The sequence below is a fragment of the Sciurus vulgaris genome (assembly GCF_902686455.1).
Source record: "Sciurus vulgaris genome assembly, chromosome: 5".
Classification (NCBI taxonomy): domain Eukaryota; kingdom Metazoa; phylum Chordata; class Mammalia; order Rodentia; family Sciuridae; genus Sciurus; species Sciurus vulgaris.
In genome coordinates, this window is record NC_136465.1 from 4,554,057 (window position 1) to 4,698,235 (window position 144,179).

Genomic DNA, 144,179 nt, shown 5'->3' on the forward strand with positions numbered 1-144,179 from the left:
TTTGAAGGTAGTAAGTAAAATGTCTTTCAGATATATCCGAAAACATGTAAAGATCCTGCACAAAAGCAGCGTGACTTACAACACCAAAGGCAGCTCTAGAGGCCCCATATCATAAAAGGGTGGGGACATGTAGCATAGAGAAATGGATTGAGTTGCAGGGCAGGTTCCCCTAGAAGCTGACGTGATCCATCACCTGCCACGGGAGGGATTTGGGAAACAGTTGCTTGTGTCAGGAGAGCATCGATCAGCACAGACAGAGGACCAGGCGCTGATGCCGGAAAGCCGGGGTACAGCTCCAGGTCAATACGTTTTGACTTCTTCCCAAGTGCCTGATTCCCAGAGGAGAAGGTCCGTGCTGGTGAAGCCGTGATTATCGGTGGTGTGGGATGAGCCACATGTGTTCACATACATGACGCAGCCAGGGCAGAGATGTGCTTAATGCGTCCTGATTATCAAGTGAATGAAGGGGAATAACTTAACCTGGAGAAACTGAAGCACGATCTAAAGACATATTGGGATGACTTATGAAATCAGTGTCACCACAGCTATAAACAGTTAGCAGCCGTGTTAATGTGACTCTAGATAAACCGTTTGTCATCTTCAAAGCTTCAAAGCAATTAAAACTTGAACCGCATTCTTTTCGTAGCCCCGAGTCCTGGAAACCATTTTAGTCACTGAGTTTTAAAAACCTTCTTGCTGGTCTGCTGTCATTTACTCTATAATTTGTTCATCCATGCACGTACCCTCTCTCACACATATCTGTGCGTCCTCACCTCTGTCTCTGCCCCTCTCTGCATCTCTCCTCCTCTCTATCTCCCTTCCTGACTTCCTGGGAACTTTGGAAAGCTGGCTGTGCTTCCTCCTCATGGTTCTTTCCAAGCAGAAAGTGCCTCACTGCAGCACCCTGCCACTTTCTCCCTCAGACCAAGACCCTCCTGAGCAACCGCAGGACAGCACGCCCGGGGCAGAGCACTGAACTGGAGCTGCGCCTCTGCTCGGAATCTTCTCCCCTCACAGAGGAGCTTTCCAGACCCTCTCTGCATCTGCAAACTGGTCCGCGTTATGCTGATCACAACGTAAATGAGCCCTTTGCTGCATAGAGGAGAAAGAGGACCACATCTGGAAGGAACGAAGAAAGGAGGAAGACAACTTGGATGAGTAAGTCAGAATCATCAGCAAGCAGTAATAAACAAAACCAGGCTCCTTCTCTCACATTTGGATGCTACTGAGAGAAATAAGCCATTAGTCATTAGTGCTAATAGGAAATACCTAACACCCATGGCAATCTCCTTCCTACTCATAATGACAAAATAATACGATTGCCCTCTGCTAAGAACTTCTCTCCTGTTTTGCCCTTTTTCACTTTAACTGTGAGTGATGGCATTGGTACGTCTGCTTACTCTTCTGGGTCTCAGTGTCTGTACATACACTGGGTTTGCAAAAAGCAAAAGTTTTAATCTTCTGCTGAAAATATATAACTCTCCTATCCCCATGCGCAATCCTGGAAAAAGAGAGCAAACGTTCCCTTCTCCAAGAAAAATAGCCAAAGAGTCTTCCCTAGCTCCATCTTAATTTCCACACTTTTTGGTTTCATCTGTTACTTCCAGGCAATGCAGCTGATGCCATGTAAGAAGTCTCTTGCATGCTGTGCTCTGCTTCAACACAGGCCTCTCTCAGCCGCACACAGCTTCCTTGCCACATCGCACAACCTTGGTGGCCAAATGCTCTGTACACAACAAAATCAATGGGGTTTTCCATGGGGTCTGACAAGTAATCCTGGCCTCGGGTGAGAAGCACTGATTCAACCAGATTTTGTGGACTTTTTTACCATCACTCGAATCAAATTGTTAAAACTCCTTAGGTTTCCTACAGGAAATGAACATTGTGTGGCAAAGAAACAGGCCAAAGATGTGGTTGCTGTACTTGAGTAACCGACTCTCATCAGTGCGGCCAGACGTATGCCCCCTGACCTTCCTCTTCAGCAGCACACTACTTTACAACACAGAGAAGAGTGAACTCTGGAAAGCAGAGGTGAGGTTCACTGCCAAAGCCCGGGAATTCTTCCCAGAAGAGACAGTCTCTGAGGTGCACCTTGGAGTACAGTAAAGTCATGTAGGTGGAGACTGGGTGCAGCAGGTGGCCTTAGCTTTACGGAATGTTGCCATACCAGGATGTAGGGGTCAGGAGAAATCGGAGGAGTAGGATCTGGAAACAAAAATGCATAAGGGAACAAGACTTAAATGCCATAAAAATTAGTCTAGACTTTCCTGAGTGGACATTGAAGATTCTAAGCAATGTAGCAATGATTCTAAGAATGTAGTCAAGGTGGTATTCTCAGGAGATTTTAGAAGCAGAAAGTATTGCCGTGGATGTGGAATGAGTGTAAATTATGTTTGCGTCATTCATATGTGTAATTCATAAATATGTGTGGGATAAATCTCATTAGTAGAGGGCTATTGTAATTATTAAGACCTTATATGTGCAGAGGATTTTAGCATTAAAAAATAATCATACGTTTTGCCTTGTGTCTTCACAACAAACTTGATAAGGAGGTAGCATCACCCCATTTAAAAATAAAGAAGAACTGAGTTTGAATCAAACAACAGCTTTCCCACACGTCACAATTAGAGGGAGAAGGCTGCAGGTCCCGGAACCTGGAAGCCAGTACCTCTTGAGGTGTCACTGGCCATGTCAGCTACTTGCTGGTATGTGAGAAAGGACAAGAGGAGGCAAGAGATCGCAGTCAACTTGAGCAGCATGATTTAAGAACACAGGCACCCAGGTAGGAAAAAGTCACAGCTTCCACGTCAGTTCCACTCGATCGCGTGACTTCCTCCAAGGAAAAATGAACGGAAGTTCACTTGGAAGAATGGAGCAGGGAGATTCACCCCAGTACCTGCCAAATTGAGTGCCATTCTCCCAGCAGCGTCACATAAATCTAGCACCTTTAGGTTCTCCAGTTTTATAGCACCCATCTCGTTACCAGACCCTCCTGGTGTCTGTGGAAGACCTTGCTTCTTTATGACTTTCTCAAATTTTAAGAGTGGCCTCGTGGGCCAAAATTACATGCCCTTCGCAAAAGCCTCAGAGTTACTTGACCTGCAAACTCACAGAATATAAAATCAGAATGGATTTTAGAAGACAAACCCCCTTGAGGGAAACAGAACTTTAAGACACCTCTTCTCCCAAGATTCTGGCCCCTGGTGCACACACACCATGCCTCAGCTATTCATCCAAACAGGAACCTAGGTCCTGCTCTGAAGGGGGTTAATAGACAAATTAAGTTCCCCAACCACACGGCCCTAAGATGGAAGGTATCTGGAATCACATGGGTCTTTAAAAACCAAGAGTTTTATCTCCTGGCTGCAGAACAGAAATGTCAGAGAGACACGCTTTGGCTGGCACAGAAGAAATCAAGCTCATCGTGAACTACCTGTGGGAACCAGGTGGCCAGATCCACAGGCAGCCTCAAGGAGCTGAGAGCAGTCAGTCCCCAGCTGGCAGCTGGAAGGAGAACGGGAACTTCATCCAACAAATGCAAGGAATAAATTCAGTTGACAATCAGCGTCCTTGGAAGAAGATCCTGAATGCCAGATGAGAAGCATAGCCCCAGGGACACCTTGACTTCAGAGGACCCAGTCGTGTCTTTGATAGATTTCTATAAGACAAAAACCATGAATCTATAGGCTGTGTCATTGCAAATCACCAAGTTTATGGTAAATTTGTTATAATAACAACACAAAAGGAATATGTCTTTATTTAGCAAACAACAAAGCAGGCCAAGAAAGAGTCCATTACATGATTCCAGGTGGCCCCATGAGCCAGTAGCTGGTGCTGAGCCAAGGTTTCCAGACTCCCGTGTGCTGGTGGTGTGTGTTCTCCTGCCCTTCCAGATGCTTCTTTCCAAAAGGAGCCCCTGCTGTTGCACATTTCTTTGACCTTCTTTCCCTATCATGGCAGTGACACCTGCCGGGCTCCTCAGTCTGACTGTCCATCTTTGAAGCTCTTCCCTTTGCTCCAGGTCACCATGAGCCACTGACTCTGCACAGCAAGATGACTCCAGAATCATGATTTGCACCTGCCCAGCCGGGGCTAAAGCCCTTCAGTCTCGGAGATGCCCCAGATCATTCCACACCAGCTGGCTCTCTCCAGCTCCAGAGTGGGGCGTCCTGCGTGCCCCCCATCTCTTCAGGAGCCCTCTGGCAACCCCTTTGGGGTCTCATTTTCTGCATCGCCAGCACTCTGGTCCCTCGTTCTGCCGACAGATGCATTTCCAGACCCCCACGCACGACCACTGTGGCGCTGATTAGCGGTTCATCCGAGGACACCCCTCACCCCTGTGTGCTTATCACTGGATATTTTTTATGTAAGAGTCTGTTGACATTTCACATAAAATCAGTTCAGTAAAGGATTAAAAAAATAGGTAAGTTGTTTTGATCATAACATACTTTTACACTTTTTAAAGAACAAATAACACGTCATTAGCTTGAGATTAAAAATGCCAGAGTTTGAATTTGGTTTGGCTAACAGCCATCCCATCAGCCACACCAGATCATGCCCATGCCAAAGATCAGTCCATCACCAGTGCTGAAATGTGGATGCTAATCCAAATGAAAGAAGACTCCCGTAATGCTATTTTTGAGTCCATGTATAAAAGTCAAGAGGTGACCATCCTGAAGAACTCTCAGTGCCAAAAAATGAGAATTTGGGACCTTGCGTATATTATGCCCTTAAATTTTCCCAGGGGATTTGAACTTCAGTTATATTTTCAGTCTAAAACTCCACCAGCTGACTCTTAGGCAAGTTAAGTTATGTGTGATGGTCACAGTTGTTAATGTGTACACAGAGTTTGATTTTCTTTTAAGAGTCGGTAACATGCAGCTCAGCCCACTGGAAAGTAACTAACATGCTTTAATCAGCACATTTTAAGATAACAGCTAATCAAAGGAGAAGCATTCATTTTCCCTGAACAAAAATACTTGCTTCATTAAGCATTATGCTGACAGCTAATATGATAAGTTTAAATAACAAATAAAAAATTTACAAGAACATTAACCAAGAACAGAAGATGTAAAAGAGTATACTTTTGAAAAGGATGATTGCTTCTTGTAGATAGTTCTTGTCCAGATACACAAAAGAGCACTGGTGTTGAATGTGACCCTAGCAATGCACCCCCAGCATCCAGTGTAATGCCATTATGTCTATATTTATCCAAAGCAAAATTGTGAGTGGCAAATCAACAAGTGGAAAGAGCAGAGAGAGTAACTCATGCTAACTGAATGATCAAAACTTTTAAATGACATCTGAGTCCTTACAAAAAACTTTTTTGATAAAACAAGATAGGAATAAGTGAAACATATCAACTCTGCTTTTGGAACATGTATAACTTATTTTTGAAGATATCTTCCTCTATGTATCTACTGCTTCTAGAATAAATTATGTGTGTGGTGGCAGATGTGATAAATAACCCCTTTCCTATCAATGAATACTGTGCAAAAATTTTAAATTTCTAACAAAAGGGAAATTCTAGTTTGTGAAACAGCATTAATTTGGTTAATAAATAAATAAATCCCAAGCAATAATTTTCACTTCTGAAGAGCATTGTATCGACTTTCTTACTACTTTCGAATTCAGCTAGAATAGAAGATTCCATTTGCTTCCTGAGTTCAGAGGTTCCCAGATCAGTTAGTAGTCAATGTTAAGTCAAATTCTAATAGATCATTTCATTTCCAAAATGCCTGCCCCATGTCAGCTTAGCCAGCTGTGTGCAGTCTCTAAAGAACCCCAGGCCTCAATGTATCTACATCGTGGAGTGGCTTCCAAAACTGCTGAAGAGTCACATGAGGAACACATAGAAAGAGAAACTGGCAAGACTTCTGTAACCTGCCATACAGGACCCAGCAAGTTCCAGGTCAGGATTACCATCTGAGGAGCCGTGAGGTGCCAAGCTCGGGGGGAGAACATGAGACCTGCTGAGGATATCAGGTGAAGCTTCTCAAGGGTTTCAAGAGGTCGGCTCAGGTGAACCAACATGGGGGAAAATCTGGGAGGACAGAAGATCCTTCAGGGCTGGGGTCAAGTGTGTGGGACTTCACTCCTCAGCAGTAGTCTCCGCAGTGTAGGATTGTCCTCTACCAGTAAAGGAGCCAAGCTCGCTTCCCATAAACACTCAGATAATTTTTTCTCTATTTCTAGTATATTTATTTCCAATATGAGAAATAAAACTTGAGCCTACCCGATCATCCTGAATTTGTATTGGGACTCACAACTTTGGGAGGACAGCTTTAAGGAAAGTTTCTTTTTGTTTTTTGCTTTGTCTTATTTGCATGCCTGTAATGGGATACATTACATGCAGTAAATGCTCAGTAGTTTTTTATTAAATCAGCAAATAGACAGCTATCATAATTTCTTATTTATTTAGAGTCCAAATATAAGCATTTAGGATCGCACCTTAAGGTCGGCTTATTCCTGTACCAAGGAGCATTTAATCCGTCCGGAGTTCCTATTTGCAGTGTCTTGTCACAGCATGGTTTAATGCCTTTGTTCTATCATCTAAATCCATAAACATTACTCATTTTCTGAGATTCCTATTGTCTGCTTAAAACAATGGAATTGATATATCTATTGTTTTTAGTTTAGATGTTTCTTAGAAAAAAGGTAATTATTTATTCAAACAGCAGGAGAGGAACAGCATTATAGAGTACATGTTTAAAGATAGTGTATATAAAGTAAACACTGTGAAGGAAAAAAGGATATTATCCAGGACCTGGAAACCACCCACCATGACAGGGAGTTTACCCAGCACCAAGGACGGTACCTTGTGAGTGAAAAGCCTTTAGCAAATGCTCAACAAAGGGCTAGCCATGCCCAAAGTCAGTGAAGATAAACAGAGATGAAATCGATTGGAAAACAGACTTTATACTGTCTTTGAACTATTAGATAATTTTTAGTAACCAATTACCATTATCATAATAGGTTCTGATTTAAGAACCATATTAGTTGGAAAAATACTAGCTTCTATCATAAATTCTTGAAATCCTAGAAACGTAAAATAATTAGTCTATCTCTTGCCTGCAGAAAGTCCAGTAAGCTTCCATAGGGAGGATCTCCCCTCCTCGGGGGGGTCGTGGTCTTCCTGTTTAGCTGGTTGGAAAGAGCTGCTCTCACGCTTCTGACGCCCTCCACTGGCTAGAACCCAGGGCCTGAGCAGCGCTCCTGGACAGGGAGGCCGAGACGCATCCAGCACCCTGGGGAGGAGGAGACCAAGCTGGTGGGCAGCTCGCAGGCTGTGACAGAGACTTGCCTGTTCTTGTTCACTGTGTACTTTAGCATCTCTGCCTCTGGTGTGACCTGACCCTCCTTCCGCCAAAGGTCTTCATGAACACACAAGGATTTGTGTGTGAACACAGCACAAAATAGTGTACACCGTCTAAGAGAGAAGTATGTGATTTCCAAATGATCCCATAATCTGCTTGCCTGGCCCTTCTCTATTTTCTTTTAAAATTGACTTATTTATTAAAATTCACAATCCTCTAGCATGAGATAAGGTTGCAGTTGATGCAACTGATCAAAATTCCCCACAGGTATAACCTTCTTTTAGAAAGAAGTCAAAGAAATCTTCCTAGAAATCCATTTGCTTGAAGCGCATCTCTGTCCCAGCAGCGAGGCCACCTTTGCTACCTGCACGAGCCCAGTGCACACAGCTCTTTCACTCAACGGATTGCTGCAAGTCCTTCCTGTTTTTCTCAAGTTGGAACGACTTCACCTCCAGTTAGATTTTCACTTGCTGCATCGTAAAGCTGTCCTCAATGTAATTTAGGAGCCACTTTGATAGCTGTATTTGTAACCCAACAGATGTCTAGATAGTTAAAGTTCCCCTGGAGTATGGTGCCTTGCAATTTGGAACTCTGTGAAAGTGGGCCTGTATTTATCACTTTTGCTATCACCTAGTCCCAAGGGATGGCAGCAGATGCAGCCAATGCCCAGTAGAGCGTCTCTGCTCTTGTTCATTCTTTATATTCTTTCTTAACACCCCGTAACTTTGACTACCCAACCACAGTCCCTTGGCAGTGCAAGTCAAAACGGCACCTTGAATATTACTAATTCCATCCACAGAGGTCAACAGGAGTTGCGTGTGGTACGTTTTCCATACACAAGACACAGAAGGAATATGGTATCGCTTCCAGGGTATTGAACCAGAGTGTGAAGAATTCAGAATTACCTACTAATAACATAAAATGTATGTATGCCACTTTACCCCTCAGAATTGGAATTCATAAGAAAGAAAACCAATACAGATTTTTATCAGAGGTCTCTCTGAATTTTGCTCTCTTCCAAATATTTCTTTAAATGTCTTCTATGTGCTCTTCTTTAAATTGACCTGCACTGTCCCAGATGAACCCTCAATCTTCCACCAGGAAAGCAGACTCCCCTCCACACTTGCAGGGCCCTCTTCCACCCTGCTCTTTGTTCTAACACAAACACACACAGCCTCTTCCATCCAAATGGCAGAGAACTGGCACAAAACCAAGGCAAAGGTATGGAAGCCAAGAACGCCATGCCATATTTTGTGGGGCATAATATTTTAACCAACATTTATTTGTGATGTGGTTTGTACTTGTTGACTTGCCAAGATGAGATAGAAATTAGAATCTCTGAGCATAATGAGAACCTGACAATCCTTTAACAGCAGGGAAAAATATTATCATAGGATCGTAAACCAACTCTACCAGTGTGAACCCTATATGGAGGCCAAAAGTTCTTGGCACTGTTCTTTAGTTGTCCAACAAATGCAATTCATCAGACAGGAAAGAGATGTAGCTCCTCACTGCTCGGCGTGTGCATCTTGTCTGGGTTATTTCATATACAAGCAGGTATACACATACATGTGCACACAGAAGTCATTCAAATCCATAAGTCCTGCTTCCATACAGACAGCATCTAATTCACCACTCACTGTATCAACCATTTAACATCAAGGGAAGGGTGTGTATCATACAATATCTTTGTCTGAAAACTTTAATGTTTGCTAAACAGGTTTTGAATTTTGTGGTAGTTTTAGGAAAATGCTCCTTCGTAGACATTTTTTACCCAACTCTCTATAGCAACAAAATGCACACAAGGATCACAGCTCATGTGCTGGTAATGATTATTCTTCCACATATTTCCTAAAATAAGACCCAGAACATAGCAGCCACTTTTCAATAACCAATCAAAAACTTACCTTGGAGGGTATAATGGCTCTTTGTTTTTACAGATATTTCCTTGGTGAATGGCTACCAACTGAAATTGAAGATTTCAAGAACTAATAAATGAATTCAGCAAAGTAGCAGGATATAAAATTGACACCTATAAATCAAAAGGATTCCTATACATCAGTGATGGATCTACTGAAAGAGAAATCAGGAGAACTACTCTATTTACAATAGCCTCACAAAAATAAGTGAAATACTTGGGAATCAACCTAATGAAAGCAGTGAAAGACCTCTACAATGAAAACTACAGAACTAAAGAAAGAAATTGAAGAGGACCTTTGAAGATGGAAAAATCACCAATGCTCTTGGATAGGCAGAATTAATACTGTCAAAATGATCACACTACCAAAAATGTTATAAGATTTAATGCAATTCCATATTAAAATTCCAATGATATTCTTCATAGAAATAGAAAAAGCAATCATGAAATTCATTTGGAAAAATAAGAGGCCCAGAATAGCCAAAGCAATCCTCAGCAAGAAGAGTGAAGCAGGAGGCATCGCAATACCAGACCTTAAACTACATTACAGAGCAGTACTAACAAAAATGGCATGGTATTGGCACTAAAATAGATACATAGACCAATGGTGCAGAATAGAAGACACAGGACAAACCCATATAAACACAGGTATCTCATACTAGACAAAGGTGCCAAAAATATTCACTGGAGAGCCTCTTTAACAAATGGTACTGGGAAAACTGGAAATCCATATGCAACAAAATGAAATTGAGCCCCTATCTCTCACCATGCCCAAAACTCAACTCAAAGCGTATCAAAGACTTAGGCACCAGAACAGAGACCCTGCACCTAATAGAAGAAAAAGTAGGCCCAAATCATCACTATGTTGACTTAGGAACTGATTTCCTTAACGAGATCCCTAAAGCACAAAAAGTAAAATAAAGAATCAATAAATGGGATAGATTCAAACTAAAACACCTCTTATCACCAAAGGAAATAATTAATAACATGAACAGAGAGCCTACAGAATAGGAGAAAATCTTTACCTCCTGCACCACGAGTAGAGCATTAATCTCCAGGACATAAAAAGAACTCAAAAACTCAACACCAAAAAAACAAATAACCCAATCAATAAATAGACTAAGGAACTGAACAGACACTTCACAGAAGAATAAATACAACTGATCAACAAATATATGAAAAAATGTTCACCATCTCTAGCAATTAGAGAAATACAAATAAAAACTACTCTAACATTCCAGCTCACTCTAATCAGAATAGCAATTATCAAGAATACAAGCAACAGTTAAATGTTGGCAAGGATGTGGGGAAGAGGTACACTCATACATTTCTGGTGGGAATTCAATTTGTGTGACCATTATGGAAAGCACGATGAAGATTTCTCAGAACACTTGGAATGGAACCACCATTTGACCAAGCTATCCCACTTCTCAGTTTATACCCAAAGGACTTAAAATCAGCATACTACAGTGAGGCAGTCACATGGATGTTTACAGCAGCTCAATTCACAATCACCAAACTATGGAGCCAACCTAGATACCCTTCAACAGATGAATGGAGAAAGAAAATGTGGTATTCATAAACAATGGAATATTACTCAGCCTTAAAGAAGTATGAAATTATGGCATTTGCAGGTAAATGGATGGTGTTGGAGAATCTCATGCTAAGCAAAATAAGCCAATCCCAAAAAACCAAAGGCTGAATGTTTTCTCTGATATGCAGATGCTAATTCACAATAAGGGTAGGGGTCTAGGGAAAATAGAGGTACTTTGCATTAGACAAAGGGGAGTGAAGTGAGGGGAGAGGGTATGAGGGTCGAAAGAATAGTAAAATGAATCAAACATTATTACCCTATGTACACATATGATTACACAACTGATGTGATTCTACAACATGTACAATCAAAAGAATGAGAAGTCATACTCCATTTACATATGATGTGTCAAAATGTATTCTACTGTCATGCATAACTAATTAGAACAAGTTAAAAAATTATAAGAAAATATGTACCTGTAGGTATTCAAAAATACATTAGACAATCCTTTATTTGATCATATAAAATTCATCCTCAAAATTCTTTTGTTTTAATTTAGGATATCATAGGTATTTTACAGTACGTTTGCAGACTAATGAACATGTCATTGGTAAACCAGAGTAGATAAATAACCCAAAAATTAATTGGAGATTGGTGGAACTCTGTTCTTATTGTTCTAGGAATGATTTGGCATGTGGATCCCAAGAAAACAAGATGATTCATTAAAATGATTTTATTCAATTCCTTGAGTATAATTCAGCCAAAAGTCTGAGGAAGAAACTATAGTCGATGCCATGTATTTCTTGGCCTCTTTCTTTATATAGTTTGTACAATTCACCAAGGAATGCAATCGAGTCAACTTTCTGTTGCTGTAATAAAATACCCAAGGGGGTCACGGAGGGCTCACAATTTTGTAGATTTTAGTCCATGATCTGTTGTTTGGGACCTGTGATGACTTGGTTCCTCATGAAGAGCACACAGGGTGGAGGAAGCCTGTTTCCTCAGGGCAGGGAGACCCTTCTGTGGTATTCAGTCTTCCCAACTCATCTAGGACTCTCCTCTCCCCGCTCTCGTATCCTGGGCATTGAACTCATGGGCATTCTGCCACTAAGCTACACCCTCAGCCTTTTCATTTTGAAAGAGGACCTCATAAAGTTGAAGAGGATGGCTTTCAACTTGTGATACATTCTCCCTGAGCCTCCCAAGTAGTTGTGATTACAAAAGAGGACTCTCTATTTCCCATTTTTAAAAACTTTATTAGGTTTAATTGACACATAAAAACTGTACATATTTAGTATATTCAATTTGATGAGTTTGGAAATAGGTGCACACCCACAAATATATCACAGCAATCTGTGCCAAACCTATAATTACCTCCTAGAGCTTCCTCTAAATCTATTTATTGCCATTTTTTGTAAAAACACTTAACATAAAGTCTATCCTCTTGCCAAATTTTTAAAATTTGCAATATAGTGTTGTCCTATAATATACAATATGGAATATTCACCTTTCAAAACTGAAATGTTTAAGCCTTTGACCACTCCCTTCTCATTTCCTCCTTCTTCTAGCCTCTGGCAATCAAAATTCCACTCTTGGTTACTTTGAGTTTGACTATTTTAGATACCACATACAGGTAGTATCCTTCACTGTTTGTTCTATGCCTGGCTTTTTTCCTGTAATATATAATGTCTTCCAGATTCTCCCATGTTGGTGAAATCTTCCACTGTTTGTGTTTACCACATTTCCTTTACCCATTCATCTCTCAGTGGACACTGAGATTTCTTCCATGTCTTCAGTACTGTGAACAGTGCTGCAGCAGAGAGGGCAGATGTCTCTTTAGGATCCTGATTTGAGTTCCTTCAGATATGCCCCGAAGGGGAATTATTGGATCACATGGTAGTTCTATGTAAAATATTTGCAAACCATACATTTTCTAAAGAGTGAATATCCAAAATATATAAAACTCAATAGCAGAAAATCAACCTGATTAAATAATTGACAAAAGAATTTAAAAGACATTTCGGCAAAGAAAACATGAGCACGCCCAACAGAATTATGAAAAGATGCTCAGCGTCACTAATCATGGAGGGAATGGAGAGAATGAAAATAAAAACTATAAAGAACTATCACCTTACACCTATTAGAATGACTATTTTTTTTAAAAAGTGAAGACATGAAAAAGAAAGGGGGACGTGAACTCGTACATACTGATGAAGGGAATGGAAACAGAATTGCGGATCTTTGAATCATAAAAATGCTTATAAGTCTTTCTAATTCATAAATGAGTCAACTTTCTTGACTGCACTGTGTGCACTTCAAGGTGAAGAAAGGGTTTTATTCAAATGAAGATTACTCTGCTATTATAAAAAAGAAGGTGGAGTGGAAATTAGACGATAAAAAGAGTAGTTGCCCCTTAGTCTGATTATTTATGGAACAGCCCTGGCCTACTTTTGCTAGTGTCATCTTTTATTCTTGTTCTGATAGCAGACTATTACTTATTCCTTCATTCAATAAATATTTATTAAGAAATGTTGGGAATCATTCAAGCACTGAAGACACAGCAGTGAATAAATCTGATATGTTCACTGACCTCATGGATCTTGCATTTAGTATAAAGTCAGAAACTGTAATAAACAGGTGCATAATATGCCATGCAGCAACTAGGGAAATGCAGAAAAATAAGTCAGAGAGAAAATATAAATAAGACGGAGGCTGAGAAAAGAAAGTAAGAAAGAGATGGAAGGATGGACGGAAAATAGGGTGAGGAAATAAAGAAGAAGAAAAGAGGAAAGGAAGGAAAGAGAAAAGAGGGATGGAAATAGAGAGGGGGGGATAAAAGAGGGAAGGAAGAAATGATCACAGGAATACGATAATAAAATTGTGAAAACTGAAGACAATGAAAAAAATTTAAAGCATACATAAGAAAAAAGTGCACTGTTCCTTAAAAGAGCAACGACTGGATCTACAGTTGATTTCTTAATAGAATCAATAGAAGCTGGGATGCAATGGAATGGCATGTCAAACTTCTGAAAGAAAACAATGACCTACCTGAAAATCTATGGCAAGCAAAGATTTCCTATGGAGTAAAAAATAATAACAATGGCTTTTTTACAATGAATACTTTGGTCATCATCAACCACACATTAAATAAAATGCTCAAAACCATTTTTCAAATAGAAGTAGTATTTTGAATCCAGAGAGCACAGAAGTTAACCCAAGAATAAGAAACAATGGAAAAATAAAATGTGGATAAATATTAAAAGTAGAAAATAATAATAATTATCATGATGATGAGGAAGTTTAAGCACATAAAAAATTTAAATACATCACCCAAAAAGTACACAACAGGTTCTACAAGCATATTCGTACTGTCCCGAAGTGGTAAAAGTTCTCTTCCTGCTATATTTTAACATGGTAGGAACTAAGACTCACTTCATGTGGTAAGACTCAAGCAAAAATCAAAGTATTCATTTCTAAAGAGATAATAGAGGTGAAAAATGGCTTCAAATATTTGTTTAATACAACAAAACAGAAAGAAATGGAAAAGTCGACATTAAAATATTTGGTAACAGAAAATACGTCATGAAATGGCATTATAAATCTAAATATACCGTTCACCCAGCAAATGCAATAATGGTTAACACTGTAACATACAAAGACCAAGACTGTTAGAAACAACGAAATTGAACTATGCTTTAAATGATGCAATTTACAAAGATGTAGAAGGGTTAAAAATAAAAGGACAGAAATGCACACCATGCAATCGTAATTTAGAAAGATGGCGTGTGAAGGCATCATCAGCCCAAGTAGATTTATGGCAACAAACATTGGTGATAAAGAGGAATATTTCACAATGACAATTGCAGTGATTCTAACAGGAAATATGCAAATTGTAAACTTTATGCACGTAATGATGTAGATTTGAAATGCACAAAGCAGATTTTATAAATCCACAAGCATTTTTTAGAAACCTCCTCCAGTAATTGGATAGAACAAGCAGACAAAATTATTAGTAGGTAAATAGATGCTTTGAAAAACATAATTAACACACTTGCCTTAAGTATCATATAGAGAGTCCTACATTCAATAACTACAGAGTACACATTTCAGATAGAAGGAGACATTTACCAAAAGCAATGTTATGTAGGAACATAAAACAAATGAGCACAATTTCAAAGGATTTCCATAATAGGGAGTATACTCTCTGATCAGAGGATTATATTAAAAAGATAATTTATGACTTTCCATATATTTGGAAATGAGTGATGCACATTTTAAAAACTCTTTGTCAACGAAAAAAACTAAATGGGCATTCAAAAATAATTAGAAATAGCAATAATAGGAATTATTCGTGCTGTGGGATGCAGTTAAAGAATAAATATGCACCCTTAAACACTTGTATTAGAAAAGGCAGAATAATAATAAAAGAGTAGACTGAGCAAATAGAGGAAGGAAAACAATAAAAAAACACATTTTAATGATACAGAAAACAAACAGAGAGTAGGCAAAACTAAGAGCTCCTTCTTTATAAACAAATAAATTTTATATGCTCTTAGTAAGATGGATGATGAATAAAAATATAAAGCACAAATTACCATTGCCAGCAATTTTTTTCAATGAATAAAAGTTACTACTTTATATCTTACTTATGTAATATATTGCCAAGCAAATGTCTATGAAGAAACCTCTGCCAATAAGTTTAAACATTCAAATGAAGGCAATACCTTATAAAGGAAAACACAACCAAGCTTACTATTTAAAAAAATTAATGATCTATTCTCCATGTTAAAAAAATTTTTAATTAAATATGTATCTATTAAACCTCTGAAATAAAACTTGATATCAAAAGAAGTGTTTATTAGTGATTTCTTACAGATATTCAAATAAGAAATAGACATTTACAGAAAATAAATAATGAAGGAATAATTCAAACTGCTAATTTTCTACAAAACCAGAATACCAAGTTGCTAAAAACTGATAAGCATGTCACAAAGAGAAATTCAAGATCAAATTTCTTTCATGAACATGAAAACAAATTTCCTCAACAAAACAGTAGCAAATAAAATTAACCAGGGATTAAAAGACCATGCTTTTCTGCTTCTAGGGAAGAGAGAAGTAAATCATGGCAAATCCAAAGTTACTGGAAATCTCATAAAACACACCCCAAAATGGTTTACATTTTAAAGACACAGAAGCTGCCCTGCAACATGAGCCCTGGTGGGTCCTGACTCTGCCCAGGACTCTGCAGTCCCCTCTCCCCTGGGTGTTTGCCAGCTGTTGGGGCAAAGCTCAAGGGTAGGCATCCAGCCCGCTGCTGCAGATTTGAGAAGCCAGGCGGGCTCTGAGTCATCTTCCAGGATGGAAAGACCGAAGTGACAGCTTACTAGAAACGCAGTGGCATTTTCCCCATAAGACATCTATATTTCAAAGCCACATGGGCATGGGTGAGGCCAAATTTCTAAATATATGGCCTCTGAAAAGCAGTCAGAAATTTCCAGTTTCCACAGGGCAGAAGAAACAGAAACCAGAACTCAGAGAGGCCGGGACAGACAGCAAGGGCTTGATCATGAGTGATCAAGGTGTGCTATGTGCATGTTCAAATAGCCCCAGGGAAGCCGATGTTCTGCATAATTATTATCCAGCGATAAAAGTGGATGAACTAGCAGGATGTGCAGAGCAATGCAGAAGCTCAGCAGCTTGACTTGCTGCGGTACTGTATATAATCTTTTCTGTGACAATGCAGAGAACTCACAGAATTTTTGTAGTTGTGACGTGTATGCTATAGAAGCAGGCCAGTCACAGGCTGGGCTTCACCGAAGTACGGCCAGCCTCTCTTCAGTTCCCTTCCTGACACTGACTCACTCTTCTCCCCAGCAGAGCAGACAGCACGTCCTCCATGGAACTTCTACATTATTTAGAAAAATCTTCCTCATCCAATAAAAATGAATAAGTATGCCAGGAGAAAAGAGCAAGAAACCAACCAAGGTGGATGATGACATAAATAGAAGCTCATTTTATCCAGATATTGAACTTAAAAGGTAAAGCTTTAAAATATATTTGGTGGATAAAAGATGGAAACTCAGGAAACCACCCAACAGAATTAGACAATCAAATATAAAAGTTCATTCTCTGTGAAAAAAAGTACAACACTGGCAAACAACTAGCAATAATAAAGTCAGGAGAGAAGAGAAAACACAAATTACCCACATCAGGAGTGAAAAGAGCATCGCTAAAAAGAACAGTTTATAGTAAAGTATAAAAATATGAGTATTTTATAAATAACTTTAAACCTATAGTTTCGGGAATTTAGTTGAACTAACTAAATCCCATGAAAACATCATTTATAAAACAAGATATGAAAAGAAATGAAAAACTGTTTTGGTTATTATGCCATTAAAAATTAACTCATAGTTTAAAACATTTTTAAAAATGTAAATCCAGGCCCCATGTGTCTTTAACAATAAATTCTTCCAATAATTGAAGAAGTGCAATATTGGGGACTATGCCATGTGGACTACGCCAAGATGGCACCTGGCAGCCAGCCAGAAGTTGTTTTGATCACATCAGCAGTGAGGAAGTCGGTTGGTGTAAACACACTCAGGTGATTTATCATTGGCCATACTCAATTAAGTCCATGCACACAAGCATGCACAAGTGTTCCTGAGTGCTCCTGCTCGGGCCTGCTCCTTTTAACCTTTGCTGTGGTAGGCAGCTGGCTCCTCGCCTGATCTCAACTGGCATGGCCCCACCCTCCGCCTCCTGGAGGGAATATAAGCAGGCAGTAGGTGGAAGGCAACAAGCAGCAGTACGCAGAAGCAGCAGTAAGAGGAAGCAGCTAGCGGAGAGAAGCAGCAGCGAGCAGAAAGCAGCAGCAGTAAGCAGCAAGCAGGAGGCAGCAGGCAGAAGGCAGATGGCAGATCACTGGGCGGAGAACTGAGAACACACCTCTAGGTCGTGGATCACAGATTGCAGTACGTGGAACGCACTACCAAGAAGCACCTCAGATAGATAGCACTTAGTTCACAGGATGCAGGACCTACCTCTAAGAAGAAGCAGCAGAACTCTAAGAAGAAGCAGATCTCTGATAAGCATAGAAGCCTGTCTTTCTCTAAAACTTCCTCTATAAGCAAAGCCTATCTTCCTCTCAAAGCCTTTCTTCCTCTAAAATCAAGCAAGCTTCTTTTCCTCTATAGGTTAGAGAATAAGCAAGCAAGCAAGGAAGCAGCTCAGGAATAGAAGTAGTTTATTTCCAGTCCACCTCCAATAAATACCGCGCAATTGTTGCTGCAGGCGGTAACAAATATCCGCGGGATTGTTGCTGCCGGCGGCGACAGTGCAATTTAACCAAATCCATTCAATCATTCAAAAAAAAAATAAGTACTTCCCAGAATTTTTCATGGTGATCATCTTAAAGCGGTGGGTAAAGCATCTGATAAAATTAAAAACTCATTTGTGATTTTAAAACTTATCAAAGAATAAAATGAAATTTACTTAGTTTGTTTAAAAATTTATAAAATGCCTACAGAATACTCAGTGATGAATTACAGAAATCATTCTACTGGAAGCTCTCACCAATGTAATTAAAATGAAACAAAAATCTTTAGAATTGGAAAGAGGAAAAATATCTAACATTTTTCCTGCATGATATTATTACATTCATAGAAAATCCCAAAGAATCTAAAAACAAATTATTTTATTAATAATTTGAAATTATTTGAATTAATGAATCTGACAAGTTTTCTGAATGTTAGTATTTAAAAACAAAGATATACCTATGTAACAAGAATGAGTCAAAAAATAAAAAATTGTAATTATCATCATTACAATGGCATCTGAAAAATATTAATTAGAAGATGTGCATGATCTGTATGATCTCTACACACAAAAAAAATTATAAAATGAAAATGAGAGAACTTTAAAAACACCTAGAGGGATATGTAATGTTTATGTCTTAGAAAACAATGGTATGAAGATATTAAGTACATCAGAATTGATCTATATAATCAATCCAATCTCAATAAAATATGAACAGAATTATTTTTCATAAATGAAACAGGTAATTCTAAAATTAACATGAAAATACAAAGAGCCAAGAAAAGCAAAAGTAATCTTGAATAAGAGATTAAAGGCTGGAGGGATTAAACTACAAAATATTGAAATCATTATAAATTATTGGAACTAAGATAGTATTATATTTACACAAAATGGGAAAAATGGAGGCAGTTAGGGAATAGAATAAGTAATCCAAGAAGAAGCTCTCACAAGTACAGCCTCCTGTATTTTGACAAAATTCTCAGTGGAAAACACTAGGGAAAAATGTTTGTTTCAACAAATTGTTGTAGAATAAATGTATGTAGAAGAGGAAAAATTAGTTTTTTGTCTATCTCACCCCCTAGAAAAAAATCATTTCCAGGAGGATTCGAGATGTAAATACAAAAGCTTAAGCAATGTTTTGAATACCACAGTTTTCTTCATAAGAATGCAAAAATACTAAACATAGTTTAAAAATCTGGTATATTGGACAGAACAATGTGAGAACTTCTCTTCATTGAAAATCAAGCCACAAACATCCTTATCCTACATGATGTGTGCCAATCTATGTCAAAAAGCAAACTCCAATGGTTTGTGATGCATCTATTTACCTAGCCACCTGTCTACTAATCCATCTCTCCATCTGTGCATCTATCCTTCCATCTATCCAGCCACCAACCACCTGCCCACTCATTCTCCTACCCAACTGTGCACGTGGTCTTATCTATCCAGCCAACAACTCTCCACTCACCCACCCACCTGATTATTTATCCAACAAAGTGTCCATTCTCCCAATCTACCTATCATCTAACTATCTATCATCTATCATCTATCATCTACCATCTATCAACCTATCATCTATCATCTATCATCTGTCAGCTATCATCTATCTACCATCTATCATCTATCTATCATCTATCAATCATCTATCATCTACCTATCATCTATCATTTGTCGTCTATCATCTATCTACCATCTATCTTCTATCATCTATCCATCCATCCATTCACCCATCATTCCAACCTTCCATCTGTATGCATCTATGTACACACACACACACACACACACACACACACACACACACACTAAAAGAAGTGACAGACCATAAAAAATAACTGAAATTTTGCTTCAAATTCTTTGGTTAATGCCCCTCGATCACTAAGTGAGTGACTCTTGCAAGTCTGTAAACTGCAAGCATCAGGCAGAGGTTGGCCTGCCTCCTGGTCACAATATTCCTTGAAAATCTGGAAGATCTTCATGTCCATCACTACATTCAGGGTCCCTTCCCTTGCTCTCATGCTTGTCACAAAATAAATTTTGACCTTGGGTCAGTGGTGTAATTTTTTTTTCATATAAATGAATTGTCTAGAATTAAAATGATATTGATCCACTCTAAAGTCAAAAAGTTTCTCTTAGATAAACATAAACTTATTAGATGCATAAACTTCTCTGTCCTCAAGATACACAGGGGTCAAACCTAGGCCAGGTTCAGAGAATCAGTCCCCCTGAGCGAGGGCTGTTCTACCTCTCCTCACCTTATCACAGGTTAAACATATTCTTATAGAGAGGATCAGATTATATATATGGACAGAGGAAGAGAGAAAAAATAGCTTTGTAGTCAAAGTAGTTCTCTATCGGGTGTTCTGGATATTCATTTTCTAAGAAGTACTATTAGAATTAGAAGGAGCCAGTTATAAGCACATTTTTTTGATATTATAACATTCTTCCTTTATCAGATAACAATGCAAATATTTCTAAATTCCTGAAGCTATGTAAGTATTATTATTTCAAACCCTATAAAAAGACAGGAAAATGGAGAAATACATTACCTTACCTTTAAAAATTGCTTAATAGTCATATCACAGAATTTTGAGCACATTATCTGACTGATAACTACTCCTCAATCTGCTGACAGAAGCAACCAGTCATAAGAGGGACAGTAAAGTCGATTTTACTAAAACCAGCTGGTAGAGTTGAACTTCTGTGAAAATATGAAGTAATAAGAAATTTTAAAAGACAGTGCTTGTAAGGATCGACTACCATAAACCAGTATATGAAAAAATTTACCTGGCACATTTTGACTTTCCACTTAGTTACAGAAAATAGAAAATATTTCAGGTAAAACTCATTTCAGGATGTTTGTTTTCATGGAAAAGGGAAACTTCAGGCTCAATAATGCTGCAGCTAAATTGGATTATTAAAGAGGAGGTGGTGCAAGGGAGTAATGATCTCACACTGTGATTCTAGTTCTACCCTCATCAGCAGCTGGGTTGGGAACTTTTACACTGTGCTTTGTTCTGGGTGGAGTGATGGAATCTCCATTCTGCCTGGACAGAAACGATCCTTTTTGCCCAGCATATCCACATTTTATATGCAAAAGTCTGTCTCCATTCAAGTCCCCTTCTAGTCCAGCTGTCCATGCTCCACAGTGGACAGTCTCATGGTAAAACCACACAATGACTGTGATGTCCCTTACTGAGAACACTCCAGTGTGACATCCCAAGCCCACTGGCCCTGTACTCTGTCTCCCAAGGCGGGGGCACCACCTTCTTCCATCCTGACCTAAGCCCAGGCCTGCAGCGACATCCCTACCCCGCATCCCACACCATCTGCTTCTACCTTGGCCAAGACACAGGGTCCCTCACGTGGGACACAGTGCATTTTTTTTTACTTCATGCCTTCTTTCACCTTGTCTTTTCTTCTGTCATCTCCCCAGCCCCATAAAACGAGTTCTCCACTGTCCCTCCTTGATACTTCCCTCATTGGTTCCTCTGGTCCACGCCCTCTCTCATCCCCACATGGTTGACATCCAGCCACTGGAAGTGCCTTCCTTGCCTGCTGCCCTTCAGGTTCCTGCAGTGTGGGAATGAGAGCTCTCTGCATTTATCTCCCGAGCCCAGGTACAGTAACTGGCTCACAGCAGCCTCGATAAACACTGCCGAATGCACGGGGATTTTAAAAATCACCTCACCTGTTTCTCTAGTCTTCAGGTAACATCATGAAATTAATATTAGCAAGGAAACACCAGCCTGTGTATATTAAAACCTTATAAATATGGGATGGAGATGGAAACAGACATTAAGAACAAGTATTTCAAAGGAAATGCAGAGGGGTACAACTAGAGATTAATCTTGGTTAGTATCATTTTTCTTTCTTTCTTGCAAAGCACACCTCATTGAGAATATATTATTGAAGATTATTGATTATTCATGACATCTTGCTTTAATGGAAAGGTCAATGGGTTTTCCATTAGAAATTCTCTTTTTTTTTAATTTTCAAAAGATATTTGGAAAAACAAAACTTATTGTTGCAATTTTACAGTAAAATATTTATGTATATTTATAACCTGCATTTTGAATGTATAGTTTTTTAAAATAATTCTAATATAAAGCTGCCATATTTGACCAAACAAAAATATAAAATAAACAGTTAAATTGAATTTCAGATAGATAATGATTTTTTATTTTAATGATATTCTATGTCATATTTTATAACATATTCATATTTTAAAAATTCATTATTCATCTAAAATTCAAATTTAACAGGTGGTTTTCTATTTCGGTTGGCAACACTGTTCCAAAATGAACAAAATGAAGTTACAGAAAGTGCTAAGTTCAGACGTCACAAAATTCCAGACTAATACTCTATCAGCATAGAAACAGATGTAGCTGTGAATAGAAATGCAGATACGAATGCAGATAAAGACATAAATTCCATGCAGACTCTTCCTTTGTTATGCCATAAAATTATAACATTCCCAGACATCCTTTCTTCTGATAAATAAAAACGAATAATGATACTGAAATTTTATGCATTTTAAACCAACTCCACACTTTCTTGACCTGTGGACACTGTATTCTGGGGAACTATGCCATGGTATTCTCATTATTTATCATAAAGGTTATTCTTTTGTTTTAATATTCTTATTGAAGAGTGACCCTGAATCATCTCAGAGCAATTTCCTCAAAATAAATTCTCTTCCTATGCAGCTGAACTCAAGCAACTCTTTTTGGACCAATTAGTCTAAGTATCCAATAAAAGAATCCACATATTTTTCACAATTGGATTTTAGTTTAATGACAAAAGAGATCATGTTCTACTTAGTCCCTCTAGTGACAAGGAAGGGGTGGCAAACAACTCATCTGCTTTCAGTGCCGCAGGCCTCTCTGTGCTCAGCAGAGAGCTAAAGGCCCCAGACTATACTGAGTCCCACCTCCAAGGGGCTTTCAACAGTCTTGAAGTCAGAGCTAGGTCACCAAGGATAGGCAGCAACAGCCCATGAGAAGCAACCTGCCCTCCTCAAGGGAGGCACCAGACCTGGGTAAAATTAGCATAATTCACAGATGAGTAAACAGAAAACAAAAGCGCTCATTAAAAAAATTTAAATCAAAATGAAAGAGAGGGAAGTAGACACAGCACAAGAAAAGGGAGGAAAGGACAGTTCCTAAAAGACATTCAAGAAGAGTGTGCTTTAGTTCAGTTGACAGCACATTTAAAACAACGTGTGAAATCCAGCATTGGAAGGCCACAGGGAACTCTTGACAGAACGTGGCCAAGAGGCAAGCCAGCACTCCAGGAGAGTTCGATTAAATGGCGAAAGCAAAGGTGTGATTATGGAAATTTAACCTGCATTAGACTCGGTAATGAACAGAGACCAAGGCTGCAGAAAATTGAATCAGTAGAGTGGATAACCAGCCTTAGAAACTGCCCCACATTCATGAATAAGAAAGACAAAGAGCTAAATATAAGCTGAGAGGATGTGAAATGGGTGTAATGGACATGAAATTGCATGTAATTTGTGTCCTTGAAAAAGACTCAGGGCACCAGAACGACAAGCCCCACCAGACACATGACAGGAAAACTCCTGGGGAGACCCGAATCTGCTTGTGGAAGAGCTTTCCATAGCAGAAGAATCACCGCAAAGACGAACTAAACATCCAGGAGCCCTCGGATGAAAGTCTCACACTTGAAGGAAAAGGGAAAGTCTTACAGGCTTTAAAGTAGAAAAATTAGATCAATGACTCAGAAAGAAAAAGTAAATTGAATTCAGATTTCTTCTTTCCAATATCAGATAACCTTCCAGAGTTACAAACAGAAAAGTTTCTAGTGTAAAATTCTATATTCAGCAATGCGTTCAACAAATATTTATGAAAGATCATTTCTTACCAAACGCTGGACTTGGTAGGCTTTGCCCTTTCGGTGTTCACGTTTGGAGGTAGTAGAAGGGCTTAAGGTGACCTCTACGTCCATGAGTATCCTAGTCAGAAGCCCAAAGAAGTGAGGCTCCCACAGTGGCAACTGGAATTTAATCAACAGACAAGTGTCCTCTGAGGTTGCAGCCAAGGGCACTGAGCTTCCTTTTCCCCCAGTGTGGGGAAAACTGCATGCCCTAGTCCAGAACCACTCTCCTTAGACTGGAAATGGGAAGAAACTGAAGCAAAAAGATCGATTTTCTTTAAAAGGCAGGAGGAAATTTGATGTTGGCTCTGTGGGTAATGCAGTTTCTTAAGACTGGATCCTTCCTGTGTGTATTCCCACAAGCCAGAGGGAGGCCTACCCTTTCTTTAAACAGCCCAGGGGCCAGAGTCCTGAAGACAGCCTAGCCCCAAGAGCAGTCTCCTTCTGTACGTTTCTGTCACTTTTATCCCTTTCCAAATTCTGTCCTCCATAACCTTCCCAAGGGTCCATGCCATGGGGACACCACTATAGGATGTGCTGTGGTAGGGCTCCTTCCAAGGGGAGCTCTGCGTCCCCCCCACTGGCTAGTGCCCACTAAGTACCCTATGTGCAGACTCGCAATGCCTGGCAGAGCCCAAAACCTCAGACCCAGCAATCAGCAGAATCAGCTACATTTTGCCAGGGAACTGAAGGACAAAAGAATTGGCGAGTAGCAGAAAATGCCATTTACACTTATCGTTTTCTAAACAGTTTTTACAATATAGTTATAAACCTGAGTGCAAATATCGTTTTTATATGTTGACAGATAAAATATGTAATCTAAAGAAGTTTCATCTAAGATTTCAGAACTATCAATGAAAGTGAGTACTGGTTTAAAAGAAATAAAATTGCTCTGAATTCCATACAGCATATTTCTGACATTGAGCATTAGAAAATGTAGCCTTGAAAATGCTTTTGAAATGCACTGAATGTCTCATGGAAACAGTGTGTCAGTCCACGTGGCCGCCATAACAAATCACCACTGGCCAGGTGGCGCAAATTCTCCCAGGCTGAAGGCTGACATCCAAGGTGGAGGTCTGCACTGGTTTGGTTTCCATGGAGGACTCTCCTCCTGAACTCCAGATGGTCACCTTCTAATTTATTCGCAGGTGGACTTCCCTTTGTGAAGAGGGAGGCTGCAGGCACAGGGGAGAGGCGAGAGGGTGAAAATGGAGAGAACATGCTCTCCAGGGCCTCCTCTCAGGGACAGCCGCCAGGTGTCAACCATATCCCCTCCTTACCCAAGCACAACCAACTGTGGGCTAGGACTGCCACATCTGCATCTTGGAAGGACACAAACGTCACGGTTCAGAGCAAGCAGCACTTACAGTTTCTACACTAGAGGCCGAGGGAATAAGATGGGGAAGCATGGGTAGGATAGAGGACACAGGAAGACAGAAAGAACGTATCCAGAGATGCCAGATGGGACAGCAATTGAACTAGTTAAGAGTGTGCACCAAGTGGGAAGAGCTTCTCTTTCGAACACAAGGCTCTGAGAAACCTGAGTTTCCAAAATAAACTTCCAAAAGTCAAAACAAAACATCCATAAGCTATGTCAGGCAAGGATAACCAAAAGAGACGAGGATTATAGTATAAATAAGAACAATGTAGACTTTGAGAGACAAGGATTATAGTATTAATAAGAATAATGTAGAATTCAAGTCAAAATAAAATTAAAAGAGAGATTTATTACTATCCACTATGAAGATATAACAGAAATATGTATTCTTCCAAAACATATATCATAGCAATATATAAAGCAAAACTAGAAAGGGATTTCATGCATTTGTTTACTTTGCATTTTAAGTGGGCAAAAGATAGAAAACTTCCATTGCATACATTTTAACAAGTTTTCTACAGAGCAAACAGAATGATATGATTGTTTGCTTATACTATCCCAGAGAAGCAAATTAAAATGTGTTTGAATTAGTAAGAGAGCTTGGTGAGATAAAAGGGTTACAAAATTTTATACCAAAAATCCATGACTTCTCCTTATACCATAAATAATAATCAGGAAAGCATAATGGTAAATATCACTTCAAAATATATGGGTGAAACTACATGAAGAAAACTGGAGTCATATAGAATGTCCAAGAAGATAGTTTGATAAATGGAAAATTCTTAGAGGGCAAGAAATTAACATGGTAAAACTGTCAATTCTAAGCCAATTATAAATTTTATATTATTACCTTTATAGAAGTCCCTTCCTGTGCTAGGGCTGCCATAGCAAATTATACCTGTCCCTCAGTAGTCCCAGGGGATTGATCCCAGTTCTCCATACTGCCCACCCCATGGATACCAAAGTTCAGGGGCACTTATGTCCCTCACCTGATTATATGCACAGGGTTTGCATATAATCTATGGACATCTTCCCATATATTTTAAATCATCTCTTACAATATACTTTTAATGCTTAATGTAATGTAAATGCTATGTAAATAGTTGTTAGACTGTATTGTTTAAAGACTTATGACAAAGAGAAAGGTCTGTACATGTTTGGTATAAACAATTTTTTTTCAAGATTTTTTCATCTTTAGTTGATTGGATCTACTGATGGGGAACCTGTGGATTCAGAAGGCTGACTGACTGTAGTGGCTTAAACAACAGAATCCTGTTTCCCAATAGTTCTGGAGGCTGGAAGTCCAGATCAAGGTGTAGACAGGTCAGTATCCTCTGTGGATTCTCCTCTGGGCTTGTAGATGGCATCTTCTCCCTGGATCCTCATGTGGGCATCCCTCTGCCCTTGTGTCTCTGGTGTCTATATTTTCAAACTGGATTAGGGTCAAATTTAGGGACCTCATTTACCCTCATCTGCAAATAATCACATTCTCTGGTCAAGACTCTGGATATAAGTGTGGATATGAGCTCCTGCATTAATGAAGGAATATTCATTAGTGGTTCTATTATGAGAGTTGTACCCTAATAAGCCATCCTATTGTAATGGACGGATTGGGTGGGAATTACAGGCAGTGAAGACATGGTTTGAGGAGGTGGGCCACTGGGCACATCTTCCCTGCAGACCCTTCCCCTTACTTCCTCCATCACACCTTTCCACCATGATGTTTTGCCTCACTTGAGCTCAGAGCAATGGAGTCCACCAACCATGGACTGAATATCTCAAACTGTGAGCCAAAATAAACCTTTCCTCTTCTAAGCTGTCCTTCTCAGGTATTTTGATCCTCACAGCAATGAAAACCGCACTAACACAGATTCCAATTCACGAATTTTAGGGGATAAATTCAGCCTACAACAAGAAGGTAGCAGGAACGGTCTAAATAGCGGCCAACCCTGTTTGCTCTGCCTGCCTGCTTCCTAACCAGTTTGCCTTCTGTGCTCAGGGGTTCTGGGTAGAAGTGATGAGCCCTCACTGGGAGGAACTTGTGTTCAAGTGGGATGGGCCCTCCCCTGCCACCCTCACTGGGAGGAACTTGTGTTCAAGTGGGAGGAACACAGCAAAAGTTTCCTGGATTTCTAAGCAGCCACTGGGAGGATTTCCACCACAAGCCTGCTTCAGGCTGAAAGAGGAGCAAGAAACAAACTACTATTTGGAGTAGGTCATCAATTGTACTGCAGCAAACGCAGATAACTGAAAGAGAACACAGGACCCAGAACACACACACCACCACATGCTCTGAAACATCATCTACTCAAGAAGTTAAAGACCTTCATGATTCTTAGAGCGCTCCCATTAGCCCTTCAAATGTGTCATTGAAGGGAATCGTAGTCTAAAGTACTGAAAAGGTTTAACCCAATCAACATCATTTGCTCATGAAAAATTCCTGCTTTACCTGGGGACCAGTCTTACCACAGGAAATAAGTGCCTCTCAGAGGGACTTTGAGCATTAATGTTTCTGCAGTGATAAAAGGGAAAGAACCGTGTCCCCAGAGCAGAGCCCGTAACTGAGTCCAAAGCGTGCAGTGGTATCAAAATAAACACATGCCTATGAGAGCCGCAGCAGACACACATCCACAGCTCAAAGATCCGTGGACAAGGAAAGCATGCCCAGGCGCCAAACCGCGGCCCTGTAACACTCCAGACCCCTGGGGAGCGCCGTTGTTTAATAGAGTCACAATGGACCTTCCAAAAAGTCCATTACTCTGCCAACTCCTGCTTTCATTCAGTCTAAAATTATCCTCCAACTGGAAAGCTAGGGACATTAAAACTTTCTCCATACTTCAAAGGTAGACATCAAAGGGCACAGAGTTTTCTTAGCAGATCTGCAGAGCAGAGCCATGGTCCTGCGATCCCAGAGCAGAAGCTTGCTCTCAAAGAATAAGGGTGTCAAAACCCACAGAGCTCTCTGTGGGCAGCACCTCCGGTAACCTGCATTAATGACACTCACAATTACAGCATGGCTCTTGAACACGTGTGTAGGCAAAGACTGGGACATCTTTGAAAGAAGTAACCAAAGTCTTCATAAAATCCAAATCCTTTCAAAATGGACAGACACAGGCAAGAACAGTGAGGTTGAAAGAGTCAAAATTATGAACTTAAAAGAAGGAAATGAAAGGAGGTGGGTTCTGCGTTGCTCTGCTCAGGCCACAGTAGAAGCTGCGTGCCACACGCGTGTGAGCGCACTCATGCCCAGACCCGCACACTGGCACCACTTTCCAGGCAACAGGGGTTTCGCCCCTCAGCATCCGTTGCGTTATTCCCCCGGTTTCCTGTCCGAATGTCATGCCTGCAGCGTGTTGGAACCACGAGCCCTGGGTGCCCACATACCTCTACCACCACACATATGTGAAGTCTTGGAAGCTAGGGAATATCAATAAGATATCATGCCATGACTGGAGACGAAAAATGAATACAGTGCTATCTGAATCACTGTGTTCGTGCAAATAGCATGTGGTTTAGATCATGCTTGGGCATTTCCAGGAAGATTCATGCTTTTTTCCTTACGAATTCCACATCAAATGTGGGACAAAAATGCCAGAAATTCATAGTAATGGGAGCAGCACATACAGCCAAGATCATTCATCCCGTCCAAAACAAGTACTCCAGAACCTTAATAGTACTCAAATCCAGTCCAAGCAACAAGACATAGAAGTCCTACCTTCTTTAATGCTGTTGCCATCATTCTGAAAAAAATATATATTAAATTTCTACTGTGGCAAAGCCAAGATAAACCCCATGCACATCCCAGTCTGGCATGGCTGGAGGGACAAGGGCAGAGCCTTTGGGCCACAGGAGACAGAAGAAGCTTGACTGCTGAGACTGCTGAGTGGAGCCAGAATATTCTGTGCTGCAAGGTGTATGTCATTCTGAATGTCCCCAGGCAAACCCCACGGCCTTGTGGGGAAACCTTTGCAAAGGAAACTGAAATATAAAGTAATTGGGGGGAAATTTCAAATAGCACTCTGTACGCCCTCAGAAATAAGCTGAAAGTATCACATGCCAGTAGCACGTGGATGGTCTGAGGAATGGAACTGAAGTTCAGAAGAGGATGTCTGTGTTCATCAGCTTTTGTGTCGCTGTGACCAATATGCCTGACAAGAACAACTTTGAGGAGGAAAAGTTGATTTTGGCCTACAGTTTCAGAGGTCCAGTGCACGGTCAGCCGACTCCATATCTGTGCCTAAGGTGAGGCACAACATCATGGTGGAAGGGAAAGGTGGAGGAAAGCAGCTCAGGATGTGGCAGTCAGAAAGCAGAGAGCTTCGCTCACCAGGGACTGCCTCCAGCCATACTCCACCTGCCTGCAGTTACCACCCAGTTAATCCATATCAATGGATTAATCCAGTGACTAGGTTACAGCTTTCATAATCTGATCATTTTACCTCTGAACATTCTTGCTTTGTCTCATACACATCCCACATAAGGTTCTGGGGGACACCTTGTATCCAAACCATAACAGTGTCCCTCCCTTGCAGTGACAAGAGCAGCCGGATCCCATCACACCCAGGAAAGAAAACAGCTCAGGGAAAACCAAAGAGAGGAAGCAGAGCAGGAGGGCAGAGGCACTGCTCTGAGTTCCGTGGTGACTGGAAGGTCACTTCTGCAGGCTCTGTGAGCACGTGGGAAACACCAGCTGGACAGACCCAGATCCGATTCCAGCTCCGCTGGGAGAGGGCTGGAGTCCAGCAGAACATCTCTGTCCTCTTTTGTGATATCAACTTAATTTACCCTGCATCTGACAGGGAAACCTGAATTTCACTTGGTGAAACTAAATGACTAAGCTGTGCTTCCGTGTGCTGCCATTTATTTTCTGTAGTGATGCTCATTAGCAGTGGCTGGCCACTGAGGAGGCAGTAGCAAGGCCTGTCCTTCCACACCGTGCCATGTCTGTATAGGAAGCCTTCCTGGAGAGGGAGGGCTGGGCTGCATGTTGTGTCCACTTACATCAGCATGCTGCAAGGTTTAGAGGCCGCGAAATAGCTCTTTTGAACCCTGGAAAGAACTTCATAATTGAAGATTGACAAAACCAGGAAAGGAACAAAGACATATTATAAAAATGACTGCAAAAAATACTGAGTTTAAAATTAAGCTGTGTATTTCAGAAGTGCATTAGACAAAAAGAATTGTTTAATAAAGAATCAGATAAACGGGCAAAGAGAGACTGACAAATTATTTTTAAATGTATAAGGATGAACTTGATGATATTTAAAAACTTTGCAGCAGACAAAAATCCTGAAGATCTCTGTCCACACCTGGGCCACTCCCTTCTCTGACTGGAGGCCGAAAGCAAGACCCTGAAGAGGCAGCAATGCCTCGAAAAGCAATGGGCACAGTGCACCTCACATCCACTGGTATCCTATTGGCCAAAGCAAGCTGATCCACTAACCCCAAAGTCAGTGGGAGTACAAATTTTTATGCCCCTTCAGGAGAAGGCATGTGAAAAAAAAATCTATCACACAGATGGTCTGTAACGTCCATGTGATCTGGATAATACTATGGCCTACTCCTTAACAGATAGCCACAGTCATGTCTAAAATAAGCATTGGGGCATTCCAAACAATAGCCAAAGAGAGCAATGCAGGGAGACTGAAAAATCCAAAATTGCATGAGCATATATAGAGAAATTTAGTAAATAATAAAGACAACACTTTGAAACAGTGGGGGGAAATCCAATAAGGATGTCAAGATCACTGTTAGATATTTGGGAGAAAATGAATATTTCTTTTATGCTGACATCCGAGACACAACAGCTGGGACAGATTTTTAAATTTGAGAAATAAAACAAAAAGTAATAAAAGAGAGCCACATAATCATTTTGATGGTCTCTGAGAGAAGTCATCTTTAAGAAAGGCATAAAATCCAGATGCCACACATGTAAAGACTGTCAAATTCGATATGAACAAAAAGATAACCTCCGCATGGCTAAAAACAAGCCGGAGTGAAAAGATAAGAAACAGGTTAGGAAAAGGATTTGTAACATTTCCATAAGTGAAACATTAGTCTCCTCAATGTGTAAAAATCTAAGCACTGATAAAAAAAACAACCAAAAGGGAATTAGACAAAAATAAAGCTAAGAAAACATTTCGCAGGGAAAGAAGTGCAATGGATCTTAAATAAAAGACGATACTTCTCAGCCACAAAAACAGAAATGCGCAGTGGTGATTTCAAGGTTGGCGTTTCACCTGCTGGCAGGGATTTCAAGCAGATGAGGACATTCTCACTGACAGTAGCGTGAGCAACCAGGTCAACTGAGCCTCTTGGAGTGCTGTCAACGTCTAGAACCCCAGCACCTTTGGACCAAGAACCCTACCTCAGCTCACAGACACACCTCGTGTGTATGAAACATGCACAGAGCCGTTACACATTTCCCCTTTACACCTCAAGCACAGACTGGACCTTGTTGGTGACGTGGTTTTGTCGTTGGTCCCAAAACGGCACTTTAATTACTTGTCTCGCGTAATGTGATAACGTGTAGCGAGACACCAGCCAACTCAAGATAACCACCCAAGGGCACCCTTTGGCCTCGACCTGGGCTGACCACAGTGGGCATGTCCTCCTTATGTTCGGAGAGCCAGTGCGTCCATGTACCCTTAGAAGCTCAGGCGTCGAGACCGTCTGCCCTCTGGTGTGTCCTCATTGGTGTCAGCTTTCTCATGACTGAGACCAAAAGGCCTAAGAGTGACTTACAGGAGGAAGGGCTCTTGGCTCGGTTTCGGAGGCTCAGTCCAGGAGAGGCAGAGCATCATGCAGAAGGGCAGAAGGGTTCGCTCCAGGGGCAATCTCAGAGGCCGGCGCTGTGAAAGCCTTAAAGGATGCGGGACAGGTCCCCCACGGTGCCCTGCTCCATGTGCTGCTCGGATTCTGCCGAGGTCAGGTTGGACAATCGTATCCCACCGTGCAGCAGCCAGGACGCGCCAGACGCGGCATCACTGGAGGAGAGACCTGCGCTCCTGCGCTTGCCACTGGTGGCTGGCGGCACGCTCCTCTCCACAGGAGGAAGCACAGCTGCTGTCTGCAGGGGGACGGTGCTCGCTCACTGGTCTGCACTCGTCCAGCCCAATCCCTCTCCACTTACAGTTATGATCAAATGCTCGGTCCCTCACTTTGATACAATGTGTTGGTTAAATCGTACATATAGGCCTAGTGTGCCTGGTCAGGACCCTCTTGCCGAAGATGCCATTAAGAGTCAGGCACTGAATTTATGGACAAAGTTTTAAGAACTCAGTGGTCTAGGACACACCAGAATGTCCCCTTAAGATACAAGGCAAGCTGTCCAACTCCCCAACCTTCCTCTAAAAAAAAATGATGTGTAATCCCTTTTGGATTTTTTAACAGACATCATTTGTAAGGCAGTTTTAGATTTAGAGAACAATTGCACAGAAAGCAAGGAGAGTTCCAAGATACCCCATCTCGCCTACCAAGTTCTTCCTTTGTCCTGTCCCAACAGAGCGTGCATCTGTTACAGTGATGATCCCAAACCGACATCCTGCTCTCACCGAGAGCTCAGTGTACCTCAGGCCTCACTGTCAGTGCTGTGTTGTGTCCAGTGTGGACACACGCTGCAGCCCCACCAGAGAGTTTCGCTGCCCCACGCATCCCCAGTGTCCGCCTGTTGAGAGTGGTGACAGAGGATGGGAGAGCAGTAACTGAGATCAGGGGTCTCTGATGACCTCATGATGTAGCATGCCCAGTTCCTGGGAATGTTTCTGTGCAAAGGCACAGGATGCCTAGCTCTGTAGCAGTGCCCTGCATTAGGAGGCTGTGCAAGAGCCCTGAGTTCTAACCTTGATCTCAGGCACACAGCTCCTGGGAAGAAAGAAATTCTTATGTTAGACAACCACAGTGTTTCACCAGCTCCACTTCTCCAGTTCCTGCCCTCCTTACACTAACTTTAAACAATGGACTTTCTTGAGAGCTACACAAAGCTCCTAACATTGCACTTTGCAACCATGTATTGGCTACTGCTTTAAAGCTACATAGATGTCCTGTTTCTGTAACATTCCCGAATACAAAGAAAAATGCTTGCACAGTCTTTAACCTGATAACAATACATATATAAATAAAGACTGCTGGTGTAACTATTTTGACCTGCATCTCCATCAGAGAGCAGGCTCCACCTGACCCCAGCTTCATCTTCAAGATCTGTGTCTGTGAATCTTTATTTTCCAATCCCCCTTTGCCCCTCGCCAGACCCAAAAGTTTGGTCGCACTGGTAGCGACATCTGCCTATTCATCGGGCCTCCCCCAAGTCCTGGCCACCATTGGACTCACACTGTCCCCATCTTTCTGTCACTTCCAGGTCTCATACAGCTGGAATGACACAGGATGTAGCATTTGTTGGGTGTTCTCAGCAGTACACATTTAAGATCTTTCCCTGGCTTCTTATGGTTTGATGGCTCACTTATTTTTCTCACTGAAAAATTTTCTATGGCTTGGATGTATATTTAGACATTTCCTAGACATTCTTGACCATTTTCCTCCCATTTTTTTAAAAAATAAAATTGTACAATTCTATGAAAAAAATCTTCTAAGGTATTTACGGCTTTCTATTACAGCTCTACATCAACTTGGTAAAACTCAAAGGATGTCTTGGTTGCTTCCAATTTTTGGAGATTGTGAATAAAACTGCTATAATCATCTGTATGCAAGTTCTGCTGTGCATGTGAATATTCACCTCCTGTGGGTAAACACTTGGCCGTGTGGTGGCCTCTTCAGCACGCGGCACTTGGAAGTCTGCTCTGTTCTTGGGTAATGTGGGAGGCTGCCATGCTTGAGTGCAGGGAGAGCAAGAGATTTCCAGTGGGTCCAGGTCTCAGTGCCAGTCACCAGATCACATGGCCCCGCCGAGCAGAGGAAATCAGGACACTCTGTGGAGTCCCGGCCAACTCCTCACAGGAGAGAGACCACAGAGTCCCCTGACTCTGAGAGTCCCCAGCAGGAGAGCACACATCTGGAGCTGTCCACTAGAAGGTGGTGTAATCAGTGTCTCTGGGGTGCTGGATCTTGGGGCCTATAAGCAATTCACTTCCAGACAAGCCATGCAGGACCAGAGGCATGAGTGAGTGAGTTCAGGGCCAGTGGCCCCAACACCTGTCACCTGCCTGTCTGTGCTGCACTGACACCCACCCCCTTAATTCACAGACAGTTCCCCACAGCCAGTTGAGAAAAAGGGACAGAATGTCTGCCTGATCCATAGATGGGTCAGCACAATATGTCATGGCTACCAGCAATGATAAGCTGTGACATGGCATCTGCTTTCAGAAACTCTTTAAAGGGCAGGCACGGTAGAACCCTCAGACAGTGCAGGGAGGGAGCCCGGATCTGAGCGGGTGTAAACTGAGAGACACGCGGATGGAGGCTCCTGCCAGACTGGCCAGCAGCCCACAGGAAACCTAAGACAGGACAAGGGGAGAAGCGTGACCTTGAACGGGAGGAGGGACAGAGTCGCATGAGCACCCTTGAGCTTGCACCAAGACACCCTGGATGACCATGTGGAAGCGTGCTGTCTCTCAGCTCTCAGCCTCTTTTAGCCTCCGCAGTGCTGGGGCAATGGGCCCAGGAACTCGGTCTCCATTAGAGGCAGAGACAGAGCTTATATATGAGACCAAGAGCAGGGGCTGACACAGCGGCCAGTACTACCCTATTTCTAACCAGTAGCAGCACAGATGCACCGACTCCTGAGAGTTGCAGCCTCTTCTGAGCAGCTCTCCTAACACAGGAGGTTGGCAGGTCATTACAGCGCCCCTTCTCTCGAAGGAGAGTAATAAATGAGGACTTGTAGCACACTCAGCTTAACAGGGTCACAAGCCCCCCAGGACTGATGGTCTAGGTCGCACCACCAGCCAACCCGTTCCGAGGAGCCAAATGCTGAGAGAGGGAAATCTGCACCCGGCGGGCAACTGTTCTCCGCCACCTGTGTCCCTTCGCTTGGGTGCTTTCATTCTGTCCTGAGACTGTCTTTGAAACGGGAGGGTCTTGGGAAGGTTCTGTGTGCTCCCTGCTCTTAGGGCTCAGTGAAGGGCATCCCATCCTTTGAGGGTGAATTTGAGGTTCTCGAGAACTGGAGGTAATGAGGAATATTAGTTTAGGTTCCTCAGAGGAGACAAAAGTTAATGGTAGCACCACCATTAAGTCCTGGGAAATTCACAAAATAATTCTAATTCTTGTAGCACAACAGGTGAGAATAGATACTCTTGTTCCACTTTCGAGTAAGAAGGTTTATTCTCCTCTAGAGGAAAGGCTTAAATTTCAGCAACGAATTATAGGTATCCACGCACGAATAGATCTCAGCTGAGGGCCATCAGGCAGGGCAGTTCAGAAAGTGGCTTCCCCGTCCAAACTGGATGTAGAGAGATGGAAAAGGAGGTGCAGATGCTCAGACATTTCCTCAAGATGAGAGACCAATCAAAGGAGTTGCTTTATCAATAATCCTGTTTCTGAATATAGAGAGACATTCCAGACTTTAAAGAGCACGAGGGAGATCACTTGCTGGTCTCACTTAGCCCTGGATGCTAGGTGAACAGCCCTCCCGGATCCATCAACAGTCACCAGCACTAAATGCAAGGCCTACACCCAGAAGTGGAGCTTCCCAGAGTCCACCCACAAAACCGTCATAAAATGCCAAAATGATGCTGTGTTAATAAGCATCCAGGTGCACACGGGAGGACACGCACGTGCTTAGGCTAAGAAGCACGTGCACGACTAAGAAGGCAAACTGGAATATCAGATTAAAAATACAAATATTCAAGAATATATGATCTGTATGTTTCTGTTGAAATACATATTTGGGTCATTGGTAATAACACTCCCAACTTCCCACTCATTAATCTGATTTGCACTGAGCATCTGCCAAATGCCAGGCCCAATTCAGGGAATAGAAGAAACATCCAGGGGACAGCACAGGCGAACTCCCTGTCCTCATGGAGTTCGCCTTCCACTGGGAAGGGACGGGGCAAAACTCTAAACACAAAATGTTAGATGTCGAAAATCCCCATGAGAGAGATGGAGGAGGGAAGGGGGTTAATTATTCCAGGGAGGACTCTCTGGCTTTTAAGTCCAGTTGTCTGGGAAGGGCTTGCTGAGAACAAGACATCCAGGAGGATTGAAGGAGGTGAGGAAGCGACATCTGGAGGAGATTCCTGGTGGAAGAGGCAGCCAGCAGTCACTCTTGAGGGAGGAGCCAGCCAAGGGCAGGTCGGCCGGGGAGCAGAGGGACAGCCAGCCTGGCTGGGCTCTGGAGAGTCCTCCAAGTGCGAGGAAGGAGCAGAGACAAGCTTGACTTGGGCTTTCACAGGGTCACCCTGGCTACAGGTAGGCGTTGAAGCAGCAGACCCACAAGAAGCCTGGAGAATGGCCTCAGGTAGGAGCAGCGCAGCCTGGACTGCTGACAAGAGAAGCAAGGACAGCCGAGGGTGAGCTCCAGGAGGACACTTGTGGGGAAGGACCGCAAGTGTCAGCTGAGCGAGGGGAGGGAAGTGACCTCAGGCCTCTTTGAAGACAGCAGACCTGAACCCATGCATGCAGCCCTGAACCACCAACAAACCTGACTCGTCTGGAAGGTGATCTGAGCACGCAGATCAAGCAGGGCTCCCCAATTCCAGGAAAAAAAGTAGTGGCAAGGTTAATCCCAGCTGAAGGCATCCTGGAAAATTTCTGAATTTTGAGGACATAGGAAAGTATCCAGGCACTTAAAAAAAAAAAAAAGTTACCTACAAAGGAAGAAAATCAGACTTCTCTTGATCTCTAAATGTGAGAAGACAACCACAGCACATCTAAAGAGATTCAGTGGGCAACAGATGTGATCCAGGAATTCTCCACACAACCCAGTGATCTTTAATACATGAAAACAAGAAAAATATCCTCAGATATAAAAAGAAAGACCTCAGGAAATATTTCACCTGTTTAAATCTGTAAAAATTCTTTAACTATATAAATATAAGTTGAGAACGGAGAATTCATAGGATTAAGTAACTGATATTTATTTTCACCTTCTGAGAATCTTTCACAAGGAAATATATTTGAATGCAAACATTGACAAATGACGACATCACATTTTTATCATCAATAGCAAAAATTGAACAAAAAAATTCTTAATTCCAAAATGTGGGTAATATCTCCTCAATGGCATATACTATTCAGGCGTGAGAAACTCTAGTGTGATAAGCAGAATCTAAAAAGTGGATCTCATGGGAGTTGAGGGGGATAGGTGCAGGTCAACAGGTACAATGTTACTGCTGGATAAGAAAAATGGTTCTGGTTCTCTGGCACAACAGGTAAATAATGCATTATCCATCTCAGAACGGTTAGAAGGAAGAATTTGAATGTACTCACCACAAAGAAATGATAAAAGTTATCCTAACCATTAACCAGCACACATGTGAATTACAACATCATGTCATACCTCATAAATATGTACAAATATTACCTACCTATCAATCAGAATTTTTTTAAAAAAATTTAAACCTCTAATATGGTACATTTTAATACTGTGGGAAAAAAATATTGCAATGCAATGTTCAGAAAAAACTGTACATTATTTATAGATACACACATATACATATTTTATGGCATAATACTACGTAAAGAAAATTTCAAAAATTAAAAAGAAAGGTAAGAAAGAAATATCTCAAAATACGACAAGTAGAATTTCAGAAAGTCGGGACCCTGTGTGCCCTTTTCTCGCTCTGCTTTGACACTTCTGTGTTTCCTGATGTACCACTCTTGTGATAAGGAAAGAGAAGGGGAAGTGGGAACAGCACAGCCCAGAGCTGGAGGAGAAAGGACAGCCGGACCGTAAAGAGCAGCAGCCGTGCGTGGAGGACTGAAGCAAGAGAATGGAAAGGGGACCGGCGCTAGACCTGAGGTAGGCGTTGGAGGCGCTGCGAGTCTAGAAGTGAGAAGGACTGACTAGGCTCCAGAGCAAGTGAGCAGATGCACACGGGGAGCCCAGAGAAGCAAGTGAGCAGATGCACACGGGGAGCCCAGAGAAGGCGAGGGGGAGTTTTTTGAAGCTGGATTCCTCGGGTTTCTTTGTTACAAAACTTTCATATCAGAATATAAGGTTTTGATAGCCTAAGTCTCCTTTAAGAAAATGTCTGTGATCCCAGAGGGGCAGGAATTGAACCAAGGCCAACTGCGGCAGGTGTGAAGGCAGCAGAAGAGCCAGAGACCCTGGGTTTCCTACAGGTGCTCCGTCCAGGAGCTCAGAAGAGGGGCTCTCAAGTGTGCAAGGTGGAGGCCCATAGAGAGGACACGAACCACCTGGCGCGAGGAGATTGCTGGGGAGCCTGGTTCACAAGGATGAACAACGAGTCCCAGTGCAGAATCTGGAGAGGTGAGCAATGTCAGGAAGGTGGGTGGTCTGTTCCCGACAGAGCCAGAGGCCAGTCAGACTCGGCAGGGGAGGCTGCTGGTGGCGTAACTGTCAGTGTCGGTGAGACAAAGGCAGCATTTTAGGAAGCACGGAATATCATTTGCTCCAATTCAGTCCCCAGTGCTTCCGCTTTTCTGCCCTTTCTCACTCTGCCTTCCCTCTCCTCTGCTTTACGTGGTCTTCTGACTATTGCTTATATATTTTTAATGAATTCTTTATAGATAGACATAAAGGTGACAGTCACGGAGGCACATTCACATCTGCACATAGGATACTTTGGTCAGCTTCATTCTCTGTTCCTCCCTTTCCTGTCCCTCTGCTCTCCCCCTCCAGTCCCCTGCTCAACCCCACTGATTTCCCTTCTATTTTCATGAGATCCCTGGCCCTGGTTCCCCGTATGTTTCTCTAGCCTATGAGAGAAGCATTTGGCAATCAGTTTCAGAGTATGGTTTATTTCACTTACCACGATGTTCTCTAGTTCCATCCATTTACCAGCAAATGCCTCCATTTTATTCTTCTTAATGATTGAGTAAAACTCCACATTTTCTTTAGGAGGAAAAGTCTCATTCGAAATCTGCAGATTAAACTAATAATGAGTTGGTAAGGAGTCCAAGGAGACAAAGTAGAAGTAAGATAGCAGGAAGACTCAAAATTCCTATCCGCGGGAAGAAACGCAAGACATACTGCATACACGGAGACCAGACAGATGGCTGAAGGGACAAGGAGGCACAGGTCTGTTTAATCAGTACTAGGGAAAGTCTTACATCCGTGTTCCCTCAGACTTGAGCATTTGGAGTGGCCACACCTTAGGGTGAAGTTTCTGGGATTGGACAGAGGTCCCTGGAAGCTCCCTGCCAAGGCTTCAGGCTGAGGCCAGTCGATAAGCTGAAAGCCCAGGTTACAGGTCCTGCGCTGGACTGAACGAAAGCCACCAGGCCACCCGACTATCAGCCTGACAAAAGTCCTCGGTAAACTCACCTGACTTCCATGACCAGGAAGAAAGCCACACCTACATTACTCAAGGGAGCTGCTGGACAGTCTGCAGTCAGTCCTGGCTTCTGTCTCTGCCTTTGACACATGCCCAGTGCTTCCCCCTACTCTTTGCCTGGAGGGAAACAGAATTTGCTCCTGGTCATCCCCTAAGCCTCAGCAGGATTCCCTAGGTTTGTTCTTGGGTGAAATAATTACCCTCTACCGCACTTTCAATGGGCCAAAGATTCTCTAGTTCCGAATAAGGAAAGAGTTCAGAGGGAAACCCCAGCCCCTCCTATGCCGTGGGCCTTCAGAATCTGCCTGCTCCCAGTCGGCTGTTGGAGAGGTGGCTGAGGACCTGGGCCTCGCCACACTGGATGAACGGCTCTTCTTCTTTCCAGTGCTGGTGTTCAAAATAAACTATGTCATGGAAGCCCACATGTCCCCCAGCCAGGGTACTGCTTTCCAGGATCTCCATCTGTCCACCCTGTGCATTGGACACTAGCCACATGTGGCTACTGAGCCCTTGACATGTGACTGGCCTGAATCAAAATGAGCTCTGAGTATAAAATGCACTGGATTTCAAAGATAGAATACCAAAACAAATCTATGAATACTTTTATAGTGATTACAGGTTGGACTGATATTTTGAGTTTAATGCATTAAATAAAATATACAACTGAAATCAGTTCCGGCTGCGTTTGCTTCCTGTTTTGTTTGTTTGATGTGGTTCTTAGGACATCTTCAGAGACACGTGTGGCTCGCATTCTACTTCTGTGGAACAGAGTGAATCTAGATGGTGCCCAGGAGGTCATACAGGACAGCAACCGTGCTGCCCACCTGGAGCAGGCCAGAGGACCACTGCAGGGCGGTCACGTAGCCCGCCGGGCCCGCCTGCACCATTCTGATGCAAGGCACTGGGACAAGCCCAGGCGATTGTATGTTTCACGACTTCCCGGGTGACATGGTGCCACTGGGCCAGGGACCACACTTTGTGTTACAGAATATGGTAAAATTTATACCATTTCCCCCAGTGGCCTGGGCACTGTTTTAAGAAAAAGGTTTTCTTTGAATTATATGGTTCTTCTATTTAGTGAACACAAAATTTATTTTTTTAAAATGGAACAGAGGGACACAGGAGAGGAGTCCATGTGAAGACAGGTGCAGACAGTCCCAATGCTGCCACGCCAGGCAAGACCAGGACCCCGAAGCTGGAAAGGACAAGGAGGAATCTTCCTGAGAGCCCTCCAGGAAGCACGTCCTGCCAGCAACTCCGCTGGGACTTCTGGCCTTCAAAGAATCAATTTCTGTTGTTTTAAGCTAAAAAATAAAAGCACACAAACAAAAACCTTGGCAGGGCAGACAGTTCATGAATTTACTCTGTAACATCACAACAAACAAGGTTAAAGTCTCAGCCACTATCAAGCATTCGAAAGGTTATCGTCAGGTGAACTGCTGCAGAAAAAGATCCATTCCCCTTAGAAGAAGAGAGAACACATTCAGAGCAGGCTGGGCTTCGCGCTGAGACTGCCAGCGTTGGTGTAGACTAGCGCAGCGGGCTTTCCTTCAACTTGGATGGAAACATGGAGGCTCTCTCCTCTGTCCCCAGGCTGGTGGCCAGCACAATGCTGCATTGGCAGCTTTCGACTCTCAGCCCCACCTGGGTCAGATTCCCACTCTCCCTTCATTCATTTTATAGTCACAGTCTGAAAAGTTACTGCAGAAAGAAAGTCCCAAGGCAGGAAGGGTCCCCCCATCCCCATTGCAAGTCCCCAAGGGCTGAGAACACACCGTCACTGGAGCAGGTGGGTGGGAATGCATGCAATGCAGGGACGAAAGGGAGAATGTGCCAGAGTCCAAGAGCAAAGGGAAAGAATGGAGCCCGAAGTCATCCAAGCTTCAATTCCTCCACTGGCCAAGGGAGGCACTCAAACCCAGCCATTTCCTGCCCCTTTGCAAAAGCAGGAAAAGAGCAAGCTTGGGTGGCAGATGTGTGGTTGTTCTTGGAGACAGGGGCTGACGAATGTCAGATGGGGTGAGGAGGAAAGTGTCCAGGCGGCCCTGGGCAGGAGCAGGAGAATGGATGAGCCCTGGCCACTGGCTCTGATTCTTGGGGGAGAGGAATTCCGGGAAATCAGGGGCAAATTTGTGAGGAACTTAATTTAATAAAATTGTTTTGAGTAGTAAGGGTGAGGTCATGTCAAAGAAGGATATTCAGAATTAGTCCAAGAAATAAGATGATCCAACTGTAATAATGTTAATAAATATAACACAGCAAACTAAAAGAAGGTATTGGCACCGTCATTTACTGAATAAAAATTAATAAAACAATTTTTATTTTAGGAAGAGAAGGAGAGTGTCTGTCAATTTTTTTAGTGAACACCATAATGGAGACCATGCATCTGAGCAGGTGAAGTTGGATATTAGCTGTGACCTTCTCTAAGTCTTTTGAACTCTTTGATTTTCTATTACCTTGTTTTACAATGAAGTTCAGCATAATTTCTTTTTTTATTAATTTTCTATTTGTTCTAATTAGTTATACATGGCAGTAGAATGCCTTTATGCACTTTGATAAATCATACATGAGTGTCATATAATCTCTCATCCTTCTGATTGTACATACTGTGGGATCACATGGGTCGTGCAGTCATATATGCACATGAGGTCACAATGTCTGTTTCACTCTACCATCTTTCCTACCCCCTGCCCCTTCCTGTCCCTATTTTCAAGTTCATTGCAATTATTGCAGATGTGATAAATCGAAGATACATCACGTGTGGTGGAATTCACAAGCTTACCAAGACGTCATTACTGCATTGCTGTTTTCTTTACTGTCGTTTTTATTATTTTTTACTCTTAATAGCAATTCAGAGCCCAGTTTCACTCCTCACTTTGTCAACAGGCTTAAGATAAAGTCTTTGCTTATCAGACTGGAAATGCCAAAGGGAGTTAATGCGGAATGTGGGACCACTGGCCAGCTGTGGCAGCCCAGGTCAATGACCAGGAGCCCCACACTCACTTTCCCTGCTGCCCTCCAGAGCTCAACCTCCTCATCCACCAAGTAAACAGCAGCAAAGCCCCGGATGCCGGCTTCCCTGTACAGGTAATGACGTCCGTCCACTGCCTACAGAAGCCCACCCTCCCTTCTCGGGGAGGGCAGCTGTCCCCAGAGACAGCTGTCTGATTCCTGAATATCAATGACACTAACCTTTGATGCCAGCACACATTAACCTGTTGTTGGAAGCCGATTGCTTGATCCTCAGACTAATGAGTTCTCAAACAGCTGAGAGACATCTTAAGTGCTCAGAAATCACCTGGCAGGTGGTAGGAAGGGACACCCCTGATCGCTCCCACCCTCAGTTTGCCTCTTCTGATTTGTCAAGGAACAGAGGCATCTGTGGGAAGATAACTCAAACCTTCCATGTGCCTACAGGACCAGCGTCCTACAGTCCCTCAGTGATCTGAGGGCATCAAGGGCCACTGCCAGGCTTCTGAAGAGAGCATTATAAAACAGGCTTAGCCACTGGTCGAGGAGAAGCCAGGGCCCAGGCTGCTGCTGAGTCTGGGAATTTGGAGACTGCCCTTGGGAGACTGAAATGTCAGCGTCTCCAGTGCCTTTTTCTACTTCGCCCAACCCAAAGAGTCACCACAGGGTGTGCCTGCCTTAGGGGAAAGGCTCTGTAAAAGTAATGAAAATTGTTTGACCTCATACCCAGTCACCCTGCTACAGTACCCTAGGAATAAAGAGTTAGGAGAGACTCAGTCTTATGTCCATCAAAGAGGCTGCCCACCACACTCTGGGACAAAACACCAGAGTATTAATGGAGTATTAATGCAGAGTATTAGTGGAGTATTAATGCAGAGGACTGGACCTAAAGGGACTGTTGTAGGCCATGCAGGTATTCACCAAAATGGGGTGAAGGGGAATGATGTTAGTGCGAAACATAAGCAAGATGGATAGTTGGGTGTTTATTGAAGACTGGCATTGGAGGAGGTATCAGCTTGGTTACAATGAAGTAACAAGCATCCCCAAATCTCAGTGGCTTAAACAACAAAGTTCTTCTCACTGAGATTGCATGTACTCCTGGGGTTGTTCAGGGCCTCAATTCAATTCTTCCTCACAGCAGAAACCAGGTCAGAGGGATCATGATAATCATCCAGAACATTTCCTGTTACAGTGCTCAAGACAAAGGAGCACACAGAACAGCAAAAGTCACAGGCACAGCCTCTGGAGTCTCCTACAAGCGCGGGGGACAGTGCAAACAGGGGCAGGTGGTCCCAGGAGCACATGGGTGAAAAGGCAGAATGTGCGCAATCCTGATGGACGCAGCTGCATTTGCTCTCACAGATCACTCTTTACACAATTACCAGGCAAAATATTGAGGCATTGGTCACTGCTCGACAGGTCCTCAGACACTTAGTTGTGTATGAGGAGCCCTAAAATAGTCTGCATCACAGCTGTGGACACCGCCGTTTACCGGTGACGAGTTCTGCTTCCTCAGACGTGGAAGTATAAAGTCAGAGAAGCACGCCAAGGCAAGTGTACGAAGCAGGCTTTATTTAAAGGTGACAACACAGACTTCCACCAGGACGCAGAGGGGTCCATGGCTGATGTTCCAGAGTCCCAAGAAGTGAGCACACCCTGCCTCTTTTATCAATTAAAGTCTCTTTTGTTTTCCTGTTTTCTCCCTGCTTCTCTCTCTCCTTCCTGCCTAGTGACTAGGCCCAGGAGATGCCATGACATGGCAATAAAGGTGAGCAGCAGATGGCAGGGGAGGGCCGCGGGGGGCTCAGGCAGGTGGGGCCCAGGGGCATTAATTAGCAACTCCCTGCCTGCAGCTTTACTGGCAGCGGTAGTCAGGCAGGTGACCTTGGTGACCAAAAAGGCGCTGGAGACACTGACGTTCCAATCTCCCAGGGGCGGTCTCAACTTCCCAGACGCAGACAGCCTTCATTCCTCGATTCGACCAGGCTTCTTATTCTACGTTACCTGCCTGTCCTCACTTCTGTTCACTGTGACACCCCAGAGCTAGCGAAGAGCCTGGGCCACAGAGGCAGGAGAAAATGGCCACATCGAGTGTCCCGGGGGGATTAAAAGGAAAACGGCTTCATTTCCCCGGCTGCAGCACAGATCCACCACCTAAAGTTGCTTCTGCTGAGTGTGTGCTCCTGGGGAGCAAACCCAGGGCCACTTAAAAAAGAAGAAAGAAAGAAAGACAAGAACAGCTGCTTGGGCTGTCCGTTTAAGCTCGGAAGTGGGATTCTCAATGCCACCAATCCTGCAGTGCCCCCATACAGAGCAGCAGCACCTCCGCTAGCAACCCCAGACCCACTGAACCCCCAGATGATAAAATCGTATTTTCTGGATAAAGTTTAACTTGTGTCAAGAGATCCTCACCAGCAAATGGGAGCACTCTTCCCGCCTCACAGAGCTTCTGGAGTCTCCAAGTTTCCCTCTGCTCGGCTGACCACACACAGTTGGTGCCACACCTGGCCCTCCTCTGCCTTGCCAACCCACTTAACTGAGAGTGCAAAGTTGGGGTGCTTTGAGACTGACCCTTCCCTCAGGATTTCATGGAGGATATTAAATTAAACTGCTTTGTCCAGTGTTCTGGCTCTTGGAAGCACAGTGTCAGTGCCGCCTCATTAGTAAGTAAACTAATCCAGTCCTTGGCGGGCCGCAGGATTTGGCTCCCACCCTTCAAATGGACTCAAGATGGCGAGTCCCTGTGCCAAAGTACTGATTGGTTCCCACATAACCCTTAGCCAAGGCTTCCAAACAATTTGCAGAGACACAGTGCTGCTTCCTGAGCATACTGGAAACCCTGTGAAAAGAAAATAAAAAGCAACTTAGCTCTGCCTAAGTGGTTCAGCATTTGTTTGCTGCCTTTTTTGATAAGGAAATGTGCAGAACTGAGTGAGTGCTGTTCGCCAGGGGCCAAGGAACACTGCAGAAACTTGGAACAAAGCCCAGAAATTGCATCCGAATGGGCGAGAATGTGCAAAGGACTTGCTTAGCAGACTGCGGAGGGCTAGGTGCTGGCATCTGGGGGGCAGCGAGGCCTCAAGCATCCTTGGAGAGGTTTGCTAAGATGAACCCCTGAATTCTAGTCAGAAGTTGGTGAGTGTGTGCCTTTTCCAGGGAGAATTTCATCTCTCTCATCAGCTTCTCAAAGCCATCCAGGATGCAGAGCCTACAAGGAAGCTAAGAGACAGCATTCAAAGCTTTGGAAACACGAACCAAGTCTGCTTTGCACGTCAGACTTTTCTGATTAAGATGGTGACGTTTTAGAATAACGCGCCCTCTGTGGGCCACACGCTGTTCTCCAGCCATGCCCACCCTCCACTTCTGTTTGCCCAACATTTGCTAGTGTGAGGTCTCTGCTCCCGCCACCTCAGGCCAGCTAGGACTTGCACTGTTCGTAGCAGCATATGCTGTCCACCGTCCGCCGATGGGAGGGCACCTCTAAGTTTAGTGCCACAGTCACTTTTTGGCTTCTGCTGAGGTCCCTGATGCTGCCTATCAGGGGTCCAGGGGACTCGCAGGGTCAGAGCCAAAGGCCTTAATCTCCCTGCTCCATCATACAGCTGCCCCTCTTTGCATCTCAAAAGAATGCCACGCTGGTCAGAGCCATATCCCCAAATAATCACTCACCTAGTTAGCTGAACACACGCTACTCCTGTGTCCAGACTTCTAATCAATTTCCTCTTTCCTGGCTACAACAGTGTTTTGTTTTTTGTTTTTAGTGAAATCACTAATGTCTTCTCTCCACATTTCCAATCTTCATCTCCTGTTTGATTTCATGCTCAATGTACATAACTGTTCAGTAGGACGTGTACTTAGAGAGTGTCTTACGCACACGAGAGACATGCTGCAGCCAGGCACCGTCTGATTCAAGACCCTCAGCCACTCTGGAATTCCCACTAATAAACACAAGGCAAGTTCACAAGCAGTTAGTACAGAGAAGACCACGAATGTGTCACAAGAGAGCTGTATGTGAATGCTCTCAGGGGTAACCAGGCCCAGTGCGTTCAGCCCTGGGTGAGTGTGAAGCCCATAAGCACAGTCAGGAGATAAAAGAGTGGAGAAAGGTTCATTACTTGCAGCAAGTAAGGAGTACTCTACGAATAATTCTCCAAGCAGTCTCTCCAAGGAATAAAGAAAGCAAGGGCTTTTATTGGGAAGACTGATTCATAGAGGAAAGATTCCTCATCAACTGGGGAGGCGGGCACGTTCCTGAGCATGCTCAGTTGGAGACCACACTTCTTCAAACATGGTATGTTCCAAAATGGCGGACCATAACACCTCCTGAGTGGGAAGTGTAGTTCACAATGGGCCAAGCTTACTCTACCTCACCTGGAGGAATAAGTCAGAGTGACTGAACGGGTTTGGCTGGCACCTTGGAAGTTTCTGTGGAAGGCCTTATCTGAAACAAAACAACAAAAGAAAAAACTTTAAAGGAATGATAATAGTCATCTGAAGGAGCAGCAGGGTCCTCCCACCACCAAGCCTGCGTAAATTCCCCTAAAAGTACCTGCCTAGTGGCTAACAAGGATCTGAGAAGAAAGGGAAAACATCCAAGATAATAATGTGAAATAAATATTTGGTCTTCATTCTGTTTTTTGTCACATATCTCCTAAAATGCTTGTCATCTCCAGAGAAAACGTGTCTTTTGTATGGTAATGAGGCAAGTGGTGTGTGGCACAGGGCTGGGGTTGGAAAGCCTGAGGACAGCCTGAGGTCACCCAGCAGGACAAAGTCTGAGTTAGAGGGCTGGGACTTTCAGCCCTGCTCATTCTTCAACTTTCGGGGCACAGGGGCTGAAAGTGCAGTGGTGACAGTGGCCAGTGGTTGATCAGTCATGACTAAGTCCCCACGACAGGACTGGGTTCACAGGTGTTCCTGATAGCTGAGCACTGGCAGGCCTGACAAAGGCGGCAAAGCTCAGGCCCTTCTTGCCCCATGTTGCCCTGCACATCTCTTCCGTCTGGCCGTTGTTCATCTCTTCCTGTTCTAATATTTATTGTAATACATGGGTAAATACAAGCACCATAGCCCTGTGTCCACAGGTTCCACCTGTTCCGATTCAACCAACCACGCATCAAAAAGTTTTGAAAAAAAATTACATCTGTACAGAGGGCGAACAGATTTTTTGTTATTATTCCCTAAACAATACAGGCAATAGCTATTTACACAGAATTTCCTTTACACTAGGTTTCATAAGTGTGGTTTAACGTATGCACAAAGAGGATGTGCACAGGTCATATGCAAATGCTAGGGCACTTCATATGAAGGATCGGAGCATCTGCAGGTGTGGAAACCACCAGGGGTCCTGGAACCTGTCACTGTCGGCACCAAGGGACAACTATGACACATTTCTCTGAGCTCCGTGAGCCTCTCCAGCAAGTTAATCTAACCCAATGTGGGGGTCCTGGGAGCCCCCAGTTGAAGCCTTCAACTAAAAGCACAGTAGACAAACTTTACTTGTGACTCGTTCCTGAAGTGGGCAGACAGAGCATGCACCTGAGACTTAGCTACCTCCAGGTGGGTACTGTCAGAACCCAACAGAAGAAGGGGCACCCAGCTGGCATCTGCTGGAGAATTACTCAATGTTCACGAAGAAAAATTCCCACACATCCGGTGTTGCAAGTGTTCTGTGGAGTGCCGGAAGTCGAGGGGAAGCACTCCTTGGTATCAGAAAAGCCTTTCCAGAAGAGGTGCCACTTTCCTGGAAAGTGGCAGGAAATCTCAGATCTAGGTGCAAAGTTGTCTTAGGCCATAGCTTGCATTTTATTTGGGAAGATCATGAAAATTAAACTCTACAGTTGGACAGTGGTCATTTGATGGAGATCCTGACAGGAAAGAGTGTCATAAATTCATTTGCCTTGTTAGCATGTGATGAAAGTGAGATCTTGGTGATATCCGTACTCTTCAGAGTCTCCTTGCTTGATCTTAATGAAACGTAGTTAACTCGAGTGAGGTCTTCCAGGTGGGAGGGTCTCTCACGCTAACACTTGGCCTTTCCAGTCTTGATCACTGGGCGTCCTAAATCCTTCTACACTGGGGGAAGCACATTCTCTACTGTCCATCTCCTTCAACATGTGAACTTATAACTTCCTTTACACTGGGTCTGTTTGCTCTTCATTTCCTTTAGGGGTTTTCTTTCCCTACCATCCCTAAAGAGCAAGGGATGTCCAGTCGAGCCCTCTGAGCCCTTGCGTGGCCCTAGGTGTGAGTGCTCCGAGCCCCTTCCCACTCCTCCCTGTGGGGCTGTCAAAGACCACCTCTGAGTTGAGTCCCTCTTCCACCCAGGCTCTGTCCCCTCTCCTACACTCAGATAACTCTGCCTGTTGGGCTGTGCCCTTAGGTTTGGAGACACATCTCAAACTCAGTCTCTTTAGGGCTCAGCGGATTTTCTTTTCCCACCATAGCATGCTTCCTCTCTCTTGGGAAGAGATGGTGGCTCAAATTGGAAACCGCATTGTCTCCCATGACCCTGCAGCATCCCTAAGGGCTCCCATCTAATCTCTCGCCCAATTTCAGATCCCTTCCATTATGCCACAGGGCATTATGCATCCATTCCCACCCCACCTTCATCACCTGAGACCTGAGGCAAATTCCTTGTTACTGTTCTCTGAAATTAGTCAAAGGGATCCTCATGATGAATCCCTTGCCCTGGGTCACACTCCCCTCAAATCCGTCTCCACTCGGTTGCCAGAATCTTTCCAAAACATTATTTATTTACGCTGTCCTTTTCCAACTTAAAACCCATCCATGCATCCTGGAAGATGGAAATTCAAGCTTCTCAAGATGATTCACAAAGGCACCATGATCAGGCCCTCTGCACCCCACACCCCCAACCCCATCTGGCTTCCTGGTCAAGCCAGGTCCTCATGTGCCTTGCTCCGTCCTGGCTCCCTGGTCCCATCCGCAATGGAAGACCCAGGTCAGAGTCCTCCCCAGTGTTCCTCCCTACAGCATGTGGTGCGTGCTCTGGTATATGAAGTGAGCACCTCTTGCTCTTTCCCTCTCCGCCCACTCCTGCTCCACATTCCACCGTAAGCTCCACATCATAACCTCACACAATCCAGCATGCCTGTGGTTGGCAGAGTCTTCACCCGCTTCACGGACTCCCCACAGGGAAAGCAGTGGGCCAGGGTAACTGCCCTCTAGGGTCTCGGATGCTTTTGTATGTACATCCAGGTAGATTATCACATCCTATTAATGCCACATACCAGATGCAAGTCTGACTTCTGAGTGACCACAGCACTGTCTCATGTCAACCAGGGATTCTCGAGGATTGTTCCTAATGGGGAGTGAAGCTACTGGCCCACAATTCCACTCAGAATCTAGGCTTTACTGATTTAGAAGATATTCAATGTCCATTTCTGCCCACATTTAGCTATAATTTGTTGAATGTTGAATAAAGACCACACTATTGTTTAAATACTTTTTCTAATACCTTATTTAATCTTCACAACAACATCGTGAGAAAAAAAATACTGTGAATAATATCCTCACTCTGTACTTGAGAACACCAAGACAGAGTGTGCAAACATCCTCCACCGCAGGGCGCCGCTTAGAGGCAAACTGGGATGTGGACCAGGTCCTCCAGGCCCATGGCCCCAGGAGTCCCTGAGCTCAGCTGCTGCTCAGGGCACCTCCTCCTTTGTGTAGCTGAGTAGTTGCTGGTTGTTTTAGTCAACCTTTGGGCTGCTGTGACTACATGACCTGACCAGCACAGTTATAGAGGATGAAGAGTTTATTTGAGGGCTCACGGTTTCAGAGGTCTCAGTCCATAGATGGCCAGCTCCATTCCTCAGAGCTGGAGGTGAGGCAAAACATCCTGGCAGGAGAGGGTGGCAGAGGGAAGCAGCTGGCATCATCAGAAAGCAGAGAGAGAGAGAGACTCCACTCTCCAGATACAAAATACATACCTCGATTTTGAGACAACAGCAGGCTCTGTAGGACCCCTGGCCGGGCAGACTGAGTCCCGTCTCCAGGATCCCTCAGCCCGACCGATCACTCCCTGCCTCTGGGGCCCTCACATCAACTGACTGCTCCCTGCCGCCAGGACCCCCAGACCAACTGATGGCGCCCTATCACTGGGAACCCAGACCAACTGATTGCACCCGGCCTCCTGGATCCCACAACCACACCAAACACCTCCAGGACCACTGTTGGACCAACTGCATCCTGTCTCCAGGATCTCCAGCTGACCACGTCCACCCCTGACCTGCAGCTCCCCATTTGCCAACATATTTGGAAGCCAGAGCAGCCACCTTGGATAATCCTGGAAGCCGTAGCTCTGATCTTCGGGTGGGGCAAATCCCATCCTGAGACGCCTGCTGGAGGCTTGAAGCTCATTGTCAGGTACCTCTCATACATCAGGCTACTGAACACTGGGAGGTTTCATTAGTATGTGACTGTTATACAGTAGATTTTATTTTTTCTCCTTTATAAAAAAAATTTAAGTTTTTATTTCTTTATGTTTCTTGCTTTCTTTTCCTTCTGTTTACCTGTTCCCTCAGAGTCCCTTTCTCCCTTATTTACATGCTAACATCCGATTTCTTTTGATTACACTCTCACCCTTTCTATTTTCTAGAATTTCTGAATATTCTTTTATTATCCCATTAACAGCCATATTCTTCATCCTTCTGCATCCTCTTTGTCCTCCATCAGAAACTGCAGACATTATTGTAAACCTGTTTGTTTTACCGAAGATAACATTTGACCTCATTTTGTTTATTATGGCAATTTTGTTATTGATACCATAGGGGCTATTTGGTCTAGGATTGCATAGTGTCTGATTTGGGCACTGCTAATATTGATCTCCCCTTAAAGAAAGGGTTTTGGAAACCTATAGGGCCACTATGAGCCTATAGGGGGAAATCCCCAATACCCCAGATCTGCAGCACTAGAGGGGAAGATACATGAACAACATGAAAAAACAAGGGAAGAAAATGATCCAAACAAATCTAGATTCTATAGTAATAGAATCCAATGACAGTATGTTAGAAGAAATGTCAGAAAAGGACTTCAGATTATACATGATTAAGATGATTCGCAAAGCAAAGGATGAGATAAGAGAGCAAATGCAGGCAATGAATGATAATACCAATAAGCTGAAAGAGCACCTGCAGGAAGCAAAAGATCATTTCAACGAAGAGATAGAGATTCTCAAAAAAAAAAAAAAAAAAAAAAAAAAAAAAAAAACAAATGGAAATCCTTGAAATGAAGGAGAAAATAAACCAAATAAAAAACTCAATGGAAAGCATCACCAACAGACTAGACCACTGGAAGACAGAACCTCAGACAATGAAGACAAAATATTTAATCTTGAAAATAAAGTCGCCCAAACAGAGAAGATGGTAAGAAATCATGAACAGAATCTCCAAGAACTATGGGACATCATGAAAAGACCAAATTTAAGAATTATTGGGATTGAGGAAGGCACCGAGATACAAACCAAAGGAATGAACAACCTATTCAATGAAATAATATCAGAAAATTTCCCAAACCTGAAGAATGAAATGGAAAATCAAATACAAGAGGCTTACAGAACACCAAATGCACAGAATCACAACAGATCCACACCAAGGCACATTATAATGAAAATGCCCAACATTCAAAATAAAGATAGGATTTTGAAGGTCACGGGAGAAAAGCACCAGATTACATATAGGGGGAGACTCATTCGGATAGCAGCAGACTTCTCAACCCAGATTCTAAAAGCTAGAAGGGCCTGGACCAACATATTTCAAGCTCTGACAATGAGCTTCAAGCCTCCAGCAGGCGTCTCAGGATGGGATTTGACCCACCCGAAGATCGGAGCTACGGCTTCTAGAATTATCCAAGATGGCTGCTCTGCCAACCAAGAATCCTATACCCAGCAAAACTAACCTTCAGATTTGAAGATGAAATGAAATCCTTCCATGATAAACAAAAGTTAAAAGAATTTACAAATAGAAATCCTGTACTACAGAATGTTCTCAACAAAATATTCCATGAGGAGGAAATGAAAAACAACTATGGAGGTCAGCAAAGGGAGGAACTACCTTAGAGAAAAACCACTCAAAGGAGAAACCAAGCTGACTTAAAAACCAAAAATAAGCCAAATGACTGGGAATACAAATCATTTTTCAATAATAACCCTGAACGTTAATGGCCTAAACTCATCAATCAAAAGACATAGACTGGCAGAATGGATTAAAAAGAAAGACCCAACAATATGCTGCCTGCAAGAGACTCAACTCATAGAAAAAGACACCCACAGACTAAAGGTGAAAGGATGGGTAAAAACCTACCATGCACATGGACTCAGTAAAAAAGTGGGGGTTTCCATCCTTATATCAGATAAAGTGGACTTCAAGCCAAAGTTAGTCAGAAGGGATAAAGAAGGACATTTCATAATGCTTAAGGGAACCATAAATCAGGAAGACATAACGATAGTAAATATTTGTGCCCCAAACAACGGTGCATCCCTGTACATCAAACAAATCCTTCTCAATTCCAAGAATCACATAGACCACAACACAATAATTCTGGGCGACTTTAACACACCACTGTCACCACTAGATAGATCTTCAAAACAAAATCCAACCAAAGAAACCATAGAACTCAATAACACAATCAATAACCTAGACTTAATAAACATATATAGAACATTCCATCCATCAACGAGTGGATTCACTTTCTTCTCAGCAGCACATGGAACCTTCTCAAAAATAGACCATATGTTATGCCACAAAGCAGCCCTTAGGAAATGCAAAAAAATAGAGATACTGCCTGTGTTCTATCAGATCGTAATGGACTGAGAGTAGAAATCAATGACAAAGTAAAAAAAAGGAAATTACTCCAACACTTGGAGACTAAATAATATGCTATTGAATGAAACATGGATAACAAAAAACATCAGGGAGGAGATTAAAAAATTCTTAGAGGTCAATGAGAATGATGATACAACATATCAAAATCTCTGGGACACTATGAAAGTGGTACTAAGAGGAAAATTCATTGCACGGAGCGCATTCCAGAAAAGAATGAAAAGTCAACAATTAAATGACCTAACATTACAGCTCAAAGCCCTAGAAAAAGAAGAACAGAATAACAGCAAAAGTAGTAGAAGACAGGAAATAATTAAAATCAGAGCTGAAATCAATTAAATTGAAACAAAAGAAACTATTCAAAAAATTGACAGAACAAAAAGTTGGTTCTTTGAGAAAGTAAACAAAATAGACAAACCCTTAGCCACACTAACAAAGAGAAGGAGAGTAAAGACTCAAATTACTAAAACACATGATGCAAAAGGAAATATCACGACAGACACCACTGAGATACAGAACATAATGAGAAGCTACTTTGAAAATCTGTATTCCAAAAAAATAGAAATTACCGAAGACATTGACAAATTTCTAGAGACATATGCTCCGCCCAAACTGAACCAGGAAGACATACACGATTTAAACTGATCAATATCAAGCAATGAAATAGAAGAAGCCATTAAAAATCTACCATCCAAGAAAATCCCAGGAACAGACGGATTCTCAGCCGAGTTCTACAAGACCTTCAAAGAAGAACTCATTTCAATACTTCTCAAAGTATTCCAGGAAATAGAAAAAGTGGGTACCCTACCGAACTCATTCTATGAAGCTAATATCACCCTCATACCCAAACCAGGAAAAGACACATCAACGAAAGAAAATTTTAGACCAATATCCTTGATGAATATAGATACAAAGATTCTTAACAAAATATTGGCAAACCGTATCCAAAAAACATATTAAGAAAATTGTGCACCACGTTCAAGTGGGGTTCATTCCTGGAATGCAAGGATGGTTCAACATTCGTAAATCAATAAACATAATCCATCATATCAATAGACTTAAGGATAAGAATCATATGGTTATTTCAATTGACGCAGAAAAGGGTTTGACAAAATACAACACCCCTTCATACTCAAAACACTAGAAAAAAATAGGGATAGTAGGAAAATACCTGAACATTGTAAAGGCTATTTATGCTAAACCTATGGCCAACATCATTCTTAATGGAGAAAAACTGAAACCATTCCCTTTTAAAACAGGAACAAGACAGGGATGTCCTCTTTCACCACTTCTATTCAACATTGTCCTCGAAACTCTAGCCAGAGCAATTAGGCAGACTAAAGAAATTAAAGGGATACAAATAGGAAAAGAGGAACTTAAGCTGTCACTATTTGCTGATGGCATGACTCTATATTTAGAGGATCCAAAAACCTCCTCCAGAAAACTTCTAGACCTCATCAATGAATTCAGCAAAATAGTAGGCTATAAAATTAACACAAATAAATCTAAAGCATTTTTATATGCAAGCAACGAAACAGCTGAAAGGGAAATGAGGAAAACAACTCCATTTGCAATAGCCTCAAAAAAAAAAAAAAATACTTGGGTATCAATCTAACCAAAGAGGTAAAAGATCTCTACAATGAAAACTACAAAACACCAAAGAAAGAAATTAAGGAAGACCTTAGAAGATGGAAAGATCTCCCATGTTCTTGGATAGGCAGAATTAATATTGTCAAAATGGCCATACTACCAAAAGTGCTATACAGATTCAATGCAATTCCAATTAAAATCCCAATGACGTACCTCACAGAAATAGAGCAAGCCATCATGAAATTCATCTGGAAGAATAAGAAACCCTGAATAGCTAAAGCAATCCTTAGCAGAAAGAATGAAACAGGGGGTATCGCAATACAGAACTTCAACTCTTCAACTATACTACAAAGCAATAGTAACAAAAACAGCATGGTATTGGCACCAAAATAGACAGGTAGATCAATGGTACAGAATAGAGGACACGGACAAAAACCCAAATAAATACAATTTTCTAATACTAGACAAAGGTGCCAAAAATATGCAATGGAGAAAAGATAGCCTCTTCAACAAATGGTGCTGGGATAACTGGAAATCCATATGCAAAAGAATGAAACTAAACCCCTATCTCCACCCTGCACAAAACTCAACTCACAATGGATCAAGGACCTTGAAATCAGACCAGAGACCCTGCATCTTACAGAAGAAAAAGTAGGTCCAAATCCTCACCTTGTTGGCTTAGGATCAGACTTCCTTAACAGGACTCCCATAGCACAAGAAATAAAAGCAAGAATCAATAACTGGGATAGATTCAAACTAAATAGCTTTCTCTCAGCAAAGGAAACTATCAGTAATGTGAAGAGAGAGCCTACAGAGTGGGAGAATATCTTTGCCTTTCATACTTCAGATAGAGCACTAATTTCCAGAATATATAAAGAACTCAAAATACTCTACACAAAGAATACAAATAACCCAATCAATAAATGGGCTAAGGAAATGAACAGACACTTCACAGAAGAAGATGTACAAGCAATCAACAGATTTATGAAAAAAGTTCAACATCTTTAGTAATAAGAGAAATGCAAGTCAAAACTACACTAAGATTCCATCTCACCCCAATTAGAATGGCGATTATCAAGAATACAAGCAACAATAGGTGTTGGTGAGGATGTGGGGAGAAAGGTACACTTATACATTGCGGTGGGCTGTAAATTAGTGCAGCCACTCTGGAAAGCAGTGTGGAGATTCCTTAGAAAACTTGGAATGGACCTACCATTTGACCCAGCTATCCCACTCCTTGGCCTATACCCAAAGGACTTAAAATCAGCACACTACAGAGATACAGCCACATCAATGTTCATAGCGGCTCAATTCACTAAAGCCAGACTATGGAACCAACCTAGATGCCCTTCAATTGATGAATGGATAAAGAAACTGTGGTATATATACACAATGGAATATTACTCAGCTATAAAGAATAATAAAATTATGGGATTTGCAGGCAAATGGATGAAATTGGAGAATATCATGTTAAGTGAGATAAGCCAATCACAAAAATCCAAAAGAGGAATGATCTCACTGATAAGTGGATGATGACACTTAATGGGGGGTGGGAGGGGGACAATAATGGAGGAAGGAGGGACTGTATAGAGGGAAAAGAGAGGTGGGAGGGGTGGGGGGGAAGGAAAAAAATAACGGAATGAATCAAACATCATTACTCTATGTAAATATATGAATATGCAAATGGTATGCTGTTACTCCATGTGCAAACAGAAACAACATGTATCCCATTTGTTTACAATAAAAATAAATTTAAAAAAATACATACCTCAAAATCATGCCCCCCATGAACTACTCCCTCCAGCCACACCCCACCTGCCTCCAGTTATCACTCAGTTAATACCATCAAGGATTAATCCACTGATTGGATTAAGACTCTCACAACCCAATCATTTCTCCTTTGAACCTTCTTCCATTGTCTCACATGTGAACTTTTGGGGGACACCTCACCTCCAAACCATGATACCAGTTTTGCTCTTTTTACACAATATTTCAACAAACATCTTTTTCATGTGCTCAGAAACCATGAAGTAGCTGTGAATTTACATTCCAAATAAAACAGAATAAGTGATGTTGCAAAAGCCCATATAGGTACTAACACTTGTTTGCTGTTTGTGATATTACAAAGTAACATATTCATCTTACTAAGATCATCCCATTGAATTCCCATAACAAAGTCCTGGCTTATCTTCCCCCCCCCCCCCCCATATTTCAAATATGTTAAATCCTATTCTCCATTTTATAATGATGATATAAAGTTGCAGGTTTCCTCTTTGGAAATGATAAAAATGTTCCCTAAAAATATCATCAAAGTTAGCTTGCATAATTTGTTGTAGTAATAAGCCCTACACTTTTTTTTCATTCAATTATAGATCAAAGGATAGAGACATCTTTTTGGAATGGGTAAAATCCATCATAAAGCAGGATAAACCCACTTCATGGAGAACAAAAAAGAAAGAAGAGAAGTAAGTGCATTTAAATGGAAGCACATAATCAATTAGTAAAGACATTAATTAATTAAATAATTCCTCCATCCCATCTCCTGTGGGAGATCTAAGTCACTAAGGTTCTAGTGAACACCTGACAGATCTGCAAGGGAGATTTGAGCAAAATTGTCAATTTTGAAAAATTACGGTGACAGGTGCTAATCACATGATCAAGGGTTGGTAAAAACTGTGGCTTCAAAACATAGTTCTCCTATGAACAGGGTCCTTATATTTTCTTCGCGTGTGCACTGTGGTGGGTTCCCAGACACGTCTTCCAGTTGGGGTGATTTGCACCTGTCCTGCAGGAAAAGCAAACACAGGCTTCCTCCCTTCAAAGCTGGAGACAGCAGGTTGGCTCCTGGCTGTGCTGAGGTTGCTCCTGCAAACCCCTTGTACCGGACACAGAGTCAAAATGTTGTTGGAGAAACACCCAGGAAGTCAAAGGAGTCGAGAATTAAGTAACGCAGGGATGGTCAGGAATGTCCTGTCCAGTGCCATCGGGTTAGAGAAGCCAGCGCAGCAGGGAAATGAGCTCCTGATGGCCATGTGACAAGCACAGGGACAACCCAGGACTCAAGCAAGTCCCATCTCCTCGCCGAGGGACTCTCCCCCCACTCCAGAAAAGCAGAGCACAGCAGACTGAGAGCTCTGTCACAGCATCCAGACCTGCCGCCTGTCCTCTGGCCCCTCTCTCCTTGCTAAGGTTGGAGTGATTTGATTTCAAGAAAGAAACCCCACACCCAGGCACAGACGAAGTCACAAAGGAGGCAATTAAAATCACTCGGGCTTTGCTTTGCATCTACCTTGCACTCCCAGGCAATGGCAGGGGTGCCTCACCTGATCTCACAGACGCCAGGCTCACCTGCCACGGAGCCTTCTTGCTGTCTCCTAATAATTAGCTCCTGTGAGACCTGCATCCGACTGGGCCAACCCCTGCCTTAAACCACCTCTTTAAAGACTCCCCCAGGCTTCCAGCACAGTTTTGTTCAACTTTTATTTAAAGCCGTCTCCCTCCAGCAGCTCATTTCCCCTGGTCTCCGGAGTGGCCCCTGCAGGCGGACTTCATCATCAATGAAATGCGCACCGATCAACAACTTTGAGCCCATGACAAAACCTAAATGTGTCTGATGTGCTGTGGACACGGAGGAGGCAGAGAGCTTGAGAAAAGGCAGAGTTTCCCGCAGCTGTTACAGAAATAGCAGAGCCAATTAAGATTCCAGCTGCAGAGAGACAGAGATACAATCTGGAGCAATAATGACTCTGGACTGTGGACGGTAGGAAAACAGATTCGCCTTTTACAGGTTTGGTGATGAAAACCGTGAGCAGGGCAGGCAGCTGGCAGTCCCAGCGAGTCTCTCCCACCTGGTCCAGCAGAATCCGTCCACAGCACCTTTTCACCCCTCTGCAGCTCGGCTGCTCTTCTCCAGTGAGGTCAAAGAGCTTGCCTGAAATAGTTCTCCAGGGAGGAATTAGCCTTTGTAAGGAGAGAAAACTGGAAGGAAAAACCACTTCCCTGGCCATGTCAGGGCGGTGAGAGAACACACGAACTCCGCTGTGGATGGGTGTCCAGGCCTCAGGTGCCTTAGCAGAAGACTCACCTTCAGGTGTGCATGCAGCTCACCAGGGCACCAGGCCTGTTTGTTCGTTGTTTGCTTGTTTGTTTTGTCTGGCTTTAAGATGCCAATTTATTAAAATGATGGAAACAGGTCGGGCACAATGGTACACACTTGGGACCCCAGTGACTGGAGGCTGAGAGGATCACAGGTTCAAACCAGGCTCAGCAATTTTAGGAGGCCCTAAGCAACTCAGAGAGAACCTGTCGCAACCTAAATAAATACATACAAAAGGCTGGGGCTGGGGATGTGGCTCAGTGGTTAAGAGCCCCTGGGTTCAATGCCCAGTACCAAATAATAATAATGAAAGTAACATTTAGCAAGACGGAATTGCATACCTCCTTCCAAGCAAGCTCTTGGTTCTCCCGCCCTGTTCCTTAGGTATTCCCCACACACTTTAATTCTTTCATATATTTCTCTAATATCAGTATTTTTCTGTTTTGGGGGAAAAATTCAAGAACACAAAAGATCTGTCCCTTTGGTTTTAGGAAACAATTAAGCCACAAGAGTCTTGACTGACAGAAAGGGTTCCTTTGTTGCTTTTATATTTTGTTTTGATTTTCTTCTATTAAATAACTTCAAAATCCCTTTTAAAGTAACTTTACCACCTTTTTAATTTTTATTTGGCAGTCCCTAGAGCCGAAATGCTATCTCCTAACTGAGCTGCAAAACTTCCCCTTCCTGGCTGCCAGGCACTTGTGGAAATGCCTTTCAGGTTTGAGTCGCGAGCATGGGTTTCTTGGGCTTCCTCTCCGCCCACTTTGATACACTTGCTGAAAATCTTCCTAGCTGCCCCACCTGGACTCCAGTCTGTTTTTCCCTAGAAGTTTCTCCTAAGACTGAATCACTGTTGCTATTTCCTGCCTCTGGGCTGGAACAGACTCGGCACCCTCCGGCTTGGCGCATTCTGGAAGCTGGGTAACAGCGCTTCAGACAAACGCCCTGCTTGGTATTAGAGCCCGGGAGGGCACAGTGCTGCCCAAACCCTCCTTTGTGGGACAGCAAGCAATACTTCTATCATTCCCCCAAACTGCTGACCTCCCATTGGCACCACGTCCCCCAATAGCAGTGAACCCTCAAAGCTGCAGCTTGCCAGCATAGATTTTCCCTTGATTCTTCCTCTCTAAACATTGTCCCATAAGCTCATTATCGTATTCCCAAAATATATGCGAAATGCCTTTGTTCCCATTGACTTCAACTGGTTTCTGCTGACTTCATCTTGCCTGCACTCTCACGGATCCCCTTTCCTGGGCCCCTGAGGAGCCACTCACTGAAATGGCCATTCAGCCCTGTACCATTCCCTCATTTGCATGTGAGTTGAATCGAGTCATCTCCTTAAACCACAAAACCTTCCAGCATCTTCCCATTATCTTTAGAATGAAGTCAAACTCCAGTGGCGAGCCTCAAAGCCCCTGGTGCCTGGTAGTGTCCTCACCTGTCACTCACCTGGTGACAGTCTAGACACACCCACCTCATTTTCTTCTTGATACCCCAGGGTTCTTGGTCTCCGGGACTTTGCACCCGCCTTCATTACAGGGAGCTCTCTCAAGTTAGCAGGTTGTGCAACATCCTTCAAGTGTTCAGTAGTGTCCCGTTACCCTCACACGTTGACAAGACCACAGCAGGTCTAGGAGTTTGCTCCCAGAGTATCATGGCTGGAAGTGGGAGAGCCACAGGAAGTAACCTTGGCTACTAGGCACCATCTCGTCTATGGTGTTGTCACTGCTGCTGGCTGTGGGCACCAGGATCTTCAGCATGAGTTCTGCACTGCCATCCACACACATGTAAAGCTTCCGACCGTCTATGCTTACCTGTCATTGCCATAGGTGTGGGCAGCCATCTGCCTGACCCTAACCCCATTCAGCCCCTCAATGCTCACAATGGGTGCTCAGCACGGCTCACAGGGATAATGTGAAGGATCCACGTTTTTCCTGCAACTATTAACAGGGCAGCTCAAAGCTGTCCCTAATGCTTAATGATAAGGCCAGATGTCTGCTTCTGTCTCCATGCCAGGAGCACAGATGATGTTTTTAAGGTAGCTGTGGCAAGAAAATGGACACTCTGACCTCCTGCAATCTCTTTCAAGATGAATGCTCTAGTTCTGACATTCTTGACTGGTGGGTCTTTATTTTGCAAGTTAAGAAACAGAGATCCAAAACAATCGCTGATTTGCATAATCTGATATGCAAGAGTGCCAGGGAGGAAGGGAGCTCAGGACCTGGGCTTTTCTAAGCACCCTGCTTCCTCCGTGCGGGCTATCTCACTGATTATGGACGAATGGAGGAGTGAGATTTGGTTAAGAAAGAAAAAGAGAGGAAGACACTATAATGAGACAAGGAAATAATAGGAATTGCTACAGTCATGTGTTATGTAGTGATAATAAGCTGTATATGATATTTGCCTGGACTTGTGGCAGGATGACCCTCCTGACGAATGCCAATATGAACCTTTACCTACGATTTGAGTGGGGGCTCCTAGTACAGTCATGTTCTGGTCTTTATCAATGAAGACCAGAGCATGACTGGGCTGAAAATCACTACTTAAACCCCTGGACTCTTGGAGCAAACTGTCAGCAGCACCGTGACCAGAGGACTCCATGTCACTCTGTCTCTTGACTGCTGCTGTCCACTCCATCACTGATTGCTGATCGATGGCCAGTCATCTGGCCATCACGGAGGCCAGATGACTGACCACCTTTCCCGCGGTGATGACTGCCACCCAGCCTCTGACTTATCGGACACCCAAGGACATCCAAAGACATCCAAGGAGCTGAGAGAGGCTACGGCTGAGAAGAATCCCCTCAGTCTTGCTGACTTCTTGGCTAAGAGATGTTGCATTGAGTAAGTGCATGGGGATTGGACTCTAGATGAACAAGGGAGTGACTCTTCAATGTATTGTGACTTGCTATCAGTAGGGATGTTAAGCTGAGTGTGTACTGCATGAATAAAATCCACTTGTTGGAGCCAAAATTGATTCCTTCCTTACTCACTGCTCGCGACAGACACCATTTATCAAAAGAGTAGACACTGGAACATCCCTGAAATATGACCCTTCCCACTGCCTTGTGAGGATTAGAAAGGGCACCAGGTGTGGGTGGAAACAGGCCCTTCTCCAGTCCGCCAGGGGCTGGGGGTGGAGAGGCGCCGTCTCTGTGGGAAGCAGTGTCACAGTGCTGAGTGGGAAAGGCTGTGTCCACTGCAGCGCTGCCCGTGGCCTGGGAAGTGGCTAGGAGCTGCCCACGCACATGTGCGTCAGTAAGCCCAGGACCAGGAAAACAGGTTTCCATACGGCGCAGCCCTGCGCGGCTTACGAAGGCGTTTCTGGAACGTGGCAAGGCCATGGGGACAGATGAAGAAGGACAGGAGGAGCGACGCACTTGTGCTTCAGGCCTCAGGGGAGAGTTCCAGAGGGCTGAGGAGGGTAACAGGGCAGCAAGGGCAGCATCTCCAGCTGGGACTGGCCGGGACACAGAAGCGAGTGGAAAATTAGTTTCATCCATTCCGTAACTTTACTTTGTGCATGTGGGCTGTATAAAAATAAAAATCAAATAAAAATTCACAATGCTCACAGCTTAGCAGAAAATAAGTCCACTCCGAAACGGCCAAGGAGAGGCCACCATGCTGCTGAGGCTGTGGGTGCTGCTCAGCATGAGGAACGGACCCTCGAGAAGCTGGCTGTCAACGGCAGGGGGACATGAGCACCACTTGCTCCCTGCTCCTGCCTTTGTTTTGTGTCCTTCCACCTCCGACTGTTGGTGGTTTTTAACAACTACTCTCAGTTGGAAATCAACATGTGTATCCGTCAAAGTTGGCACAGGCATCACACCACACGTGCTCTGATAAACCGTTCCCTAAGTCTCATCGATGGGCAAAGAGGTGAAGAAAAGGTACTGCACACATAGAATGCAAAGTTACCTGACTGTAGGAACCATTCAATGTGTCTTCTAATACGCACACAGACTTTGCCCGTCTCCTCTGATATACGTTATACCATATATATTTTCTTAGAAACTGTCTCAGAATATTTTTGAGGATGAAGCCATGTACATATAACTATAGTAAATCCACAGCTACATGAAAAGATCCTGAATGTTTCCTTCTTTTAGGGCTGCATAGTCTTCCACAGTATGTCTATGCCATGTTTTCATTAGCAGTGCATCTGTTGATGGGTATGCATGTGGGTATCCAACCTTGGTTTTGAATCATGCTACATGCACAGGTGACTGTGGATAGCTCTGTCAGATCCCAACCTCAATCCTTTGGGATACATCAAAGATGAACCTGGAGACCATTAAGTTACGCGAAATAACCCAAGCACAGAAAGACGAATTTTGTATTGTTCTACTTAGGCAGCACATCCACAGCAGTCGGACTCACAGAAACTGAGTAGAATGTGGTTGCCAACGGTCAGGGAGGGGAAAGGAAAGCTCTGTTCAAAGATAGAAAGTTCCAATCACGCAAAACGGACATTCTAAAGATCTGCTGCGCAACACTGTGTCCATAGCTAACAGCGTGCTCTTTGAAATATGTTAGGAGGAGCTCACGCTAAGTGTTCGTAACATAGTTTGAAAGAATAGAATAGAGGATATCATGAGCGAATGAGCTTGAGTGAACCTCAAACAGAGTGACCTAAATACACACCAAACTTTTCATTTCCAACAAACACATACTTGAAAGATTCTTGTAATACTTTGAAAGGGAGAGTTCAGAAGAAACTGAAATTTGTAGAACACATGAATTGCCTGCCTATAAGTTTTCTTCAACAATAATGCAACCACTGACCAGGATTCAGGAACTTGGTCAAGGTCAATTTCAACTGGCAAAATTACTTTGAGTATTTGAATGATTAAAACAAACAAAAAAAAAAGGTAAATGTTTATATAGTGGTTACATCATCATACATCTCTGAGAAAATTACAAAGGACAATTCCTTTCTATTATGAAAACACTGAGTTTAAATTTTTGTGATATTTTGGTCAAAAGACAAGTCTCCCCAAGTGCAAAGCTGGTCTGAGTCTGCTGGCCAAGGGGGCAGAGCCCTGTTGACACATAGCTCATAGTCGCTGTGGACTGTAGGGGCCACCTCCACTTCCAGGTGGTCACCCTCTCAAGACACAACTCAGCACCTAAGAAATAGACAACTTGACCTTCACTGTCGTGGAAACAAGTACAAACATCTCATAAAGGAACACTGAAGAAATGATCTATTACTGTTAGTCTCATCTAGGGTGCGACCAGATTTGCTGAAACACGGAGAAACGAGGCTCTTCCACATCACATGGAATTTCCTGTTGGCTCTCATAGAGAACAAAAATGAATGAATTTACAAGATCAACATTTATAGATGATAATTTAGACAAAAACACAGTCTGCAAATGAGTAAAATAGAATCTTAGCTGCCAAGAGCTTATGATAAGTTTTAAAAGACCTAATAAATAATTTGTAATGCAATTGACATTCATTTGGTGATACCGTCCCCAAACTGAATTACATACCTGGAAAAAATAATACATGACTCTATCTAGAACACAGAAGAGTTGTTGGCATCTCCTAAATGTATTGCCATTGATGTGAGCTTAATGGTGCTCTCCTGTGTGAAAGCCCATCAACCGAAAAAATAATTCTGCTCTAATGGGCCATATCTCTGTTCCCTAAAAATATGAAGACTTAAACAGCTAAAAATTGGTGTCTGAAACATGCTGACTAAAGTGTTTTTAGATGGCAAATCAAGAAACAATTTAACCCCTATAATTCAAGAAACACCAATTTATTTTTTAAAAATTGCAGATGTTTACAAAATGATCACCAAAAAAATGAACCAAACTTAAAAGTGTTAAGTTACAGATTTATCAAACTTTCATTTGAACGGTAAATATGAATTAAAACTTTGATCCCCACCCTTAAGGAACACACTATTTAATAATGCCTTTATAAATAAGCGATTACAGAATGGAATTCTGACACAGACCCAAGGTGGATGAACCCTGACAGTACACCCTGTGTGAAATAAGCCAGACATAAACCTGTGTGGTTCTCCTCACACAGGTACCTAGAGTCATCAAATTCAGAGAGACAAAATATAATGGTGTTTGCCGGGGACTAGAGGGGTGGCGAGATGGGAGTTCAGTAGACAGAGTTTCAGTTTCAGAACATAAAGGCAGTTTGGAGATGGACACAGTGAAGTCTGCTCTACATTGTCTATAAACACACCCTGCAAGTGTTAATGCCACTACTCTGTGTAGTGTGTGTCCGTGTCCATTAGACTGATGTACATGTACACATCTATACAGATTTATGTCCAACCTATCATGCAATGATAACTAGTTGATATCCTGAACTAGAAAATTTACTCCCTATTCGAAGTAACTCATAAAAAAACAAAATGCCAATTTTAAAATCGAAAACATTTTGTTTGAACAAAAATGTATTTTTCATTTACAACTCCTTTCTCCTGTTAAAAAATGACTTGAAAATCAGTTAAGAAAAGAAACTGAGTAGAAATACTTTAAAGTTTCTATCTTTAATTTATATATTTTTTGAAAAATATTTACATATGAGTAATATAAAAAATCACACATAAGTGATGGAGTATATATAATGAATTGTATACATATAATCATAAACATATACAATAAATGATTCTCAAATATTTTAAAATAGAAGAGAAAATACAGCAGAACATGTGATTTGAGTTTTTAACGTCTAGCTTGACACCTACCTTCTGTTGGAATACGGATGCGAGGAGGGCCTTGGAGCCTGCTAGCTCTTCTAGCATGCACTGGTCAAAGGGCAGAGGCCAGGCAGTGGCAGTTACTATTCTCCTATGTGAGCTCATTCAGATTTAAACGTAGGGTGGAAGAAGACAGGAGGGAAAGAGGGAAAATAAAAGAGAGGCATCGCTGGGAACACGGAGTAGCAACAACCTCCAAAAGTGAGGATGCCGCCAAAATTGTGAAAGTCAACTTAAGCTCTGGAAATTAACCAGAGGCTTTCAACAATGTAGGGAGGATTCGTGCAGAAAAAATACCAGAAGGTCAGTAAGAATGGGGCATTTTGTGGCATTTTAACTTATCCTAAACCCATCTCTCTTTTCTTGGCCCCACAGTATCCTGGGAAAAGCACAGCCCACAGCCATGATGAAAACCAACCGCCATGCAGCCCACGGAGGGTCAGCTCAAGGTCCAGGCTTCCCCAGGCCCCAGCCTCAAAAGCCTGCCATTATTTGACATGTCTGTCAGTTCCCTGGAAACCCCACTCAAAGCGTTTTCATGGCTCAGAGCTCTCTCAGTGCCAACAGCCCTTTACCCAAAGCTGTTTGATGACATTTTTAAAATCAGCACCAATTGTTGCCTGAGGCATCCGAGGTGACAATAACAGTTAAGACAAACAGAAAGCTAACTACAAAAGATAAAAGAAGGCTGGGAACGACATGGCTCTGAAAAGATGGAATGCGCTCCTGGGATCTGGGAGGTCGTGTGGATGCACAGGGCTGTGCACACGCCTGAGGAGCACAGGAGCCCGACAGAGGGCTGCGGAGGCTGGGCAGCAGCTCAGGGGTGCTGTGCTTCCAGGCGTGCATGAGGCCCTGGGCTCAAGCCTGGTACCGGAAGAGAAACCTGAGAGGGCACTGAGCTCTCCTGCTGGCCATCTCTGAGCCGTGGAACAAGCAGGAAGTAAAGGCCAAGGCAGAGCTGTAAAGTGCACGGAGTACTAAAGGGTGCACCAAATACAAGAAGCCCCTTGGAAAAGACAGACTTAAAGATTCCAGCATTTAAGAAAAACCTGCCTGATCGTTTACTGACTGGTCGTTAAGCTAACTGGCCATATATGTCAAAGAACACAAACTCCACAGCATTTGGAAAGTTAATGCATAAATAAACAGCAAAGATGATATAAAAACAAAAAACCTGGGGAATGTCCAGTTTTCCACAAGAAATAGTGTGATAAGCCATGAAACTAGAAATGATCACACATATGCAGAGTAAAAGTTCAATTGAAACTGCCCTTTAATAAGTCAAATTGGAAACAGTCCACAAGAAGTTCAGATGTTGGACTTACCAGACCAAAGGCAGTAGATCAGCCATTATAAATACGTGCACAAAACTTAAGAGAACCCTGCCTAGAGAACAATGAGGAGTCACCAACTGAAGAATATCAATGAGCAGGTGGAAATTCCCAAAATAGCCAAATACAAACCCTTGAGTTGAAAAATATAATAACTAGAATTAAAAATTCATTAGAGGAGCTTAAAATCAGATTTGAGCTGGGAAAAGAATGGGAGTTTTAGAAGGAGAGAAGAAAAGGAGGTAGAAGAATATTTACCAAAGTAATACCTAAATGCTTTCAAACTTTATGAAAAATGTTAATTTACAATCCAATAATTGAAAAGGCCCACTTCTGTATGTACAATAGTCAAACTTTTGAAAGACACAAAAGATAATTTTGAAAAGAGCTAGATAGCGACTTACCATATAAAAGAGACTCAAAAAGATAAATAGCTATTTCTTATCAGAAACCCTAGAGGACAAAAGATAGTGATATGACATATTCAAACTTCTGGGAGAGGGGAGATGGAGACTGTCAACCTAGAGTTCTATACCCAGTCAAATTAACCTTTATAATGGACAAAGTAAAACACTCCCTGATGAATAAGAATGTGCATTTTTGATAGAAGAATTTCCATGAGATAAGTAGTAAAGGAATCCACATGAAAAAATTAAAAGCACCTACAAAGGTATATACCTAGGAAGATAAAAAGTATGCATAAACTTATTTCTTATTTCTAACACTTTTGCTCTCTTATCTGCTTTAGAAGAAAATAGTGCAAAGTCATACTCACCTATGTAAGCATACTATGTGTGTAGGTTTAAAATGTTTGATAGCAACAGTCCAAATGAGGGAAGAAGGTAATACAGTTACAAATAGCAATGTTTTTATATAACACTAAAATTAAGTACTAACTCAATAGAGTGTGTTATAAATTAGTATACTAATTGTAATCCCAAGGGAAACCATTAATAACATTACTCAAAAAGCAATAGACTAATAAAAAAGTAAAGGAATTTAAATGGCACAGTGAAATATTTATTTAAATCAAAAGAAGCCAATAATGCAGAAATAGTAGACTGACAAAAACCTATGTCATAGAGAAAACAAATACCAAAAAGAAAGATGTAAAGCTTATCATATTATTAATTACATTAAATGTAAATGGATTAAAAACTTCAAGTAAGAGAGAAACTGGAAAATTTATTGAAATACATAATCCAACTTTCCATCTAAGACACAATTTAGATTCAAAGGCAAAAATGGGTAGAAAAATAAAAAGTTCAAATATATACATATGAAATCAATAACCAAAACATTGTTAAGTAGTTATGTTAATATCATGCGATGAAGACTTTAAGACAAAATACATTATAGATAGAAAGGATATAAACATTATTTTATTATTATAAAAGAGTCAATACACCAAAAAGAAATTTTTAAAAATCTGCAACTAACAACCGAACAACAGAACTCCAAAAGAAACACCTACATTTAATCAACTGATTTTCAAAACCAATGTCATGATAATTCAACAGGAACAATTACAACATTTTCAACAAGCAATGCTGGGACAACTGGATATCCACGTACAAAAGAATGAAGTTGAACACTTACCTCACACCATGTATGAAAATGTACTTGAAATGTACCAAAGACATAAAAATAAGAATGAAAGCTATAAATCTCTTAGAAGAAAACATCAACATAAACCTTTGTAATCTTGGAGTAAGTTATGGTTTCACAGATAAAAATACAAGCAACAAAGAAAAATAGATAAATTTAAATAAAACTTACAAAATTTTACACCTAAAAACATATAATCAAGAAAATCAAAATAAAACACAAAAGAGAGAAAATATTGGCCAATCATCTCTCCTATAAGACCATTATGCATGTCTTATGAAGACTACTGTGTATGTGACATATTATGTTGTATTATTATACATATATCTCTCTGGACATGTTTATACATACATTTTAAACTCTTACAATGCCATCACAAAAGAAAAGAAACCTATTCAAAAATATAGAATGGATTTAAATAGACAACTCTCCAAAGATTTATCAATGAGAAACACATGAAAATATGTTCAACATTACTATTCATTCAGAAACTGTAAACCAAAACCACAGTGATGCAACACTTCGTGCCCATGAGACAGCTCTGATCAAGGAGAGGAACACTAACAAGAACAATGAAAATGTGAGAAACCAGAGCCCTCCCGCAGTGCTCCTGGGGAAGTCCGGAATGAGTTCCCATTGACCTAGCGATGCCACACCTAGGTTTAGAAAGCAAAAGAATTAAAAGTATAGATCCACACATAAATTTGTAGGTAAGTATTCATAGAAACATTATTCACAATGGCCAGAAAAAAAAGAACTGAAGGGTCCATCAACTGAGAAACAGATCAAACAGTATATCCATACAAAGGAGTCTCGGCTATTAAAAAGTGAAAGTCACAACATGGACAGGTCTTTAAAATATTATGGCCCAGTGAAATAAGCAGACACGGAAGGCCTCATGTGTTTTAACTTTGCCGTTTTTCAAGTGCCAAGGATAGGCGAATCCATAAAGAGAAAACCTATATTAGCAATCGCCAGGCGCTGGGAGTGGCAGGGCTGTAGTGCTTGCCAGTGAGCACAAGGCACGTAGTCCCCATGAATTTTAGTGTTACTCTCTCACCTGAAAAAAATTTCAAATTTCACTACTAATATCTTCTTACTTAACAAAAGAAAATAAAAAATCACTGCCCCAACACATTTTCTTGTGCTTTCTTTCCTTCTTCCAGTGTGGTTGTGTTTTGAAGTCACCACTGGGGCCTCCACCAGCACCCCTGGGAGTCACAAGCATCAATCATTTCTATTCCTTAAGGCAAAGCCATGCCTAGAGCAGCTCTCTGCCAAGGTGAGGCTCCTTGGTCCTACCTGCACAGTTCCAGGGTGGAAATAAAGTGACTTAGCTGTGTGCCATGCTGACACTGGCCACACTCAGGGCCCGTGCACACTGCTTATGGGTTGAAACAAGCAGGGAGAGAAACAAGCAGGGCTCCACTCTTCCAGGAGGTGACACCCCAGAATCATATGCCTGACTTTGCCTCGTGTCCTTGTTCCAAGGCCGGTATGCATACCTAGTGGCAGCTTGAGGCCATGTGACAATTTAAGATAATTTGTAATTATGAAATACTTAAAATATACAGAAAGTGCATCTGATGATTTAATAAGCCTATTGTCTCATACTTGATGAGAAAATTTCTAAAAGACTAAAATCCAACAAATGCCCTTAATGTTCCCTTATGTGGGTTTACCTTGATCCCACTGTCTTTCGTTCCCAGAAGGGAAGAAAGGGAATCATCCTGAATCAGTATTTATTATGGATACACATTTCCTTTTGGTTTTATATGATGTGTGTGTATGTGATGTATAGACACCTATCTCCGTAACCACACAGGGAATCTCATACTACATGAACTTTTGCCACTAACTTTTTCATGTATCTTTATATTTTTCAACAAGTCATTCTATTTTACAAATGTAGCTCTGGTTCTTTGATGTTTATTGCTGTTATGATTCAATTTTATGTATATGCCATGATTTTATCTACTTATTACTCTGTTCGTGGATTTTTCTTTTTTCTGTTATTTTGTTTTCTGCGTTTGCTTTGTTACTCTGTTTCTGCTTTCCCTGTATGATTGTTTTCGCTGTCATGAGCATATTGCTATGAACCCTCTCTGTTTTGCCTTATTATGAACTTCAGAGAGCACTTCTCGAGGAAAGACCTACCAGCTCAAGTGCCTGCAAACTCTGAAGCGTCAAGAGCCAGTACACCTCGTTCCTTGTCTGCCGGGACCGTGGTCCACTCTGGCTGCATGGCTGCTGACCTCCTGCATCCCTGAGCCTCCCTTCCTCAGCTCTTCTCCCCTCTACATCACCTTGTCCAACCCCCAGGGGGATGTATTCCCTTAGCTAGTGCAGAATAGGAGGATCTCGAGGCAGGGCCTTACTAAAGGCTGAGGCATCACCAGCATAAGCTCTAGGTCCAGCCCTACACCGTGCTTTGGCAGTCCAGGCAGGGTGCACCCATGCGAACCACCATTCTGTTTGATGTGCTGAGGACTCATTTTAGACTTTCCAGAGGAGGTGTCCCTAAACTGATCCACCATACTCAGAGCTCAGCTCCAACAGAAGAGAAAAGGTTAAGCTCTTACCATATAAGTGCTGTGCCCAGTACTGGCCCCCTGTTCTGGGAACTGCCTCTTCCTAAGAGGTAGATGAATAACCCTCCACTTGTCCCGTGACCCCAGCAAGTCAGCTAATGTGAATGCACTCGACTTAGGTAGTAGCTTATTTCTCAATGTGACTGAAGTAACATCTGAATATTATTAGTTCATATCAGCACACACACACACACACACACACACACACACACACAAACACACACACCAGGAAAAGCAAAAGCAGACAAGGACAGCAAAGGTTCTCAACTAGGTGCGGGGTAGTGATGCTGCCTGCAGCACTGCAGGATAGTTTAGCTGGTATCAGATATCCCACACGTGCCCCCGCGGTAGAGTAAAACTCAGCAGAATGAAGGAAACAGCTCTTCTCAGGAACTGGAGAGCCGTGAAGAGGGCTGCAGTCCTTGAAAGGGGGGGCTCATGGGGCTTGCCCACCGGTCCCTGATTCCTCTGTGAAGAGAAGCAGAGTAACAGCAAGTAGCTGTCTCTGATGGAGATGAGGGCAATGCCGGAGCGCCTGAAGTAGCGAGGATCTGGGGGCAGTTTTCCTGAGAGCAGGTAGCCACAGAAAAGACATGCTGGGAGTCCTGGTGGGGTTTGAGTTTCATAAAATACTACTGATCACCTCAACAGACCCTAGTGGGCTGCTCAGACCCCAGCACTGCCAGGCCTGTCATGGAAGTGGAAGTGAAACGTTTGAAACCATAGCAACAGGAAAACCGAAAGAAGCTCATGTACCTTAGGAATCTGCACTCACTGGGAAGTGGTGAAGATGTAGCTGTTGACATACTTGTAGGTTCAAGTCCCACGGGGCGTTGTGTCAATTACCCAGGAACGGAATGAGACCTCCCCACAAGTGTTCCAAAGAGTTAATAGATCAAATAAATAAGTAATTAAAAAGTGATCCTAATAAAAAAGAGGCTATCCTATACAGGAACAAAGAACAGATGAGACAAATTTTAAAAATAAGTAGCAGAGTGCTAGACTCAAATCTAACCACATTAGTAATCCACTAAATGTAAACGGATTAAGAATAAAATTGAGACATAGATGGTTGAACTGAACAATAATGAAAAAAACTAAGATTCCGTTGTCATAGGAGACACACTTAACGGACACAGATCAGATGAAAGTGGAAGAAGGGATATAAGATGCGAAGATGCTTCATAAAAATAGCTACCTAACCAATCCACATAAGAAGGTGCTCAGCGGGCAAACAGAACGGAGTGAAATACAGTGTGCCTGCGGTGGAGTGACGAAAAGGACCAGAGACTGCAGGCATTGGCAAGTCATCGGGCTCTCGTGGCCTGCTGGCAACTCAAGAACCGCAGAGAACTGCTCTGCAGCATCTAAGAGGGCCAACGCCACGCCCTGCAGAGGACCTAGAAATCCCTCTGGGTGAGGGTCACAGCGCCACACCTGATATCCATGTGCATTTTGCACTTAAATTATGTCTCGCTGTAAAGATAAGAAGTCAAGCATCTCTCTGCTCGTACTTCTGGGTGTTCTGTTCTCTTCTCTCCCTTCTGCACCCCGCCAGGTGGGTGCTCTCCCAGGTCCTGACCGTGTAATGCATCTGGTCTCCCTCCGCCCCCTCGGCTCTGGGGCCCTAGCCCCTGAGCTCCACACCAGTTGCCTTTGCAGAGCGGGTCATTTTTCCTCACCCTCTAATTTCAGTTTTAAACTCTTTGGATTTTTCCATAAACGTGGTTTATGGTTCTCAGAAGTCATAAACCAGCATACCTAGATCTTAAACCTGCTTCAGATTAAAAACAAACACAATCTCAAGTCCCACTGTTCCCTGGAGTCTGAATGTGAAGGGGACACACCCAGGAATCTGTACTTCAAGGCGGCAGACGGGACACCCACAGCAAGAACAGGGAACCTGGGGATGTCCAGGTGATCTAGTGGAGGAGACCCAAGTAGTCAAATCAACTCCCCTCTGCTAAAAAGCAGGCACGGGATCAGATGCACCAGAGTACAGGAGCTGTCCCTGGCAAGCACAGAGAGGAGCCCACTCCTGGTCCCCTTGCCCACTCCCCAAGAGTGCATAGTATGCCGATCCCTATGCAAACTCGGTGAGGGTCACCTGACATTCCTCTTTCGAGGCTGCCAGAGTGCAAGAGCAAAGGAAGTAACTCACTGAGAGCTTTCTCCTTCTGACTCAAGGAAACAGCAGCCTTCTTCCCAAGTTCCTTGCAACTGTGGCCCAAAGCCAACACCTCTAACTGAGCCTAAGGTTGCAAAATTCTATAAGCCATTACCTCTACTCCTATTAAATACATGAAACTCAATTCGAATGCCCTGTTCTTTTTCCTGAGCCCCCACCCTCAACTGGAACAAACCAGAGACGACTGCCTTCTCCCCACTGTCCCCTGGCAGGGGTCGGGCTTGTCGTGAAGTGTCAGTGTGCCCCCTTCCATCACCATCAGGAAGCAGGCAGCATCTGAAGATGCCCAGCTCCATGGAGGTCCATTTATCAGTTAGCATAACTGATAAATGCCCAGCATACATTAGATATTATACAGGTGTTAGCAGTTATAATGCAAACACATGAACTTAAGTTGTTTGGATCATGCAAGTATTCTTTATCCTTAAGATTCATTGTGTTTTATTCACCAATTACTGAGGTAGATGTTTTAAAATCACTTCTTATGATGTTATCTCAGCCTTATTTCTTCCTAAAGAAGAAATCCCAAAACAAGGATTTAGGTTCGAGTGCTTTGCTTGGGAGGCAATCCCGAGAAGCATCGTGTGCGAGTGGAGAAGTGGGCAGTGGTGGAGGGCAAGCAATGAACCTGTGTTAATCAATACAATGCATGAATTACTGTCCCGTGGGTCATTCTCCCTGGAGACTGAGTAATGGCCGTCTCCAATGAAACCCACATCCTGATTTTTGGAACTTGTGACTGTTACCTTACATGGCCAAAGAGAAGACTTGGAAATGTGCTGTTAAGGAATTAGAGGAGTGGGCTCCCCTGGTCATCCAGGTGGGCCTGGTGTGCTCTTTCTTGGAGGGCCAGGGGAGACCGGGGATTGAACTCAGGGCACTTTACCATCAAATTACATCCCCAGTTCTTTAAAAATATTAATTTTGAGACAGGGTTTCACTAAGTTGCTGAGGCTGGCCTTGAACTTGTGATCCTCCTGCCTCAGCCTCCCAAGTCCTTGGGGTGACAGGTCTGTGCCACACTCATGACTTGGGCCTGGTGTATTCTCATGAAAGGGACACTCACTGCAGACAGAGAGGTGGCAAGGTGACCTCAGGGAAGGAGAGGCTGGAGTGGTGTGGCCACATCCCAGGAAGGCCAGCAGCCACCAGAAGCCACCGGAATGACCCTGAGGACCCCGGGAACAACCTCCACCCACCTCCCTCCTCTTTTATTAAAAAAGAGAGCGAAAGAGAGAAGTTTTTAATCTTCAAATTATAGTCACATGTCTACCATTTTGTGATCTTCATCTAATATTTTAGTTCACCTTAAATTCCAAAGTTGACGGGATTTTTTAATTCTCACTGACTTGTTTCGACTCACTGAACTGCGCCCACTTCATTGTTAATTATGAATGCTTGGCTTCACTTCCCACTTCTGGGGTTGATATTTTTCTTCTTTCATATTTCTTATGAGAGTTTCTGAGTGGCCCATTCTCTCTGTCAAAATCACATTTGTTCTGTCTTCCTTCCTCAACAACAGGAAGGCTCCCTTGCAGCAGAGAGGCTGGTGTGGACCACGTTATTCTATCAACGCCAGGCCTTTCTCCCCAACCCCTCCTTCAAACTCTATATGCTTATATAACTACGTATATGCACATGCATAAACAGACGCAGGCATGCATGTATATGCAGCATGCATACCCTTTCATAAATATGTGTATACATACACATATAAATATGCATGTAACACATATATAAATATGTAATCATGTATATACACAAATGTAAACATATGTATGTCTCTGCACATGTCCCATAAATATCTATTTATATTTATGTACACCATAAAAATGGTGTGAACATGGTCCTGATACCCACAGGTCTCTATTTACCCAAAGGGCTCCATATGCTCAGATTTGCACGGAACACTCGTGGCCCGTGGAATTGTCACAGGAAGAGAGATAGATCTGTCTGGAAGAGGGTCTAAGGAGTTCCCCAAGAGGGATGTGGTAGTGGGGGGTCACCTAGGACCAGGAGTTGTCCTTGACAGACCTGAGGTAGAGAATTTCGGCATGTGTCAGTAGAGGCACAGATTTATTTAGGAAATCAAGGGATATACATTCAAGGGAGAACACAGGGCATCCAGAGAGAGGTGTGTTTGACGTGTTCCTGGGGAAACTGAGTGTGGGGTGGGCTTGGGAAGGTGTGCTAGGGTGCCATCAGCCCGGTCGTGCTCAGGACCCTCCAACTGACGCAGTCTCTGTTATCTGATAGATAGATATGTTTGGAAAGTCCCCTAAATTTCAGGTTTCTAAAAAAAAAGTTGTAAATAATGTTAATCTATTTATTGGTGGACTGATTAACAGCACACAAGGTAATTATCATCAGCGAGTAAATTTATGTGTTAACTTTAAGGTTCAAAGATTTCCTAGGAATTTGGAAGCGGTAGGCCTGGAGAGAGACTCGTGTGTGGAGTGAAAGGCCTGGGAAGCTGTGCAGAACCTCAGGTTACAGTCTTATTACTTCGTCCTTCCTTTACGTCTCCTCTGACCTCTTTTCAAATGTTCTCCATCCTTTCTCAGTATCATGGACGATATCGGCTCTCAGAGCTCCTGTGACCCTCAAGCTTTCCTGAATGCTGGGAGTGATTGCAGCGTCCTTTGTCCTCATGAAGCCATGCCTGGTGGCCCCCACAGCACCAGGAGGGGCAATGGTTGCCAGAAAGATCAAGCTGGGTTGCAAGCGGGAGCCTGCAGTCCCACCCCCAGCCTCTGGGGAGGGAGAGGAGCTGGCGGCCGAGAAGAGTGACAGTGACCAGTGCTTTCACCGGGCATGCCTGTGAGCTAGGACTCCCACAGGCCTTGGGGCAGCAGGGGTGGAGAGCTCAGGGCCAGAGCCCAGGTCCAGGCGCAGGGCCGGCGGTGCCTCTGCAGAACGAGTGACGCCAACCCTTCAGCTCTTCCTCAAGAGCCGACTGATGGGCAGGAGAAAGCTCTTCCTGAGTGCTGTGAGTTGTTCAAGGACATCTTCGCACCCAGGGAGGGCTCCTGGGAACCTCTGACAAGTCGCTGAGGGTGGCCGGGGCCTGAGCAAGGTGTCTGGGGGCGCCCTTGTGCTGTGGAGCCTGTGCCGACTCACTTAGTGTCAGAATAGAATCGAGCTGTCAGACACCCAGTTGGAATGAGAGAATCAGAGGGGGCTGGTGTGGAGAAAAGCCTACCAGAACTGGAGCAGGTCCTGTGAGGTTGGCAGAAAGTCTTCAGGAGGGAGGCGAGGAGTTCGGAGCTTGGGTAGCAGCCCAGGCCCTGGGAGGTACCAGAAGCAGCTGCTGCTCTGATCCCCACAGCAACTGGACCCACTAGTGCATGCGCGGCCCAAGTATTCGCTGCAGCAGGTACAAAAATTAGAAAATTGTCTAAGACTCCAGAATCTCTCTTCATTCATTTGGCTGTGGCTGCTGCAGAGTTTTAAGGAGGGTCTTCAAATAGAACTCACATGGCTGTCTCTTCCCGGGTGCCTGCATCCCATGAAGATTTGCTCCTTTTCATGAGTTTTTGTGGAATAAAATTTGATACATTTCTTTGAAATGTCACATAGTTGTATCCCTCCATCTGGTGAATAACAGGTTCATAAATATCAAAGAATTACTTTCATTTCAAATAAAAATGTTGGTATTAGGACTTAAGAATCCCTGAAGCTAAGGAACCCCAGCAGAGAAGTTAACCATTGCTTTGTGAGAATGTGTAGTCTCAGAAAATAAAGGGGAACAATCACAATATGATGATAAAATTGTGAGGCACGGTGCTGAAGGTCAAGGGCAAAGTCAGGCAGCCTCGTCTGGACTTAGTCAGAGAGCAACGGGTGCGTAACCACTCTACATCAGAAAATAAAACACAGTTGCGAACTTTAAAAACCATATAACAAAATAATTTGTTTTAGACTCCATGGTGGTACTATGGTTTGATAGATCTATTCTCGAGGTATAAAATACTATTTTTTTTTTAAGTAGCTAAGAAGTCAGTAAATTTTCCCTACGTAAAGGCCAAATCCTTTATTGAATCCTTCCTTTCATTAGGAACTTCCCAACATAGCTATGTTTTTCCACCAGACACAATAATTCATCAGTTGGGGACATTGTGTGTGTGGAATCTGTAGGGTGTGAAATTTAAGGCTGCGGTGTAAACCGAAGGTCTGGGTTCCTGAAATTCATGGTGCAACCCCAACCTCAAAGTCATGGTAAGGGGGCGTGGGGCTGAGGGGCTGGGGGACTGACGGGGAAGCATAAACAAGATGGTTGCCCTCAGAGACCGGCCCAGAGAGCTGCCTGCCCCTTCCCAGGGGGAAGTGGGGAGCAGGGGCCTCCCACGAGCGAGCGGAGGCAGGCCCTCCCAGGCACCAAATCTGCTGCCTTGATCTTGGGCATCTTTCTCAGAGCAGCAGGGAGCAGGCTTCTGCTGTGTATGGCCAGTTGGTCTTTGCTACTTTGTTACAGACGCTGACACAGACTTGGACAGACTGTGAAGACAGACTCCCTGGGTTAGAATTTACCATTTAAGCATTTTGTAAGCTCGAACAAATTATTTAGGATCAGTTACCCTCTGCTTTGTTCTCTGTAAAGTAGATAATAACAATAAATCGATGACAATGACAGTGAGACACAGGATCGCCATGGGGACTCTGCAAGGTAGTCAATGTGTCATGTTCAGCAGTTTCTGGCACAGATGAGCTCTGGTAAATGCTTCCTGTTTTATCAACTTAAATTTACTTTATGTCTTTAAAAAGTCAACAATTTAACAGAAACACAAAACTTTCCATAGTTCACACATAAAGGAGGAAGTGGCAAGAGCAGGGTGAGTATTTTAGACAGCCTGCCACGGGGGCTCACCAGGAACGGCTTGCTCCTGTCACTGAAGGAGGGACCCTGGAAAGGTGGGGGGGACTTTGAGACGGATGGACTTCAGAAATGGCAGGACCTGAGGAGAAGGAGCAGGGCCAGTGCGGCTCGGGCACCTGCGTGTCCTGACCTGCCTGCGGGACGAAAGATAGGTTGGACAGCCCAGACCAGAGAGGTCGGGAAGCCCAGGCTGTGGAGGGCACAACCCACATTAATGTGACTAGCACCGCGATTTGCATGACCCCGAAGGCGTTGCATTCCCTGTCGCCATGGATAATCACCCGCCTGCTATTTGCTAGCACTGTAATAATGACGTATCCATCCGCATATGCAGGCCATATCCGTTTGTTGGTATCCCTAACAGCCCTGTCCGGTGGTCTGGTGTGAGCACCGTCCGCTTCCACAACAAAGTCGGGGAACCCTGAGCTGCTACGGTCACACCACCGGGGGCCCAGCTAAATCCCTGAGGCCCTCTCCAAGGTGCCTGGCAGCGCCGCACCCCCGACCAGAATTCAAACTGCGGTCTTCCGGCAGAGGCCCTGAGCCATCCAACCGCCTCCCCACAGACGGCAGGGTGCACCCCAGAGAGTTAGGATATCACATCCCAAGCCACAGGGTTTCTCCAGGTCTTTGTCAGCAGCAATGAGCTTCAGAAATAAGGAGCAGCTGTTTGATGGATTTTTTGAGAACATGAGCAAGAAAAATCAGCAAGGTGAGGAGAGGTGTGCTTGCCTCGCTGCAGGGACCTTGGAATTAGCGTGCACGTAGGCTGTTTAAACGGCGCAAGTATCTGTTCCACTGCAGCACACAGAAAGGGGAATGAAAATCTTAGAACTTTTAACATCGTCTAAGTCACAAACCAAAAGAACGTATCTGTATCCTGCATCTCCCAGCCCAGAAGGAGCTGCGATTTCCGCCCCCTCCGGGGGCTGCTGGCTTCTCCTGTTCAGTCCCTGGGGCACCGAGGCGTCGGCGACAGCGCCTTCTCCGAGGAGGTGCCTTCCGCTCAGCCTCATTCGTCTGGGCTTCGTCTGGGTCCCTGGTCTTCCTGTCAGTCTCACCTCGAGCTGACCATGCCCACTAGCCACTGGCCACACCTCACTTCAGAAGTGTCATCTGTGAAGGGGAAACAGGGCTTTTCCTGCTGGAAGCTAAAAACTCATCCAGGGACTCCACCTCATCAGCAGGGCAATTTAGCCTACAGGACAAACTGCCTCAAGCCATATCCTCACAGACTGCAAACAAAAGGGAAAGAAATCTCTGGAAGTCTTCAGCCGCCCATAAGGCTTTCGGGCTGGGTTTCCTTGATGCAATCAAGAGTGGAGTTCCCACCATTGCTAAATCACTCCCAGGCCTTGCTGCAGACTCTGACAGGTTGGGAAAGTGCCCTCCACACTTCGACTGAGTGCTTCAGCTGAGGAGGATACCAAGGACTACCTTGCAAATGCAGAACCAGCCGGGTGGCAGAGTCTCCAACACCCCAGCTGCTCCTTTTCCTTCTCTCCACCCTTTTGCCCAGTGGGACTCTGACAGCAAAAGTACATTTACTGAGCACCTACTAGGTTCCAGTCCCTGTACTTAGTTACTTCACTTCAGCCAATGAGGCATATATTGTTACTTCTGCCATCCCAATGAGAAATCTGTCACTGAACATTGCCAAAAGCCACAGCTGGGAAGTTTCAGGGGTGGTAAGTGAAAGAAGTCATTCTTAACTCCTCGGAGGATGGAAGAGAAAGAAATTTGAGAGTTTGATGGGTCTTCTCAGGGGAGCATGCTGAATGCAGCCACCGAGGTGCATTTCTCTTAGACCTGGGGAATGGAGGGGCCCCCGCAGTCCAAGAGGAAGCTAGAACGAGAACGCATGTCTGGCACCACATTCTATTTTATTTTTATTTTTTATTTTTACAGACTGCATTTTGATTCATTGTACACAAATGGGGTACCACTTTTCATTTCTCTGGTTGTGCATGATGCAGACTCACACCATTCGTGTAATCATACATGTGCACAGGGTAATGATGTCTCTCATCCCACTATCTTTCCTTCCCTGCCCCCTCCCCTCTCCTCATTTCCCTCTACACACTCCAACACTCCTCCATCCTTCCCTTACCCCACTCCCTCCGTTATGTGTCAGCATGCACTTATCAGAGAAAACAAAAAGCCCTTGTTTTTTTAGGATTGGCATATTTCACTTAGCATATTCTCTAGCTCCATCCACTTACCTGCATATACCATAATTTTATTCTCCTTTATGACTGAATAATATTCCATTGTGTATATATGTGCCACAGTTTCTTTATTCATTCATCTACTGAAGGACAACTAGGTTGATTCCACAATCTAGCTATTGTGAATTGAGCTACTATAAACATTGATGTGGCTGCATCACTGTAGTATGTTGATTTTAAGTCCTTTGGGTATAAACCCAGGAGTGGGTTAGCTGGGTGAAATGGTGGGTCCATCCCAAATTTTCTGAGGAATCTCCACAATGCTTTCCAGAGTGGCTGCATCTATTTGCAACTCCACCAGTGATGTATGAGTGTACCTTTTTCACCATGTTCATGTCAACACTTATTATTGCTTGTGTTCTTGATAATAGCCATTCTAATTAGAGTTAGATGAAATCTTAGGGTGGCTTTAATTTGCATTTCTCTAATTACTAGTGATAATGAGCTACATTCTAAAATTCAAAAATGCAAGTTAAATCCTTTAACCTTCTCCCCAGATTCTTCTGTTTAGTTTACCAGATCAGAAGATAGGACGAGATTACCAAAGATGGTGTATGACAGAACAAGAAGCATGCATTTGAAGGAAGATTCCTCATATCATACTTTTCAGAAAATTTAGCAAAGGAGAAAGACAGAGGCAGACAGCAAGATTGGGAGCTTCAGAAGAAGACGGGAAGAGTAAGAAAGAAAGAACACACACATTCCAGATAGCCTCCCTGGGACCTTCCCAATGCACACATCTTCCATTTTGAAGTATATAGAGGGATGTACAGCAAGGCTAGCTCCCGCCCAGAACAAATAGGGCTGGTGAGCTGCAGAAGGAAATCAGACACCAAAGGTGTCACAGAGCCTCAGAATAAACAAAGACTAATGGGACACAAAGTCTAGAAAAGGAGGAAATATTAAAGGGTCACCCAAGAATTTGAAAATCCCTTCCCTAGAGACACTGCCAAAGCCCCTGAGAATGTGGTTTACTTGAGGCAGAATGTAGTCGAGTTCAGCTATGGAGCTGGAGGCAGGAAAGAACAGGGGAGGCCGTGGTGTTCACAGGGAACTGGAACTGGAGACCTGGCTGACCATACAATCAGGCCCCTCTCAACATGTTGTCAACTTCTGCAGCAACAGAGAGGAGGAGGCTGAAAAGTTCAGTTAAGGAAACACCATCAAGTATTAGGGGAAATACCCGCCATCTCTGTCCCAGGAAACTATGTGTGGCCCGAGCCCGGTCCCTTGTGGCAGTTGGATGGAACTGGATTGCCTCACTCATGTGCAGAAGCCTAGAAGTCCATCCCACAGGAGAGAGTAGAGGAGCAGTCACTATAGACCCAAAAAGCTTGGGGAGGGGGAGCAGAGAGGGTGAGCTAACAGGCACCAAAGCAGAGTTAGATATGGGGCCTGAGGCCTAGTGCTACAACAGTCCACCATGTTTTTTTCAAAACAACTACACACAAAGACTCTGAAGTTTCCCAATAGTTTAAAATAATAAATGTTCAAGGAGATATAAATGGTAATCACATATCAAATTATCATACAATACTCATCAATACACAACCAGTTCTGTCCCTGACTGGGTTGTGGAAATCAACCCCTACTATCTATGCCTATCAGAAGAAAAAGGACAAAATTATATATATTCTCCACTGTTCTTTTATACATGATGTCTAACCTTCAAACAAAATCTGTACATGTGCTATATAGACAGATAGTAATCAAGAGGAAAGTATAGAAAATAAAGTAATCAAAAGAAAGTACAGAAAATAAATGTACTGCACAGGGTACAAACATTGGAAGTAGTAGACAACAACTTTAAAATATCTAGGAGCTATATGTTCAAAAATGGAGAAAAATTCACACAAAAGAGATGGAAAAAATCAACACACATTTTATAGGTGAAAAACACAACCTTTAAAACCACAAACTCGACAGGTAGGCAGATTAGGAAAGAAAAGACAGAAGCAGAATCAGGGGACATGAAAAGGGAGTAAATTGAAACAACAAAAAAACACATGCCGTGGATGAAAATAAAACAGGGGCACAGGAAATCTTAAGGATAAAAAAATAGAAGTCCAAGAAACAAAGAGCAGAGAAACAGAGGTATGGAATTATCCAAAAACGTTGGCAGAAAGTTTCCCAAACTCAATTATAGGACTTTTCAAATGGAAATTTCTTTTTGCCCATCACAAGTTAGAAAAAGAACTAAAAGCACATTATTGTAAAGTTTCAAAATATAGGGATAAGAAATTTAAAAAATTAAAAGATTCAGAGAGAAATGCAGGCCCACAATAAAGAAAAATTTCTAGATCAAAAAAAGCAGAAAAAAGTGAGAAAATGTTTTACATGATTTAAATTCTATCCCTAGCCAGACTATCCAACAAGAGTAAGGATAGGATGCATTTATACATTTTGATAATCATGCATAAATGGAAAGTAATTCTACTGTCATGTACGACTGTTAGAACAAATTAAAAATTAATTAAAGAGTAAGGGAATAATTTTTAGAACACTGCCATGCAATTTTACCTTCCTTGGACCTTCCCTTTAGAAGTCACCCAACATTTGCCTCAGAAACTGAAGGGGTTGACTAAGAAAAAGGACCTAGGAATGGAGCAAGAATGGATCCAAGCAAGAGAGGGGTGAGAGGAACCAGGCCAGGGCAGCGTCCCCCTGAGCACTGGCCCCAGATGGGGCAGCACCTTCTCTAGAAAAGAGGTCTTCTGGGGAGAAAGGGTGGAGAACACTCCTGAAGACATTCAACAGATCTGCTGGAGCATGCCCAATCCTGGTATTGACAGTGTCCATGATAAAATCAGACTATGTTTAAGATTTTATGGTGCGAACAAAGCTTCGGCCCACAATTGGGAGATCTCAGAACTGGGAGAGGCAGGCTGTCAATCTTACAGCAGCTACAGTGTCACAGAGTGCAAGGAAGAAGTGTATCCTTCCCCTTTCCCACTGGCCACCATATAGTCTCTTGAAAGGCAAATGGAGCTGTTTGGCCTGATCTGTCTGCAGTAGACTGGCTTAACCTCAAGGAAGATTGGTGACAAGGACAAAATGCTGACCTTTGCTCTTTGTTTATATTTGGGCTAGAGTTTCCAAGAAATCAGCTTGGCTTAAATTTTGCTTATGTGACTATGGGCAGTTAACTGGCCTTGGGGCATCTAAACACTGGTCCTGTTTTATTTATTTATTTATTTATTTATTTATTTATTTATTTATTTATTTATTTATTTAACAATGAGCATAGAAAACTACACCAAATTGAAGCCACTATTTACTGGAGGAAAAATTAAAAGGGGCATGAGTTCATTACTTTGATCTGCCATGAACATTAATAAAAATACTAGCTATTAACCAAAAAAGTACCGTGCAGTCATTATCATGAAAAGAGATAAATTGGTGAGTGAGGAGGATAAATAAGATAGTTAAATTTCCACCATAGAAGGAAACTATTAAATAATACCTAAATGGATATTTTTATAAAGTAACAGAAAATAGTACTTAAACATTCAATTAATCAAAAGCAAAATAATTTTCATCTATCCAGTTGGGTTGAAGTAGGCATCATACAAGTGCTTGCTAGTTTTTATTATGAATTTTTAATACTCTCAACTTTTCAATTATGTCCATATATAAGCCTAATAAAAAAATAAACCGGCATATTTTAAAAAGTCCTAAAATAATTTTATGATTCCCCATTCAAAATTATCCAAATGAATTTTCATTCCCAAAGAACTTTCATTATGCAAAAATTGCATTTGTGTCAAAGAGCTAGAAGGGATTTTAATATATGTGATGTGAATCATGTGCATTCACATAACATCTGAGAATTAAAGAATTCTACCTCTTAGATCTCAGTGGTTATGAAGTACACCTTGGGATTTCTGGGAAATAAATGCTTGCAAAAACAACAAACAACCCAAGACACAAATTATGTCTAATACATCCCAGCTTTTTAAATTGTACCAAACAGCAACTGTGTATTAAAGTCTTCAAGATAATGATGTAATTATCTTTCCAAGAACTTTCAGACGTGTGTTCAGTAAATATCAGTTGAGTACCTACTAACTTACCGTGCACTTAGAGTACAAAGGTAAAGTTAAAAACAGGTTTTGCATTGGTGAGACCAGAGATGCTCGTGGCCTCTCACATTCACGCTATCTCCAGGCACCAGACGCTACATCAGCCTACGCTAGAATGACCTTACAACTCAATCCCAAGCCACGTCGACATATCGATGACTCTGCCCCCAACAGAAAGCCTATTTGGGGAGTTTAGTGTGACGACTGCCACAGGAGCAGAGTGTGATCCCCACACAACTCGACCAGCAGCCGATTCCTAAAGGGACCCTGACGGGAAGTCAGCAGCTGCAGTAGAAGCCGTGTCACTTGGTTAAATGGAAAACAAATGGGTCTCTCCAGCTGAAATAGAAAAATCAGTCCTTTTAACAACCGCAAAATAACCAGTGTTTTTCCACTCTCAAACTCTGTGTGAGAGAGAGCTAAGACCATGCCTTCTCTTCCAGAGCCTGAGCATAGGTAGCCACCTAAACAACTTCTAGGTTATCACAGGCACCACCATCATTAATATCCATGAAACTGACGAGAGAAGACGCTTTCCACAAGCCCCACGTGGAGATCAGTAGAATCTGAGTAGGTTCTACTCCTACTCAAGCTGTCTTTTCTTTTTTAATGAAATGAGGAGGAAGGAAAGGAGGAGAAAACCTAACAAGACCCTGAAGCAAAAATAAATCCAAGTAAGACTGTACGTAAGATGTTGTTACCTGAGGAGTCCTTTCATTTGGATATAGAAACAAAATAATAACAACAATAAACTCATTCTGTTTTGTTCAAGATAATTCTAACTTTACCTGTGTTTATGTGCAAGGATGTAGAACAAGAATGTAATAATGCATTGTTTGCAGTTCAATACATTACTTAAGAAAAGGAAAACCGGGGTCCATAAAAATCTTATTTAAGCTGATCTTTCTTCCTTTCTCCTTAAGGAATGAAAACCTGAATGTGGCATGCAATATTAGCTTCACCTTTAAACTTGAGAAACAATTAACTAAACCTCCCCTCCTAGTCTAAGGAGCATTTATAGGAAAAACACAGTGCACTGTCCCAGGAGGTCCGTGATGATCGAGAGTCCATCTGTATCAGGACCCGTGACTTGATTCTCCTGCAGTGAGGATTACGGGAGAGGAGTCTCCAAAGAGAAAAAGGTCAGTTTAACTAGAAAAGGCCTTATTATTTTTTTTAAGTTTACAATTTATTTACCGTAGGAAACAATACTTCAAAGTGGCTAGGAGCTCTTGGAATTAGACTGGGTCTGAGTCCAGATTTGGCTGTTTGTCCCCTGAGGTAATTCACTTTGCCTCTCTAAGGGTTAGTCAGAAAGAGGTAATAAAAATGTGTCCCACAGAGGCATGCTGAAAATCTGGGCACGCACAGCAGCAGCCAGTCCACATTACCGATGAGTGACTCCTTACAGCTATGACCACTATCCATGCGCTTATTATGCGCTTTTTGTAATCTGTCCTGTGATATTGCAAATCTACAAACTGTACAATTACATTTGCTTTACATTTGTAAAGGTATTTTTAACAGACTTGAAAGGATTATCTATTAATTAATATTCATCCATTCTGTTTACTTTTAAAAGTATAAACTTACTTTTTGGTTGTGTTTTATGAAATAAGTCTAATGTTACTTAATTTTTAATTTACTAGGTTTTGCTTCTATATTCACGAATTTCTTTGATTTAATTCTTCATTTACTGTGTTGTATTTCTCAATGTTTTCCCTAAATGTGTTTTAGCTGAATGCCGAATGTTTAACTTATTCACTATGATGGTATTAACAAATATCTTCCTCACGTTTTTTCAATGTAAAATGTTAGAAGAAATCTTATCCATTTTTGTTTTAACTATTGTTTTTTGCAATAACAGAGGGCAAAGCCTCAACTGTGAATAGCCCTGCTTTGATGTTCCTGATCTCAGTCTCATAAATGAGAATAAAAATGTCGGCAGGAGGCACACCATTCTCACCCAGGATGCCTAGGGAGCCGTCAGAGACTCCTCCGTGTGCAGCAACCACCTGCCTTCTAACCCCCATGGACTCTGGGACGAGGCTGCTGTCGGAGCCCTTCAGCTTCCCTTGCTCATTCTAATTCCATAATGCTTCAAAGTTGACGTGCTGGCAGCAAATGCGTGGTATCCATTGAGGTTTCCCCACGTTTTTGTAAATGTCGCCTCTATTAAGTTCTTTTATCTTTGCTCTATTGGATTTCTGCTTGGCCAATTGCTGAGACAGGTGTATTTAAAGTCCCCCACATTGATGTGACTTTGACATTTTCTGAATTCTGTATTTTAATATGTCCTGACGCCATGATGTTCTGAAAATAAGAATTTTGAAATGTACATCTTCAGTGACTATTTTGTCTCATGAAAATAAAGTAGTATACAGGGTTAATATAAATATCAACAAATTTCTAATGTACTCTTTCTGCCCTCAATGGATTTCTTTGAGTACTATTCAGTAATTATTAGGTAGATGGATGAAAGGTGATTGATAGATGAAGTTTGGCTGTTTCTTTAGGTTCTAATTGACAACAAAGGACATAAATGAGGAAAATCTTTTGTTTAAGCTTGGAATACGAATAGAATATAGTTTCTAGGACTTGGAATATGCTAGTTCTTTTATGTGACAAATAAAAGTATGATATTAATTCAGACATTCAGAAAGGTACAGCCATCATGCAATGTAACCAGTGCCCGTTCCTATCATCCAAGTTAATCACGTGGCTCTCACCCTTGGTCCCCTCCCTCCACAGTCTCCTATTTCCTGACATCAGTGTTCTTGGTTCTCATGCACTTCTGTGTAGCATCCTATGTATGTCAGTACATGCCTGTCTGCACATATGTTTGGATATTTTTAAGCATGTTCCCAAGTGGGGTGATAATCTAAATAGATGGCGACTCCATGGCATACTCCAAAGCTTTGGTAGTCCAAGCATTATTTCTAAAGCTGCCAGGTCATCTACAAGTTAAGAGAGTGCCAGGAGAGGAACCAACCCAGCTGTTGTGACAAGAGAATAAGTGAGCTCAGCACTTGTCATAAAGAAGCATTTCAATATTTAACAACAAATAAGACTCTATCCTACCTAACAACCTACTGTCAGCTCTAAGAATCCAAAATTATGTCCTGCAATTTCTTTATTCTCACTGGACACTGTTAACACATTTAATTCAAACACATTTATTTTCTTTGCCCCACCTTAATCCACCCTATGATCTGCCCCAATTGTTGATCCATTTTGTTGATGATGGAAATTTAACTGTTTCAGCGTTTCTATAATCATAAAGTTGTTCTACCTGGAAATTCCACCAGAAAACTCTTAGAACTCATAAGTGAATTCAGTAAAGTAGCAGGTTACAAGATCAATGCTCATAAATCCAACGCATTTTTATACATAAGTGATGAATCTTCAGAAAGAGAAATTAGGAAAACTACCCCATTCACAATAACCTCAAAAGAAAAAAAAAAAAACAAAATACTTGGGAATCAATCTCACAAAAGAGGCGAAAGACCTCTACAATGAGAACTATACAACACTAAAGAAAGAAATTAAAGAACACCTTAGAAGATGGAAAGATCTTCCATGTTCTTGGATAGGGAGAATTAATATTGTCAAAATGGCCATACTACCTAAAGTGCTATACAAATTCAATGCAGTTCCAATTAAAATCCCAATGACATACCTTACAGAAATAGAGCAAGCAATTATGAAATTCATCTGGAAGAATAAGAAACCCAGAATAGCTAAAGCAATCCTTAGCAGGAAGAGTGAAACAGGGGGTATTGCAATACCAGATCTTCAACTCTACTACAAAGCAATAGTAACAAAAACAGCATGGTATTGGTACCAAAATAGAAAGGTAGATCAATGGTACAGAATAGAGGACACAGACACAAACCCAAATAAATACAATTTTCTCATACTAGACAAAGGTGCCAAAAATATGCAATGGAGAAAAGATAGCCTCTTCAACAAATGGTGCTGGGAGAATTGGAAATCCATATGCAACAGAATGAAACTAAACCCATATCTCTCACCATGCACGAAACTAAACTCAAAATGGATTAAGGACCTCGGAATCAGACCAGAGACCCTGCAGATTATAGAAAAAAAAGTAGGTCCAGATCTTCAACATGTCGGCTTAGGACCAGACTTCCTTAACAGAACTCCCATAGCACAAGAAATAAAAGCAAGAATCAATCACTGGGATAGATTCAAACTAAAAAGCTTTCTCTCAGCAAAGGAAACTATCAGCAATGCGAAGAAAGAGCCTACAGAGTGGGAGAAAGTCTTTGCCAATCATACTTCAGATAGAGTACTAATCTCCAGAATCTATAAAGAACTCAAAAAACTCTACTCCAAGAAGTCAAATAATCCAGTCGACAAATGGGCTAAGGAAATGAATAGACACTTCACAGAAGAAGATCTACAAGCAATCAACAAACATATGGAAAAATGTTCAACATCTCTAGTAATAAGAGAAATGCAAATCAAAACCACCCTAAGATTCCATCTCACCCCAATTAGAATGGCAATTATCAAGAATACGAGCAACAACAGGTGTTGGCGAGGATGTGGGGAGAAAGGTACACTCATACATTGCTGGTGGGGCTGCAAATTAGTGCAGCCACTCTGGAAAGCAGTGTGGAGATTCCTTAGAAAACTTGGAATGGACCCTCCATTTGACCCAGCTATCCCACTCCTCGGCCTATACCCAAAGGACTTAAAATCAGCACACTACAGAGATACAGCCACATCAATGTTCATAGCTGCTCAATTCACAGTAGCCAGACTGTGGAATCAACCCAGATGCCCTTCAATTGATGAGTGGATAAAGAAACTGTGGTATATATATACAATGGAATATTACTCAGCCATAAAGAATGATAAAATTATGGCATTTGCAGGCAAATGGATGAAATTGGAGAATATCATGCTAAGTGAGATAAGCCAATCTCAAAAAGCCAAAGGACGAATGATATCGCTAAGTGGAGGATGACACATAATGGGGGGGAGGGAAGGGTTAGTGTTAGGGTTAGAGTTAGGGTTAGGGAGGGGGGCAAGTATGGAGGAAGGAAGCACTGTATAGAGGGAAAAGAGGGGTGAGAGGGGTGGGGGGAAGGGAAAAAATAACAGAATGAATCAAACAACATTGCTCTATGTAAATTTATGAATACACAAATGGTATGCCTTTACGCCATGTACAAACATAGAAACAACATGTATCCCATTTGTTTACAATAAAAAAATAAATAAAGTTGTTCTAAACATTTTTGCACCTGTACCTTTACCTAGGAGTTGAATTCTTTTACAGTACTGTATTTGCATTTTTAACTTCATTAGTTCAAAATAGTGCTTGTGCCAAGACATACCCCCACTAGCTAAATTTAAATGTTCTTAGTGCTTCCTTCTTGCCAACACTTGATATTATCAGACTTTAAATACTTGCCAACTTTCCGGATTTTCTCTCTTGTCATTCCCTGGTTACCCATAAGCTTGACAATCCCCACACATTTGTGGGTCTTTGATTTCTTCCTCGGTGCATTGCCTTGTTATAGTTCTTGGATGTCTGTTATTGAAATTAACTTTGTCATAATTGACGTGTAACGGGTTTTTTTTCTGACTGCAAATGTTTGTCTAGAATATGTGCCACAAACATCTTTCCGTGTAACACATCTCCCTTCACTTTCTCATGTTCTCAATAAGAAGTTGGTTATTTCTTTTTTGTAATATAATTGAGAGGATCAATTCTTTTTTCTCTATCATTCATGTTTTTGTCTTTTATTTAAGAAATACTGATGAAAAGTTATTCTTCAATATTTTCTGCCAAGTTAATCTTGGACTTCCAAGTTTAAATGAACTATTTAAAGCTCATTTGGGATGGATCTTGAGGTTTTTTATGAGGCTGGTAGTGCCCCAGGCCATATGAGCCTTGATACCTGCATATATGTATGAGTAGATATATTGGCTTTTCAATCATTTGCCGCTGGCCTGCTTGTCAATTTCGGCATCTACCTCATACTGCTTTAATTACTATAACTTTATAATAAACCTTTCCGTATAAAAATAAGGATCCCCATTTTTCTCAGCTATTTTTACTTTTTTGTTCTTCCATTAAAAAAAAAAAACACTCCTTTTCAAGTTCTGTTTAAAGAAAAAAACTTGTCACAGTTTAGATTGGCATTACATTCAATTGATGGAATTATTTGAGGATAAATAATACATTCATCATAAGGAATCCTTCCGTTACAAAATATTATATGTCTTCCAAGATTTTTGAAGTTTTAAATTTTTCTATATATGGCTAAGACAGTTAGATGGCATGTTTTATTTTATACAGTTTTCTAAAAGTTGCTAGAAAATAGAAACTGTAATCCACTTTTGTAAGTTTATCCTATATCTAGCAACCTTGAATCACAGACAATAAAAATGTCTCCATTAAAAGTGAAAAGTTAATACTGTATTTAATTTCTCTACCAGAAGAGGAAAGGGAATCTGGAAGGTGGGGAGAGTCCTTTTCCCCCCCTAATTTTCTGACTGCCTTCCTGTAGGACTCAAATCTACCTTTGCTACTGGGTTATTCTGAGGTTATTGGAGAACATTAACTTATGGCGGCATCCTCCTCCCTAGTATGTGTTGTGGATTCTTTGGTGGGCTTGGATTTTGTCTTCAGTTTCTTTCCCTCTTCCTTACATATTTCAGATTCTGATTCCAGTGCTAAACACTGCAAGAAATGCATATTTTTTTTTATTTCAAAAATAAAAATGTGAAGAAGGAGAAGAAATAAACACTCCTGTTTGGTGAGCTATCTGGTACCACAATGCCAACACTTTATTCTCCAAGTTTTTAAATATTAAAACTAGATGCTCACAAAGATATTTGCACCTGAAAGTACAACCCACCTAAATGTATCCCACCAAGATGCTTTCCAAAATGTGCAACAAGTTCTCTCCTTCAAAATTATGATGTCCATTTATCCCAGTTGGACTTTCACAGCTAATGAGGACAGCTGGCCTAAGTGAAGTTTCTGGCATCCTACTTCATGAAGGGAAACTTGAAGTGCCCACTCTTTCATCCTTTTCTCACATCCTGAAAAATGACAAAAGGCAAAAGCAAGCACCCTGCATCCAGACCTCTTGATTCTTTCCATGAAGTCACTAGTTTGCCTGCCAGGTAACTTGGAAGGTTTCCTTGGCTTCCTCTCCAGGGGTAAGATGCATTTTCATTATAACTTTAAAATAAGAAAGATTCCTAAAGATAATCCAAAATGTGTTGATTATAAAGGATAAATTGGACCATATTAAAATCAAGAAATTCTGTCAGCAAACATCTTCAAGAAAATTAAAATGCAAGCCAGAGATGAAAGAAGATATATGTAGTATGTGTATTTGTCAAAGAATGTGTATTCATGGTATGTAAAGAGTTCCTCAAGTCAATAAAATAGGCAAACAAACCAATAGAGAAATAGGCAAAATATTCAAATAGGTACATCACAAAAGCAAATGTAAATTCCCAACAAGCATAAGAAAAATACTTAACTTTTGTTAGTTGTCATGAAAATGAAAATGAAAATCATACCTACCTAAGTGACAAAATGAGTCAATCTCATGCATTGATTGCATAACTTGTCAAATTGTTTGACAGTATCAATCAAAGTTGAGCATACGCATGTCCTATGATACACTAATTATCGTCCTAAGGACATAGAAATGTGTACATGTATCCACTAAGACAGGTGCAAAAATACTCATATTAGTACTGCCTTACAGTTCAAAGTGGGAAGCAGCTCAATGTTCATCAAAACAGGGTGGACAGATAAATCATGCAATAAACCTTTGCCAATCTCTGTTATGTTGTACTAAGCAAGTGCAAATTACCATGGCAACCTCCGGACGATTCTCCCAACACACCAATGAGGAAAAGAATCCCAGACACACCCGGGGCACTTGATCTGTACAGCATCCTACAGGCAGATAATCCGCAGTGTTAGAAGTCACAGGAGTGACCCAGGCAGCAGGTCAGTGCCTGACCAAACACCGCTACATTCCCGGGCTCACTTTGTACATGTGATCAAACTGTTCATTTATGGTTTGTCTGTTTTCATATAAATGTCACATGCCCATTACAAGTATCTAACAAGGGAAAACGAAATTTACCAGGTGCTGGTGGGCTGTTGGATTGTGTCATTGTGAAGAGGTGAAGTAGTATCATAAGAAAAATTAGTCAAACAATTCTGGAAAGAAAAGCCAGATCGCAACACAGAGAACATTCTCTTGCCCTCTTTTCTTTTTTTATAGCTAAGGACCTTGAGTTTAATGGAAGTCACTTGCTTTGCCCACCCTGATACAGCTACTGTGTGTGCGATGGTAAATCAGAACCAGTACTCCAGCTTCAGGCGCTCTGCTATTCGCTTCAACCATGGAAGAGAGTAAAGCAGCCTCTCGACACTAAGTCCTGTGACTTGTCATTACCAGCGTCCGTCTTGTGAAATCAGCCATTTACAGCAGCAGATATTTCACAGAATCATTTCGTTAGCCTTGGTGTTCCATTTTTTTAAATAGAAATGTAGAAACGAAGATAAAAGCATCACAATGTAAGAAAAGCCAATGGCGAGTTAGAAAGCAGGGCAGAGGCCACCCCTTGCCTTCACAGGCCGTGAGTTTCCATTGTCACGCGCTAAGGAACAGAAAACCCCATCTTGGTTTCTAAACATTTATCCATGAAATATTTCAAATGTGCAGAAAATACTATGGTGTGACTGGCACCGTCTCAGAGTCTTACGACCTGGGATTCACTGGCTGTGAACATTTTGGTCTCTCTGTCATTACTGATTTTATAAAAGACGTGGCAGCCGGAGTCAGTTGTCCCTATCCCACAGAGGTCCCCAACTGCCCGGAGATAACCACCAACCTCTATTTAGTATTCATGCATGCTTTCGTGTATGATTCTTCAAACTCTTTATATTCCTATGTCCTCCTATAAGACTGTTTTAAATTACATAGATTGATGTTCTGAATGTGTCTTTATCTTAAGATTATTTAAAATGGAAAGTTCTAAATGACTTGCCTCAGGATAATTTTTCAAACATTCCCAAGACAAAAGTCACTTGGGGGTTCATCCTCTAGGGCTCTGAGAGGCAGGCGATAATTGCAATGTCCTGTTCTGTCCGTCACATTTTATTTCTTAAGCTGCCTACATGGACGTGCAATCCCGTACCTGTTTATAATTAATTACATCTCGAAAGAGAAAGGGCAGTAGAGAATGGGATTCTGTTGTTGACAACATCAGAGTTGGTTGGAGGTTTCTTGGTATTTCCTTTCAGCCTCTGCCACCGTTTCTTGCTTCACAAAATCTCAATAAAAAAGAGAATTGTTTTCTATTCCCTGACTTCAGCAAGAAGGTCATTATTCTTTTATTGGGTCGCTTTGCAGTAAACAGATTTCATTTCTGGAGCTCTGGTTCCCTGAGCTGTGTTTTCACTTTGCTGCACTGTTGGACAAGCAAGCTCCTTTTCTGAGTCGTCCATGACACCTCCCGCCTCACCTCCCATACCCGAATCAGCCTCATCTTATGAGACAGGAGCAGCTCTGTCCCCTAACACCTGTCCCTCTGCTCTGTCCCAACCTCCTCCTCCTCCTCAAGCCCAGAGCTGTCAGTTGCCTCACGACACAGTGACTCACCCGCATCTGCTGCTGTTTTGCTAATCTGTTCTCATCATAGCTTCTCCAAACAGAAAGAAATCTCAAGCTCATACCATCCTTTATGTCCCTGCATCACCTGGCTCTTGTCACGTCTCCACCCTCACTTGGGGTCTGCCTTCCTGTCAGCCTCAGCTCTTGAACCACGGTGCACCTGTTCAGGCACTCTATGCACCTGTGCCCCGTCCCTGCCCGAGCCTCTGCCTACCCCAGAGCTCTGCCTTCGCTTCCCATGCAACCCTTTCCTGAGAGGTTCCCCTGGCCCAGGACCCCTCTACGGTCCTCCACGCTCTCCCTGTATACACCTTCCAGTGCGTGTGTGTGTCAGCCTTTCTCCAGCGCAACACAAGCTCTGTCAGAGCCAGGACCACATCCGTTCTAGCCACAGTGAGCACCAACCCTGAAACCCAGCACTCGGCAAACTCCTCACCTAGGGCAGGAGCTAAGTGAGCAGTCTTTGAATTGTCAAGTACGTGTGTTTGCGTCACCTCACTAAGGTGAGCAACTGGTAGGTACGTCCTCAGTACCTACAGTACCTTGTTTCAAAGCCCCTTATGCAAAATGACCTGTGTTGACATATAACCCAAGCTGCTCCTCCCATGTTCTCTAAATCATCTCTAGATTACTTACAGTCCCTATGACAGTGCAAATACTATGGAAACAGGGGTCATGCCACATTGGTTAGGGAACAGTGACAAGGAAAAGGCCTGTCTGTGTTCAGCACAGGCATAATTTTTGAAGTATTTTCCATATTAGAAATATATGTGCAAAGTACCACGCTCACCAGTTAGAGAGCAAGTAGCTGCCATTACGGCTCAAAGGTGGCTACCCCACTGCCTGCCCGGGAATGGGGCACCCTGCCTCCCTCAGCAGCTCAGGGCCAGCGAGCATGCCCTGTGCATCCCAAGGCTTAGCCTGTCCAGGAAGGACCCATGGGGAGGTGAAAGAGCACAGGAGTGTGATCAGGGCAGGAAAGCAGGCTGTCCGAATGCTGGGAATGGAGCAGCCCCTGTGTGCTAAGGGAACGTGTGCTGGCCAGTTACAGTTCTAGAAAAGGCAAGGAGAGAGGAAGTGGACCCCCTCCAGCTCTGTGCATTGCCCAGGCCTGCACTGCTTCTTCACCTGCCTTCTGTCCTCACAGAAGGGGGAGTAGCACCCTCTCCCTATGCTGAGAACCTCAGGCTCCTCGTGGTTGGTATATCTTAGACCACTTGTGCAGGAAGCCTTCCTTAGGGAAATTGTTCATACTTACATATTTATTATACATTGAAAAGAAGCAAATTAGGAAGTATTTTTGTTCCTAAATGATTTAAACCTATGCATACATGTGATTGCATCCATAATCATACCTAAAGATATGGCATGAGAATTTGATTTTCCCCCAGTATGTCTTCCATGTATTATTAAGGAGTCTAAAAAGCAGAAACACCTAAACTTTATGAAAATTTTGCTTTCCTGTGGTTTTACAACATTCTGTCCACACTTAAAGGTATAACAAAGCACTACTAGAGGCAAGTTTGACACCTTTTGAAATTGAGCAAAGAGTAGTATAGTTGTTAGTCATGAAATGGGGTTCATCCTCCAAGGGAAGCCCTCCTTGCCTGGAACAAAGACGTGTAGAAACAGATTGTGCCAAGAATGTGCACAGATCCTACAGAAAACCAAACCTAAGCTCAGAAAACCTAACCCAAAACCACAGAAGCAAGATGACCCTGGCTTCAGTTCTGACATCTTTATAATTCTCTAGGCATGGAAGGCATGTACTCTGAATGGAAGTGCTGAGATTTACCTTTCCAATATTAAAAATTAAATATAAAATTATGTTAACAAAACAAATATAGAGCAAAATAGACAAATGGAACCAAACAGAGCATCAAAAATTAAACCCAGGTATATAAAAGAACTTGGTATATGATTGACAACTCAGAGGGTTTTTTTGTTTTTTTTAAGTCATGGGACATTTGCTATCTTTATGGGTAAACATTTTAACAAACTGCAGTGGGGTGCAGTAGCTGTTCACACAACTTCTTCTCTGGTCTCCACGAACCATGGCTAAACACCACCTGGGCTCCAGAGCACCTGGATGTGGCCTCATGCCTGACGCCTGGCTGGTGGAACTCGGGCAGAGCTAAGAACTCACTGCAAGGCCCGTGGCTCTCCCACTCCTCCAAACACCTCGATGTCCTGTGCAGCTGGCCGAGCTGCCATGCAGAAGGAGCCCCAGGCTCTGAGCCTTGTCTTAGAGGACAGGCCCCTGCCAATCCAAAACATTCTTCTTGGACTTACTTGATAGAGTTGAAGTTTATTGAATTAGACCACCAAGATTTGAAGGTTTGTTTGTTAAAGAATCCGGCATTGCCTTTTGAGATAGGGATTTTTCTCTTCACACCATATACAATGTAACTCCTGTCATTAAAGATCTTCAAGGTTAAAACATCTGACTATCTCTAGGTATAAATATAGAAAAATACATTTATGACATCAAGGTAAGAATGGAATGCTTCAGCAAAACACTGTGGTAAAACCACCACCAGAAACAAAAAGCTTAGCGGCAGGTGCAGTGGTGCACGCCTGTAATCCCAGCAGCCATGGAGGCTGAGGCTGGAGGATCACGAGTTCAAAACCAGCCACAGCAAAAACAAGGTGCTAAGCTACTCAGTGAGACCCCATCTCTAAATAAAATACAAAATAGTGCTGGGGATGTGGCTCAGCAGTCAAGTGCCCCTGAGTTCAATCCCTGATAACACCACCCCGCCGAAAAAGAAAAGCTTAGCAAAGTTAAAAGTAAAAAGAAGGCTGAATTATGAAATGTATCGTAAGCATTCTAATTAGATTCTAACCAAGATGAGACAGGAAGAAGGCGTTTGTAAGAATTTTTATCTTTACCTTTATAGTTTGAACTAATCTGAGGAAATGGTGAAGCATTCTGTGAATCACTGCCTTTTAATACGCCCGGTACAAAAAGACAAGGCAAGTGGCTTGATTTCATCTGATACAGAGATAGAGTAAAATGGACCCCACGTGGAGGGAACAGACGGAATTCAACGTGAAGAATCAGAGGCCCCACTTTGGGACAGGTGCTGTCTTTCAATTAGCTTGAAACTTGGCTGACTGGGGTGAAGACTGAATGACGACATGATTAAAGTCATCAGCTGGGCATTCGATAGTGCTCCATAAACAGGATCCAAAGCTAGCCAGGAGGGACTTGATGGCCTGGAACACAGTGAGCATTTTAATTTAGGGCTTGGCCTCTGCCTAGCAAGCCACCAAGCCCTCCGCACCAAGGGCACACACCTGCGGTGACAGATCAAAGAGCCAGCTTGCGAATTCATCGTCCATAGCCATAGGACGGGTAACCAAAGGTCTCTTTCAACTTGGACATCCACGGGGTCTTTGCCAACTGGTGATCACCACCAAGTGCAGGAGGGAGGCCGAGGGCACCCACCGCTGGTCTGTGCTGCGGGGACTAATAGGGCTGTGGGCCCACCCCACCAATCCCCAGGAAAATGACTTTCATTTTGCTAATGATGCATGTTAAAGGTGATGTTTCCAAATAAAGTGCACATTCCAGTGGCTTCCGACTCCTCCCTGCATGCAATGCATCTGTTTTCGCCTTACTCTTGAATAGGTCTGCGTGTAGCTCTCACAGTCCCCTGCAATCTTTCCTGAGCTCATTTGAAAGGAGAAAAAAATAAATATCTAAATCCTTGACACGCACCTGCTGCCCCCATACAATGAGAACTAGCAGTTCCGTGGGTGAGTGCCCTCTTCTCCCGCCCCGTCTGCTTCCAGCCCTTTAAGACGCTGCTCTGACACTGGCCAGGACCCAGGCCTGCAGGAACTGAAAGGCACAAATCACTCTGGAGCGAGCTCCTGGTTACAGAAAGTCCATCTGCACGCTAGCCCATGCAAATCAAGCCACTGGAAAGGATCTTTTTGAATCAAAAAAACAAAACAAAAACAACAACAACAAAAAAAAACCCAAAAACAAAGAAAATAAAAACAAATAGAGCTTCTTTTTAGGGTTCAAGAAAGAAAATGCAAATTCAGAAGAAACTGGAAGGAAGGGGTTTGTGTGGGGTCATGACTTCAAAACATTGAAGAGACCAGACCAAATTAAAAAGGAAGGCTGATGAGCTTGCAAGATGCAGGCAGGGAGTAAGCAGTAGCTCTGAAGTTCCCGCTTCCCAGCAGGCTCCTGGTGGGATGGCCACAGCACTGCCTAGGTGACTTGCCCTGGCATTTCTTTCTGCCGTGCCAGAGGAGAGAACATCGAGGAAGAACTAGAGTCCTGCGTGCTGGGTAATATGGTGTACCAAGTAGAAACCCTGGTAGTGGACGTCACGTAGTGACCACAGAAAGACTTCTACATCTCTCTCTCTCTTTTTTGAAAACAATGCACTCAGCAGAGTCCAGCTGGAATCCCCACTACCCTGACCTCTTGGTGCAGAAGAGGTAGATGATCGGGGAAGCGCAGTGTCTTCACCAAGCTTGAGAGAAGGCGAAGCGTGGTGGGCCTAGGGAAAGGAAGTGACCACTTCAGATTTTTAAAAAAGAGTTGGTCTGTAAAAACAGAAGGGGGAATTCTAGAGGTTGAAGGGGGAATTCTCTCGGTTCTGAGATTTTTGTTGATAATTATAGCACAGGAGTGTTTGTCTGGCAGGAAGCTTCATTCTACCATCATGCTTTGCAAAGCCAAGGAGAGCATGCCTCTTGCTCAGGACACAGATTCCTCTCCACCCATTTTTTTTTCTCTATCCTGTTTTATTAGTGAGCATTTTACTTACCTAACATGTAACACTTTTATATTTAAAATATCCAAAATTCCCAAACCATAAGCTTCACTACATTTTCAAAATTTGCATCCCCTGTGAAGTCCACTTACTGTATCTTCACTTCATCTGATTGAAAGCTCGTGTGGTGCCTAGAAATTCTGCAATTATTTTAATAGACATGTCATCACAGCAGCATCTATATTTACAGGGGGCTTTACAATGAATTCTCACCTAGTGGCTCCATTCTGTTTTGCTTCTCCCAAGGGCCCATGAGTATCCTACGTAAAGCATGGGTCGCTATGACCCCTCCACCATATGTTGTCACCCATCCGAGAGACGGTCACAGCCACATGGTGTGCGGCTCTCTCCTTTCACAGTAGCCCTTTGTCAACCTGTTTCATTAGTCATATTTCTCCTTATCAAACTATTAGTGGACTTGTTTGAAATCTACCTTCATAGCTAGTGGAATATTTTTTAAGATTCCAGAACAAAGACAGAAATGCAGTATCTTAACTATAAAAAAGACCCAGAGATGACGCCAAGCTTCCATTGTTAGGAGACACCGGTGTACACTTCTCGCTTCATGGCTGAAGAGTTGAGATGCTTTCAGGCCTTGTGAATCTCCTCTGAGGCAATCCTCCTCCAGCAAGTAAGTGCAACGGCCCAGGAGAGAGTGTCTCCCAGCAGCCCATGGCAACTCTGAGGGCCTGGCTGACCTGGGATCTCTGAACACATAGGAGACTGAAGATTAATCAGTGGCTTCTGAAGCACAGCTGATTATGTAAGATTGCATATGAGCAAGGAACAAGAAGAATCTAAATCTGTTTTCATTTCTGACAGACAAGACTGCAGCTTTATTACCTCACAGTTCCACTCAATCTCAGTACCCCAGCCTTCGGGGCATGTGGGGGCCAGGCCAGTTCACCGTGGTGCTTAACCTGGGCTCCAGGGTGCAGCTTTCTGGATTCCTTCAGCTCCTCTGCACTCACACAGGCACACCCAAGGGTACACACACACACCTCTCTCATTCTGCTCCCCCCGCCCCCACCAGTGTGTCCCCTGCTCCTTCCCTCGCGAGCTGCTGGCGTCACTGGTCTGGCTTCTGCTGCTCCGTGGATTGCTGCTTCTTTACCAGCAGCCCTCGAGGGACTCACTCTTCCTCATCCCGACCACCTGCTGTCACTCACTGCTTCTCTGGTGGCCTGTGCCTTGAAGATGGAGACAAGTATTCTTTGCAGTTAGGGGCTGCAGAGTCCCCAGGGCCACCCGAGGTTTTCGCTTCAGTCTTCTTTGAAGGAATTTGACACGTCTTCAGAATGGCCTGGAAGAGCCCTACATGTTCTTGCTGCAAATGGCCAGGCCTGTTCCCTGATTGTTTCTGCTATCTCTTACCAACCATTGCCAATTGCCGGGGACCGTAGCATACACCAACCCATTTTTAACCCCTGAATCTCAAGTGCCTGACCATCATTCCCCATCATCTCAGTCCTAAGGCCCCACTGCTGGCAAAATGCCAGGTGAGCCATCTTAGTATCCCCAAGGTCCCGGGTAGACATGAGCACTGAGCCTCAAACAGTCTTCTCTGGGACATTAGAATAGAGAAAATCCCCAGGGACCATGGCATCTCTGAACTTGCCACTCAGACACATCCTCACAAGCCCCTGCTGCAGCAGAAGGAAGCATCAGAGCTGATTTCATTCTGTGCGTGACGACTAGCTTGCTAGGAGGATGGAATAGATATGGACAGATGCAGGGAGCAGAAGCAGAGTGGGCATGGAGCTGACAGCCGTCAGAGGAGAGAGCAGCGCCTGCAGGAGGCGCCACTGGGAAGGGAGTCACCCTGAGACTGGGAAAGATCAGGTCAGGCACACAGAGGACCCGGATGCTGAGGCTGAAGACGTGGGAAAGGGACTCTGCACTGGGGGAGGGAAAGGGGAGGAAGTAGTGGCAGACCGAGAGCAGGACGTCACAAGATCGTGGTGTCCAAATGTCCCCTGCAGAATTGTCTAGTGTGCAGTCAGGGGGGAACTGAGCTTGGAAGTCAAAGCCAGCTTGAAAAGAAAATCAGTCCAGATAATGTTTCTACAAAGAGGTTTTCCAGTTCACGAACTATGCATGGGAAGGGAAATATCGAGTTTGTAAAAGGTCCCAACGAACAGCTTTGAATTCATTACACCATTAATGGCAGCAAGTCCTGTTTTCTTGGCTCAGATATAAGAGCAAGATAGTTCTTATCATTCTTGCTCTTGCCTATGGGCTTAATATCTGTGGCATCAGCAACTCTAAGATGCTACCCAAAATGGTTTGTTCTTCTGCAACTTAACCACAACAATAAGCCAGGTGTATGTGTACTTTCACTCCTTACTTTGAAGAGTCTGCACCTGAGCACTCATGACTAGTCAATCAACACAGGCTGGGGGTGGGAAATTGGATGTCACTTCATGATCCATTTGACCATAGTATTTTCTCCCTCAAAAATTGAATAGACTGCATCAGAGGGCATCGAGCTCTGATCATAAGTTCAAAGTTTAAACCTGCCATGATATGTATATTAGAAAAGAACACATTGCATTTTCCAAGTGTCACCTAGATTATTTCTTTGTCCTTATTTTACATCATTCTGCAATTCTTATACTCACAGGATCCTTCAAATGACGACTTAGTAGGATCTTTCAATTCCAAAGTCGATGGAAATGACCATATAAAATATCTGAGGGTAAAAGTTGTATCTGTCCGGTCATGCAATCATTTGAGAACTTAAGCATCAAGAATTTTGCCACAAAAGAAGTTGATGATATCAACTAAATATGTGCAATTAGTCATTAAGACACATTCAACGTGTCGTTCTAAGGGTTAAAGCAATATACTAATACATGAATTTGATCCAGTTCCTATCGTGGAAAATGTAGGTGATAAGGGCAGGCACACTAAGCTTAATTAGAGCTTCTTTAGCAACAGGCTCTGAGCTAAGCACTCTGTGTGGACTGTCTCCCCGGATGGCTAACATGTGCATCCCTCTTTTACAGGAAAAAGTGAACCACAGAATTTACGTTACTTGTCCAGGATCACTTGTCTAGCAAGCTGCATGTAAACCACTCAAGTGGCTCCTGTGAGAGAGGGCTGCAGGCTACCACCAGCTCCCCAAGAGGAGACGGCAGCAACAGGGATGCAGGCACGTGTCACAGGGCGGTGACAGTCACAAGGGACCATGAGGGCCTGCATCTCTGGACAAACACACCAGTAGTACAAGTCCTCCCATATGATCCTGGTATTCCTACCGAAAGAAGAAATGTAACTTCCCTGACATGCTCTGCAGATGGCTAGTTGTCAGCTCGGGAACATGCAGATGGACCCTCCTGTGGCTCGAGTACTGACATCTCAATCTCTCTCTCTCTCTCTCTCTCTCTGTCTCTGTCTCTCTCTCCATTTGTCTTTCTTTCTCCTGCCCCATGTCCACAAATGGCAGCCCCCAATACACCCAGCCCTCTCTTCAGTGGGTCCTTTTCCTGTTAACTCCCTGCACACGGAGATATCATCTGCTTAGATGATCTTGTTCTTCAGCCCTGAGGAAGGGGAAGAGGAGAGAATGGCCAAGATGAGAAGATCATCTCTGAGTGCTTTACAACCGACAAAGGGGCTCCATCAGTTGACCCCCTTGAACGAGAACACCCTCCGCCAGTGTCTTCTCTGCTGTGGTAGAGCAGAAGAGGAACATCAGCAGCTCCGGAGATGACAGGCTAGGCTTTTACCCGCCAGCACAGCAGATCTTACTGCCATGCGGGAGGCTTGCTGTGGCTAACGGGAACCTGTCAGCGATGAGCACAGCAGCAGAAGCAACGAGACAAGGCAAGGAGACAGAGCAATCCCCCTTTGGGCTTAGGGCAGTACAGCCCCTAAGCTGTGTGGACTGAGAACACCTAGGCGGTTGACAAGCTTGTACGTACCCCATACCAGGAATGTAGATGCACCCTCCAATAGAATCGCACCAAGTCCCTTACCCCGATACACCCACAACTTGCTTATGTATAAAAATAAAAGCTCTGCTGTGCTCGGGCTTTAGACTTTAGGAATGAACCCTCTGGGCCGTGGCTTCCAGATCTCAGTGTCCTGACCCTCATTTCCCACGACACTAGCCTTCTGTTTTACATGGTCAGTGACTACTGCATGGATCTAGAACTCAGAAACACAAGAGCTCAGAACCTTGCAGCTGTAGGATTTAAATAATAAACTCCATCACATTTTAAAATTAAAGAACCCTAATGTTTCAAATGTCATCATATGAACAGTTCTCCCTACCCTTGCATTTCTTATAAACATATCAAAGTAAGTTAAGCTTTCTTAATAAAGAAAAATAAAGGGACAGCTGTGCGAAAAAGATAGACATTTTCTGATTTATTCCAGTATTTCTTAAAGTTAATTAACAGTTTTTATTCCTGAATCACAGTAAAATGGCTCTCACTCACCACTCTTTTTTTTTTTAAACCTTTCCCAGGGCCACTACCCACACTCAGTGTCCATTGCTGCTGACGTGAGGCAGAGCAATGACTTTGTGGCTTTATATAGACCGTCCTGGCTGCTATCTGCTCACTTCAGTACCCTACCATCTTGCCACCCAAGCAACTTCCTGAGCATCAGACTAATTATTTTCCTGCTCAAAAAATTCTGATGGATTCTGTTTACAAATGGGACTAAATTCTTAGCCTAGCATTAGACTAAGTTTCATCTTTTTTTTTCACATTTTTTAACTTTTAATTGACATATTTATGGGGTACGGTGTGGCATTTAAATACATGTAGACACTGTGTGATGATCAGATTAGGATAATTGTCATATCTATTACCTGGGAAGTTATCATTTCTCTGTGCTGGGAATATTTGAAATCCTCTCTACTGGCTCTTTGAAGCGCTCCAGGAGTTGCAGTGAACCACAGTTATCCTAGTGTGCAACAGAACACCCATGCTATCCCGCTCATCCAGCTGCACTCTGGACCTGTAAGCATCTTCTCACAAGCTGGAGATTTTAAACTCGTGTCTTTAACGGAGTTTCACCTTTACACAGTCTTCTTAAGCAACATTTGTTGAATTTAACTCTTCCCACCGCTGAACTTCAGCCTTCCCTGCTGGGAACTTTCTGGCATTTGTTGGCCAATTGTATTTCTCTACTCAATGCGAATGAGTCTTAGAGAAAAAAATCCATCTATTGTCTTGTTGTCAGGCCACATATCCAGCCCATCTGTGCCTATGCTGCAGACAGCTTGAGGAACATCTGTTAGCCACATACGTTAATGAGACTCTATAGCCACATATCCATCAGAATCAGGAAGTCAATGAAACTAATTTAGCACCCCACATTCTCTAGCCAAAGGCCTGCTAACGATGAAACCCTAAGATATATTATGCCCTCAGTTAATTCCTTTCAGTTAACTTTGAAACTTTAAAATAATCCTTTCCAATTGTCTCATAAAAACCAAGCAATTCAAGCACCAATGGGAGATGGCTAATGATATGTTTATCTCATGATGGCTCAAAATATTCGTTTAGTTTCATCTTTAAGCAGTCTTCTTTATCTACATAAGTTGGCGGCTACCTCCCTGTTCCTTCTCTTCTAATAATTTATCATTTCTCTGCCTCTGTGCAGAGCAATTTATTCTGAAGATTTGAGATTATTTTACCTTGCAGCTCCCAGGAGGAAGAAGATTTCATCTCGACTGTATTTTTTTAAGAATTAATTTTTAACTTTCACATATAATTCAAACTACCATCCTATGCCATTTCCATTGAAATGTTTATTCTGGCATTTTTTATACTAATCAAGAGATGAACATTGTTGGAAAAAACTTAATCTTATACCACAGTTTGATTAACTAACAAATAATTCTCTATTGCCAGCTTGTTGATAGATGGGTGATATTGTAGGAAACAGCATATTGCATCTATCAACATACAAGATGGAAATCTAAACACTGACCCAATATCTGAGGCCAGAGGGCACTTGATGAGGAGCTTATACATGTGTGTATCACTTCAGGATGAGGAATTTTTAGTAGGTGAATTCCTCCCATGTTAGAAAATCTCCATAATGTGACTCAAGGAGAAATATGAGTAGTGCTTCCAGGAACTTTGATCTCTTCTTAATGTCTTCCATTATTATGTAAGTGATTTGCTGTCTGTTTTGCAGATATAAGGAACTGAATGAAGATATACTATAGTAAGCAAGATTCAACAAGAGACAAGTAAGATATAAGTAACCCAAACTTCAAGATGGACAGCCTCCATGGAATAAATGAGCCATGTGAAAAAGCCATTCAAAGTCAGCTAATAGGTAAGCACTAATTAATTGAATGACTGAAACTTACAAATATCTAGAAATGTGTAGAGGCAGGTCCATATAAGTATTCAAAAATGGAAAATACCCTTATAAGTTCTGAAAGCTTGACTATTTGCATAAATTCAAAACAGTCAAAGTCATATTGAATTGAATAAAAACTAAATATCACAATATTGTACTAGAAATGAGACTTAAATAAATTTCATTAAATACAATTGTACTTAATTATAAAGTTGGGATATGATGGAAGAATTTTTTCTGCAGACCGTAGGTGATGAATTCATTCTGGGCATGAAATATGACCAGCTGCCTCTCTTCCAATAGACATTGAGCCCTGACAGCACACTTCATTTGTTAATAAAGCATGTTTTCATTTTTTATGATTTTCTTCCAAATGTTCTCAATAGATGTTTGAAATTATCCATGAGCTAATGTGAAATCATTTTTAAAAGATAGTATCATTTTCATAAGACCTTAAAGTGCATCCAAAAACACCAGAGCAATCAGGTTAAGGAGACTGAATCCATGTAATACACCTCAGTCTATAAATTTGGAGAACTTCAGTTGAGAGGAAATTCACACACAACCACCTCTAAGTTGTATTTTATGGAGCACGTAAGTTCCCTAAGTGCTATCTTCACGCTGTCGATGGCCCATCTATATGAACTATGCCTTCCCACCCAGAGTTCTCCAAATCTACCCACGTTTTGAAAATTGTTATCCTTTCTCCTTTTATTGTCAGCTATAGAGTCATAAAAACACAATGACTCTGTGTTATCAGAACGGAAGTTGGTTTCATAGCCTCTCCAGAACCACTAAGTCATGTAGTACTGCAGAACTGTGGCAGAATCTAAGGTTGTAATGGATTAACTCGGACAACTTGGCTCTTTAATTCTGTCTCTGTTTTAAGCAAAGACACAAGTTCCTTAGAGGTGTTTCCCCTGCCATGTGCCCTACTTTATGTTTTAATCATGTCCTGTACTTTTCTTTCTTGCTGTTTTTGTTGTGTTCCTTCCAGTACCAGGGATGGGGCCCAGGACTGTGCAGTCCAGGCGAGCCTCTACCCCTGAGTTGCACCCAAGGTCCTTACTTTGGTAAAAAAATAAAAGTTGCCCTTTGGAAGCTAAAATGCATATAGCTATTTTAATCTGTGGAAAAGGTTGGTGTCCCCCTGGGTGTCGTGAAAGTGTTTGTATCCAAACAGGGTGCTTAAAACAACTCCAAAGCACATTCACCCTGGGACTTTGTGGAAACCATCAGGCAGTCCTACGTGGTAATTGAATTCTAGTGTTATTTCCCCTGGTCTCGGTGGCTCATGAGTCCTCTCAGCTGAACAGAACTAAAATTGGAACTGAATATTATGTCAAGGAGTATGGAGCCAGCAAGCCACCATGGTGTGAGGACAAAGCCAAGATGCAAATATTCTGAGCAAAAATGCCCAGAGGAGAGCATCTAGGGAGTAATACAGCAGACACCTCCTTTTGCCAAAGACAGAAAGATAAACCTGATCCTGCAGAGTTTGTGGCAAGGTCTGTAAGTTTGCTGGTGTTGGCGCTCCTCCAAGCAAATGGGAGCTGGAGCTCGGAGAGTAGAAGGGAGTTAGCTGTTAGAAGCAGAACACAGAGGGAACCCAAGCTTCCCCTCATCAACCAAAGACACACATTTAGGTTTTAAGTGCTAAAGCATTTATTTAGTGCATACCACACTTGTTGTGTGAGCTTCCTGTAGTCACTGCACAAATGCCACAAATGCAGTGACGTAAACAACAGAGGTATATTGTCACGTAGTTCTGGAGGCCTGAAGTCCTAAGTCAGTACTCCTGAGCTAAAATCAAGGCCTCTGAAGAGCACGCTCCCTGGGCGGCCCCACGGGAGTGCCCACGCTTGCCCCATCCTGCCGGGAGGGACTGACACATCTCCTCTGGCTTGTGGGTCAGCAGCACTTTAGAAGCTCTGCTGCATCGCCTCGTCTTCCATGGGTCTGGAAGTCTCTTCTGGGGACATTTCTAATGGCAGTTTACAGCCCACTTGGAAAATCCAGGATCATCTCTATAATGGTTAATTTGGATCGTCAGCTTGATTGGATTAAGAGATGCCAATGATTAAGAGGCTCCTAGGTGTGTCCATGAGGGCGTGTCTAGGAATGATTGGCATGTAGGACAGTGAACTGAAGTGGAGACCCTCCCTATGTGTGGGCAGCACCACCCAATAGGATGGTGGCTTGGATGGAATAAAAGCTGGTAGAACAAGGAAGCAGAGGCAGATGCAAGCTCAGCTCTTCTTGAAAGGGTTCTTGATTGCTGCTTCAATTGTCTTGAGGATATCAGACTCTGGCTTCTTCAGTCTTCCAAAGCGGACTCTGCCAGTGGTTCTCCAGGGAGATTCCAGAAGCCTTGGTCTTGGACTCGCGTAGCACTGTTGATCTTTCTTCTTCTGGGGCTTCTGCATCTTGAAGTGCACAGTTGCTGGTTCTTCCAGCTCTGCAGACGGCCATTGTGGACTATCTAGCTTCTGGTCTTGTAAGCCAATCTAATAAATCCCCTTTTTATAATCATACTTCCTGTTGATTCTGTTCCTCTTGAGAACCCTGACTAATGCAAGTCCCCATCAAGATCCTTAAATTAATCGCACCTGCGAAGATGCTTTTCCCGATAGCATAACACAGCTTGCAGGGATTAAGAACCTGACATCTGAAGTGTTGGAGGGGTTCTTCTGGCCACTAACTACGTAAATTAGATGCTCAGCCATCTGTTAAAACCAGCACGTCTGTCGGACATTGACTTATCAGCTTCTTATCTTGACATATGGAATCACATGAAATATTAACGAGAACGACAACAAAGAGTTGCTTTTTCAGCCTATCCCACCTCTGCTCACACTTTTCCGTGTGATGGGAAAAGGCAGTTACCTAAAGGCAGACACTGGACTTTGTGTTGTCACGAGCACAAAGTGTGTGTGCTGTAGCCCCTGTGGCACTGCAGGGCTGCGGCCCTTGGAGCAAGACTCCCAGTGTCGGCTGACGAGCCTCATCAATGCTGACAAATGGAATGTGGTCATCGTCCCCTACACTGAGGTTTGCATTCTTATGTTTAAGTCAGGGTTTAGAAAGAAAAAAAATTACTCTTGTTGATTTCCCCCGTAACTGCATCTTCCGAAGTTCTAAATATGAGTAATACTTACACTCTCATCAGAATGCAAACACGGCAATATTTTGGTTGCCTAAATGGGGTCCCCGACAGAAAATCAATGAGGTTACTTTAAGTAACATCCATTTTAAGCTGCTTCACAATCCTAGAAAAATCCATCCAAAGTGTTTTTATGTGAGCTAAAAAGATAGAAGCATATTCTTTTTTCTCATAGTTACATGGAATGTTGAAGGCTGGTGCTGTGTCAATTCTAAAAGAACGTGGCTTGGTTTCTGGAGTGTTCACTCTACCTCTCCTCTACTGTGAGCTGTGATTTGTTTGCCTTTGTTTCCGTACCAACTAGAACATTTATCTCAAGTTAACTCGTGCCAAAACTGAACGATGTCGCACTCTTGCTCCCCCTCTTCAGGCGCCAGGTAGAATTACAGGCGGTAGTCGAAGGAGCAGAGTGCTATGGTCTGAATGTATGTGTCCCCCCAAAATTTGTAGGCTGAAAAGCTAGCCTCTGTAGTGATGGTGTGGTGGGCTGGGGCGTTGGGGAGGTGAACAGGTCAGAGGGTGAGCTCCCTGATGAAGGAGGTCCCAGGGAGCGCCCTTGCTGCGCCCACCCATGAGGATAAGCAGGATGCCACCTCTGAACCAAGAAGCAGGCGCCCACCAGAACCAGAATTTGCTGGCACCTTTATGTTGGACTGCCCAGCCTTCATAACTTTGAGAAATAAAGTTATGTTCTTTATAAACTTCCAGGTCTAAGATATTTTGTTATAGACATCCAAATAGACTAGGATACCTAGTGTTTTCAAAGGACTTGTAAACCCATCAACAGTCACTTAGTAATTGTTAATAATACGGTACTCATTGCACGGGACTAAAATCAGAAGGTCAAGGTAAGTTCACCCTCTGAAAGTTCATTGAAATGCACATTAGGTGAGGTGAGCTGTCTACAGAAATCCCTTCACACAACCCAATGTCTCTGTTGGAAGCAGAAAGACAGACACCCAGCAAAGTCCTGGCCATGGAAGTGAGTACTTAGTAGTTATTGAATCCTGTCCTTTTTCATTTCTTCAGAGGAAAGGTAACTTAAATTCCTAGGCAATAGTTAGCCTGGAGTCTTGAGAAAGGATCAGTAATTTGTCAGGTTGTTTCTGATACTGTTGGGAAGAATGGTATCCCCCTGACGTGCTCAGGAGTTCAGTTCCCATGACTGTTGGGACCCCTCAGTGACACACAGGTGTCTGACCATGCTTCCTTCTTCTCCCATATTCCCACAGGCTTCTGAGCATCGTCTTTGGGTAGATCAATGTCTATTGAGAAAACGCCGTGGTGGGGGTGCTGACCTATGCACTCTGGCCTTGGGCAAGAGGTGGCTCCATCATCAGTTCAAAAGTTAGCCTTCTGGCTCATCACAGTCTCCTGTGAGGACCGGTGAGTCCTGACCCAGGCAGTCCTCAGGATTAGAAACATACAGAGTCGAGAATCCAACCTAGGGACATGGGGACTACACCAGGCTGTACCACCCAGAAAGCCCCAGGAGCGGCCCATGGTCCTCAGAGTGTCCATCTTATATTGGAGGAAATCGAGCTGAGCATATGTGTCAGGCACTGCAATGGCGACTGCAGCGGAAATGTCCACCCACCCTGGCTCCCACGAAGCTCAGAGTCCAGCAAGCAAAGCCAGCCTATAAAATGCTCACAAAGCCTAAGGGTTTGGGTAGGATCAGCCAGCAGAGTGAGGATCAGGGTTTACAGGTGAGGAAAGGCACGAAGGAAGAGTAATGTGGAAAAGAACCAGGTGCACCCAGGAGAGGAACCAGCTCTGGAGCTCAGTGAGAGAAGAGGAGCAGCCCAGAGCACACTGAAGAGGCCAACTAGGCTGGCTGGGTATGGCCAGCAGGCCACCTTGGCATTCCTGTGACTTGCTCTGGATTCAGGGGGACACTTTGAAGAGACTTCATCCTTATAAAGTGCACCTACCAGACTCTTGGCTCAACCAAGGCTGTGACTCTCTAACACAGAAGCAGAAGGTGAAGATGAGAAGGAGGCAAACTTTCTTTCCTCTTCCCAAGAAGCAGGAGGTGTCGTAGGTAGCAACCCAGCACCCACGAGCCAGCAGGTGATTATACTGTTGAGCAGAATGTATGTCTTGTGACTGAATTAAATAAATGTGACTTAATTAAAGCCACCTCTTTCCATATTGCCTGCAGCCCCGACCTCCCCACTGTCCTGTACACCCTGTGTAAGTCATTTTACATGCAGGACTGCAGAAGACATGAGTCCCTTATCAGTCTCAGTCTGCTTCTTGTGCTGTAAAGGACTACCAAAGACTGCATAATGTTTAATTAGCTGAAATTTACTGGCTCATGGTTCTGGAGCCTGGAAGTCCAAGATGGAAGGTTGGCCCTTGGCAAGGGCCTGCTTGCTGCATCATCATATGACAAAGGGGAAAGACTGAGAGTGAGCAAGAGGGGAGGAGCACATCCTTTCCTAAGGAACCCACTCCAACAATACGGACCTGTTCCCAAGACAACAGCTTCAGTGCACTCAGGAGAGTGGAGCCTCATGACTAGCGGCTCCCATCAGGTCACCACCCAATGCTGGAGACCGTGTTTCCGACACGTGTTTGGGGGACACACCCAAGCTATTGCACAGCCCGTGTTCAGGTTACCAGGCTGTATGAAGCATTCATCTAATCACACTGAAGGAACCAAGCTGCGCAGACACAGGAAGAAGTAATCATGAGCCCTCCTGGGATCCTGGAATCCTTTGAGAACAGCTGTCTGGCCTCTGGCCTCCCCCAGGAACTGTGCGCATGAGCAAGCACACGTGCACACATGTACACTCTCGCACACACTTTAGCTACACAATTCCAGAGAAGCACACGTGACCTAAAACCACTGGAGGACCCAACTAAGAACCTGTGGACATGAGCAGCCACGGTCAGCTGAGAAGCCATAGGAGGCCAGGAGAGGAAACAGATTGACCCAGTGGGACTTTCCCCAAGGAAGAGATGAGAAAGGGAAGCTGTAGCCATGGCCTCTGTTGACCATTCTCCTTTCACACATGGCCCAAGGCTGCCTAGAGCTCTTCTGAAAAGTCTCCATAAAAAGAAGAGCTCTACGGCTTCATGGGTTCTCATAAAGACAGTAGAGAAACGTCCGGCCAGCATGACACATTCACGCATTTTCTACACTCAGCCCTCAGATCAGACCTGCTGCTGGAAGGTTCTCGGGGGGAAGAGGAAAGAGCAGAGTCCATCCCAAGGATAAACACACTGCTCCCCTGTTCTGCCATCTGCCCTGGTCCACCTCCACCCAGGACGCACATATCAAAGATGTAACCACCTCAAAATAAGTAAATTGATTTTCAGAACCTTACTCCCTCTAGAGATCTCTAAATCTGACTTCTTCCAGAAGCAAAGGTCCAAGAAATTCTGCAATTTTCCAATGAATTCTGCCAATGAATGTGTAGCCACCCTACTGCTGCTGAAAATGAGGAACCCATCCAGGGTCAGCTTTTCTCAATGTCACCACCATGAAGTACCACATTTCACTACTGAAAATCGCCCTCTGAGATTCCCAACACAATCTGGACTGCAGAATTTTAAACAAACACATGTAAATTATACCTAAATCAAAAACCCATCCCAGGCAAAGTTGTCACTCACCTCAGAAGACTGAAAATGACACACAAGTGCCTGCACAGTGTGCACAGTTGTGCAGCGACGTGGACATAAGGGCCTTCCCTGTGTCAGCAACCTGGAACTCTGAACGCTGCACCCACTTACCACACCTAGCTCCCTGTGTGGACTGCGTGAAGCACCCTGGGAAACCATTGAGTGGGGCACAGCCCTCGTCTGAAGTGCTCTCCAAGGAAGGAAGCAAAGGCGCTGCACCCCTCTGCCCACCAACGAGCTCCTCACCAAGGTGAACGTTTCCCTTCTACGCCTCTTGGGATTCTCCCTGGGCAGAAAAGACTCACCATGGACCATCTGTCACTGGAGACTTCACTAGAGAACACATTTTCAGGAGAGTGAAAATTTTCAGAAATGACTTCCAAGCCCTTGGCATGGAGCCTTGGAACCAGAAGATCTTACAGAGCAGACTTTGGAGTAGAGAACAAAAAGACCGTGTTAGCAAAGACCCTGCTTAGGAAAGACTGGTGTGCTGCCTCCAGATGGAGGACCTCAGACACGTTGAACATGGAGTATCTCAGAGGCTAGCAAGCATACTTGCAAAGCAATGTTCCAAGTAAAGATGCCAGCCAACTCTAGAGCTCTGGGCTCACAGTGGGCCAGAACGTCAAGGAGGAAGGGTGTGCAGGAGGAAAGCAGCTCAGGACATGGCGATCAGGAAGCAGAGACAGCTCCACCACCAGGGACAAAATATAAACCCCAACGCATACTCCTAGTGACCCACCTCCTCCAGCCACACCCTACCTGCCCACAGTTACCACCCAGTTAATCCATTCAAGTGGATTAATGTGCTGATTAGGTTAAGGATCACATAACCCAATCACTTCACCTATGAAAACTGTTGCATTATTTTACTTATGAGCTTTTGCGGGACACCTCATATCTAAACCATAACAGGAAGTAACAACAACTAATACGCAGAGAATGGGGGAGAAAGTGGGAATAAAGATTCCTATCCTCTAACTTTAGGGGATGGGGTGGGCAATTGTCCTGAAGATTATAAAGAAAGAGTGGGATAGAAAATCAAGGGAAAACTTGAGGTGCTCACAGACAGGCATGGACCCCTTACTTTGACAGTTACACTTTCCTTTGCAGGAATCATTAGGAAAGTCATGCCACATCAGCGCACTAGGGGAGCTCGACAGCCACCATCTTTGAAGTTGGCCCTCTCCCGTTAGAAGCCCGGCCTGCCTCCATGCTCACCAGCAGCAGGCACAGGCTCTGTGGTGAATGGGGAGTGAAAGGCCCTTCTGGAACAGCCTGGCTGGCAGGTCTCAGGCCCCATCCCCCTAAGGAGTTGAGCGGGGCAGCCTGCACACCCAAGTCTGGGTCCTCCCAAGGTTGGGCCACTCATCTCACCACTACCTCTGCTCACCGAGGCTCTTCCCAGTCCAGTGTGGAATTGGGTGGCTGGGACCCTCAGCTGCAGGGGAGACACAAGCAGCCCTATCCCATGAGCACAGCAGCAGGTTCTCCTCCTTCCCGTCTCTCTTCTCACAAACACTGTCCTACTGCAACTACCAATGAATAGTGTGTTGGAAAATCACTCAGCCAAGGATGGTCCCTGCATGGCCAAGGATGGAAGGGATACTGGGCAGCCCCAGGGCAGCGTGGCAGGGCCTGGGTCCCAGGGCTCTCCCCTCCTGCCTCCTGGTACCATCCAGTGTGACTGGCACCCAGCAAGGCCCAGCTCACCTGAACCGTGGATCAGGATTAATGGCAGAAGCAAATACCTCACTTAGATCCTTGTTTTATTCAGAGAGTTGCTGTCTTAAGTCGACAGGAATTACATCAAAAAGAATGTCTTCCTCCTCAAGGACGTCTTCCTTCACTCCCGTGTTTAGGAAAACAACTGGAACAATTCAGTTTCAAATAAAAAGTGAAGAGACTTCTTTCCCAAGGTTGGAAGATAAAAAGAAAATAAAATTATATGGGTTTGCTACTTTAAAAATGCTCTAAAGGTCAGCGATACAGTTTTGAACACTATCAGAAAATTCAGCCTGACACTTTAAATCACCATGGAATCCTAGTGGGGGCTTATTCTCCACGCCATACCTGGGCAGTGCACAGCCACGGAGGGGCTGGGCGCACGAGAAAGGATGCTCACCAGGCTTCTCTCTGGTTGGGGTGGTATTCCAGTGCCTCTCCAAACCCCCTCTTCAGTGGTCCCCGTGGGCGAGGCATATCCTGTCTTGTCCCTCAGTCAATGGGAAATCGTTAGGTGCTGGAATTCTTTGTCCAAAAGTGTGATTTCTTCCAAACAGCTGGAGAAGGAGAAGAAAAACAAAGATCCAGCAGCAAGTATCTGAAAATTTGACTCTCAGGGACCCGCCACCCATTTGCCCCAACTCCCTGTGGATTAAAGTTGTGACTTTTTCCAAAGAGTGGAATGAAGCCATCAAACTCTCACATCATTCTCAAAGAAAGTCATCTGTCTGATACACTGTTGAACAAAAACATCATCTCTGTTGAAACCCGGGTCTGGTCGAGAGGACGGAGCAGAGAGCACGTGCCACGTGAACCTCCAGACCCTCCCCCCGCGGGGCACAAAGTTCAAAGGATCTCCAGGATCTCTGTTCAGAGGGAGGGTTCCCAGGCTGAGCCGCCTCCGAGCTCACCTCCGTGGAGTGAGTTTCACCCCACGGTCACCATGGAAACCTTTCCTGAAGGCTCCTGACATAGGTTCAGAAGACTGGGTTTCCTCTGTGTGCCTGGTGCGTTCACCTTGCGCGCCCTAGGGAGAAGACTTGCTTCCTCCGTGTCTGGAGATGTCCCTCGCGGGGACTCAACCCTCTTAGCCTCCTGGGTGGGTATCGACCCCAACCTGGAGCTTCCACATAGCGGTTGGTTGGTGGAATCCACTGCAGACTGGGTGGGTGGGGCGGGACTCCGCATGCACCTGGCCCATGGGTCAGGTGGCGGGGTGGGAGCCCTCCAGCTCGTCTCCTTCACAGACATGGTCAGAGCAAAATTTCTGTACCACCCAAATCCCCGAATTTCCACAACCAAAGGGGGAGCCAAGGTTTCCCCTCTGCTCGCTGACCCCGTGTAGAGACTACTCGGTCAGCTTCCCGGGTCCTTTCTGGCTTCAGTTCCTTTGGAGGTTATTCAGGACCCTCAGAGGTTGACCAAGCCTCTCGTCCACCTGCTTACGCCTCTGTGGGGAAGGCAGGTAGACTTCCTCTAATGGACCCGGGTCCTACCTGGTCAGGCGGCTGCTCCCAGCTCCCTAGCCCTGGTTCCTGCTCCACCTCGCTGGGTTCTGTTGTGCTCTGAGGACAGCAGCTCCGTGCGGGGTGTCACCTCACCTACAGAGATGGGGAGAAGACAGGCAGCTCAGGCCAGCCAGGACCCAAGGCTCAGTCCAGGAAGGAGGCCGTGCGGCTGAGGCCACCCCAAGGCCTTTGCTTTTCTGCTCTCCATGGAGCAGCCATGAGGACAGCTCATGGAGCACCTTAGGAAGCTGCGTCCCGACACTGCACTCGAACTTGAGGCCCGAGTCAGGCGGACACGTCTGGGGCACCATTCCCGTAACCTGGAAAGGTGCGGCTGCCCTGAGCTTCCGGACTGTGCGCTCATGGAGTCAGCATCTCGGCGTCTGAAAGTTCTCTCAACAGGAAAACGCTTTCTGACTGCCGAGCTGGTTTGGTAACATACCAGAACAACTTCACAGAGTCGCCGGTCGCTGCCACTCCTGATGGCCTGAAATGGTAAGGATTTTCCATCTCATCAAATAAAAAGAAAGGAAGGAGCCTCGGTCCCCGTGGAATCTCAGACGACCCACTGAGACAAATCCAGATGCTGCCCAGACTCAAGTCCTGATCAGCCCTTTCGATGCTGCGTGTCACTTACAAGAATTTTCATTGCTGCTCAAGATACTGTTTTATTTTTACTTAAAGTGATAACTTTTTATGAGTTTGCAGACCACCAATCCCAATGGTTTGAGAAATACCATTGAAGATAGAAACACAATTTTCAATTAATTGGTAAACACCCTGTTTATCTTTTTCCTGTCTTCTTCTTGTTAATTTCTCGTAGCTCTTCAAGTTATGAGGAAAGATGTGTTTCATGTCACATCCTTAGCACTTGTGAAGGATCAAACAGCACCAATAAAGGGAATAACACCACATTCCCTTAAGAAATCATGGGTCGTGTGGTGTCTAAGACACATTTTGTCCAAACACGAAAGGTCAGAGAAAAAAGGGACAGTCCCTTTGGGAGAGATTTGGTGAGTGTTGAAGACAGGTAACACCTTCCAAACCAAGACTTTTCGTACCTGGAAAGTTTTGAAGGAAAGAAGAAACCATGTGTGCTCACACAGAAAAGAACTGGAAGATTTCTGATGAGCCCAAGAGTGGAGGAATAAGAAGAGGAGGGCAAACAAAAGTAAACAATCTGAGCTAGATGAGGCACAAAGGACACATTTATAAGGACTGGGGGTATCTCAGAGAGTCCCATGAAAGAGATTCCGCCAGGATGCAGGAATGTATGGAAGCTAAGCGGCTACTATGCACAGTTACTGAAATCGTACACTGCACAAGCACCTGGTCGTTGCATAGGGAGCAACTAGGGTGGGGCAGGGAGAGTGTCCTGCACTCTTGCACACGGCCACATTCACCTGTGTCAGTGGTTCTCACTGGGGCAATTTTGCTCCCAGGAGACACTTGGCCAACGTCTGAACGCAGTTTTGAACATAGATTTCGATTGTCACCGTAGTGACCACTGTTGCTGAATGCCAGGAACAGGGACACTGCCATAAACATGAGTCAGCCTCCACCACAAGAAATGACCAGCCAGACGCCTGAAGTTCCGGCCAAGAACCTCCAACTTGGAGGGAACGGCATTTTCTAACTCCCAGCAGGGCGCAGCCCAGTGGGCTGACAGAGTGCCGCTTCCTGGAAGGGACCCTTACTCTAATCCACAGGAAGAGCCTGTGGGCCCCGCGCTCAGTTCTTCATGGACCCTCGTTGAGATCCATCGGAATTTCTGGAGATAAAACCCACCTGATCCAAGGCTTAGCAAGGGCCTTCCAGAGCCCTGGCCCCTCTTCCCACCGCAGGGGTGCAAGAGGCTGGAGAGGCCTGTGAGCCAGGGCAAACGACCCAGGGTGTGCCACCGGGATGCCCTGGGGCGACCCCTCGTGAAAAGCTGCTGACCACAGGCCATGTCCCCTGAGCTGGGGGTCGAGAGCACCACAGGCCCCCCACTCAGGCAGCAGCCTCTTCCGAAGACGCGGCTCTCCTGGCCCAGGAGAGGGGAGGTGGGAGGAACAGCCTGGAACTGCCTGGTTTGTAGGCAGAAGAGCTCCAGATGAGCCCGGTGGTCGTCTCCGGTGGGAAGCCGCAAGCTCAGGAGGGCAGGGCAGGGCAGGGCCGCGGCTCACTTTGCGGCTTTGACACAGACGAGGCTAAGCTCAGAAGGGGGTGTGACGGAGCCAATCCACTTGACACACGAGTCCGCGGGCTCCTAGGCAAAGCTCTGCGCCCTGAGCAAAGCCCACCAGGAGGAGCCAAGTGCGGACGAGGCCTTGGCCCTTCTGCACAGTCTGCTCTGAGCACAGGCTTCGCCATGTGAACGGTGAAGGCAAGTCGGCCATTCAACATCAGAGCCTCACCTCCCTCTGTGAGGATGTCCTCCTTCAGAGCCCTGGGTCTCCGGGCCGGGGCCTCTCCCTGCCTCCCTTGAGCACAGCCCCCCACAGCAGCATCAGGTGCAAAGTGTGGAGCCTGAGGAAACACGCAAAGCAGAGCCACCAGGTCCCGTGCGGGACACGGGCCCTTGCAGGTCGGTCTTCAGGCTGTGGCTGCCATGCTGCCAGCACACGGGGTACTTCTTGAGGAGGGGGAGCAGGGAAGGAGGCGGGTGGATGGCACAGGGCAGAGCAGCCAGGCTCCCAGGTCCAGAGCTGTCCAGGCTGGGAGGACAGGCTGCGCGCTCTACCTCCAGCAGTCCAGGCACCAGCCAACAGGCAGGGAGCAGGGGCCAGGGGGTTCTGCAGCCAACTGACCCTGGTAGGGATGAGAGCCTGTGCACTGGTCACCCCAGCACCAGCGGCAAGGAGACATCACCGCAGGGAACAGGACAGCACATCCCAGCGCCTGCCACACCTGCTCAGTCTCCATGAGGTGCCTACCTTTATAATGCCCAGAAGGCTAAGCGAGGTCTCACGCCCAGGCGCTCATTCACCCTGCCGGGATTTAGGGCTGCTGGGCACCCCGTCCAGCACTGTTATCCATGGAGCAGACTCCACTCAGGGCCACAGTGTCAACTGTCTCCAAGGCCTTAGTCACAGGCTGCCATCAGAGGCCACCAGGGAACCAACTAATTCCCTATGCTTCCGGACCCCAGGGAGTCCAAGGTCAAGGCACTGGCAAACCTGTGCCAGGCTTTTAGATGGCCGCCTTCTCACTACGTCCAGTTGCTGTGGGGCAGAGAAAAGTGCGGGACAGGGGCCCTCTGCTTTCTCCTGGGACAAGACTAGGACTGGGCAGAGCTGCAGAGACAGGTGGCCAGCTGACTCTGGATGCTGCCCCTGCTGGCATCTACACCTGCTGTCTTCTGATGCCCTGCTCTGCTGTAGCTGTTTTCTCCTTAGGAAAACTTGTTACACTCAAAGATCAGGTTCAAGTCAGAGGAGCCGTGCACTCTCCCCGGGTCTTGAGCACATGCCGTAGCCGCAACTCCTGGGCAACCATACACACGGCCCTCGGGCTTATCCACTCTGGGGTGCTGAGGGGAGTCTCCCTGAGCCAGAGGCCGGACTCCTGAAGCCCCAGCCATACGTGTAATACAAAGCGATCTCCTGCCCCTTCTGTTGCACCACAACCTAACTTGCCAGTCTGAAAGCTGCTCTGCCCGCCCCTTACGATGCAGGAATTTCCGGCCTACGCTACAGCCATTTCCTGCTTCCCACGTTACATCCTAGCTTGTCAGTCTGAACATGCTAGCTAGCTATTGGTTCATCAGCCAGCTTGCAAGTATTCTCCTCCGCTCTTGGTTCCTTCCAGCCCGGGAGATTCCAAGATTTGGGGGAAGCATCCGCGCCATCTTTCTTTCCCTTCTTTTCCAACCCCGGAGTGGATGCGCTAGTCATCCACATAATAAAGTCTCTTGCGGGAGGTCCTGTGTCCGTCGTGGATTTTTGGGAGCTATTGTTGAGCCGCAACTGAGACTGGGCATCCGGAGTGCCAGTTCCGTCAGAAGGGCTGGAGCTACCGCGGGTCCCGAGCTGAGCTGCATTTTTCCTTACACCCCGCAGCTCTGCCAGTGGAAACGGGGTGACCACAGAGTAAGTGAAAGTCCAGGAAAAAACAAAATCCCCCCGGAGGGAAACCCTAGCCTTGAGAAGTGCGGAGTCCCCAGAGGAAGACCCTGGCCTTGAGCACTCAGATTGCTCCCTAAACTGTGGTCCCAGTCCTGCCCGAGAGAGGAAGAAGTAAATGTCACAAGAGACGCAGAAGGCCACCGAGGAGAACTGCGCTGCCAAAAGACCAGATGGGTCCTCGGAAGCACGAGGCAGTGTCAGGCCCTGCCTCGGCCTCGCGGAGGTCAGTGCCACCAGCGTGAAGAGATCAGGTGTGAGTGTGGCGTGGTGTCACGGTGCCCTGCTTGAGCCCGAGAGTAGGGACAGAGCTCCCCTCCAGCTCTCTGCCTTGCTCCGCGGTGAGGCATATACAGGGTTTGCAAGAAGTGACTTGTTGGGGTTCGTAGCTAATTACAGGGTGCCATTTGATGTTTCAATACCTGTATACGTTGTGCAGTGTTTAAATCAGGTCAGACAGATCTGTGTCCTCAAAACGTGTCATTTCTTTATGGAGAAGGCAAGATCCTTCCTTCTGGCCCCTGTCACCTCCAGGGCCTGTGCCTATGCACAGTCACCTGCTGTGCACCTGCACACCAGGACCTTCCTCCCAGCTGCCTGAGACTCTGTACCTTTGATCAGCCCCTCCCAACCCCCTCCCACTCTCCTCAGCCCCTGGTGACCACTCTTCTACTTAAAAGAATTGAGCTTTAAAGTAAAATTTCCATTACAAAAGTCCAGATTCCAGTGGGTTCAAGTCCTAGCCTTTGAAGATGCGGCTCATTAAGCATTTCATCCATGTTCGGTAGTTCCTTGCATTGTCTTCTTCTCAGCACATCAATTTTTGTCTCTAATTATATTGATTTTAGCAAATTGCCGTGTCTGTCTGAGCTGATTTTCAAATATGAACAGCAACAGCTTTCAATGAAAAGGAAAAACAAGCGACGTCCTCCTTTAAGGCAGAGCATCCCCGACCCTTCGGCAGGAGAAAACAGGCCTGAGGAGGGAAGCAAGAGCGCCTGATGAAATGATGGGATTCTGCAAAATAAACAGCGGCTCCAATTTCAGGCAATCATAGCTGCACCCCTTAAGTGTTCGTTATTCTTCTTGCCTGAAAACTAGGTAAAAATCAAGGGTTGAATCTATATTTACAATTTCAAGTTTATGCCTCAGAGGGTGAGCAGGCGACAAATCAAAAACTAAGCGATGTTTTAAAATCAAACTATTGAGTGCTTTCATCAGCCACGGAGAACAGCCAACCGCCCGTCTGCCGAAAACACCAGCTTTCCCTTTTAAGAGCAGAATGCATGTCCGCGTAGCTTCGCTGCTGCCTCCAAGTTTGCTTCCCGCGCTTGCCTCCGGGTGAACCCTCCCTCCAGCCAGGACCACCTTTCCTGCAGCCAGCATCATGGAGGCCCCCCCACCCCCCGCCCCCCCTGTGCCTCCCGCCATTCAGTCCTTTTTAAATACTCTGCGAACATCTAGCATCACTCCTTTGCCAGGCACTGTGCAAGGAGCTCAGGATTGGGCTGCGGGACAGGCGTGGTTCCCGCCACGGTCTCCTGAACCTGGCATATGCAGTTTCCCTCTGGGACACTCCCAGTCTGCTGGCCACACAGACCAGAGACCTGCCAGGCACCTGGGCCTCCTTTCTCCTGCTGAGTCCCAGCAGTAGTCAAAGGCCAAGAGCGGCCTCCACAGGATGGCCCTGGGCCCCATGGCCTCCCACCCCCAGCTCAGGGCTCCCTTGCTGAGTCTCTGCTTGTCTTCCTCCATTGCCTTAAGAGATGGATCCCTGTCAAACGGGGAGAAGATGGCGAGGTCTCGAGCTGCAAGCTGGACCCCACTGACGGAGCACATGCCTTTTGTAATCGTGCCAGCTTCTGAGTCAGAAAAAGAGGAAGAGGAGGACTTAGCCACCATCTCCCTCATGAAGCACCTCACACTCAATTGGCCAAGGCCAATCAGTGTCACTTCCTACCTGGAAGCTGGGCAAGGAGAGGAGGCGAGTGACATGATCCTGCCAAGCGTCAGGGAAGAGAACTGCAGTATTTGGAGGCCAGCACTGGAGCCACCATGGACATCTGCTGGGCACTGGCCTCTACCGAGGACTGATCTCCCCCTGACTGGACACTGGTCCACTTGAGGAATCTCACACTCTTCAGTGCAGGACAGTCTACCAGGAAATGACAACTGATTCCACAGTTTGACCCAATATCCCCATCACCTGTGATCACCTACCTTGCCCAGGGCAATGTCCAGTTTCCAGGTCACCACTCAGAGAAGTCAGGTTAATGACTAAGCCACAGATTCTGGAGGAGTTAGTCCACTCCACACTCTCCAGCAGAGGAACTTGGCCTTGGCCTTCTTACTGAATGTAGCATGGTAGGACTGTGCTGTCACTAGGCTGTTTTAAGAACTAGTGGATAAACATACCCACACCAACACCATCCTGCCGGTGGAAAGCGCCACGCAAGCACCTGCCCTCTGGTTACTATCCCTCTTGTACCAGGTCAGCCTGCAACACTGCCTATGAGCTTGAGTTGAATTGAATTAAGTGCTGAAAGCTTATTTTCTGTAGTCACTACTTCAGCAATAAAAAGAGAGGTAGTCATTAACTGTCAGTTCTCTGGAAAATGAGACACTGCCCTAGGATAATAACAATACCTGCTTACCTACTATGTGCCCACCCCAAGGTTTTAGAATAAGTGTCTCTGGAAATGCATTATTCTACACAAGACCACATACATTTCCACCGCACGCTTAAAAGTCTGTAACCCCCACTTCTGAGAGGTAAGATTCTGAGCAACAGAATTCTATTCAGTTCTATTCAAACTGAAGATGAGATGCAGATTCAAGGTTTAGGGGCATAAGTTTAAGAATAAACTGAGAACTGTATGACAAAATGCTCTCAGGACCTAAAGAATGTGTAGAACAACCAAAAGTTCACTGCGTATACGTTGCCAAATATCTTAAGTCATCCTCAAGAATTTCACTGGACTCTGAGTAGAAATCCTACAGCGGCAAACTTCTAAACAAATTTAAGATACCTGCAGGTCCTGCTCTTCATAAGAGTCACTGAGCCCACCACCATCTTCTCCTGGGCTGAGCGTCAGTCTTAACTCCTGGGAAGGTCATCACGAGGTTCTGGTAGAGGAGGAAGAGTGAGAGTGGACAGAAGCCCCTCACTGGAGTAGGAAGCCCAGAGGGACAGTGAGGGTCCACACAGCAGGGCGACCCCATTGTCCACACTTGAGAAACTTGTTAACGTACACAGGTGGGAGCGTGGCCCCAGGAATTCACGATGGCGGACTGAGGCACAATCCTGTCTGAAGGCAGCCTGGAACCTTTCTGCTGTTGCACACTGATCTTCATCTAATATTGATACAATGTCAATTGTCCATATGAAAAATGAGGTCCAAGGTAGATGGGGACAGCACCTCCCATCCCAAACACCCTTCTAGGCCACCAAGTCACCAGGGCCACAGCGAAGCCAGGCCCGCCTTGGCCACCACCAGGCTTCATGACTTTGCCATCTTTTCAAACTTAGAGAAAATTCACAAAATATCCCCAAATGTTCCATAAGCCCCTGATTCCCTAGTTTGTAAATTGCTATACCTTGTCCCATTTGCCTCTCCATTGTCCCCACATACATCAAGACACGGAAGGCGTCTGAAGATATTCTCAGAATGAAGACATTCTATAACAAATTCTCTAGACAACAAAGACATTCTCTCTTCTGTGTATAACAATCCTCGAAATCAGAAAATGCCTATATATATGTAGATATATATAGGTAAATATAACATACACACATATGGCATGTATATACCTGTATAAATGTGTGTATACGTGTACATACGACATATACATATGTAACACATATGTATATGTTTTTCACACACTTACATATACACATGATATGTGTGCGTGTGTATGTGTGTGTATGTGTGTGCGTGTACAGGGCTTCCCTTAGGTCCCTGGTTGAGGTGAGGCCCCTCACAGGCTTGGTCCTGTGTTGACTGACTCCGAGAGATCTGATGCTAAGTCTGCTCCCCCGCAGTCCCTGTCCATCGACCACTGAAACAGCAGCCGAGTTTGGGTGCTCAGTCATCCCTCAGTATCAGGGGAATTGGTTCCAGGATCCCAACAGACACAAAACTCGTGGAAGCTCAAGTCTCCTAATAAAATGGCACAGTGTTAGCACATGACTTACAAACCTCCTCTTGCATATTAAACCACCACCACACTACTTATAATACCTAATACAACATAAATACCATGTGAACAGTTGTTATGCCACTTTGTTCAGGAAATAATGACGAGGAAAAACCCACACAGGTCCAGCACAGGTGCAATTTTCTGACTCTTTTCAATCTGCAGTTGATGGGATCTTCAGAGACAAACCCATGGAGATGGAGGCCAACTCTGTGAGAAATATGTCATCTCCCATATTCTTATTAATCTGACATAAAAATCCACAGCCCTCTGTCCTTCCATCTTTTCCTAAAGTCATTTGTACCATCCTAGAAGTAGATACCTTGCTTAGCTAGTCAACAGACATCCTTAGCCTTTTCTCAGGCACAGTTTTATAGCACTTCCATTTTCTGGGCTATGGAACCTGCCCTGGCACACACAAATACACACACATACACGAACACACACACACACACGCACACTCACATACTCATGCACACATATATTATACACACACACACACTTATATACTCATACACACACATACTTACACACACACTAACACAATACCCCACACACACTCATATACTAATATACACATACTTAAACACATATGCACTTACACACATATCCCCCACTCATATATTCCTGCACACACATACTTACATACATACACACTTACACATACACTCATACACATACCCCCACATACACTCATACACTCATGCACACACTTACACACTCACACCCCACACACACTGACATATTTATGCACACACACACTTATACACACACTTGGACCCCCAAATACACTCATATACTTGTGCACATGCACACTTACACACATACACACTTACACACACTCACACTCGCCACACTCATATACTCATGCACACACTCACATATTCATGCACACACACACTTACACACTTATACACACACTTTCACCCCCAAATACACTCATATACTCATGCATGCTTACACACATACACACTTGCACACACACTCCCCACACACTCACATATTCATGCACACACAAGCACACATTCCCATATTCATGCACACACACACACTTATACACATACTTGTACCCCCAATACACTCATATACTCATGCATACTTACACACATACACACACACACTCCCCACACACTCACATATTTATGCACACACACACACCCACACACAAGCACACACTCCCATATTCATGCACACGCACACTCACACACACCCACTCACACTTGTCCCCTCAGCAGCTCACTGATGCCCACAGCACCTCTCCTTTCCCCCTAGGAGGCCCTTCCCTGACATCAGGTTCCATTCTCAGCATGAACCTGAGAAAACTCCTGCAGGTACCTGTCCCTGTGAGCCTGGAAAGCAGTGCCTCCACTCCACCGGCTGCTTCCCATCAGCCTAAGGAAAGCTGTGCTTCCTCCATCTTAAGAGTAGTGAGACCTTCCACTCAGCATCTCAGTAGGCGTCTAGCCAGCACCTCAGATTCAGCGTGTAAGCCGAGACCCCGATCTCACTGTCCCCACAGCAGTGCTTCTGAGAAGCCTCCCCGTCAGCGTACAGCAATTCCATTACTACCACTGCTCAAAACAAAAGATCTCAATGAAACCTGGAGCCTCGCAACTGCCTCCACTCTCACCCGATGCTCAGTCCATCCAGAGGTCCCGCTGGCTCTGGTCTGCAGGCACGTCCAGACTCTGAAGCCCCAGCAGCCCCTCGTGTGTCTGATCCAGCACAGACCTAGACACACACACACAGACCTGTCCCTGCTCTGCCCCGGCCGTGCAGACCCTGTGAGGCTAGGAATGCAAACAGACTCCCGTATAAACCCTCTGCCCAGAATCTTTCCAGGGCTTCCACCTCACCCAGAATTAAAGTCAAAATTCTCACGGAAACTTCCAGGTCCTTCCCAATCTGCAACCCCCTCCGTAACTCCCTTGGCGTCCCCCTGCCCTGCTGTGTATGAGGCAGCATGCAGGGGGGCGCGACGGCTCCCCATTCCCTGTTGTTCTCTGAGCGGGGAACTCCTCTGGATGCTCTGTGCTCCCACCTCAGACAGCCGATGGTAGGCACTGCACGCACATTACCTTGACTTCCTCCTCAGCATCCTTCTCATTTTGCTTCTGCCTCTTCAGCTAGAAAACTAATAATAATTATAGGGAATGCAAACTTGCTAACACCCTCTTTCCTTTTGTGGGAAAAGTCCAGAAAAACGGTCACACGAAACCTATGAAAGCCAATCAAACACAACTTGGTATCCAAGGGTTGATGCAAGAACTAAAATGACTCAGCCTGGGCAAAGGGGTTTCCTGTGCATGACCCTCGCCCACCAGGGAGGTGGCCGCACTGAGACACAGCCCTACCGCACTTACTCAACTGTCTTCTGAAGAGCTGAGGTGCACGTTACCAGTGGTGTGCAGCCACCCATGGTGATAACACGCGCTCAGCAACACAAAAACGTGGCCAATGCCAGCAAACCAGGAGGAGCCTGGCCAGCCCACAGGACGTGATCACACTTGGAGCGTCTTCAGAGAATGGTTCTGAGGTTCAGTCAGTCAAATGCTCAGCATGAGTCATGAACTCGTGCCAAGTTGGGTGAGCTCCGGATCCTCAGCAGACTCCTTGGCCCTGACTGCCAGTAATGGAATCTCAGCAGCTCTGCGAATCCTGAGAAGGTCACTCCTCTTTCACAGAGTTCAGCTTGTGCCAAAAAGTGAGCCTGGCAGAGGGGGAGAGGTGTCCTGACTGGCTTCTTGCAAAACGCTGCGGGGATCATCTAACCAGGCTGAACGGGGCAGAGCGTGTCCCGGACTCTCACGTCTGCCAGCAAGACTTCTTGTACAGTGTGGAACTGGAGATCGCCTGGAGAGCGTTACAGAGCACATCTTAGTCATGCTTCCCGTGATCAAAGACACTGGGCAACACTGTTCATGAGGCACCTGATTAACCGCGTTCCTTCAAGAAATGAGAAGATGGTCTCAAAAGGGAAACGAGCCAAGAAGTCCTCAAAGTGGTTCTCCTGGAAAGTGGTGTGATACATGGAAGTCCTCGCCACCCTGTGACTCTGCCCGTGCACCATGTCTGTGATCCGTCGGCCAGTTCACTCAACAGCAAGCCTCACGCTTCTTGTACCTGGAAAACACGATTGAGCATCATCCGTAATGCATTTCGTAGTGGCTTGCGAGGGGAAATCACTGGTGTGATTTACTCCATCGTTATTCACAGCGGTTCCCTATACATTTAAGTACATTCAAAGTTTAAACTTTCTTTTAAAACCGTACATAAAACCCAGACGAATCACAGAACCACAGCAGGAGTTGAGGTTCCATGTGCTCACAGGGTCCAGCAGGGAAGGCTAATGCATCTCTACGGACTGGGTCCGGGGTGAGCCCAGAGTGCCCAGACTGTCTTGTGGGCTACAGAAGGCATCCTGCCCTGCCCAGGATGCCTGCAGAGCGAGAGGGAGTCCCCACATGGCAGTGAGGCCCTCGGATCTGCTCTGCCATGTGTAAAGTGTGGTCCCCAGCTTGGCGCTGCCAGGAGGAGATGGAGTCTTTGGAGGTGGTAGAAACTCTGTGGGGGGCTTGTGGAGCGTCTGACTCTCACTCTTTCTCCGCTTCCCAGCTATGCAGTGAACGGCTTTATTCCAGCCTGGGCCTCCTCCATGAAAACTTGCCCAAAGCAATGGGCCAGCTGTTCGTGGACTGGCCCCTCCAACCTGTGAGGCAAAATCAATCTTCTGTCAGCTGAGACCTCAGGCCGTTACGGCACTGACAGAGGCCCAGAAGACACCAGGGGTCAGGCCAAGTGCAAGGCCAGGGATGACAGCAGACAGGACAGTGTGTTCCTCCCATGCAGGAACTTGGACACAAATTTTTAAAAAAGAAAAAAAAAAAAAAATCCCCATACAGGGAAAAAAAAAAAAAAATGTATCTCTATGGCTCAAGTCAGCCTGCTAGACATCAATATGTAATTTCCCATCACGTTTAAAAGATAAATGTTCACCCCAAAAGGAAAAGGTTGGTGTGTGAACAAATATTTTATCTTATGTAGAATGACAAAGTATTCCATTTTTAGGTGATAAATAGCATGGTTACATAAATATGTAATGTAACATTTACTGTGGGGTGAAGATCTTGGTATTTCAAAAAACAAAATGGAAAAATACACACTAATGAAATCTTACACTGTGACTCTGTCTCAGATCGTGTCTGGACCTGCTGCCAGGAGCCTCCACCCCGTGCCTCTGAGGGCTTCATCCCCACTGGTGGTCCTAGGGCAGAGTGCCCAGGACCGCCACAAGTGACTGGCAGGTGGTCCACAGAAGGCGCTCAGCTCACCCTGCCCAGGATGCCTGCAGAGCCAGGCCAGTTCCAACACAGCAGTGAGGCCCTGGGCTCTACTCTCCAAATGGAGAGAGGAATCTGCCTTCTTGCCCTAGAGTCCTTCCCTACGAAGTGCACATCAGAGCTCTGAGTGTCCTCTGAAGTCCCTACTCCAACCTTGGGTATGAGGACAGCACAGGCCAACCCTTCCCCATGCAAAGAGCTGGATCTCAGCAAAGAGCACCCTCCCCAAAGAAGTCACTCACTAGATTCCTCTCCAAAATTCTCTTTAGATGCAGGCACCTTTAGGTCCTTGATGTAGCTAAGGAGTTAAGGGACAGGGGCCCATGGATCCTGTTCAACATCGATGGAAACATCAGAGGAACATAAAAGGGGGATTCTGCAGGATACCTGACCAGTGTTCCCCAAGATGAATCAGGCCATGGCTAATGCAGAAAGGCCAATCCCCTGCTGTAGATTGAACAGAACTAAGAAAACACCACAACCTCATGCAATGTGTTCTTCTGGAGTGAATCCTGAACGGCCAAAGGATATCAGCGTGAAGTGCCAGTGATGCCACCTTGGTCTTGACACAGGCGCCATGGGACTCCTGGATGTGGACATAAAGGGACCTGGGTGAGCTGTGCAGGGGAATGATCTGTATTGCTTTAGTATTTTGTTGCAAATAGAAATTTTGCTCAAAACCAGAGTTTTTGTTTTAAAAAGAAGAAAAGAAAAATTTTTAAATGAGAATTGGAAGTAAAGGAGTGGGAGCTTTACTCTGAGATGTCAAAGACCAAGACCCAGGGGCTCTGCCAGGTCCAGCTGTAGGATTGGCTGGTGTGTCCTTCCATGAGGGACAGCACATGTGGACAGTCTAGCCGGCATTTAGTGCCTATCTGGATTTTGCTATGCATCACACTTTCCTTGTTCCTGAAAAGGAAGAAATTGCAAGGTAGGTCTCAGCTCCCATGCCCAAAGGCAGGGAACTTCCCACCAGGCTATGGTTTGAATTTTTAATGTCCTACTAAAAGCCAGTGTGTTAGGCAGTGTAGGGATGTTCAGAGGTGAAATGCAGATTTGAATCTCGGGGGAGACTTCATGACAAAACCATTACCTGCCCCTTGTATAAAATGGTGTAGTGTTTACATGTAACCTATAAGCACCCTCCTTCTACACTTTAATCAAGTCTAGATCACAAATAACTCCTAATATAACAGAAGTGTGTGGAAACAGTATCTATATTGCTTAGGAGTAATGTCAAGGGGAAAAGTCTGTAATGTTTGTAAGTTCAGACATTTTTTTCCAAATATTTTTGATTCAAAGTTTGCTGAATCCTCTGCTGTGGAGCCCACAAACACAGAGAGCCAACTGTGCCCCTTGAGAGGTCCTCTCAAGAAATTAAGGGACATACAAGAGTATGTCCTTAAAACTTAATGTTTTTTCAAGTTATTCCATGTGTTTCACAAAGAATAGGACCAATTATCGAACATCTTCTAAGATCTTCATGACGGTCATACAAGCTATTTGTAGTGTCATTTGCATAAGAGGCTCTGAGTTTGGCCAACTTAAGAGAAAGTCAAAGAATCAGTTTCTGAACAAAGCTCTTGAGTTTCCAGTAAGGTCAAATGCCTCCACCTCAAATAAAGACCTAGAGATTGAAGCAAGAGGAACGAAGACACAGGCAAAATTGCCCAAGCGGACAAGTGAAGGACAAGGACAAGTGAAGGCCAACAGTGTAAAAACGTCATGACAGAACAGCCCACCAAGGGAGGCTGGGTCAGCTGCAGTTGACTTTCTAACCAGTACTCCCTTTCTCCACCTTCCCCTGTTCTATTTTTATTTTAATATCTGTCCTTGGCTTACAGCCAGTCATTTTTCTTATTCAAGGATTAGTTCATCCTTGTGTTTTGTGCCAGGGACCAATGATAAAGCCACATAAATTTTGCAATAAATTTCCTATTTCCACACATCCCATTTTCATATGAACTGTCAAGCTTAAAACAGCCCTAAGAGTCCCCCCAACTGCACTGAGCTTCACACAGGCTTCTTCCTGCTGGAGGCCCCAGGCCTCCCTCTCTTCATAGCATTTACTTCAGAAAACTTGACATTGTAAGCTCTTTCTCTGCTCCTTTGAGATGCAAATCTTCTCCCGCCTCTAGCCAGGTTTATAGACCAGAACTGTCTTTCTCAGGGGCCTTTAGCCATCTCCTGAAATGTAGTCATCCCCAAAGGCAGGGTCAAGGCAGGGTCTAGGCAGGGTCTAGGCAGAGTCGGTTAGCAAAGCAGACCAGCCTCCCGCTGACTCCTCTCTTCTAGCTCACTTCATCACTTGCAAATTCTCCCCAATTGCAGCAGAGTTGACTTCCAACTCTCTTCTATTCTACTACTTTGTCCCCCAAATTGCGGTATTTTTGAATGGCGCTTACCTTGCCTGTTTACCTCCTTCTGGTATAACTGTTCTTGAAAAACTAAGGAAATCTAGATGCCATGAGCCATCTCCAAATAATAGTGATACCACCGTTTACCGGTGCCGAGTTCTGCTCCTTCTAATGTTGAAGATTGAACACTAGAGAAGCAGCCAAGGCAAGCATGTTAAGCAGGTTTTATTTAAAGCTAATAATACAGACTTCTCCCAGCAGGAAGAAGGGGGCCATGGCTGATGTTCTAAAGTCTCAAGAAGCGAGCGCACCCTACATCTTTTATAGGTTAAATTCTCTTTTGTTCTCCAGTTCTTTCCCCCCTTATCTCTCCTTCCTGCCTATGTGACTAGGCCTGGTTTTGCATTAAGTGAGAAGCCATGGGCAGGGGGAGGGCCAGGGTGATTCAGGCAGGCAAGGGCCCAGGGGGCATTAATTAGCAGCTCCTGGCTTGCAGTCCTCGATAAAGGCAGGTAAATTTGGTAATCAATGGGCTCCAGAGATCCTTGACCTTCCATCCTTCCAGGGGCAGTCTCCAACTTCCAGAGGCAGATGACTTTATGGCCTCCATTTCTTCGATTTGACCCGATCCCCTATTTCTACACTAACTACCTGTTCCCAATTCTGGCTTCATTCCCCCCTCTAATCTCAGGAACTCCATGCTGCTAGGGAAGGAGGTCGATGACCGCTCTGACTTCTTCGAGCTGGAAGTGGGTGGCGTGGGACAAGCAGCTTGGAGTTCCTTTTATAAAAATCGGGTCAATCGAGGGGTCCAAGGTAGAAGTCTGGTTGGGGAAGAGCAGGTTGTAAAGTCATCTGGGGGTGGGTGCTTCTATGATAGAAGAACAAAAAGACATGAGTACTGAAATGAGAGTAGTACAAAGTAAATGTTGTAGCATCTGAAACATGCCACTGAGTATCATGAAAATGACAGAAGTCAATCTCTCACCAGGAGGTGGAAGAACTAAGAAATTGTTCCCATAACTAGGCCTAGCAAAGGCTGGAGAGGACAAGGCCTTTATTTGGGGACTTTAACATTGTCCAGGTTATCAGGAATGTAAACACAACATTTAACTCTTAATGTCATTGATGTCCCCAGAAAATATAGTTAAGCTACTTAATGTCACCTGATTTTGTAAAATATCCCTTTATTGGTATTACCTGTGTTTAGTAGAGATCTCTATACTTCTGTTACTTAGGGCTAGATAATCATACCTGTGTAGCTTAGGAAGGTCTTAAACTGACTAAAACTTCTGACTCTGGCGGTTTCTCTTGATAGTTATCAGGCACATTTGCTGAAGAATCTTTCATTTGTAGCTTCCAGTTTTTATTCTAGTGGGCTAGTACAAGTGTACATCTCAAGTTACATTTAACTATTATTTCCTTTAAATGCCCAAGAATGGCTATATTTTGGTTTTAACTGTTTTGCTGGGTATCTAAGATCAAGCTGGTCAAATTGACCTGGTTCCTGTCTTGTTGAAGAGTCAGCTGAGTTCCCACAGGGGTCACTCGTACAGAACTTAAGAGCAGCTTCCTGGTTCTGAAAGAATGGACATTTTTTTAAGCTGTCTGTTTTATCTCAACTCCCTAAGGTTTCCCTCCCAGTAATGGGAACAAAGCCCTTAAAGCTGTTCTCTGTTCCCAAACAGAGAGTAAAAGAGTAAATTGAGCCTGATAGCCAGATAGTGCTCAAACAGTAGGATTACCAGAAACTATTGACCAGAATCTACAGCCTGTTGTAAAACATTGTGAAACATGTTGTCAGCAAACCCAGACCCCCTTTGAAATTTCCCGGCAGCTTTGTCCCCCTTTTCCCTTTCATGTGTGACCCCTCCCGATGTGTGGTCTCTGCCTTTATAAACCTACAAGATTTTCTGCTAGGGACTCGACTCCTGGAGTTGGGTCCCAGCGCGCTGGAATAAACACCTCTTGCGGTTTGCATCAAGTGACGCCTCCTGCGGTTGATTGGGGTTGCCATCCATCCATGGGACAGAGTTGGGGTTTCCTTTTTGGGGGGCCTTACATTTGGGGGCTCGTCCGGGATAAGATGGCCCCCCTCATCCGCGGAGTCGACCTTGGAGGTAAGAAGGGGTACCCCGAAGTTGTCTGTCTTTGTCTTGTGTTTTGTTAGTTGGTCTGGTTCTGTGAGCGCGCTTTCGGTTTCGGTGGCAGCCGTTCGGTGACTCGTGAGAGTGGCCGAACAGTGGCCGGCAGACGTGCCTGGGGGGCCACAGGTTGCAGCCCTGGGGGACGTCCTAAGGGTGGAAGGAGAGCCAGGGACGCCTGGTAGTCTCCGTCGGTAAGGGCGCTGATGGGGTTCAATTGGTGGATCAGAGATTGGCGCCCGTCTGTATCTGGTTCTGTTGTGTGTTTGTGGCGGACAAGGTGGAGGAAAGGTTGGAACAACTGGGGGGTTCTCGGACTGGGCTACTCTCGGGTGGACCCCAAAGGTTCCTTCTCTGGACTCCCCCTCCCGACAGCCCTGAAGGGTAACTTAGCAAAGTAGCTTCAGTCTCAAAAGTAATGAAAAATAAGGTCTCATAATTTTAACATCCAACCTGTCCTGATGAGGTGGCGAAAATGCCTTAGACACAGAGTTTCTGTTAAAACCTGTTAGAACCTTCCAGATCTCAGTCAAGGCTTACATTGAAATATAAATAAAAGAAGCCTAAAGGCTCAGTAGGAGACCGGTCTCAAACCCAGGGAAAGAAAAAAAAAAAAAGAGTCTTTAAAACTCCAGCAAAGTAAATGCTATATTTTTAATTATATGTTTTTTTGAGCTCATGATTTTTTGATCAGTTCTATTTTTTATTCAACTAGAGTTTTTGAACATCTGTTACACTGCAATGGAGATTCACCTATAAAGCTACAAGGGCTTGATTTGGTGTTATTTGTATGTTGTGCTGTCTGATGTCATGTTTTGTCTGTATCAAAACTGAGCGCTCCTAAAATTAAGATTTAAAAATGGATCCAGATACTTTTAATTCACGTGATTTAAAAAGGTTCAAATTGGGTAAACTAATAAGAGTAAAATGTCTTTGAAAATAACTTGCAAGTCTCTAGGTGGTCAAGCTAATAAAATATTGATGTTAATAAAGTGTCTAATATCAATTGTTTCTAGGACTTTTCTTCAACAGGAAAGAGACAGCAAATACTGTACAGAACACTTGTCTGATATCTTGGTTTTTACAGAATAAGTGAATTAGAGTTAACATGTATGGGATTACTCTAATGTGTTTGTAGAGACATCTGATTAATTTACAAAGTTAAAATGCTAATTGTTAAATAACATCGAGTACTTTTAACTCCTTAAATTCCATGGGGTATCATACTTAAACATTATTGGTGTTTTCATAGGTTGGTAAATAAAAGGGTTTAAACTTGCTTTGTGTCATCACTAAACTAAAAACAAGGTTACTAAGAGTTATGTCCTAACAAGTGCACTTCTATATACAAAGGGTCCCAAAAGTTTCAACTGTGTTTCAATTAGAGTACTATAAATAACAGAATATTTAATCTTATTAAAATAGAGTAATTTATCTAAATTCAGAAATTTCATAAGAGTTGTTTCAGAATGTGAACAAAAAGGGGTCAACGAATAGGAAAGAGAAAATAAAAGGTTCTGGGTATGGAAATATATTTAGTAAAAGGAAAAAGGAAATGTTTCTGGGTAAGAAAGTGCTTGTGTGATGAAATACATGAGGGTCTAAGTAAGTGCTAAGAAAGTCTGTGTGTAAGTAAAGGGCAAGTTTCAACAAGTTTGTGTGTAACTAAGTTGGTTATATGTATGTGAGACAGCTAAAAATATTTAAGGTTTTTCCTAAGGTGAAATACTAACGTTCTGATATAAACCAAAGTTTAATCTATATGGTAGAATGACATGGTAAAATGACAAGGATTTGAAACACTAATTTACTCTTAACTTTGTGTCCATTAAGTTTATTCTTTAGAACAATTAGTCTTAAAAATTGGGGTGTATACAATTATGGTTAAACAACTATTACAGAGTATTGTACTTTGTTACAGAGCCTACATTTCTCTTTAAAAACTCAATTTGGTAAGATAAAAGTGTCAAGGTATTTGTGAAATGGTCACTAGTTGTATATTAAATGTGTTCATATTTTTCAGGACCACAAGTTTTTAAAGCAAGGAATTTATTAAGCTCTGCTATCCTCCAGATTAAACTTGTCTGTAATGGTAATCTTAAACTTATAAAGAGTAAATTTTATTGGGGATTTATTTCTATCATTTAATGTTCTATTATAGGACCTGCTATCAATAGGGTATGTGTAAAATTTGTTACTTTTTACACTGGGATAAAGAATTTCAAATGTAAATGTATTTCTAAACATTAGAGTCTGATTTGTTTAAAGGTTAATATTGTGAAACATGAAAGAAACATGAAAACATTTTGCCACTTAATCACAAAAGGAAAGTTAAAAGCTCTCTCAGCCTTTCTTTGATTCATGTTTTAGATACTATGTTAAATTGTGTTAATTATAAAGTTTATATAGACTCAGGAAACAGTATATGTAAACTACTTAATGGTATTTAAGGAAAAGAAGCAAAGATCAACATCAGAATTAGAACACTTAAGATCTGTAAAGAGCCACGCCTTACCTGAGATAAGGCTCTGCCTCCCACCTCACTGTGTGTAGAATAGCTCCAAAATAAGCCAGACTTCAGCTTATTTAAAGTTATAGTCAAAAGATTGGTTCTTGTTGTAAAAGTACTGTGATCTCAAATAGGGGATAGAATGTAGTTCTCAATCAAAATTCAAGATAGCTATTATACAAGCTGAATATATTTTTACTCTTGCTAATTTCATTTTGTAAAACTGTTACCTGTTAATGTTTTGCAGAAGTAGCTGCTCTAAGAACAAACAACCTAGGTAACTTGTGATAATAAGCCATCACCTATAGAATAGATAGTGGTAACTTCCAGTACTAATGCAGACTCCAGTTAGATAAAAGGGTAAATAACTGTAAAGTTATGGACATTAAAGTTAAAGCCCATTACTCTTAATTTATGACTGGTGAGACTGGCTTGCTGGATAATTAAGATCAAACTTAGAAATTGGAGTTAAATACAGAGGTCAAGAAAAGTCCATATTTGGGTCTTGCCCTCAACGTTAGCCTGAACCGAGGGAGTAAGAGAACTTCTCTAAGGAGCGTTGCAACTCTGGGTCACACAACCTCCTGATCAAGGAGATTGTTGAGACTAGAGGATGCAAAATTATCCAGTGCATCTGCTGCAGAGGAGGGTCATGGAAAAGGGGAAACATCCCTTGATGTTTCTAAAGGAAGTCACCTCATCAAGAGACCCTGCCTAATCAAAGTCACTGGTGGAGCTAAGGAGCCGCTCTTAAGTTCTGTACGAGTGACCCCTGTGGGAACTCAGCTGACTCTTTAACAAGACAGGAACCAGGTCAATTTGACCAACTTGATCTTAGATACCCAGCAAAACAGTTAAAACCAAAATATAGCCATTCTTGGGCATTTAAAGGAAATAATAATTAAATGTAACTTAAGATGTACACTTGTATTAGCCCACTAGAATAAAGGCTGGAAGCTACAAATGAAAGAAAGATTCTTCAGCAAATGTGCCTGATAACTATCAAGAGAAACTGCCAGAGTCAGAAGTTTTTAGTCAGTTTAAGACCTTCCTAAGCTACACAGGTAGACTTAATCTATGTTTGCTAGTATGATTATCTATTCCTAAGTAACAGAAGTATAGAGATCTCTAGTAAACACAGGTTATACCAATAAAGGGATATTTTACAAAATCAGATGACATTAAGTAGCTTAACTATATTTTCTGGGGACATCTATGACAATGTTAAAGTCCCCAAATAAAGGCCTTGTTCTCTCCAGCCTTTGCTAGGCCTAGTTATGGGAACAATTTCTCAGTTCTTCCACATCCTGGTGAGAGATTAACTTCTGTCATTTTCATGATACTCAGTGGCATGTTTCAGATGCTGCAACATTTACTTTGTGCTAATCTCATTTCAGTACTCATGTCTTTTTGTTCTTCTATCATAGAAGCAGCCGCCCCCAGATGACTTTACAACCTGCTCTTCCCCAACCAGGCTTCTTCCTGGGACCCCTTGATTGACCCGATTTTTAGAAAAGGAACTCCAAGCTGCTTGCCCCACGCCACCCACTTCCAGCTCGAAGAAGCTAGAGCGGTCATCGACCTCCTTCCCCAGCAGCATGGAGTTCCTGAGATTAGAGGGGGGAATGAAGCCAGAATTGGGAACAGGTAGTTAGTGTAGAAATAGAGGATCAGGTCAAATCGAGGAAATGGCCATAAAATCATCTGCCTCTGGAAGTTGGAGACTGCCCCTGGAAGAATGGAATGTCAAGGATCTCCGGAGCCCATTGATTACCAAATTTACCTGCCTTATCAAGGAATGTTTATCAAGGACTGCAAACAAGGGGCTGCTAATTGGTGGCCCACCCCCTGGGCTCTTGCCTGCCTGAAATCACCTAGTCACCTTCATCAGGGAAAAAGTAAGTGCTGTACAGGTACTAATGCTCAGGCAACAATACCAGTCCCTCTGCCAAGGAAATAGCTTTGGAGAAGAGTATATAGAGACAGAAGTTCCATGATTAGAACTTACCAGAAAAGAAGATGGGGAAATGAAAGAATGGACATTTTTTTAAGCTGTCTGTTTTATCTCAACTCCCTAAGGTTTCCCTCCCAGTAATGGGAACAAAGCCCTTAAAGCTGTTCTCTGTTCCCAAACAGAGAGTAAAAGAGTAAATTGAGCCTGATAGCCAGATAGTGCTCAAACAGTAGGATTACCAGAAACTATTGACCAGAATCTACAGCCTGTTGTAAAACATTGTGAAACATGTTGTCAGCAAACCCAGACCCCCTTTGAAACTTCCTGGCAGCTTTGTCCCCCTTTTCCCTTTCATGTGTGACCCCTCCCGATGTGTGGTCTCTGCCTTTATAAACCTACAAGATTTTCTGCTAGGGACTCGACTCCTGGAGTTGGGTCCCAGCGCGCTGGAATAAACACCTCTCGCGGTTTGCATCAAGTGACGCCTCCTGCGGTTGATTGGGGTTGCCATCCATCCATGGGACAGAGTTGGGGTTTCCTTTTTGGGGGGCCTTACAGTTCCACCAGTGACTTTGGTTAGGCAGGGTCTCTTGATGAAGTGACTTCCTTTAGAAGCATCAAAGGATGTTTCCCCTTTTCCATGATCCTCCTCTGCAGCAGATGCACTGGGTGATTTTTCATCCTCTAGTCTCAACAATCTCCTTGATCAGGAGGTTGTGTGACCCAGAGTTGCAATGCTTCTTAGAGAAGTTCTCTTATTCCCTGGGTTCAGGCTGACGTTGAGGGCAAGACCCAAATATGGACTTTTCTTGACCTCTGTATTTAACTCCAATCTCTAAGTTTGATCTTAATTATCCAGCAAGCCAGTCTCACCAGTCATAAAGTAAGAGTACTGGGCTTCAACTTCAGTGTCTATAACTTTACAGTTATTTACCCTTTGATCTAACTGGAGTCTGCATTAGTACTGGAAGTTACCACTATCTATTCTATAGGTGATGGCTTATTATCACAAGTTACCTAGGTTGTGTGTTCCTGAAGCAGCTACTTCTGCAAAACATCAACAGGTAACAGTTTTACTAAATGAAATTAGCAAGAGTAAAAATGTATCTTGTTTGTATAATAGCTATCTTGAGTTTTGACTGAGGACCACATTATATCCCCTATTTGAGATCCCAGTACTTTTACAACAAAAACCAATCTTTTGACGATAACTTTAAATAAGCTGAAGTCTGGGTTATTTTGGAGCTATCCTACACACAGTGAGGTGGGAGGCAGAGCCTTATCTCAGGTAAGGTGTGGCTCTTTACAGATCTTAAGTGTTCTAATTCTGATGTTGATCTTTGCTTCTTTCTTAAATGTCATTTTAAGAAGTTTACATATATTGTTTCCTGAGTCTATATGAACACTAGTTAAAACAATTTAACATTATATCTAAAACATGAATTAAAGAAAGCCTGAGAGAGCTTTTAACTTAAGTGGCAAAATGTGTTCATGTTTCACAATATTAACCTTTACAAGTCAGGCTCTAACATTTATAAATACATTTATATTTGAAATTTTTTATCTCAGTGTAAAAAGTAACAAATTTTACATATACCCTATTAATAACAGGTCCTATAATAGAACATTAAATGATAGAAATAAATCCCCAATAAAATTTACTCTTTATAAGTTTAAGATTACCATTACAGACAAGTTTAATCTGGAGAATACCAGAGCTTGATAAATTCCCTGCTTTAAAAACTTGTGTACATGAAAAATATGAACACATTTAATATACAACTAGTGACCATTTCACAATTACCTTGACACTTTTATCTTACCAAATTTAGTTTTTAAAGAAAAATGTAGACTCTGTAACATAATACAATAATCTAACAGTTGTTTAACCATAATTGTATAAACCCCTAATTTTTAAGACTAATTGTTCCAAAGAATAAAACTTAATAGACATAAAGTTAAGAGTAAATTAGTGTTTCTAAGAAATCCTTGTCATTTTACCATATAGAATAACTTTGGTTTATATCAGAACATTAATATTTCACCTTAGGAAAACCTTAATAGCTTTAGGTGTCTCACACACATACAACCAACTTAGTTACACGCAAACTTGTTTAGACTTGCCCTTTACTTACACACAGACTTTCTTAGCACTTACTTAGACCCTCATGTATTTCATCACACAAGCACTTTCTTACCCAGAAACATTTCCTTTTCCCTTTTACTAAATATATTTCCATACCCAGAACCTTTTATTTTTTCTTTCCTTTTTGTTGACCCCTTTTTGTTCACATTCTGAAACAACTCTTATGAAATTTCTGAATTTAGATAAATTACTCTATTTTAATAAAATTAAATATTCTGTTGTTTATAGTACTCTAATTGAAACACAGTTGAAACTTTTGGGACCCTTTGTATATAGAAGTGCACTTGTTAGGACATAACTCTTAGTAACCTTGTTTTTAGTTTAGTGATGACACAAAGCAAGTTTAAACCCTTTTATTTACCAACCTATGAAAACACCAATAATGTTTAAGTATGATACCCCATGGAATTTAAGGAGTTAAAAGTACTTGATATTATTTAACAATTAGCATTTTAACTTTTTAAATTAATCAGATGTCTCTACAAACACATTTGTGTAATCCCATACATGTTAACTCTAATTCACTTATTCTGTAAAAACCAAGATATCAGACATGTGTCCTGAACAGTATTTGCTGTCTCTTCCCTGTTGAAGAAAAGTCCTAGAAACAATTGATATTAGACATTTTATTAACATCAATATTTTATTAGCTTAACCACCTAGAGACTTGCGAGTTATTTTCAAAGACATTTTACTTTTATTAAGTTTACCCAATTTGAACCTTTTTAAATCACATGAATTGAGAGTATCTGGATCCATTTTTTTTAATTTTAATTTTAGGAGCGCTCAGTTTTGATACAGACAAAACATGACATCAGACAGCACAACATACAAATAACACAAAATTAAAGGCCTTGTAACTTTATAGGTGAATCTCCATTGCAATGTAACAGATGTTCAAAAACTCTAGTTGAATAAAAAAATAGAACTGATCAAAAAAAATCATGAGCTCAAAAAAACATATAATTAAAAAAAAACAAGAGTCCTGGAAAAATGATACGGCCGTTAATTACTTTAGTGAAGTACCATAAAATTTACTTTTTCTGGAGTTTAGACAAGGCTCTCTTTACCTTTTTTTTTCCTTGGGTTCGAGACCGGTCTCCTACTGAGCCTTTAGGCTTTTTTAATGTGAGACTTGACTGAGATCTGGAAGGATCTAACAGATTTTAACAGAAACTTTGTGCCTAGGGCATTTTAGCCATCTCATCAGGACAGGTTGGATGTCAAAGAAAATTATGAGACCTTATTTTCCATTACTTTTGAGAATGAAGCCACTTTGCTAAGTTCCTCACTGAGATATGCCATTGGTTATTGAGCTGCCTATGGCTGCTTATCCAGGATTTATTTTCCCTATTGTGACTAACAGGTTAAATCTTGCTTCATAGGTAAGCTGAGGACAGGAGCTTGAAGTAAGGCCCCTTCTTGATATTCCTGGGGCAGAATATTGTCCTATGGTGGCTATTTCCTCAGTATTGAACCTGTTGATGATGTAATTAAGCTTTATTTTTTGAGATCTTATAATTCCTATCAGCTAAGAAGTTTAGGCCTTTTGATATTCCTCCTGGGTGGAGGCACATAAAGGATGTCATTTACTTACTGGAGAACAATTACAGATGTTTTATCTCTGAATTTTGTTAAGTCCTTAGCTAAGGTTTGTCCGGAACAGGAGAGGGCCATCTAAATCCTGAGGCAACACTGTCTAGGTTAGTTGAGATACAGTATCTGGTTCCTCAAAGGCAAACAGAAATTGCCATTTAGAGTCTAGCATAAACAGGAAAAGTCATCTTTTAAATCTAACTTAGTAAACCAAGCAGCAGTTGGAATACAAGATAAAACTATATGGATTAAGAACTACAGGGTGGGGGAAATTACTGCTTCATTATTCTAAGGTTTTGGACTAGGCAGTTTGCTTTTTAACTCCTAAAATGGGCAAATTGCATGGACTATTGCAAGGCATTAAAAGTTTCTATCAGTTTGAATGATCTTTAATAAGTCCTTTTCCTTGCCTATATGTTCCCTTTTTTTCCTTTTTATGTCTATTAAAAAAAACGGAAGATGCAAGCTGGAGAAGATCATCTGAGGATTGATCAGGGCCATGTGCCAATTTTTGTAATTTCCTCTAAATATTTGGGGCTGCCTAAATGGTAAATTTATACTTTAAAAGTAGGTGGCCCTTTATGGATTCAGGATTCAGAGTGGTGTGTTTTCTGATTGCTTTCCTAAGTCTCTCTATGAAAATAGCAGGACTTTCCTGAAGGCTGCATAATGGTTTTTTAGGCATCCTACTCATTATTCAAATCCCAGTTAGGATGGTTTCTGGGAACTGCCTGTGCTCTAGATGGTCACTAGCATAATTTTCCAGGTGAAGTCAAATACCTGGCATAAGTTTTGAAACATCTCAATATTTATTAGGATCCTCCAAAAGCCTCCTTAAATTTATTTTTGTCTGTCTTAAGTTGGGAGGGTCCCCTCGATTTTCCTCCCTTAGTGGGCGATTCCTTAAGGCTTTCTCCTCTCATGGTAGAAATTATTGATGTCCAAGCATGGTAACATATGAAAGGCACTTTTCTTGATCATTTGCAATTTAGCAGTATGCAGGCTAGTGGTGAACCTGGCAATACTGTTGAGAGAGAAGCTCCCTTCTGAGTTAGAAATGTTAGGGACCTTTGTCTAGTATGAGAAAATTGTGTTTATTTGGGTTTGTGTCCGTGTCTTCTATTCTGTACCATTGATCTACCTTTCTATTTTGGTACCAATACCATGCCGTTTTTGTTACTATTGCTTTGTAGTAGAGTTGAAGATCTGGTATTGCAATACCCCCTGTTTCACTCTTCCTGCTAAGGATTGCTTTAGCTATTCTGGGTTTCTTATTCTTCCAGATGAATTTCATAATTGCTTGCTCTATTTCTGTAAGGTACGTCATTGGGATTTTAATTGGAACTGCATTGAATTTGTATAGCACTTTAGGTAGTATGGCCATTTTGACAATATTAATTCTTCCTATCCAAGAACATGGAAGATCTTTCCATCTTCTAAGGTGTTCTTTAATTTCTTTCTTTAGTGTTGTATAGTTCTCATTGTAGAGGTCTTTCACCTCTTTTGTGAGATTGATTCCCAAGTATTTTATTTTTTTCGAGGCTATTGTGAATGGGGTAGTTTTCCTAATTTCTCTTTCTGAAGATTCATCACTTATGTATAAAAATGCGTTGGATTTATGGGCATTGATCTTGTAACCTGCTACTTTACTGAATTCACTTATGAATTCTAAGAGTTTTCTGGTGGAATTTCCAGGTTCCTCTAAATATATAATCATGTCATCAGCGAACAGGGATAGTTTGAGTTCTTCTTTTCCAATTCGTATCCCTTTAATTTCTTTGGTTTGTCTAATTGCTCTGGCCAGAGTCTCAAGAACGATGTTGAATAGAAGTGGTGAAAGAATTTTCTCATACTAGACAAAGGTGCCAAAAACATGCAATGGAGAAAAGATAGCCTCTTCAACAAATGGTGCTGGGAGAATTGGAAACCCATATGCAACAGAATGAAACTAAACCCATATCTCTCACCATGCACAAAACTAAACTCAAAATGGATTAAGGACCTCGGAATCAGACCAGAGACCCTGCAGATTATAGAAGAAAAAGTAGGTCCAAATCTTCACCTTGTTGGTCTAGGATCAGACTTCCTTAACAGGACTCCCATAGCACAAGAAATAAAAGCTAGAATCAACCACTGGGATAGATTCAAACTAAAAAGCTTTCTCTCAGCAAAGGAAACTATCAGCAATGCGAAGAAAGAGCCTACAGAGTGGGAGAATATCTTTGCCAATCATACTTCAGATAGAGCACTAATCTCCAGAATCTATAAAGAACTCAAAAAACTCTACTCCAAGAATTCAAATAATCCAGTCGACAAATGGGCTAAGGAAATGAACAGACACTTCACAGAAGAAGATCTACAAGCAATCAACAAACATATGGAAAAAGTGTTCAACATCTCTAGTAATAAGAGAAATGCAAATCAAAACCACCCTAAGATTCCATCTCACCCCAATTAGAATGGCGATTATCAAGAATACGAGCAACAACAGGTGTTGGCGAGGATGTGGGGAGAAAGGTACACTCATACATTGCTGGTGGGACTGCAAATTAGTGCAGCCACTCTGGAAAGCAGTGTGGAGATTCCTTAGAAAACTTGGAATGGACCCTCCATTTGACCCAGCTATCCCACTCCTTGGCCTATACCCAAAGGACTTAAAATCAGCATACTACAGAGATACAGCCACATCAATGTTCATAGCTGCTCAATTCACAATAGCCAGACTGTGGAACCAACCTAGATGCCCTTCAATTGATGAGTGGATAAAGAAACTGTGGTATATATATACAATGGAATATTACTCAGCCATAAAGAATGATAAAATTATGGCATTTGCAGGCAAATGGATGAAATTGGAGAATATCATGCTAAGTGAGATAAGCCAATCTCAAAAAGCCAAAGGACGAATGATATCGCTAATAAGTGGAGGATGACACATAATGGGGGGGAGGGAAGGGTTAGTGTTAGGGTTAGAGTTAGGGTTAGGGAGGGGGGCAAGTATGGAGGAAGGAAGTACTGTATAGAGGGTAAAGAGGGGTGGGAGGGGTGGGGTGAAGGGAAAAAATAACAGAATGA

The 144,179-nt window shown here is 43.5% G+C and overlaps 1 long non-coding RNA gene across 1 annotated transcript; it reads right to left on the reverse strand.

The window, feature by feature from the left end:
* Window positions 1-45,191: 45,191 nt before the first annotated feature.
* LOC306660664 lies at window positions 45,192-112,644 on the reverse strand. Its single transcript, XR_013763704.1, has 3 exons — window positions 112,514-112,644; window positions 110,824-110,971; window positions 45,192-47,183 (listed from the first exon to the last, which is right to left on the reverse strand). It is a non-coding gene; the product is annotated as an uncharacterized lncRNA (long non-coding RNA).
* Window positions 112,645-144,179: the final 31,535 nt, after the last annotated feature.